This window comes from Chenopodium album, chromosome 23 (genome assembly GCF_948465745.1).
Source record: "Chenopodium album chromosome 23, dcCheAlbu1.1, whole genome shotgun sequence".
NCBI lineage: Eukaryota > Viridiplantae > Streptophyta > Magnoliopsida > Caryophyllales > Amaranthaceae > Chenopodium > Chenopodium album.
In genome coordinates this window covers 24,483,264-24,627,442 of record NC_137856.1, presented here as the reverse complement: position 1 = coordinate 24,627,442, position 144,179 = coordinate 24,483,264, and the positions used below count along the sequence as shown (strand labels likewise).

Here is a 144,179-nt window from a genome sequence, read left to right as displayed (position 1 = left end):
TGACAAACCTAATTCTGGATTTTCTCATGTCTATAATAGAAGAGCCTTTCTCTTTTGCATGTTTAGCCAATATCTCCTTATTAGTGGTAAAGATAACGAAGGTCAAGCAATAATAATATCTATTATAGAACAAATTGAATCAGGGAGGAATCCAATGCCGCTGATTGTTGGAGAGACTATGCTGTGTCTAGATGCATTGAAAAAGAATCCAAAAGCACCTCTTCGAGGTTCTCCAATTTTATTACAGGTATAAAATAATAATATTCTTAATTACAAAAATTAAAAATATTTTTATATTGTAATGCTAATCAAGTGCATTTTTACAGATATGGCTTATGGAGAGGCTAAGATTAATTAGTCCTCCCGATGATATTGACAAGTACACTCCCAACTGCTTAGTTCAGCGAAAGAAGCGATTTTCTTTAAAGATGGGTCGCCGTGAGTGGAGCAAGGTGTTTGCCGCTGGTGATTTTACCCTGAACTGGGTTATCCCTTGGTGGAAGATTGAGAGGATGGTTGGTTGTAATAGCCAAGCATACTGCTGTCTCCCTAGCTTATCAAAATTAACTTTTTATTTCCCTTGTAGAGTCAAGAGACAATATGGGCTTGCACAAACCATCCCTACAGGAGATCTCCGCCGTCCTTATGAATTCCCTGTTTCGCAAGAAGTTGAGTGCTTTGACAAGTATTGGTGTGCTAGACCCTTATGGGAAGTGATTACCCACAAGATTCCACCTTCTTTGTCTAATAGTGTAAAGCAATGGCTTGATGAAAGACTTCAAAAACCCAAGTCAATGTTGAGAAGACCAATGTGAAGACTCATCTGGGTGATAAGAAGGTTCCTGCTAAAGAGCGCCTAGGGGAAAGAAGTGAATTTAAGACTCCTATTATGCCAAAAAAGAAAAGCTCTAAGAAAGACAAAGGAAAAAGAAAAGTTGACTCTACAGAAAAGAAGGTTTGGGTGGAGAAAAAGCATGGAGTTTTAGCGGAGGGAGAAACTATCTATACTAAAATAGAATGTAGATCTTCTAATGGATGTCTCCTAGCAAAGGTGATGGATGAAGAAGAAGAAAATGCGGACAAGAATTGGAAAAGGATTAAGAAAGAGAAGAAATATTAGAGCATTGCTTTTCCTTTGATTTATTAGACAATTTCAATTTGTTTTTAGTTAATTTTAAGCTTTATTTTATCAATAATGTAGTTTCTTTATTAATCAATAAAATTTCAGCTTTTATTTAAATTAACTTTACATTTAAAGCAATGAAAACAATTAAAATATTTATTTTTGGGGAATTTCTTCGAGTACGGAAGTCGAACAAATTTCCAGAATACACAAAATCTGCCCAGACACTCGCAGAAACTTAGCGCTACTGATTAAATATCTGTCGCCGACATTTTTCCTCTATCGCCTGGCGACAAAGTTATCGTCTGGCGATAAAGTTGTCGTCTGGCGACAGAGTTCTTTTTCTGGCACCAGTCTTGTAACTTTGCAGACGTGAATTTTTTTAATTCTGGGATGCGAGATTTTGAAAAATTAAAGTAGCCGCACCCTTTTGGGGTTGCCTACGTATCCTTTTGCTTAAGGAATCAGGCCAAACGTAGCTCTCTTGAGTGTTTTACTCAAGTAATTACGGGTAGTATTTCTTAAGTTGGTCAAGATTTGTCATATTTGAAAACTCATTGCCATCCATGTCAGTTAATTTAGCCGCGCCTCCTAACAAGATTGTTTTGACAATGTATGGTCCGGACCAATTAGGCCTAAATTTGCCTCTTGGGTCCAAAACATTTTTCCTTAGTGCTTTTAATACCAAGTCCCCAACCTTGATATTTCTAGTCTTGACCTTCTTATTGAAATGTCTAGCCATACGAGTTTGATAGCATTGGGTATGATGCAATGTAGAGTTTCTAGTCGTTTTTCATCGAGTAGAATTAACTCTTCATACTGTGCTCTAGTCCATTCGACTTCATCAAGTTTACTTTCTAACGCAATGCGTGGAGAGGGTATTTCTAATTCTACAGGTTGTATGGCATCCATTCCATATACTAGGTTGAATGGCGTATTTCCTGTCGATGTTCGGATTGACGTGCGATAGCCCCATAGTGCGAAGTGGAGCTTGTCAGGCCAATATTTATAATTTTCAGTCATTTTTTCGATGATAGTCTTTAAGTTCTTATTAGCGGCCTCAACTGCTCCATTTGCTTGAGGTCTATAAGGGGAAGAATGGTGATGTTGAATACCATACTTTTGTAGCAATTCTTCACATTCAGCTTGAAAGTGAGTTCCATTGTCACTTATCATTTCATGTGGGACTCCATATCGACAGATTATGTTCCTTTCGATAAAGAGTGCTACATGCTTTGCGGTGAGTTTAGCATATGATTGCGCCTCTACCCACTTTGTGAAGTAATCTATTGCGACTAGGATGTATTCATGACCTCCTGTCCCAGGAGGCGTGATTTTTCCAATAATATCGATTCCCCATGTAGAGAAAGGCCATGGTGAATTGTATGTGTAGAGGAGAGATGGTGGAACATGTTGTAAATTTGCATAAATTTGGCATTTGGGGCATCTTTTTACGTATTGATGACAATCCCTATTCATGGTAGTCCAATAATACCCTTCTCGCATTATCTTTTGGACTAGCATTTTGCCATTAACATGTGTTCCACATATTCCTTCATGGACTACTCTCATAGCTCTTTGAGCATCTTTTTTACCTACACATAATAGAGCTCGACCTTTAGGTACCCTTTTGTGTAACTCATCTCCTATGAGTACAAACTGGGAAGCCAAAAGTCTTAGGGCTCTTTTTGCCCTTTTGTCAGCATGAGGAGGATATTCTCTTTTGGTGACATAATTTAGTATGTCCGTAAACCATGGTTCTTCTTCTTGTTCTTCTTCTTGGATCACTTCATTGTCTTCTATAACTTGAATGTATGCTGGTTTATGCCTTTTTTCTATAGTCAAAGGCATTTGCTCAATTTCCTTAGGAATTCTAACCATTGAGGTTAGTCTTGCCAAGGCATCGGCAAATTGGTTTTCCTCTCTAGGTAGATAGGTGTATGTGTATTCCACTTTTTCCAACTGATCAGTGAGGGTTTCCAGATATTTTTGGTAGGGAGCTAAGCTTTCACTCCTAACCTTCCATCTCTTTGAGATTTGATTAATGATCAACGAGGAATCTCCAAAAATCCGAAGTTTCTTTACTCCTAAGGCTAAAGCACTTTCGAGGCCTACCACGCATGCTTCATATTCGGCTGCGTTGTTGGTAACGTCGAAATCTAACTTTATGGATATGGGAACATGTTCCTCTTTGGGTGATACTAGTAAGACTCCTATGCCGCATCCTTTTTGGTTTGAGGCTCCATCAAAGTATAAAGTCCATGTATCATCTTCCGTCATCATTAAATTTTCATCTGGAAATTCGTTCTCTTCTAATGGTGTCGAATCTTCTATTGGGAAATCTGCTAGAAAATCTGATACCACTGATCCTTTGATTGCCTTTTGGGGCATGAATCTTATATCAAATTGGGCTAAGTTAACTATCCACCTTGAGATGCGCCCGTTAAGTGTAGATCTTTCAAATAAATACTTGAGGGGATCCATTCGTGATACTACATAAACGGTATGTACAAGCATGTAGTGCCTTAATTTAGTCGTGGCCCACACCAATGCGAGACACAATTTTTCTAATGGCGTATAGCGTGTTTCATACTCGAGAATTTTCTTACTTAGGTAGTAGATGGCTTTTTCTTTATCTTCTACCTCTTGCGCAAGCATGGCTCCCATTGTTTCTTTTGTAACCGTTAGGTATAACCTTAAAGGTATTCCTGGGAGTGCTGGAGCTAATACAGGAGGATTTGAGAGATAGGCTTTGATCTTTTCAAAGCCTTTTTGACACTCATCGTCCCATATAACTGGCACATTTTTCTTGAGTTTCTTGAATATTGGTTCACATATTGTGGTTAGCTTGGATATGAACCTACTTATGTATTGCAACCGGCCAATGAATCCCCGAATTTGCTTTTCGGTTTTGGGCGGTGGCATGGACATGATTGCTTTAATCTTGGTTGGGTCTATCTCTATTCCTCTAGAGCTTATGACATATCCCAAGAGTTTTCCTGAGGTTACACCAAAAGCACATTTAGAGGGGTTTAACCTCATGTTATACTTTCTTAGCCTTTCGAAGAACTTTTTTAAGGCTATTGGGTGTCCTAGACGGTCTTTAGACTTTACATCATATCATCTACATAAACCTCCACTTCTTTGTGCATCATATCATGGAGTAGGGCAGTCGCTGCTCGTTGGTAAGTAGCACCCGCGTTTTTCAACCCGAATGGCATTACCATGTAACAGTAAGTACCCCAAGGTATTATGAATGTGGTCTTTTCCATGTCTTCTTCGGCCATGAGAATTTGGTTGTACCCTGCGTATCCATCCATAAATGAGAGAAGTGCGTGATTTGTTGTATTATCTACTAAAATATCGATGTATGGTAAAGGGAAGTCGTCCTTTGGACTTGCCTTATTTAGATCTCGATAATCGACACACATTCGAACTCTACCATCCTTTTTCAGAACTGGGACGACGTTGGCGACCCATTCGGGGTATTTAGATACCCTAATAAAACCTGCAATTATTTGTTTTTGTACTTCTTCTTTTATTTTAAGAGCTACGTCAGGTTTCATTCGACGAAACTTTTGTTTTACAGGTTTCATTCCTGGAATTAATGGTATTGTGTGTTGAGCTATCTCCCTATTAATGCCTGGCATATCTTCATATGACCAAGCGAATACATCAATAAATTCTTTAAGTAGATTAATTAAATCAGTTCTTTCATCTTTACTTAATGTTAGTCCGATTTTAACTTCTCTTTTAATGGTTGGATCTTCTGAGATGTCAACCGTTTCTGTATCCTCAATTATTGGCGTTTTATTTTCAAGTGTTTCCATTGCTTTAATTATTTCTTTGTCATTTTCATCATTAGTTAAGCAATGCTCGTCATCTTTAGTTAAAGAAAAACAAGAGGAATAAGGGGAAGAAGACATATTATTGAATTCAGAAATCATTACATCAAACAAAGAAATGTCCGTTGGGACTTGATTACTAACTATCTTAGGAGTAGAAATAGAAGGTGGGGGTGCTACAACTAAAGATTTGGAAGACTCTATAGGGGAAGACTCTGACTCTGACTCTGACTCTGACTCAGACGATTCTTCGAACATTGGCCCTTGTCCCGTGGTTACTGAAATCTTCCTTCCGTTTGTAGTGGCCACCCTTACCGTTTTGCGCCATCCTCGCTCTTGGTCTTCTATTGGAGTGATAAGTTTCGATGGATCAAAGTTTTCACTTTGAAGGACTGTTTGAATGAGTGAAGAATTGTCTTCCACATATCTTGGCTCATTCTTTTCTCTTCCAAAGAGGAGTCCCATGACATTAAAGTCAAAACAAGGGGATGCTTTATCCTTATGAATTGGAGTTGGGATCTCATCTAGGAAATAACAATCCAAAAATATCTCAAACCCTAGTTGTCTTATGCCATTTACAACGAAAGGTTCAGGAAATTCGTGACAGGGGTAATCCTCTCCTTCTCTTATAAATTGTCCATTTAGAGTGAGAGGATATTGATCCATGGGTATTTCTTTCTTTTGTGTACGAGCATTCTTACGTGCTCTCGACTTTTCCTGGGATCGCTTAAGATCTTCCCGAGTTGGTTCAAAACCAAGTCCGAAAGTATCCAGCTTGGGGAGGCCAGGTAATCTCATATGCTTAGCTATCCCTTTCTTCTTTCCTAGAGTCATTCCAGGAAAATGTCCTTGTTTTCTTAGGATAGCATTAGTCACCATGTTTGAGTGGAGGTCGTAGTGAAGAAGGGTCCTCTCATCTTCCTCTATCAAAGTAACCTCTTCGTTAAAACCCCACAAATCTTCATCATTTTCATCATGTTCTACATTGATTAGTGGGTTCTCCACTGTTTTGATCCTCATAGATGAAGCATCAATGGTGATTGGTATTCCTCCAACTATGGCTTTCACCTGTTGGTGAAGAGATGAAGGGACGGCCTTTAGATCATGAAGCCAAGGGCGTCCCAATAGCAAGTTGAATGATGCTTTAATGTCCACTACTTGGAATGTAGTGGCATGTTCAATTGCCCCCGCCGTTATGTTCATAGTAATTGTTCCTAATGCTTGACGGCGTGAGTTATCATAAGCTCTTATTCCTTGAGTTGATGGGGACAAATCCTCATCTCTTATGCCTAACATTCTTGCAGTCCTAAGTGGACAAACATTGATTGCTGATCCATTATCTACAAGGGTACGGTCATAGGAACATTCATCTTTTTACATATTACTGTGAGGTTAAGAGCCTTGTTGTGCTTGTCACCTTCCGGTGGTAAGTCCTTATCCGAAAAGTGACCAAGTTAATTGGACTTGGAAGATCACTCGTGAGGAAGTTATCTAATCCCTCAGGAGTGGTGTCCGAATCTATGCCTACCTTAGCCAAAGCATCCATAACTGCAACCCTATGCTCTCGGGATGTGGCTAAGAGTTTCCATACGTTCATTTCGACCTTGGTCTTTTTTAATTGTTTGAAAACATCGTTGTCTTCTATGATTAGTATGGGAACTTGTTGAATGGTGGGCATAGGTTGTGTTGAAATGGGAGGTTGCATTCTCCCGGACCTGGTGAGGACATCTATGGGTGAATCTTCTTCATCCCAAATGTCACTTACTGGGTATATTGTTGATAAAGGAGTCTCTTCGATATCTTTGAGGTAGACATCTTCATCATCACTGTCCCACACTCCATTGATCGCGGCATCTTGTGGGAGTTGGACTAGTTTCTTGTCATCAATCAATCGTTGAACTAACTCTTTGAACTTAAAGCAATTCTCTATTGTATATCCCCCTGATTGATGGTATGAACAGTAATACCTGTCTGTCCTCTTGAGTGACTCAAATGGTCTCGGTTCAAGAGGTTGGATCTTACCATTCTCGGAGAACATTTTGAACATGTTAGCATATGACGTCCCAATTGGAGTATAAAGTTTATTACTCTTCTTGGGAGTGTCGATTACTGGAAAAGAGAAAGGTTTCTTCTCCTTGGGTGGAGGTCTACTCTTGAGCAACTCGTTTTGTTCTCTTAGAATCTCCTTGGTTTGAAACAGTAATCTGTTTACTTCGGCCAAAAGTAGTGTTAATACGTATACGTCCTGCCTAGTCGCAGGTTCTTGATCATAGGAGCCAATGGCATCTTCGAAGATCTCTTCTTCAATGGTCTCAATAGGTTCTATGAGACTAGATGGGTCCACTTGATTTTCTTCGTCAGAAATGGCCAAGGAATCCGACAGTGGTGCGGTGTTGATGCTTGGCTTCTTACTTGCAGGGGGCAATGGAAGTTTGTTACTATCAATCAAATCTTGGATGGCTTCCTTTAGCCTCCAACAATTTTCCGTAGGATGGCCCCTGCCTTGATGATACTTACAGTGTGCATTTGGGTTCCAGCTAGCCGTTCTCCTTTCGACAGGTGGGTCCCCAAATGGTCTAATAGGAGTTATAAGACCTTTTGCGTGTAAGCGGTCAAATGCGGTGTCATAACTCATACCAATAGGATTATAGTTCTTCCTAAATGGTTTCTTTTGTCCTTGGTTGTTGTTCATAGCTAGGACTTCATTCAAATTAAAGGTGCCAACATTATTTGAGTGGGTGGATTTAGAAGAAGAAGGATTGTCGTTCTTCTTACCTTCCAGCCACTGTTGGAGTTATTGTTAGCAGCTTTTTGTTTGGCTAGGTCGTCTTCAATATTGATACCAATATCATAGACGGCCTTAAAGGTGTGAAAATTACTTTGGTACCTAAGATGTTTAGAGTATTTCTCTTGGAGGTTCTTAATGAACATCCTTACGGACTCTTTCTCACTAGGTACCTCAACCATTTTTGCAGTGGTTTCCCTCCATTTATTAAAGAAGGAAGTAAAGCCTTCATTTTCTTTTTGCTTTAGAATTTCAAGTTCTCTATGATCAATTTCAACTTGAATATTACATTTATATCTTTCAATAAAAGCACTTACAATGGATTCCCAACTAGAGGTCTTTTCTTTATCAAGTGAAAAGTACCACTGTTGACATACAGCTTCTAAAGATAAAGAAAATACAGAATGAAAGGCTTTCTTGTCTATCCCCTTAATGTTCATTACAGTTTCAAATGCTCTTAAATGAAAATAAGGGTTATCCATCGGTTTGAATTTCGGGATGTCGTTGGCATTGAACTTCTGTGGGAGAAGATCCTTATCCACCGAGACCCCTTGTGAGCTAATCCCTTGGAATCTAAAGTCATTGGATAGTTTGCCCAAGCTTTCCTGGATTAGGTCCATTTGCTGTTGTTTCACAGGGTCATTCATTTGTAGGGTTAAGTTTTTCAATATTTCAGCCAAGTTAGGTACCTCTCCCTTAACTTCATCAAGTTCTTCTTGACTAGCCATTATCTTCTTAGCTTTCCTTTTCCTACCGATTGGTTTGTCAAAAAGTAAAACTTGAACGAAAGTGTTGTCCTTGATTAAACGCCCTTCCTTTCTTGTCCACGCGCTGTAAGTTAAACCATATTTGTTTTAATAACCCGACTCTAATTGACTTTGACTTTATGGTTTAAAAATTAAAAAAAAAAGAGAAAAAAGCAAAAATAGGGTACATATTTTAGGGATAGGTTCAATGAGTTATTTAATTGGAGGATTAATATCCGACTTACCCCCCTAAAAAAATGACGGAAAACACCATTCAAGACTCCCTAGACATGGTCATAGTGTGACAAACATGTTATGTGTGTGCATTATAAATGTGTGTGAGTGACATGCTTTGACTCTAGTGTATGACCATGGGACTTTAAGTGTCTAGATTCAATTAAAGACTTGGACATGGTTTGAACCATTAATAAACTGATGAACCTGATTAATACACTGTTTAATTAGACTCGTCGTGATGACTCGAGCAAGAAAACTGGACTGTCGCTAAAACGACAGAACTGTCGCCACTGCTTAAAGCCTGTCGCCAAACGACAGAATTGTCGCCAGGCGACAGACACTAAATAGAGGCGCCACAGCCCAGATTTCTGCGCCATTGCTGGAACATTAATGTGGACTGTTTCCAGTAATTTTACTCTAAATGGACATGCCTAAAGTCGTACTAAGTCAAGTTAATTAATTTATTGGCCTTTAATTAATTTTAAATTAATTAATTGATTAATTAGACAAAGTCCTTTTAGTCATTAGTCAATTTATTTAGTCTTAAACACAAGTCAAACAAACGGTTAACACATATATAGTATGCGCAAACAAGGATGCACAAGTAGTTCATATAGTCACAATATGATGCAATGAGTTTGCAACCTAACCATGGCTCTAGTTCTCTAAAGTTCAAGGATATGGGTTAAGTCAAAGAGGGTCCATGGTTATGAGTCCGGATGCATCGCGCGGAAGCCTAACCATGAAGGGTTGGCGCGTATGGATGGGACCCCGCAAGTTAAAACTTGCTTCCATGGTTTGGTGGATTCACAACTTGCATGTACCCGTTGTTGCCAGGAGCGTTCAATTGGGTAGGTGAAGCGTGAACCCCCAGAGGGTTATGTCCATATGTAGAACACATATGGGTTTCAGAAAAGTGAGAAAATAACTCAATCAGGAAGTAGAATCGAGCCAACAGTACTAGAAATGGTCAAAACAAGAAGGTAGAGTTCTGGCTCGATATTGGAAGAACTTGGCGCCAGACTACAGGGACTGTCACCGCAAAAGAACCCCTGTCGCCAAGCGACAGAATTGTCGCCAGGCGACGGAAGCTCTTTACAGGCGACAAGCCCTGTTTTCTAGACGCTAGTTCCTACATGCCTCAGCAAGTATCTGTATTCTTAGAATTTTTCAGATTTCGCAGCATTATTTCGATCTTTAATCAAATTGATCTACGGAATCCGTACAGAAGATAAAAACGTGTTTTCAAATATAATAATAATAATAATAAAATAATAATATTTTATTCCAAATAAAAATCCATTTTAAAATAATTATTAAATCTAATAATATTAGAATTAAAAGGAACCTTCTAGAAACTTCTAGAAAGTTATAATTAATCCTAATAATTTTAGGAATAATAATTAACATTGGGCCCTCCTCTAGATCATTGGGCCGTATGTAAATAATTAACCGGGCCCAGTTTAGTATTTTGGCCATAACTTCCTCAATATTCATCGGAATTGGGCTTATAATATATCGTTGGAAAGGTCTCTTCAAGCCCCATCCAACTACACTATTATTGGACCTTAATTATGGACCAAACTAAACTGGTTTGGCTATTTTTAATAAATAGAGTTATTTTCAAAACAGAGAGAAGAGAATTTTAAATAAAACTAAACCGCAACACTTGACTTTTCACACTTTCACCTCATTCGATTATGGTTCGACGTGAAAGGCATTCATCACTGGGTTTGGTTTTGGGGAGACACAAATGGGTGTCTAAAGTCGTTGACTTTTTTTGACCGGTTTGGGACTGTTGGAGGAAAACTATCCTAATAGTTGGGATTATTGTAGGTAAATCGCCCATAGTTGGGATTATTGTAGGTAAATCGCCCATAGTTGGGATTATTAAAGTGTATTTTTCCTAATAATAATAAAATAATGATGAAAATTTGCTCTGATCTGCTGAAATCTGCTCTCCTCTGCTTATAAGCTCAAAAGAACAAGGGCCTTTATATTTTATTATAAGCCTTTGGACATAAATTTTTTGTTGAGTACCAAAACAAATCTTTGTGGCCTAGAGTCTAGAGGGAACAATATTTATAAGTGGGCTCATATTCACTTGGGGTGTTACACTCATTCACCATCGTTGTTTGAACTAGCACAACCCTATTATTCTCACTCGCCTTTGAGGATGTAGTCTTACAAACAAAGAAAGTTGTTTAACATGACTTAAATAACCTCTTCGGCTCTTCCTCTTCTTCTATCTTCTTTTGTACTCCTTTGTTCAATTTTCTCTTAATGTGGTTTTGAACACCTTCTTAAAAGACATCATACTAATATATAGATTAGTGGATATAATAAGAAATGCAACTATTCTTTATTCTTTTCAACCTAAAATTGTGTTTCGATCAAACTAACACCTTTAAAAAAAGGAGTATAAAAAAATAGGGACAGAGGGGTAAGACAATGGATAAATTACAAACAAAGACAAATACTTGTTGTGTTTATTTTATCCATAACCTCCATAATCTACACTCTTTAAAAAGAGAGAAATTCACGGAATTGTTCCTTATGAACAGTAGGACAGTGTCCTTCCGGAATTACCCTCGGCTTGGGATGCTATTTACGGTCTTGCCACTGAATCTTTTTTTCTTTGTTTTTTCCTTAATTTCCTTCCTTTAATCCTCTTATTCTGTCATTGCTGCTTTCGCCCTTTTCCTTTGAAGCATACTCTCAGTGAGCCTCCTCCATTGAAGCGTACCTCGGTTCTCCATTCAAGGGTTTTTTCCCATCAGGCGCAAATTAATCCTACTAGAGTGACGCTTCTTTGCTAAGTTACGCTGGTGGTGCAGCGTTAGTTTTGTTTCTTTATTTTATGCCTCATTTTGCTGCTACCTACTGTTACTCTTACCATCATTTTCATCCTTTATTATTTGATTTTTTTTATGTTTTGTGAAAAAGATTGGACTTTTATCTCTGGATTACTTGGTTGATTGTTTTTTTTTTTCATATGAGTATTAGATTATTTGGTAGGAAATTAAATTGGTTTTGTTGGGTTTTATTTTTTTTTGGGATATTTCCGGTTTAGGTTTATGTGTGATAGTGAGGTTTAACTGATCTTTTGGGGTTTTGTGGGTTGAATTTTAAAGCTGATAAATTGATTGATGTTTTTGGGGTTTCAATTTGTGTTATAAGGGTTTTGTAATCCAAAATGGGTGATACAGAAAGGAGTAATATTGATATGATGGGTAATGTATGATTTAATTTTTGCAGTTGTCCAAATTGTGTACAATTTGAAGCGTCCAAAGGAAGGTGCTGCTTTCTGGTAATTATCATTTTTTTTTTTGAAGTAGTTAAAATTCTCATGGGCCTTTGCTTGTGATTTTGTAATTATATTTATACTTGGAGGCTTTAATTATGTCATTGCAGTCTATAGTTCGCTAAGCCTTATCTATTACGGAGTATAATTCTTCAAGACTTTGAAAATGAGAGGGTGGTGTAGCTTGAGGGGCGGGGGTATTATTTTAAGAAGGGTGTTCATGCGACTACTGACTTTCTGGCATCCGTGCTTTCAAGGGTGCATAGATAAAATGTTGATACATAATCACGTTTTTCTATTTATTTTTAGCCTGTTGATTGACAAACTTTTACCTATTGTAGTTCCTGAGAGTGTTTCAAGGAATCTTCGAGCTCTCATAAATCAGTGCATTCAAAGGCAAATACATCTTCTTTACACACTGATGTTGTTGGTGTCTTGGTGATAAAAAAAAAAGTGAAGAAGGTTGGCTTTATTGCTTTCAAAAAAGACAATATCATACTTTAAAACTTCCATATTTCGATTGGACAGGATATCATGTCAACATTACTCTTTTGTGGATACATTTCTGATTACAGCCCTTCATTTTATGTACTTATTATTTTGTAATGTTTAAACTATGATTTACTATTACTGGGGTTATGAATGAAAACACGCATCTTGGTGTTGACATCTCATATTTTTGACCTTTACTGAACTGCAACCTTTTCCCATGTAGATCATTAAGGCCATACCCCATATCAAGTTACCGAACTATACCTAAGCACATTGAGCTACTTGATTGGGCTATGGATGTAAGTTTTTTCTTTCTATTGTCAACAAGTGTATATCTCCTGAATGTTGGGTTTTAGACAGTTACAGGCGATGAGACAATGATGACCCCTTGGAGATACATGTTTTCCTTTATGCACCAATATATGAGCTCTGATATTTATGAATCTGCAACTCATGAAATCTTTATGAGATTCTTTTAATACATATAGGGTATCCCCAAGATTGAGCCTCAGAGCAACCTGCAGCACATTGTCGGGGTATGCTTTATTACTTTGCTCCTCATACTTGGGTAGACTCATAGAGATTAATTGTCCAATGAACCTTTTTTTTTAATATCCTTTTATGTTTTCTTATTGGCTTCTTATTTTAAAGATTAAGACTCCAGAGCTGATATAGAGAATGAGGGAGACTTGCAAGGTAAGTCTTCCATATCCGTGAGTGTTTTGTAGTGCTTATAAAATATAAACGAAAATTCCATGAGGTTGTCTTTGTGATGATGCTAAGCATTTTATCTCTTTTTTTCCATACAAAGTATCTTCTTAGATGGAAGATATGTTTGATACAAGTCTAATTACTAATTTTAAGTGCTATCTTATGATATCTTATGAAAGCTATAGACTATAGTGGATTTGGTTCTAAGAAGCTGTATAAACACATGTGTGGGTAACCTTACTAGAGAATGGTAAGTTTACATCTAACGTTGATCTTAGTGAAACTACATAAGATTCACTATTCTAGATCAATTGTGTTGTTAGTGGTTTTGCAAGCCTATTTCATGTGACATTTGTATGTATAAGATTACCCTTGAATAATGGTATTCATCCTGGATGCCTTGTGTATTGTTTACTACTACGACCTTTCAATGGGGGTGGGGTTGGGATTTTGGATAGTTGATTGTCTTTGGAATAGTGTAAGACGTTACTACCCTCTCGATTAGCTAGCATTTGTGGACTAAATGTTCACCTTTGGTAGGAAGTCTTGGCTAGGTCTTGATATTATCTACAATCATCTTATCGATACTCTCTTGCCCTTTTCCATTTAATTTGCTAAATTGAACTCTGACCATCGATGTCTCCAGATTGCTAGGTAGGTTTTGGATGCAGCTGCGCGTGTTATTCGGTCATGCATTACAATAGATGAGATTGATCGAGTAGTCCATGAAGGTATTGTAGCTAGCTGCAGGTTTGTGTTGATTTATGACAGGATTAAATAAGCTGTACTATCCTTTGTATACTCCCCCCCCCACCCCCCTCTCATGGCACTGGAAAGAGCAAGTTTTCTCGTATGTATTTCTTACATATTCCTTTTAAATCACATGCATTTTTTTTTTGTTTGCTAATTTTCTATACATCGGGAGATCCTAGGCAGACATCAAAATTAGTTAACTAGATGATGTAAGAGAATTTTGACCTGTGAGTAATTTCACACAATTGAGGAAATGAAGCTGTCACTCTTTCCAGTCCAGATTAGGGGCCATCATGTTCCTAACATTTTCAAATTTTGCGCTCAACTCTCCACCTAAATCTATTTATTAGCTTTATGAGTTTTCTCAAGAATCTTCAGCCATTCTCTTCCATCTAACCTTTTCCTATTCTTGGTTTTTCATTTTTCTTCAATTTTGCACGATTTTCAGTTAGAGATTAGAGAAACTGATAAAGAATTTTATCTCTTCTTCTCTAAGGTATGATCATCTTTAATTTTAATTTTGAATATTAATATTAATGTTTTTGGCTTATTTAGTGGTTTTTGAAGATAAACGGCGACGATTTGGGTTTATTGGCAAGTTGTTACAAGTTTAGTTACACCTGATATGTGAGTAGCTGATGTAGTATATAATATGGCATTTGTATAGGCAAACTCTAAAAAATACGCTATAGTGAGGTCAATGAATTTATGACAAATATCTAAATTTAGAATAGGGATAAACAATTGTAATAGAAATAAGCAAATATATACAGATTTCTACCAATTAGGGTTTGCTTTAGCTTTTTCTTGTTCGAGTAATACACTGTATGCTGGCTATAATGAGATCAATTGGGAAATTGGGTGTTTTTCTTTGTTTTTTTTTTAATGTAACAGCTTTGTCGGTGCTAAATTATGGTTTAAAATGTGATTTCTGGGATGTTTTTTTTTTTTTTTTGTTTTTTTTTTGGGTATGGAAATTAGGATTTTGATACTTTTTTTTTTCAAATGAGAAATGGGGATTTCCTGAGTATGGTCTGATGAAGCCTGTGTTACGTATCCTATGGAGAAAATCCATGATCTTATTGAGAATTTGGCTAGAGTAAGTGCATAATGTTTGATTTCTCTTAACTTTATACCAACATACACAGTACATGGTCTTATGCTTTTTTTTTTGTCTTTATTGCAAGTGTTTGATGTTGTGGTTGGTGGTATTGTAATTACCACAAAAGACTAAAAAGAGCAAGAATATTAGATTTACACAGCCTCCTTTTGTTGAGTCGGGTCTTGTTGTTTGGCCCTTGTATACACCAAGGACTCCAATGCCTGGGCTTTCTTGTGGCCACTAACTCCAAGGGTGTGGTGTGTTACTGGTTTATATGCCATCGTGTTGGGAGTTGTCATCTGGATTCTGGAGCATAGGTTCGTTCCACGATGAGTTCCGTGGCTCTCAAAATCAAATAAATACAGTGTTATGGTTAGTGCTTTACAAATGTTACAAGTATCTTTATTTTTTTTGGTGATTGAAGTCAATTTGAGTTGTCTCTCAATGCTACTGTTAAACAATATGATTTAAGCTAAGGGGGATAAGGTAGGTTTTGTTTCCATACAAGGGAAATGAAAAATGCAGGAAAGAAACGAAAATAAAGGTCTTTTTATGTCTTGCATGTTTCTTTTATATGACCAGAACTTGGTAATCAAATTGGATTATGCTTTTGAATGCAGGTTCAGCTGTTCAACATGTTTCTTTAATAGTTTAGTACTTACCTAAAATAAGAGCCCAACTAACATATGCTTATATTGTACCTTATGTCTTCTCTAATTGTGTTGGTTCATACATATGGATTTTTGTATTTCTAATTGTCAAGTCAAGTTATATTGCAAGTCTAAGCTTCCGTATACATGAAGGTTTTGATCACTTGAATATAATTAATTTGTTGGATTTTGATTGTAATATCTCAAATTTAATTGATTTAGGTGTTCTAATAAGTTTTGTATTTGGTATGCAGCTTATCAAGAGCAATTCAGCTCTTCGTCTCCCTATGCAGCTACTTGAGTACATAGACGGCAATGGTGGTGGCTTCAAAAAAGGGAGAAATAAAGTGGTAGTAATTGGGGTAAAGGATTCTGTAGTACTAATCAGAATTGAACAAGTGTGATTGAGAAGAATCAAGAGCAAGAGCAGCTAATTGTTTGATGTGAAATTATTTATTTTAGGATTATAATTAAGATTTTGGCAATCAAAATCTATACTACTCTATTACATATCTATTTAGAGGGTTTAGATTTTGAAGGTCCGTTTTTAATACGGAAAAGTATAATAGTTTATATAAATCTTTATTTTCTTCATAATGTTTTTGCTCAATTTCTAGAGCTAATTTCTTATTATTAAACAACTATTATTATTACACCATCCTATTAATGTCACCTCAACGAAATATGTGGGAATATTTTTATTGGTTAGTACTTACGATGTAGTTATTGTGTTGATACACATGTCACGCATTTGCAATATTTTAAGGAACTAGAAATGGGGAAAGAGAGATTGTTTAAGAAAACCAAGGCAATTATCTTAGGGGAGAGAGAGACGACTTAAGAAAAATAACTTGAGAAAATTAGGACAATTAGTTTAAAAAAAGACTAATTAAAATGCTAGAGGGGGAGAGAACACTTATAAATAATGACTTAAGAATAATGTTTTGGGGGTCATTAATGACCCTTTATGAATTACTAAGAATTATAATCGTTAGTCATTAATGACGTTTGGTGAATTTTTAAAAAAACTGAGTGGCATTTGATGAGTTTTGAAAACATTAATGGCATTTGATGAATTATTAAAGTGCTCAGAGTCTTTTGGTGAAATAACCGAAAAAATGTATACAAAATTTAGACACTTCACAAACATATTACCACCGTATACATAATTAACGGACAATTATCACCGCCATTGGGGGATCGTGCACGAAGCGCACGGGGCCACAACTAGTCATTATTATATAAAAATGCAAAATTTGCTACTGTAGCTTATGAATAGTGATTGTTGGTGCTATTACTAATGCGCCCCTGAATTCAATGAATTGCCAATTTTACCCTTTATTTCTTCTGTTTCTTTGGTGGCCTGGCTTTTGGCAGCTGTCTCAGCCAGTTGTCTTCTTTCTCTCTCTTAACTCTTAAGTCTTCTTCCTTCTTCTCCTCTCACTATATTTCTCTCTCCTCCCGTTTCTCCTCTCCCTGCTCTCACTCTCTATCTCCTCCATTGGAGCAGTTTCTGAGGTACAAAACCATAAAATTTATGATTTAATTTTGTTTATTTTTGGTGTTCATCTCTTCGATTAGATTTTTCCTTTTATTTGACTGATTTAATGTTTGTTTATTTCTGGGTTTTTTCCGCAGTTGGATTTTTTGGGTGGTTACAGAAATTCCTCCCCTTTTCTATGATCTAGATTTTTGTTTTTAATTTTCTGCCTTTTTGTTGTTTTGATTAGTAAGGATTTGGGAGATTTATGATTTTCATCAGGTTTTTTTTTTCTTCGTAATGCAGGTTCAGGTGAAACCAATAATCAGTTCTGCCCCCATTTGCGGCTCCCTTATCGTCGTTGAAGCTTTTAGCCGGAAAATTCTCGAAGCTGATTGTGTTCTCTTCGCTTCTCCTCATATGCTTTCTTTTCTCTTTTTTCAATTTTCCCGATTCTTGCAATTTTATCATTTGTTTATTTCATTTGTGTTATATTAGTAATTGGTACTTGATTTATGTGTTTATTTGTTTGAAGAATTCTTTGGTTGATTATGGGTTATTGATTAAGGAATTATGGGTTATGTATCAAGGAATTATGGGTTATGTATTAAGGATTTATGGGTTAACTATGCTAAAATTTTGTTAATGGCATTTGGCAAAGTTGAATTTAATTTGAGTATGGAAGCAATTGAATAACACTTACCCAGCATATATTTTTTGCTTAGGAATTATTTTGTGGGTATTACTTTTTTTTTTTTTTTTTTTTTTTTTTTTTTGTATTTCTCAGTGTTGGTTTCTGGCTATGCTTAGGAATTATTTTTATTTCAAGTATAGTTCTAATTACATGCTATTATAATGATTTTACAAACATATACATGTTTAATTTTTCGAGGCTTTTTATATATGATTCCTATTTAAAGTTTGATGCAATTGAGTTAGTCGTAGTATGAACTTTAATTTTATGAGCTTGAAGAATTTCTTCTCTGTTTAGCTTCTGTGCAAGTATCATGATGATTGCTGTCACGTGTTGATTCTTACACTTTCAAAGTACTAGATCATAAGACTTATATGCTCTATGCCTTGAAGGCTTGAATCTTCCGAAATTTTCTTATGGCAGGGGATAAAAGAAAGGATGTGGCTCCAAACCGTGTTGCTTCTTCAGGGAAAACTCCTCCATCCTATCCTTGCTGTGATAATTCTTATTGACTCGCAACTATACTTGTTATGATGTGTGCTATTTGGTTCTGCAGGAACAAATTCATCTTTGAAAACATAACATTGAACATAGTTCACACAAAGTATTCGTTAGAACTGCAGCTCATGACTACCCTTCTGCATCAGGTTGGATCCCCCCTAAAGGTATAATCATGTTAAATGTGGACGCTAATAATTTAGTCGATCTCTGGATCACATGCTGGGTTGGGGGTGGTTTCAAAAAATGAGCTTGCAATTGGGCAGTGTTGCTTGCTTCAGTTAAGAGGTGTGGTAGTTTTTTTTGGGTTGAATTTGAGTGATGTATCGTTTTTTTGGGTTGATTTTTTATATTGTTTGTAGCATTATTGTCTGATATGTAATAGAATTGTAGATCTACAGGTACAATTCTATCTCCCCTTTTTCTTTCTTGTTTTAATTGGTTCAATTTTCATCTAACCTTAGCTTACTTGTGATTTTTTCCCTATCTTTCCATTTTCTCCCAATACTTTCTCTTTTTAATTTTTACTTATATGCATATGGTGTTTGTTTCCAAAATTTATGTTGTCAAGTTAGATATTGCTGTTGTGAGTGATTACAGAGGGTAGTAGTTGTTTCGCGTTGTTGCCGCTGTTGTTCTGGTGCTACCCTGTTACTGTTGTTCTGTTCATCCAAAAATCATCGACCTGAAGTTTTTTTAGCTCATAGTCTCTTCATCAATGTTTTAGATCTTGAAAAGTTATTCAATCTAGGCTGAAGAATTTCTCGATTTGGAGTTGTGTGCTAGGAGTTATGCCTTCTAGAATTTACTGCGGTCTGCTACCCTGTTTCTATCGCAGCGGGTTGTTATTGCTCATTTGATGCCTATGTCGTGTTGTTGTGTTGAGTTGGTTGGGGTGCTAAAATGAATGCTTGGGCTTCTCTTATTTATTTTGTCTTCCCTTCTTCCATTTATTTACACATTAGTTATAAAGTTAAAATGTGGCCAATTTTGATTAATGACTATTTGGATAATGACTAATTGATAATTTGCCAAAGTGATGAGGATTAATGTATATCTAAAAAATAGAGGTTTGATTTCTCAGCATTCTAAAGTTAGGGCCTTATTTATTTTTTTGATTAAGATCGTTAAATGTCTTAAGTGATTATTTTCTTAATGTAGATTGCTAGATAATTTGCTCTGACAAGTAAAGGAGTCAAGAACCCTCGTGTAACCATCTTGGAACTGTTGCTCTTCGGTAAATTTTCATTTTAAAAAAATGACACTAATATTTTTTTTTTATTAAAAGTTTGTATGATTTCAAAATTGAACTAATTGTTTTGAGTTATCTTCAATGATTAAACCTTTATAACACACTCTTGATCCAAAATGGACAACCATGTATTTCTTTATTATAAATTATTAACAGAGTGCTCAACGATCCGTATGATTTCTTCTGTAGTTTATGTAATTGTGAACTTGAAATCATGTATTATACTATTATTACACTTTATGCTTTTGATTAGGGATCAATAAGTGTGTTAACAGATACAACAATGAGGTATGCTTGCAAAAAAAAAAAAAAAAAAAAAAAAAAAAAAAAAAAAAAAAAAAACTATCTTAGTATTGATCTAAGCTTGTAACATACTACTCCATATTAACTTTGTGGCAGAAGTTATATGATGACACTACAAATGTGATATCAAGAATTCCTTTTCAACTAAAATATTTGGTTTTGGTTAATTGGAGTTCTGGTCTGACTCTTTCAGGTTAATACTCTAAGGTAGCAACTGCAGCTCATTGCATCAAGCATATAGCGATGACAATTATGACTTCAAACGCAACACGTTGCTTTTCTTTATCTTGTCGTTCAGACAAAACAAAATGTGTGCTTCAAAAGAGTTCACTGATATGTAGTACAGAGTAATAATATTGAGCTTCGTAGCTTTTTGGCTTGTTCTTTTACACATTTTGAGATTCATTTTTTATGTCGAGAATTTTCTAGGCCCGGAATTCTATAATCTTTGTAAATTATCTTCTGATCATGTGCTCTATATAGCTTGGTTTGATTCTTGTCCTACTGTTTATATGTTCTTTTGGATACGTGTATAATCTATGAATATAATCAATTTGTTTTGTTCTGGATAATTTGGAGTGGAATTTGCATGTTAAATTGTTAATTGGTTGTACATTATGCTCTTTTTTTTTTTATCAATAGTTGTACATTAAGCTTTTAAAGGTGAAAGAAAGAGAGATAAGCCACGAGGAGGGATAGAGAGTGTGTCTGGGAGAAAAAGAGAGAGATAAGGGTCAGAAGGGAAAGAAATAGAGCAAATAAGAGACTGAGGGGCAGGGGGAGAGAGATAGAGTGATAAAGAGGGGAATGAGTCAGGAAAAAGAGAAGGGTCGGGAGAGAATAAGAGAGAGAGGGAGGCTTGGTAAACCGTTTGAGCTATACTAGAAAGAGTGGATAGGTTGGAGAAAAAAGGAACAAGAAAGTGAAAGAATACAAGGATGAATATAAAAGAGAAATGAGATAGAGTGATAAAGAGAGAGATGAGTCGGGAAAATGAGAAGGGTCGGGTGAGAATAAGAGAGAGAGAGAGAGAGAGAGAGAGAGAGAGAGAGAGAGAGAGAGAGAGAGAGAGAGAGAGCTTACTAAACAATTCCAACTATACAAGAGAGTGGATAGGTTGTAGAAAAAAAGGAACAAGAAGGTCAAAAGAAAGCAAGGATGAATAGAAAAGGGAAATGAGATAAGACGAGGAAGAAATATAAGAGACATTATATATGAAGGAAGAAATGATATGAAGAACTTAAAATCAAGTTAGTGACTACCACACAAATAAGATCCTATAAACATCAATTTATCATGTTAGTAACACCCCAAACTATGAAACGCGATCTTAACCATGAATCTTACATATCATACCATCGGGGAGGCACACACGTAGTGTCTACGTGTGTGCTCCAACGACTATAATCTTAATATAAAGTGTAAAGCTATTCCCTCCCAACATTTAATCGTACATATAAAAATTTATAAATAAATGACCGGCAAATAAACTTTAATACATACACAAATCATACTTCTCATTAATTTAATACTTTCCGTATTGATTACAAATTCTAACTACTGTATTTTCAGTAGAAGAACCACTTGAAACTTTTCTACTTTAAAAAGTGTAATAAACTAATATACAATGCTATCATATATTTTACATATATCCTTATTATTACTCCTTATTATCAAAATCATTTTAAAACGAAGCTATTTTAAAATTATTTAGGTACTCAATAAGAAAAAGAGTGTGTTCTAAAATAATATCTAAAACAATAGTATAATTTTTTTAAAAATCTTTAACTTATAACAAATTCTAGATAACTTCACTTATAACAATTGTTTTTCCATAGCTATTTCCCAATAAAAACTTTATCACTACTCCTTGTTAGTACTTAATTCATGTATCCTTGCTATTACAAAATCCGAACAACAACAACCACGAATATCACAAAAATGAAGACAACCACGAATTCTACTTATCTTACCGTCGGGGAGCACTCGCATCGCGGGTGCTCTAACGACTAGTTAAATAATAAAAAAAACGTAATTAACAAATACTCTTAGTATATTAGTATACTCCCTCCACTCTTTTATTTTTTAAACGCTTTTGACCCCTTTTTCTCAGTAAAAAATTCTAATTCTAGTACTCCTGCATCCTACAATAATTGATACAGTCAAACTATATACACATGTCAATACAATGTTTTAACTGTAGATACATGTAATTAAATATTATTAGTAAAAAAAATTAAATAAATTAATATTATAAAACATTATATCAATACCTACTCCCTCTGTCTCTAATTTTTTTTTTACCCAATTACCAAAAACTGGGTTTAAATTTGAAAACTTTGACCGTGAATTCGTGTTATTCTACAAGAATTAATATAATCACGTGAGATCTTGTTTGATTTGTCTCATTATATACTCTCTCCGTTTATAAATACTTGCTTTATTTCTCCATGCACGAAGTTTTGAGAAATTGGAAAAAATAATAAAATATGAAGGTAGTGCGGTATTTGAAAAAAATAAAAAATTGTAAAAAGAAAAAGTAGTGGAAGAATAGAAGGAGAGAGAGTATTATGTTGGGTCCACCAAGTGTGAGAAATGAATTGAATATTGTAAAAGCTTTCCAAAAAAGAAAATGGAGTAAGTATTTAAAAACGGTCGGAAAAGAAAAGTGGGGCAAATATTTAAAAACGGAAGGAGTATTTTATTAATATGAACTTCTTAAATAATTTTTACATGTATAAAATGAAGATATAAATATTATGACATGTATTTTAGAGACCATAAAAAATCAAATGAATAAATGGGAGTATTGATAATAAATAAAAATAAAAAAAAATAAAAAACTTGTATTTTATGATTTTTTTTTTTTTTTTTTTGAAATATGTATTTTATGATAAATTATTCTACGTAACACCGAATACCGATTAAGATAGAAAAATTACGGAGTACGGAGTATTATAGTTGCGCAGGATTCACGAATTACGGGATACCAACAACACATCACGATTCACGAATCCTGAACATAGGTGGCGCCCCACGTTACGCATGATACTATCGTTGTACAGATGAACCGACTCCATGTTTTTTTACAAGTTTTCACACCTTACCAATATACGACAACACCAACACTCTCTTTTTCTTTATTTTTCTTTCAAGTTTTGACCCCCTCCATTTCCTCATTTTTTAATTGCCGCCTGGTTTTACTCCCTCATAATAATAAGATGTCATATAATGATCATTGATTACATTCTTTTGTTTTATATATTAACCAAAACCCACAAATTTTATCAACAATTTCATCAATATACTATAACATTTACCTTTTTATATCAGCAAATAAATATAATTCCCTATTCATTCTCTACATTATAAAAAGTATAAGAATACTCTTATAAATAGTGTATTACCGCTTAAACTTTTAAAATGTACAATTACATATTTATCCTCATTAATATGCAAAATTTTTATTTTGTATATATTAATGTTAATTGTCATTTTTTAACTCATAAATAACGTGTAGATATTTATACCACTAAAATATTTATTTATATATTTTACTCTATTATCGTAACCAATAGCTGAAAATGCTCCTCGAATATGGCTAGCTAAAATAAAATGCATAAACAAAGAAAAATCAAAACATTACGAATAGTGTGAAACTTTAAGAGAGCATTACATTAAGAAGTGTTTGGTATGAATTCTTTTGTAGGGGTGAAAACGGAATCAAGTTACCATTTCCATCAAAACCCGATAAGTTAATGAGTAAAACCGGAGTAACCTTTTTCACTACACTACATCGTTTCCACTTTCCCTCTCATTCGATGATTCTGCAAAAATCCTGATCAATTTCCCCAATTGACCTATTCCATTTCCCCAATTTTTAACTACCGTCTACTCCAAACTCTGACCTGGTTAGTTCTTCCATTAATCTTTTCCCGCGTTAAACCAGTCAATTCAATTCACTTTCTCTCTCCTCAATCATCAATTCCTTTCTCTCTCAACCAACTTTCACTTTCTCTTATTCCTTTCTTCCTTCAACCTCTCCAATGACTCTTTCTCTCTCCTCCCCATTTTTTATTCCTAATCACCAAATCCAAAACCCCTTCTCATTCTCATGTCTTGACCTCCATTTTCTCTCTTACTCGCCGCCATGTCTTTCTCTCTCCTCCTTCTCCTCCTCTTCCTCCCTTCCTCCCTCTCCCTCGCTCCCTACAGTACGCTTCGCATCGTAGTCTCTTTGCAATTAATTTCATTACAATTGTTGTGATTATCGTATGTATGTCGTTGTTCTGATAGTATGTTGATTTTGTGGGTTTTGTAGGTTTTTATATAAATTGCGGTGGTTCGTCGGTGGTTAACTACGAAGGGCATTTATGGGTGCCGGATTCGGAATTCATCTCTGTCGGGGAGAACAAAACGGTGTCGTATTCTGGGGTTTTGCCACTCCTATCAAGTGTTCGATCATTTGCGCAAGAGGGAAATACCCACAAGAAATTTTGTTACCAGATTGGTCCTGTGATTCGAAATGCGAATTACATGGTTAGAACTAGCTATTTCTATGGTGGGGTTAATGGGAAGAAAAACCCTCCTGTTTTTGATCAAATTATTGATAATAATTTGTGGGGTTTGGTTAATACAACAAAAGAATTTGATCATAATATGACATCGTATTATGAAGGGGTTTTTCGAACTGTGGGGAAGACAATGAGTGTTTGTATTGGGGTTAATCAGCTTACTGATTCTGACCCTTTTATATCTGCTATTGAGTTGGTTTTGTTGGAGAGTTCGGTTTATAATTCGACCGATTTTGGAAAGGTTGGGTTGAGCTTGGTTGCTAGGAATAACTTTGGATATACTGGATCGACTGTCAGGTTAGTAGTTAGCAATTTTTAGTGTAATTCGAATCGTTTTATAAAGTTTTTGCTTGAGATAGTTTGTTAATCTTTATAAATTTTTGGTTGTTGAGTTTTTGCTTTATTTGTGTAATGGTTGCTTGATACTTTTTTGGGATCAATTGACAAAATGGTGTGGTTGAAAAGTTGGCTTTGACCTGGTATGTGATGTTTTTTTTTCACCTAATTATGACATATTTATAGATAATCTAAGAACAAATTTTGGTAAAGGCTAATTGAAATAAATATACTCATCATGTTTTTCTTACTATTCAGAACCTTGAAAGTCAACATTTAAATGGTGAATTTCCTTGCCAGCTTACAGAGTTACAGTGCATTTTTTGGTTGATTATTCATATACAGACTATAATTTAGTACGAAGTATTTGAAACATTAATGGGAGAGTGTCTTATGTTGATTGTATTTGCGACCTGAAGAACACATTAGGTATAGGATAAATGTATAATCTTGTAATCTGGTGGAATTCAGAACTTTTCTATGGCTGAAAGTAAAAACTATGAATGTTGGTTGGTGGTGCATCTGTTATTCAACTAATAATTTCATGTTATCCTAACATTTAAGCTGTTGACTTATTTCTAGTTAAGTGGCTATATGCCTTTGCTTTTGTTGATTGTCTCTCAGATGTTCTGTTTTGGTAAATGAGTAGTGTTACCATGGCTACTTACTTAGCCTCTTAATTGGGTTTAGTTGATTCGTGATTAACTCGACATAGCAGTATAGCACTTTAGGAGTTGGGAATCACCCTAGCTAGTGATATACCACTAGGAGAATCCTAGAGAGACGAGTGTTACATCTGTTGTGCCATACCTGTAATATATGGAGTCTTGTAATCAAATGTAACTCAGCTACTTCTGTTTTAACTTACAAATTTTTGATTATTTTGAAATTTCAGGTCACCAGACGATCGATTTGATCGCTACTGGGAGCCTTTTGGACCTCACCAAGCTGCTGCTCGAGCACCAAATGTATCTGTTTCTGGATTTTGGAATCTTCCACCTGCTAAAATCTTCGAGACCCATTTAACAGTTTCTGCAGGACCAATGGAACTTCAGTGGCCTGCTTTACCTCTTCCAAGCTCAACATATTACATTGCTTTATATTTTGCTGATGACCGTGCCTTATCAAGGCGGGCGTTTGACATTAGCATCAATAATGTGCTATATGTTCGTAACCTGAGTGTGACTCCATCTGGTGTGGCTGTGTTTGCAACCCAATGGCCCCTAGACGGTTTGACAAGACTGAGATTTACCCCAGTTGATGGATCAGATGCTAGTCCCCTGATCAATGGCGGGGAGATTTTTAATGTTTTACCACTTGGGAATAAAACTCTCGTGCATGATGGTACATCTCTGAAATTTACAAGTATTGTGTTCTAATTTTCTTCACATGTTAGACTTGAATAATTAAAGGCTAATTGCACCTTCCTCCTAAGAATCATGTCATGTAAGTAGGTAATTTGATTGTTTACACTTAAGCAAGGGATAAGGCTAATAAGCTATTTCAAATCTTTGAGCAAAGCGCTTAAACAGGAGACACCACAATTAATTCGCCTAGCATGAGAATCAAAACATGACAAGCTAATGTTTTAGTAAGAAGGAGCTTATTTCACAACAAAATTTGAAAAAGAAATAGACATAGACAAAGGAAAATGATTGGTTAGCTATGTCAGATAAATATATATTATTTTGTGTCCTAGATATTAGTTGGGATGACTTGGTTTGGAAAAGGTAGTTGTATGTATTTAAAGCTGAGTATGTTGTGACCTGCTTGGAAATTTTCTTTCTTTTAGATTCATCAAAAGTATAGAAAAGTGCTTGAGGCTTGTTATTTTTCAGATTTGCTTATTGACTATTTTGTTTCATGCCTCAGTGATTATGTTGGAAACAATTAAACGCAGTTTCCTGAACCCTCCTGAAGATTGGAGTGGTGACCCTTGTTTCCCAGTTGGGTACTCCTGGACTGGGATCACATGCTCTAATGGTACACGGATTCGCATAATATCTATGTGAGTTTTTGTTCAAATTCAACATACTTTTCTTAAGTGATCTCTTATTCTCATTGGTACTTACTCTTTTCTTCTGTGACCAGAAACCTGATGCATATGGGCCTTCAAGGATCCTTGGCTCCTGAAGTTGGAAATTTGACTGCATTAAACACATTGTAGGTGCCTGATCTTAAAGATACTTTGCTAGTCATTATTAGGTTGATACTAATCCAAGTGTTTCATTCTGTTGACAGAATACTTGGAAATAACAGCTTGTCTGGACCTATACCTTCCAGGCTTGGTACATTGAATCATCTGAAAATATTGTACGCCTTTATTCTTTTTGTGTGCATGTGTGTGTGCGCACGTTTAACATGGAATCATTATTTATCTATGAGTTTATTTTTTCAAGTGCTGGATGTTTCAAATCTATGTCTCAAAATCTGGTATTCCTGATGATGATTATGGATGTATAGAATAATGATAAAAGATGTGTTAATCTTTTGGTGATTCTGACAGCATGTTCCATTGATAGAATGGTAGTACAACTTAACATACTGTCAATACCAATAACTGGATTTCTCGTGTCTGTATGGTGTGAGTTAGGTGTTTTTATATATCTTATATGATGTTACCTTTTTTTTTCAGGAGCTTGGAAAATAATCGCTTCAGTGGAACAATTCCTTCATCACTTGCAAGAATAAAAAGTTTGCGCGAACTGTAAGTTTCTATATCATCTGTAGCTTTTATCCGAATTATCCCTGAAGACTAACTATTATTATACAGTTGCATACTTTATTTTTTTGAAGTGCTTCGTAGTTAGTTACTTGTGAGAAAGAGCAAAACGTGGTGACATAGATGCTCATCCATGAGAACATCTACAGATTCTGTGTATAAGTATACGTAGTATTGATGACATAGATTAAATGGAATGCTCAACCAAATGTCAAGTGAATTGTCTTTCTCTAACTTTTTGCTCAACCAAAATGCGTGAATTTAGTTTCTTTTTATTCACAAGATGACCAGTTGGGCACAGTGTTTGCAGGAAATTCGGAATTCCTCATCATGCCTCTTCCTTCCGTTCCTTGAAGTTTGGCACATTTTCCTTTTTAGGCCGTCCCTTATAGATGACCCCATACTATAAATGTCCATTATGGACTACAACTTTACTCTCACAAACTTTAGGTCCCAGCAATTTTCTCTTTCATCAATTCCACTCAATCCAAAATTAACAAAGTATAATATAGCTAGGTCTTATGTCTTTCACCTTGAAAAAACAAGGTTCATGGTAATATGGTATTTAAGTTTTGAATAGGTCAATTAGTTCTGACTATAGATATGGATTATCATGTTCCACGTACAACTAATAACTGGTTTCCTTATATCCGAGACCAATAAATTCAGTGGAAAGAAATTCGGATGAAGGCCTCCTTTGCTATTGTGGAGTGGGTACCACATGGCTTACCTAGTACAGTCAAAGTATATACTGAACCAAACTTCTCTATATGTTGATTCATCAAATCTTCAAGTTACTTCTGGGTGACAATTATGAATTATGACAAGGTATTTACTAAATTTGGTTTGTGCAAATGGCATCTTGGTCATTTTTTTAACACAATGTTGGGTGATTATTCAGGATACCTTTACAATTGATTCTCCAGGTTGGGCCATATATAACTGCTTAAGACATGCCTGTTTTTCAGTAGTATATTTCAGCCTATTTCAGTATTTCTTTGGACCTAAAACCACTTGTTTTCAGATATATGTGACACGAATAATATTTTGGCATCTCTATTATGATTTCTCTTCCTATCTTAGTATTCCCTTTGACTTTTGCCGCATGGAATTTGTTCTGCATGAGAAACTACTGGTCTGACAGATGCTTAAATCCAGCTTCTCAACCATTCATTAAGATATCTGACTGCCCCCTTCTCATCAGCGGTTGGATTGAGCCTGACTGGCTGGTTGAAGGCCGGAGTCATTGCATTTTTACCCGCCGCCTGCTGATATGATATCTAGTCCCACTTTAAATATTGCTGATAGTAGCTGACCTCTGTTGTATAACAGTGCTAGTTGATACTTGCTAGCATAGATTATTTCTATAAACCTCATTGCTTACCAGTTAGTCCTACTTTGGTTAGGTATAAGGAAGCAAAATACTGGTATGCTCTATATTAGACCAAATCATCAATCCACTGCTTCAAGAGGACCTACTTGTAGTTATATTTAGGTCTAATTCAAATGTACAGTTTCTAACCCCAAAACCGCAATTATTATTCTACACCTCGATTAAACATGCTCATATATTGTCGAGTGGCAATGCTTTCGATTCAGAACGTTGTACTGATATTGAAATTTTGCCTACTTAATGGGTTTGGGTGGCCAAAACTGATATAGTTACTAGCTACGCCTTATGAAGCCTATGACCTAAGTGCAGATAACTGTTTCCAGATTAGAATCAGATCTTGCTATTTCCTTATATGTGTAATTTGCTAATTAAGCATGGTGTTGAAAAAAGTGCTTTATCTTCTTCTCTGTTACCTTCTGTTTAACAGTTGACCAAGTTTGTGGCAAAAATTTTGATGTGCTCCTGTAATTGTGATCGTTATTTTTACTTTTATCATTTATAACTAATTTACACTGTTAGATGTTCTCCTTAAATCAACCTTGTCACAATCATATTTCCACATGGGAGATCTAGATTGGTCAAAAGTCTGAGTTGGTGCTAGGGTGCTAGAAGCGTAAACAGAAAAATTTAGGTGTTTCTAGTTTGAAATTTCAATAAGGACATAATGATCTAATCAGAGGACAGGCTTAAATTTCATTAAATTATTACGGCACTTGTACTAGTTGTGATTAATTTATTTATTAATTTCTGAAGGCTCTTTCAGTAATTTTCCCTCCCTTGTGATTATGACATAATGCTTCTACCTTGCAGCCATGTAGAGAACAACAATCTAAACGGGACTGTTCCGAAAAGCCTTCTTCAAAAACCCGGGCTGCAGTTTTCGTAAGTCTGAAATCTTCATATCTGAATCACCTGAGGTGCATTTCGCTTTCAATCTAACAATCTTATATGATCCGCTTTTCAGGTTCACTCCCGGTAACAGTTTCTCACAGTTGGCCGGACAGAATACATGATCCTTCCTAGTCCTCAATGAGTGAAGGTTACTTGGCTGTCACTGTGATGTGAAAACGGTATTTGATTCATTTTTTGGCAACTTCAAATACAGCTGGAAACTTCTTGGTATTTTCTGCTCTTCGTTTCAGAACTAGTTGTCTGAATATGAGTAAAAGCTTCTGTGTTTGAAGTACTTGGTATAATTAAACAAGCTCCTCTATGCAGCCTAAAAGTCAGGCTGTCATTTTGTTGTACAAAAAATTTTCTGAGAGGCGCTTCTGACTTTGTTTAGCTGTATATGGTCCCCTTCCTCTAATAGGGAGGAAGGAATTACTTGATATTGTTCGTATACTACTCGTATATTATTTTCTGTTGGTAATTTCGCTATTTTCGGATGAAAAGTAATTACTGTAAATGTAACACCGGTATGTATACTTGTACCTCTGTAAGTATTTATATGTTCTTATGTTTGTTACATGGAATACACTTGAACAAATTAGACCATTTTTGTTTAACTAGCTAGTTGCTTTCGTTTGATCTGCCAAGATTACTAACCCCTCATTCCTAATTGCTGTAGTACTGTACTATCAGTGTTCTATGTTGTGTGATGCGGATTGGAAGAAATGTAGCTATCGGCCTATCGTAGCCAGTCCTTGTCAAAAGCTTCTTCCTGAGTAGCATGACTTACATAACTGTTGTTACTTGTGAAGGTGGATTGCTAGACTTAGTGGTTGTTTAGTAGACAGATTAACATACTCTAAGAAACTGAAGATCTTATAGAAGTGGACAATTCTAATGTTTGGTTGACTGAAAACATACAGCTTCCTTAGAAGCTCAACTCTTTCGGTGGAGGAAGTCGATTACATAGTTCCTCTATGTAAGTTGAACTTGTTACGAGAGATCTACTTCCTACGTTCAACCAAACAATATTAGGCACTCTTTGGAATTAAACTCATTGGGACCATTTTCGTGTCCGGCCAAACAGCTATTTAAAAACTAAAGTACATTATTTGTTTGCCCTAGATGGATCGACAAAAGCATTTAGGAGATTATTGGATTATGGGAGTAGATAAAACAAGGGTATGTACTCGGTTACTTTTGTTGCAATCTACTTGTGCCTTGTCTGCATAAGGAAAAATACACTTTACAGTTCATAGTTTCATACTACAACTTCTTTCCCATAAATCAAACATCTATATTTGCATATTTAAGAGAGGACAGTTCACTAAAGACCTTGCAATCAACAATGTTTCTATCTTATGCTCCATTATTCCAAGGTCAATCATTGACATTCTCAGTATAGTTCTATCTACTTAATTTTGTAATACAGGAAAAAACTGAGAACTGAGATTTTGGCCAAATTTACATTTGAAGGCTTAATCTCATTATATAGCCTGTGAAACTGTTCTGAAAGAGTGACTGCTCTCAGAAATAAAAGTGTATGTATATGAACTTCTGCAATGACTAATCTCTCTATTGTAGACTTTAAATCTGTTTCTAACAAGGATTTTATCAAAACCCGGGTAACTCTAGTTAATCAACCTGCATTTCCTATTCCAACTTCCTATCAATCTTTCTATTATATAGACTCTTATTATTCTGTTTCTAGGATTTTATCAAAGCCCGGGTAACCCAAGTTAATCAACCTGCATTTTCTATCACAACTTCCTACCAGGATCGGTAACTCTCAGGATCAACTAAACATTTCCAAAGCGAATAACAATGGGTAAGATTCAGTCTCCTATAACCTTTTGACTTCCCTCCAAATAATGTGAAGAGACTGAATAGAAATTCAAAAAAAAATCCTGAGATTTCCAATATTCTTTTAGACCCTAGACTTCTGGTCAAGCTCATCAAATGCAGTTGCAGTAAATGGATGACATTAGTAATTAATACACATTAATTGTGAATAGCATCCAACACATAGACAATGTCAGGCATGTACATGGTAGTGATTCACTCACTTCTGATATCAGATCCACTAAAACCAAATTTTCTGAATAGCATCAATAAAAAAAGTGGAAAAAAAATAATATACCTCCAAAAAAGGGAGAAAAAGGGGTGGAAATAGAGATAAAGGGGGGTCAGGAAAAAAATCAAAAAAAAAAAAAAAAAAAAGTAATAAGACAAGTTCATGAACATAATCAATCAAGAATCCTACAGATTCACAAGCTGATTGAGAACTAAACCCCAAAAACCCAAAAAATTAAAAATAAAAAAAAAATCCAAATTTTACCTATCAATCTTGTTTTTCTTGAGAGGAAACAAAGGAGGCAATGAGCTGCTCTTACCACTCTGAGTGCAAATAGGTACATTAACCATTGGCCTAATCCTCATACTTGCTGATCTAGTTCTCTCTAATCCCTTTTTAATCCTCTTAATATGTTTCTCTCTAGTACTTAACCCACTATCTTTTTCCTTCTCTTTCTCCTCCATTGCAGCAGCATCTCCTAAAGAACTCGAAGACGACGACGACGAAGACGACGACGAAGAAGGGGACAAAGTAGAAGACCTTGTTTTCTTCAACCTAAGCAATTCTTTCCACAAAACAGTACATTTTGGCGGCCTCGGTGACGGGTCATCGTCCACAAACCATATCCTCGGCTCCTGCTGGTCCCTCCCAAGCATTATCGCACTCGCATTCGCCTGTTGGTCTCTGGGAGAAGTTGTTGTAGTGATGTTATTGTTTTTTAGCTTCAGTTTCCCGGAGGACTCTCGAATGGTAGTGTTGCTTGGGTTATCGTCCTCGGGCGACGACGATTTGAGGTTGATTCTAGTGAGTTTCTCAGCTGCATGGTTGATTTGCCAGTAAGGCAGGAGTTTCCCTTCAAAGAAAAGTTCATCTGCTGTCAACATTGTTGAATGACCTGCATCTAAACTGTTTTTACCTGATAAAAACTCAAACTCTGCTGCTGCATTCTTAACTATCTCCCTTTCGATTTCGATTTGGTCATCTTTATCTAATGACGAACCCGGGCTTATGGAGATGAAACTGTCATCATCCATAAACTCTGCTGAAAATGAGATCCTCGGACTCGTCATTGTCGCTGTCGTCGTCATCGTCGTCGTTGTTGTTGTCGCTGTTTCTCCCATTGATCTACTTCTTTCAGGTGACACCATTTTTTTTTTCTTTATTTTTGGGATTTTTGTGCTATAATGAGATAATGAAAGGATCTTGTTTTTTTGGAAGAGAGAGAAAGAAATGAGGAGAGAGAAAGAGAGAAAAGGGTTGATTACTGGTGGGTGAATGTAGTTTTTCCAAGTTTATAAAGGAGAGCCTGAAAGTAGATGGTTTTTTGGGTGTTTTTTGGTTTAGCTCTGTTTTAAATCATGCTTTGAGTTATTAACCTTTTATTTTTTTTCTTTTTTGTAAGGTATGGACTCTTGTATATACAACGGATGTATTGTTTGTACTCGTAACACTCTTTGTATCATTTACGTTTTAGTCTCTTTGTATCATTTAAAAGTCACTATGTGTTACGTTGATTATATACAACGGATGTATTGTTTGTATTCGTAACACTCTTTGTATCATTTACGTTTTAGTCTCTTTGTATCATTTAAAAGTCACTATGTGTTACGGTGATTAAAAATATTGTATACAATACAATCGTTAAGTTCCGGTTAAAAAAACTTACTGGTCTAGTAAGGCCGAAACAGATTAGCTACGATTGTGTTTAACTATACGGGAACAGAACTGCACATGGACACACTTGGGAGCTAAAAGACAAGTGATGCTCTGCTTATTTTTATTTATTTTTACCATTTTTTTTTTATTTTTATGATTGATTTTTTTGATATAAAAAAATTTCACCTCTTTAACAATCTCTGTGACAGTACACTTTTGCCATGCAGATTTCTGTAGAGTTGCAGGGTTAGTTATATTAATTGTTATCAGAAATAATAATTAAAAAGAAAAAGCCAAATAATTAAGAATAATATATTGTTAAGAGTGAAATGCTTTTCCCTAATTCATGGTAATGAGAGTTATGATGGATCCACTTAACAAATAAGAAAATGCTAAGATTCCTATTCAACACTGATTCCAAGAGCAAAGATTAATACACACTCTGAACTCACAACCAAAACCTGTCTACAAATAAACTATGGAGTAAATTACAAGATATTGTACATATTATGTTTATATTCTCTCATTATGAAATATTGAACACTGTATAAAATAAAGCTAATTTTTTCTCCTTTTAAGGATTATTTTTCACAATTATACTTTGTTCAAGGATAACTTTTTTTTGGGTTCATCCATTTGATATGAAAACTAGACATATTTAAGTCAAAAAAGAGGGAAAAAAAAGGACATGGATTTTTGGCCAATGTGGCATGTTGGTATCTAGTAGGAACTTGGAACTCATAATTTTTAGAAAAATGAAATATATCCTTTTTTTTTCGTAAGTCATAATTCAATTTTTAGCACAACTATAACCGATTTGAGTTAGGCTCCCTAAAGAGTTTCTCCTTGAGAGTAGGGGTGAGCAAAAATTCCGGGTACCCGGAATTGGAATTGGAACCGGTTAGGAATTGGCGGGTCCGGAACTGAAATTGGACCCGGTGGTTCCAATTCCGGATAGTAAATTAAGGACCCGGTTATAACCAATTCCAATTCTCAACTTTTTGGAACCGGAACCGGTTGGTTACCCAATATATTATAAACTAAATAAATTTTAAATAATTAAAATATGTTGAATGCATATAATTTGTAAAATAAAAAAAGTATTGTTAATACCTAACATAAATACAAATAGTTTAATGCATACATAATATAAGTATTAAACGCTAAAAATGAACCTAATTAAAATAAGAATTGTAATTTGTATTATATTTTAACAATTACATACATAAGTGGGTACCCGGAACCGGAACCGGAACCGGTACCCGGTGGTTCCAATTCCAATTCCTAAACTTTAGGACCCGGTTAAACCAATTTCAATTCCGGTTCCGAATTTTAGGACCCGATTCCAACCAATTCCAAGTCCGGGTCCTAAAATTTTGACCGGGTACCCGGTTTGCTCACCCCTACTTGAGAGTGTTTTTCTGGTTCTCTTTAGAGTTTTTCCCTTGGAAGGGTTTTCTAGCCTCTATTGCTAGATCTTTTCTATTTATTTGAAGGTTTTCCTTCACTCTTCTCCTTTCATATTTACTTTTATATCTTTTTTCTTCTATCTAGTCTCACTTTTGAATCTTTGTAGGGTTTTCCACCGGTGTTTTACCGGTGGTAAGCCCCAAAAACTTTTTGATTGCTTTCAATAAATTAATCCCATCTTTAAGATAGTGGTTATTCTATTAAGCTAATTTCTTATTTTTGTTCGTCTACCAAAATTTGAAGATTTAGGGTTTCATAATCTCCGGAAGTATCTAAAAGACCATATGAATATTTTTTGCTAAAACAAATATTCAGCAGTGGATCTCAAGCCGAACTAGTGCTAACTCACATATTGCTTCGGATAAATATTTATATTAAGGCGGTCGTTGATCGAACCTGCGATCGAACTAGTTTTAAGGTGATTTGTACTAGTGTTAATATCCTAGATTTCTTGAATTATTTCTAAGCTTATATTAGGGCGATCATTGATCGAAACTGCGATGTAACTAGTTTTAAGGTGATTTGTACGTGTAGTGGATTTTAGATTTCCTCGGAGCATTTGCAATGGTATAAATAGCTTGTCATGCCACATAAATTTCAAGCTAATTAAATCTCTCTTTCTAGCTAGCTTGTTATCATGGGACGAGTATAGAATGCCCGTGTGACGCCTAAAATCATGAGGTTTGATCAAGGCCAACCTTCCCCTTATGCGCAACACGCTAATTAATAGAGGAACTAATTAACACCCGATAAATTATTTTAATTGTATTACTAACACATGCATCAATAAGGCAAACATGCATAAGGAGGTTGCCTCATATGAGACTTGCTGTACCGGGACATCACGAAAATAAATTGTCCGCACATGACAAGCTCCCTCACCTAAGTCACAACAACACAAACACCGTTGCTTTATTTGGCACTCCAAGGTTAGCTCCATGTCGCTTCATACTGCACAATACGGCATCTGGTCGCTCTCATACAACACAAGTGAGATGCATGCAACACGCTTGAGCAACTATGAAGCCAGATGCTAAAATAATGGGTACCCCTCCTTAGCACCACATTGCAACTCCTCTTAAAAACCCTAATTGTTGCCGCCTTTTGTGTTTCTGCACATTGTCCCTTCTCTGATTGCTCAACATGTCCCCCTTAAACTGGTTCAGGTAGTAGTCACGAACATACCCTTCAATCCCGTCGAAAGGCGTTTCCCCACCGAGCTCACTCGTCTATTCTCATGGTTGCCACACCATCCACACTCTTGGAGTGTCCCACCATCTAACAACCCTTTATACCCGTGTCAAACCTAGCTGTGACGGCTCCCTTGCGCTACAGTTGAAATGGTGGACCTTTGTTGATGGTGAATGGAACCTCCCGACTTGAGCAATGTTGAGCTGACTTTGATAAAACATGTCACAAGATGAGCACCAATCTCCTGCGGCACAGTGCTTGAATTTCTTAGACTCGATCCACGACAGCCTTCCTTATGTGTAGAACTAGCTTATAAATAGAGGAAACAACACGTAATTACGTTAACCTACACCAGAAACTTATACATCAGACAGATTCATTGACATAGAGATGTTGTCTCTTATAGGACTTGTTGTATCGAGACATTGTAAAAATTGTGTGACATTGTGCTCCAATAATTAGCTATTAGCTAGCTATTTTAATAAACTAGTAGGAAGATTTTTTTTTTTTTCCTTTTAATGTAACATTCCCCTTCTTTTGGCAATTTTTTCTCAAGCCAATTAGTTTTCCCAAGCTCATTTTCTTGGTCAAGCTCATGGGTGCTTATGAGACGGGACAATCCGTGAGCTACTCGAGTTTGTCTCAGTCAAAACTCGACTCGAGTTGTTAATAAGTTGAGTTGAGTAGCTTAGTACTCGACTCGAAAGCTCGTAATTAAGAAGCTCGAATTCCCTTATATAATATTATATTTACTAAAAATTAAAATATTTTAATACTTTTTTTACATTGATAATTGGAAAAATTACGGAAAATAATACAACCTTTAGGCGGTTCTTTTTTAATAATACAACCTTTTGATTAAGTCTTAATAATATAACCTCTGGGGGGTGTTGATTTTAAACAAGACATAACCGAATGCAACCTGATAAAGAAGTTACCACTGCCACATGTCATTATATGATTGGCTTAAATAGTTTTTTTTTAATTTTTATTTTCTTTCTCCTTCCCTAAACACGTATAAACCACCATTGCTCCACCCTCTCTTTCCATCCCCACCACCATTGTACCATTGCCAGCCTCGCTGCCAACCCCCATAACCAGAATTGGACCTTCCCCTTCCCGACCACCCTGCTGCCAACCTCCACAACCAGGCCAAAACTCCCACATAACCCACCATTACACATTTCCCGACCACCGCAGCCACCATTCCTCCTTTCCCAACCACCATAGCCAACCACTCCACCTTTCCCGACCACCACAACCCCCATTCCACCTTTCCTGACCACCGCAACCAACCAAGATCACCAAAAACTCCCACACAGCACACCAACCTCACGAACCCAACACCCATGCTACTCTGTCCTTCTTCTCGCACCCGCATCACTAAGTCCCCAATTACGCACCAAATCACAACCAACGCCACCAATTACCACCAATTTGCCATCCCCATTCAGCAATTTGCCACTAATTTTCAACATTTTCGCCCTCCACCATTGATTTGTTGAGATTTATGATTGATGGTGATGTCGAGGCGCGAGCTTGATGTGTGAAGAAGAGAGTAGGGTCGTGGAGGAGAGTAGGTTCAGGGATATGCCGGTGGACGGAGATTAAGGATGGGCGAGCAGGTAGGCTCAGGGTCGGGGAGGTGGGCTAGTCACCGGCGGCTAGCGGGGGAGGGGTTGGACATGGAGCTGAGCGGTAGGGGGGTTATATTTTATTTTTTCTTAAATTAATTTTTTTTAAAAAAAAAACTAATTTTAATGTTTAGACAAATTACATAATGACACGTGTCAAAGGTGACCTGTTTATCAGGTTACAAGTTTTTTGTTTTGTTTAAAATCAACACCCCCAAAGGTTATATTATTAAAATTTAATCAAAAGGTTGTATGATTCGCCTAAAGGTTGTATTATTTTTCGCAATTTTTCCTTGATAATTAATAAATACATAGTAAACATTATTTATATTCTCGTATCATCACATGTATTTTTCTCAAATTACAAAATTAAGAAGAGATGTTACACTAAATAGAGAGTTTTAGGTCTGTTCTCTTTGACTGAACTCAGCTGAACTGAACTGAGCTGAACTGGACTGAATTAAACAAAAATAAATATTTTATAAAAGAAAAAAATTAGAAGCTGAACTGAACTGAACTGAAAATAAACGTATGAGAATAGGCCCTAAAACAGATCAAATTGTAAGCTACTCGAGATCGACTCAGTCAAAGCTCGACTCGATCAAATTTGGTGAAAGCTCAACTCGGTCAAAACTCGACTCGATTAAGTCTGACTCGATATGTTAGCGAGTCGAGTTTGAGTTTCGAGTCCAGCTACCCCAAACTCGAACTCGACTCGCATCATAAATTCATAAGCACCTTAGTCAAGCTATTTTCATATTTTATATCCAATGATCAAACTAGTATTTATAATATTTATAAGCAAGTCCCTAATTATAACTGGTTAGAATGCAGGAAGTAATTTTCAACAATTTCAATGAGTTCATTTTCAATTAGACTTTTATGTACTCTGTATTTATAACTCCGTATGACGGAGAGAGTAACAGTATTTCACTGGTGCATATTTTCTTCGTGTCTAGGAACGTGCACCTAAGTCAGGATAGACGTAAGTCAGCAGTGAATCTATTTCCAAAACGTGATGATGGGACATTAGCAACGGCTTTACTTCATTTATGTATGGAATTTTACTTGCAACAACCTAAAAACTCAATTATGACTGCTAGTACTTGTGGTAACTCTAGTGTTACTTTACATATTATCATACTGTACCTATTACAATACTCGTATTAATCACCTAGCTATTTCTGACCGCGCCTGCTAATTAGTTCTATCTTGATTGACATATCTCAAAGATCATCTTGTACTCCGTATTAGAGGTGTCCCGATCCGAAACCAACCCGAAAAATATCCGATTCAGATTTGGACTCGCGTGGACATAATTTAGTATAACTCAATTTTAAAAATTTACTCAACCTGACCATATCAGACCCAATCCGATTATCCAAATTCCAAACTGACACCCCTACTCCATATTTCTCATCCATTCAAGAACAAATTAATGTTTTCTAATTTTATTTATTGGAAATTTATTAATGTTGATTAATGATGAACCCGTTTTAGTAGGTAGAGATCATGGTAGGGATAAGAGAACTTGTGAAGGTATGATTATATAATAAATATGCATATCAACATAGCATGACTCCTCATTTCCTCAATTAATTGAATTTAAACTCTCAACAAAATTATGGAATTATATAAAAAGCTTTATGATTTGGGAAAAACTAAAATAATGCTGTAGAAAGTATTATTGTTAAAAGAAAATATAAATACACATGTGAGTGAATAAGCTGTCCATTACTTAAGAAAATGAGGGGAAGATTAGCATATGACTAACGTGTACGCCCTGTACGGAGTACTACAGGCTTCATATAGCATAATATTATTTTATATAAATTCTCCTCCTCTTATTATTATGATTATTATTATTACTCCCTATAATTTTAGAAATTAAAAATAACAAAAACCTACAAAGTCAATTGAATTACAAAAAATTAGTGGAAAGCTGAGATACAATTTGGGCTCCTACCCCTTCCAGGTATAGCGAACCCGATCCTGTTGAACATGTGAGTAGCTGCATGAACATCAATATCCAAGTCCTAGTGAACGCTTGAACCCGCTTCAACAACGCAACAACATCCTTTTTTAATTTCCACAATGAAGAAAAGGAGAAAGAAATAAAGAAACCATAGTCAATAGCCCTGCAATGCGCTCCATACTTGTCCCGCTTTTGCTGAGCCGCAGCCTACACAACACGTCCAGGAACGAAGGGTTTGTTCATATTTACTTAATTTCAGTTTAGTTCAGTTCAGTTTAGCTCCAATCAGTTCAGTTCAGTTCAGTTCAGTTTAGTTCAACTCTTAATTTCCCTCTCTCATAAAATATTTATTTCAGCTCAATTTATAGTTCAGTTCAGTTCAGTAAATGTGAACAGGCCCAAGTCGGAAAACCTAGATTGTGTTAAAGGAGAAAACCCTGCCGTCAAATATTATTATTGTATCGTTATTATCACAATGTGAGATTGAAGGAACGTATTTTACTTACATTTATATTTCGTTACTTAATTAATTTTATCATCATTATATTGACTGTTTTGATCTAGAATTATAAATCACCTATGTTTTTTTTCTCATAAGACGATGTGAATTCAAAAGTTCATGAACTTTGACTTTGAAAAAGAAAATGGAGCAAAGAGTAAGAGATGTCTTTGTCAAAAAAAAAAAAAAAAAAAAAAAAAAAAAAAAAAAAAAAGAGTAAGAGATGGAGAAAGATTTATCCTTTTTTTTTTAAAAAAAAAAGATAAAAAGGGATGTTTGAATAATTAATTTGATCATTATAATTGCTTTGACACTTGAATTATAAATCAATTATGGCGTAATAAGCATGAATAGTGATTTTATGGCTACAAAATGAATCCTAACTCCTAATAAGTATGTAATCAATCTAATGACCATATCATATAATTGAAAACGAATAAGTGATGGTGGTTATATTTAATAATTATATGGATTGGAAGTTTGGAACGATAACGCATAATTGACATATAATATGTGGGTTATTAGTCTTATTACTTATGCATATATATTATGGATATGTGGATGATTATATGGATTATTTTTGTATGATTATGATTGATTTATTTATTAATAAAAGCTGGAATTATAGAATGAATGAAGAGATACCCTAACCATAAACCACCCAATTAATATTTATATTTAAGTGCATGGCTAAAGTGGCAAAGCTTTGAAAATAATAAGAGAATTATATTGTTTCAAATGAAAAATAAGAGAATTATTGGACTTAAATAAGAAAAAGAAATTCAATTTCCTAATTTACCAAAAGAAAATATTATAGTTATTATATGTGATGCCAAAGAAATCGAATCTGGTACTCCATGATCTAGTAACATTGCATGATCAATGTGAGTATTTTAATTTGTTCAAACAAGAATAGTAAGTAGAGCTAAGGGCCAAACTATGAAGCTTCCTATGGAGCTTTAATCCTAGCTAACATCTACAAGTATATAGAATATTGATTAAAGATTTTTGATGACTTTTCAACGTTTTCAAGGGATAAATATATTTAGCTTAGTGCAATTAGGAAATATAGAATGAACACTACATTATATTTAGATTGAAGAGATCTATAAAGACAAGATTGCTAAGGGAGATATAATAATTATCGTTGAACATGAGCTTATAAGTCTTGTGTAATTAGTGTTCTTGGATAAAGGTAATATACTTAGGGCCTGTTCTCTTATGTTGAAATTCATTCAGTTTAGTTCAGTTCAGTTCAGCTGAGTTCAGTTCAATTCAGCTCCTAATTTCCTTCTCTTATAAAATATTCATTTCAGTTCAGTTCAGTTCAGTCAATGAGAACAGGCCCTTAATCTTGATAACTCTCATTGTGAGCATTGATCATCCTTCAAGCTTACCTCTCTGATTGTATATTGTCGATTTTTTTTATTACATACCACATATCCAATTCCGTCTCATCAAAACTATAATCTTTCATAGATACAGATTACGGCACGGTGGTGGTTAATGTAGCTAATTTAATTGTTAAGTACGATTGCTTTTTAGTAGAGCATAGCATTTTTGTTGTTGCTACTACAATACTAGTATACTATCGCCTAAGTTATGTAAAAAGATCATTCAACATGAGTACGAACATGTTCTCTTCAACTTATTTCAGGTACCTGTTACTTATTTCTTAATAAATTCAGCTCAGATTATATCAGAGCAGACCAGAAACATTCAAATCAGACCAGATCAAAAATTTTAATCATCATTTACTTATTGCTAAATATCGTTAATATTATATTACAAAAAATTATGAAATTTACATATTTTAAAAGTTCATAATTGGACGGATCTATCAAGATCTATTTTGATAATTTTTTCTTTAAAAATTAGTATTAAAGTGCGGTCAAAGTTTAGTCAAATTATTTACTCAGATCAGACCAGACCAGTTAATAAAAATTCAGATCATATCAGATCAGACCTTATAAAAACAGACCAGATCTCCTTGTTTCAGGTGAAGAGAACAAGTCCGTAGTGTGAGGCTAGCTATGTCGTATGAAATCTATACTAAGTACTCCGTATAACATTTATATCATTCAAGAAGTTTACAAGTTACTGCTATACGATGCTCTCCATTCTTCATTGGTTTTATTATTTCATAAGCTGATGGTTAAATGCCTAGGGATATGTTATGTACGAGTAATTTATCACATGTCATCAAATTACTTAAAAAAAATTGTAATGATGATGGATGTAGGATTCATGCAGCCTCAGTTACACTATAGTTGGCTAGATGCCTTACCAATAATCTAAGTCATATTTCATGTTCAAAAATGACAATGTGAAAATCAAATTTTAATAAAGGAAAGATTGAATCATGAAATTATAAAATTATAACTGATAAGTTTTTGTACTAAATTAGGGCATAACCTAGACCTAAACATACATTAGTTACTTCTCTAGACAGAACCTCAAACATATATGGAGATCGGAAAAACATTTCTCCCTTGTAGTGAACCACCAATCAATTTTCAAATGATTAAGGGTATGTTCTATTTACCTTATTCTCACTTATTTTAGGTGTAATAAGTTCAGGTGAGTTCATTTCAGGTTTAATAAGTTCTGATAAGGGTATACACGTTAAATAAGTTCTAATAAGGTCTAATAAGTTCAGATAATAAGTTAAGATAAGTATAGATTAGTGAAAATCGGGTGAATAAAACACACCCAAAGGACATGTTCTACTACACTAGATTTTTAGTAACATTTAGGGGTTTAAAAAAAAAAAATCAAACCATTACTTTGAGTGTTTCATAATGTAATAATGAAGATAACTTTTATTGAAAACTAACCTTATTAGCTTTGTAAAATTAAAAGTAGTCATTGAATAATTTTTTTTGTTGTGTTTTTTAGGAAATAAAATATCTATTTTCATAGGTTAGAGTTAGTCAATAACTACTTTACTGAAGTACTTTAATTATATATCTTCATAATTATAGCTACTGGAAACAATTACATCCACAATTAGCTTAGCAAAATTCTTCATAGGCATCAAGGGTATGATTTAATATTACGGAACAAGGCCTAATTACGTTTGTTAGGCCTATTGCATAAGGCAAGGCGGTGAAGCATTACAACCATTAGGAAGATGATGAGATTTTTGCTGATATTAATCCTTCCATATCAACATAAATGTATCACTTTGATTTTTCTATTCATATGTTAGCTAGCTTTGACTTAGGGTCTGTTCACATTTACTGAACTAAGCTGAACTGAACTGAACTGATTGGAGCTGAACTGAACTGAACTGAAATTAAGTAATATGAACAGACCCTTAATTTACAACTAATGAATACCAAACAAATATTATTATGTGAAATAGTTTTGGTACACTTAAATTATATAATACTCCATAAATAATTAATCATATTAACCGTCAAAATTGAGTACATATCTATAAGTAGGTTAGTCCAATAGTTGATACATGCATGCATCTATATAAATGATAAAGGTGGAATATTTAAAACAACATACTGCCGATTCTCTTTAGCTTAAGTTCAGTTCAGTTCATTTCCTAATATGCTCCTCTCATAAAATAATAAGTTCAGTTCAGTTTAGTCAATTATTAGAACAGACCCTAATATACTAGTAGTACTACAACTCATTGACATATACAGTCATATAAATAAGATGAAATGCAAAATGGATTTATAACGGTAAAGAAGGCAGCAAAGTGTAAAATGTCGATCATATTTATTTGATCTTAAATTAAAACTTTAAAAGTACTACCAGCCTATCTGATACCAGTAAAAATAATGTAAACTAGAGAAATAATTGCATTTACTACAATCTATCAATCACTACGGAGTATTATATTATATTCATTACATTACAAAAAAAAAATTAATATAAAAAAAAATGAGCAATATTATATGGATAAAATTTGAAATGTGGTTATTTGTCCTATCATATGATATTTATTTTTATAATTTTGTTTGTTGTATGACAGGACTATTATATATGTACAGAGTCTGCTTTATATTGGCATGGCAGGACTATAATGTTATGTGTAGCAGCAGTCTGCCCATCTAAGATTCCAGCACTAGGCAGCTTCAATTCTGTGTATTCACCCCAACCGTCTAATCTCTCCCTAACCCAAAACCCAAATATAGGGCTGCCAACCCTTATTATTCTTCCCTTAAAAAGGATAACTAATATTGCTAGCATGAACAACTAAGCTAAGAAATACCACTTTTATATGAAAGACATTTGTCTATACTAGTGTGGATATTTTTTGCTTAATGATTCATTGGATTCGGATATTTTAATTGAAGCATCTAATTGAACTAAACACGTTTATTGAGCTTACTTGGTGTAGTTGAAAGGATTTCAACGATGAACTGAAGAACTATACTCATGTTACATGCTTATTTTGATCCCGTTTTGCAATGATAGGTTAGTTGTTAGGTGTTTTACGAGTTGTTTCACTAATGTATTTCGTAACTAGTAGAATTTTTGTCTATTGACTAATGTCGAATCTAGACATATAATCAAGTGAGGTCAAAATTTATTTGCTTAGATTCTGTTATGATCAAATTTTGATAGAAAATATGAGAAACTCCCTAATTTTAAAATTGAAAATTTCTGTTTTGCAAATTCAAGTGGGGTTAAGGGATCCCACTTAAAGCAATGTGGCTCTACCACTGCTTGTGATTGAGTGAATTAATTCATGTTAAATTCGAACATATACCAAGCTTATTCTATGTGGTTTAGCAAGATTATAAGGTGTCAATATACAAAGTTTTTTCTGTATGGTTTAGCAAGACGATAAGATGTCAAGTAGAAATCTCCTTAACTATGATTCTTAAGATCTCAGAGTTACTTTGACCCATATCCTTTATTGCCATCAGTTTAATGACATATTATGATGAGTACGAATCTTAGGCTCAGAAAATTATCTCATATTCTTTTTCTCCACTCTCATAACAAAACAATTAAACTTGAACTAAGACCTTGTTCTTTTGGACTTCTATGCAGACTTTATTAGTTCAGTTCAATTTAGAAAATTTCAATTCAGTTCAATTTAGGACATGTTCTCTTCAGCTTAATTCCAATTCAGTTCAATTCTGTTCAGTTCTGCTCCAATCTATTCAGTTCAGTTCCTAATTTCCCTCTCTCATAAACAATTCATTCCAACTCTATTCAGTTCAGTTCATTTCAGCTCCAATCAATTCATTTCAGCTCCAATCAGTTCAGTGCAGTTCAGTAAATCAGAATAGGCCCTTAGTTCAACAAATTTCAGTTCAGCAAATTTCAATTTAGTTCAATTCAGTTTAGCATAACAAATTTCAATTCAGCAAATTTCAACCTAAAAGATTATTGAGGCCTAAGTCAACTAGTTAGAGACCAGATTCATTTGTGTCTCAATATTTTAATTATGTAAGTAAAAAAACACTTAGATACATATATTTGGTGGTCGAGTCAAGTGTATGTCCAAAAAACTAGGGGGGGAAGAAGAGAAAATGAATGACCAGCAAATGTACTTTATTCTTATAGCTAGATTCACTAAAGGACAAGGGAACCAGGTGTGAGAGAGAGAAGGAAGTGGGACCTCTTTTAAGTGTTTGATTTAATGTATTTGTTAGCTTCGGTGTCAATGGATGTCCACATAACAATAAGGACTAATTAGTCAGAGAGAGATAAGGCATAGGTAGTTTGACTCCATCCTCCTCATTGATCCCTCTTTATTTCCAAAGATTATTAACATGGGACTATCCTTAACCATGTGGTCACATGAGAGTTAATTTCTTCCCATGTGACTTCCCATTTTCCAACAAAGCCAATGTGCCATTTTTGCATCTTTATTACCAAAATTAACCTCAATGATGATTTTAGTTGGTTGTAATTTCTGCTATATTTGTTTCTAAATAGATGTACCATTTTGATTGAACTTGTGTGTTAATGAACCATTAAATTCATATATTACCTTTGTTTTATTTCATTTGCAATAATTTGACATTCATTAACATTTAGGTAAAGGTGGTTTGTGAGATAAAATGAAATGTTAAAAAAAAGGAAAGAAAACATTTGTTGCAAATAATTTGTAATATCCATTTAAGGTAAATGTTACAAATAAATTGAAACAAAGTAATATTAATAATCAAATTTGGTCAATTAATATATCTAAATTACATAAAAAAAAAAAAATATGCATCTATTAAGAAATATATGAAAATAAGGCCCTATTCACTTCACCTTTAAAAAATAATCATCAATAACAATATACTAAAAGACACACCAGCAATGACACTTGTCATCTTCTGGTGTGTCCTTAGTATATTTTTTTAAAAAAAAATAAAACTTTTAAAATTGATAGAAAATATACGCAAAATATTTACTTTCAAAGTTTAAGGAAAAAAATCGTAGAATAATATATTTATAAACTTAAATATCTAACCATATCTTTGTATAAATAAATTCCTATACTCCGTATTAGTTTTGCTTTCTAATTTAAAATGATTATTTATAGTAAAAAAAAAAAATCATGAATATATAATTTTCAACTTAACATAGTTGGTGAATGAAAAATTATCATATTTGAAAAAAAAAAAAAAAAAAATGTCATCAAGCTTCAAAATAGAAGAAAGTAATATGTATTAAAAAAAGATAAAAAAAATAAGTAGCTTGATTTGAGATAAAATAAAATAAAAAAAATAGATTTTAAATTGACACTTCGTAACAAAGATTGAAAAAACCGTGTATAGCACGGGATCTAACCTAGTATTCAATAAAAATAATTTCAGTTCAGTAAAATAAGTCAAATTCAATAAAATTAATTTCAGTTCTATAAAAGTCAGTAACTTTAAAAAAAATATATAATAAAAAATCAGTAAAAAAAAAATAATTTCGGTTCAGCAAAAATATTTCAGTTCATTAAATTAATTTTAGTTAGCTCAGCAATAATAATTTTAGTCCAGTAAAAATATTTTCTGTCCAACGAAAATAAAGTGAAGTGAACATGGACTAATTATTACAGTATTCAATTATTCACATAATTTACACACAAATAGCAAAGGGGTTTGCCTGTCATTTCACACCTAGCTAACTAGCTCCCTAAGCATTTAGATATGCTACCCTATATTTTGTTAAGAAAAAAAAGGGTGGCTTTAATTAAGATTTGGGTTCCTCTGATCTAATCTTAAGACAACTAAACAATTAAGAGTAAATCTTTTGGGTATCATATAAAGCCAGCAAGGTAAATTATTGTCGACTATTTTATTAGTTGATTAATTAAATAATAGGGTTATTATCAAATTATTCTCGTTCCCCAAAGCAAATTACTCACTTCCCTTATAAATTTAAGGTTATTATTACTGTTCATAGAAATCGATGATCATTAATCTCCAGCTCAACTGCCTATTTTAGCACACTGTATTCTACACTTTGTATAATCATAGTTGTTGAATTCTAGCATATGTGGCAGAGTACATTTTATCTTATTACTCCTACTATTATTGCTATTACAGTACTACCTTTGTTTCATAATAATTGACATCGGGGGCACAACTAGGAACAAAAATTATCGGGGCCAAATTTATTACTATTTTAGACCAAGATATAAAAAAAAAATTAGGCAGTGGAACTGAACTCAATTGGGCCACAACTACAAGAGGGTCGTAACCCCGGTCAAAACCATTTGGCTTCAACTCTAATTGACACAGTCAAATTTAACACAATTAGCAACGCATTCTTTTGACTTTATATATATATATATACACAAATTTTTGTATGCGGCTGACCACATGGTGTGGCAGGGGTTACTTGTATGGTATTACTATAGGTGTTACTTGTTTCTGGGGTTACTTGTATGGGTGTTACTGGTTTTGTCAGGGGTTACTTGTAGGTGTTACCTATATTCTGGGGTTACTTGTATGGGTGTTACCGGTTTTGGTCAGGGGTTACTTGTAGGTATTACTTGTATTATGGGGTTACTTGTATAAGTGTTACTAATTTTGGTCAGGGGTTACTTGTAGGGTGTTATTGGTTTGGTACGAGATTTTGATCTGGGGTTACTCAACCCATTCAAGTGTTCCATACAAGTAACCCCAGAATACAAGTAACTCCAGAATTGAAACAAGTAACCCAGAATACAATTTTTTTTCTTCAAGAGTTACTTGTACGATGTTACTGGTTTTGGTCAGGGGTTACTTGTAGGGTGTTACTGATTTTGGTTGGGGTTACTTGTAGTGTGTTACTGGTTTGGTATAGGGCATACGTACAAGCAACCCTTGAATAAGTAACTCATACAAGTAACCCATGCATACAAGTAACCCTTAAATAAGCTAATAACTCATATAAGTAACCCTTGAATAATTAATCATACAAGTAACTCTTGAATTAACTCATACAAGTAACCCCTGAATAAGTAATCCATACAAGTAACCCTTTAAAAAAACAAGTAACCCCTAAAAACTACAAGTAATCAGTAACTCCTGAAAAAAAATAAAACAAGTAACCCCTGAATAAGTAATCCATACAAATAACTCTTGAAAAAAAAAATTATAAGTAACCCCTAAATAAGTAATCATACAAGTAACTCCTGGGAAAAAAAAAAAGTAACACCTGAAAAATACAAGTAACCTTGACAATACCAGTAACTCCCATTATTTTTGCTGCACCAAAAAGGCACTGATATATATATATATATATATATATATATATATATATATATATATATATATATATATATATATATATATATATATATATATATATATATATATATATATATATATATATATATATATATATATATATATATTGACAAGGACTTTAAATATAAATTACTTCGTATTATTTTAGTAAAATTATACTGTAAAAAAGTTGTTATTATGAAATGCTATATCAATGTATTGTTACTTATTTAAATTAATTTACCTCAGATATCTTTTAACATACGTTGGTAAAAAATCATAATCAAATTAATAATTTTTTGATGATATTTAAGTGTGTCAATTATTATAAAAAAGATAAATTATTATCGAGTATTTTTTTTTAATTTTTTTTTAATTTTTTTTTTTTAATTTATTTTTATTATTAGTACTACTATTTGGTTTCCAAAAGCTTAAAGACGAGACCTGGTCCATGCTACAAACCATTTGGGCATAATGCAGCAGTCATCATGATAAGGCCTATGAGCCCTGTCTAAGGATGAAGGCCTAAAGAGGCCCATTCATTGTGCAAAATCCAATGGACAATGTACAAGAGTACTCCGTGATAAATAGCTATTCTAAAACTGTCCAAACTCCAAAGGCATTAGTCAAAAATAATAAAAATTTGTCCAAAGGTAGCTAAGATACATTATTAATACTCCCTGCGTTTTGTAATAATCACAATACTTCTTCTTCTTCTTCTTCTTTTTTTATTTTTTTTTTATTTTTTTATTTTTTAATTTTGTTTATAATAATTACATCACTTCATTGTTTAGTAAAGATCCATTAATAATTTATGATTTCTCTTTCATACCAACTCTACTTATAATACTTTTTTTAGCCTGTCTTGTGTGTGACCAGTATTCCCTTTATCAATGACAAAGTAACCCTTATAACACCGACCAATTAACCCTTATGACACAGACGAAGTAACCCCTATAATACTAACCGAGTAACTGTAATACCCCGTATTTTTATACGTATTTTATTTAAAGTATGTATTTAATGAAATATTTAATTAGTTATAATCATTTTAATTAAAGCATTTTATTAATATTATTATAAAAGGAAAGTTTATTTAATTATCTTATTTTAAAAGATGGGGTTTTAATTTAAGAAAGTTTAATTTTAACAAGTTTTATTTGGGAAGGGATTAGGAAAATTAAAAGAGGAAAGTTTAGGGTAAAAGGGTTGGTAGAGAAGGGGTATAAATATCCCACTTATGAGGCAAATCAACTTTGCCCAGAGTGGAGAAAACCCAAGGTAAGCTTCTCCCCTTTTCTCCTTACTTTTCTTTCTTTTTTTCTTCCTCTTCCCCTTCCCCTTTCTCACGGCCGGCCACCACCACAGCCACACACGTGGCCGGACCACCACCGCACACCACCACAGCCACCGGCGCACGGCCAGCAGCTGCGGCGGCAGGCGGCAGCAGCCTAGCCTTGCCGCGGTGGCTGCTGCTGTCGTGTTTGGCTCTCGAAAAAAAAAAAAAACTTAATCTTTCTTACCTTAATCTAATCTATGCATAGATCTAATTATAAATTATAAGTTTTGGGATTAAATTTTGATGTTTGAATGTTGTAATTATGTTAATTAATTTTCAGATTTGATTTTAATTAAAAAGCCCCAATTTTTGAAACCCTAGGTTCTTGATTTATGAAATTATGAAAGTATATGATGTATTAATGTTTAGACCTTCAATTTAAGTGCTTTAAGACTAATTTTCAGCAAGTTTTAATTATAAAAATAGTGCAGGAATTTTATGTAGAAACCTAAATTTTATGTTTTTAAAGGAAATTTAAATTACCCATTAAAGGGGACTTAATTATGGTGTTCTAAATATAATTTCATCTTATTCTAATTAATTTATGAAGGGTTTTAAAATAGTATATATTGTTGGAAATTTGTTTAGAGTGGACTTTGATACACTATTATAATTTTAATGTGTAGGAGACTTTGAAGTAAGCGATTTTTACTAGTTGTGGCGAATTTAAGATCATATTCAAGGTACGTTCGCGTACTTAGCATATTTGATGATGTAGAATCATGCTAGGCTTAATTTCAATCAATTACAAGTAGTATCATGCTAAGGTTCATGTATTGAATTGTGAATTATTGGTGTTGGTGATTGAATTGTGAAGCATGAATTATTTGTGATGATCTATGGATTGGAAAATTATATTTTGGCATGATTATATGGACTACATATTTATTTATGGCATGATAGAGAGCATGTTTAATCAAACTAATTGTTTAATTATGTTTGGATTATTGAAAAGGAATTTTATTATGGTTCATATAATTTTTATTGATGCTTTAAGCATGAGAAAGGAGCTATACAAGTGTCTATGTACACAAGGAATAAATTGTATGTTGGTGCCTTTGTGCACTTAAGGTGTTTTTAACACCGAGGGATAGGATTGTTGGCACTTTATGCGTTTAAGGTGTCTTTGACACTGAGGTAGATTTGAAAAGGGTTCAACATTAAATTATATGTGGTCACTAATTATTCAAGAATTAAATTGGTATGTTTGTTTGATTGAATTATTATTGATGATTGAATTGTTATGCTTTGAGAGTCATCACCAAGTCTAATAATATGTAAACAACGTAAAGTGAAAGAGATTACGCACCAAAACTCTTGGAACGTATATACCTTGAGTATGAACAAATGGGGGGAGTTATGGGGTTTTATATTTAACCATAACTTCTAATGGAGTACAGGACGCTGTATATTCCCTTTTATTATTATTATTATTATTATTATTATTATTATTATTATTATTATTATTATTATTATTATTATTATTATTATTATTATTATTATTATTATTATTATTATTATTATTATTATTATTATTATTATTATGCGCTGGAATTCTGCCACCAATGGATGTGGCATACGTGATGCTGGCACGGTTAGCTCCCGTGTCAGTGGGCCTCAATTTATTGAGGTAGGTTTGGTTTAGTTGGAAACCCGTTCGATGCGTAATCAACGCTAAATAAATTATTTAGTGTCCAGTTAAAGAGTCTGGTTGTTTGTTGCGTGTGCTTGTAAACAGGTGCAATGAGGTAAGTATGTGTGATGCTAGGAGTTGCATGTTAGTGTGTTTAAATACGCTTATGTACTCAGCTTTGCTGATTGTGTGTATTGTTTGTGTCTGGCTATGTCTTTATCTTGGCCCTACAATGATCCATTTTAATGGAGAGTAGTGGGGGCAAATAGAGATACTCTTTTCAGGTATTGAGGCATGTTCATGATGGGGCATGAGTGAAGAGAGAATTATGCTAGTTTCCACTAGGGTGTGTAATAGTTATGTTTGGACATTTTGTTTTATTGATTATTGGACTAACACTATTATTTGATTGATCGGTTTTGAATAAGGGCCTTAAGTGATTCCAAGTTGTAGTGGATTTTATTTAACTTGATTTTGTTGATTTTCAACTTTACTTTTGTTTAGTTCGGTTTTTAAATTGTGTTATTTCTTAGTTTTGACTTTCAAGTCTTCCGCTGTGTGTCTTTGATAATTGCCTTACCCGTTTTCACGGTGGCGGTAATGTCTTAGATATTCCTAAATCGTATTTTAAAAAGAGTAAAGTGTATTTTAAAGGAAAGGAATTTCTAGGGTGTTACAGTAACCCCTATAATACTAATGAAGTAACCCTCATTATGGCTGGCCACATTGTGTGACCACATATAAGAATTTGTGTAATTTTTTTTTTAAAAAATTTCTCTCTCCTATTTACAATTTAATATATCCCATGAAGCGAAAGTTGCATCATCAACTAGAATAACGAGTTAATGTGCTTGGGTTTGGTATCAAGGTGGTGAAGGTTTTTGGTTGGTGGGGTTGGGTTTTTGAAGGTGGGGGAAAGGGAGGGAAGATTGTTTCGAGGTGGGGATGTGAAAGAGAGCAAGGGGAGGCTATTTCAAAGGTGGGGCTAGGGAGACGGGACAGTTTTGGGGTGGCGCTAGGGAGGGGCCGGGTGCTGTTTTCTAGTGTGTGGGGTTGGAGAGGGGGGCATTTTTGGGTAGGGATAGGGAGGGGTTGGTCATCAGCGGTGGTTGGTGGGCATTTAATTTTTTAATCAATTATTTTTATTTAATTTAAATTAAAATTTATGAGTTAATTTGGATTTATTTTAATCTTTTTTTTTGGGTCGACATTGTAATGACACGTAATGTAAGGTTAATAGGCTTAATAAAAGTAAATACCTCTAAAGCTGGGATTTTTCAATGATAATGCAAAGTAGGGGATTGTTGTTAAAAGAAAATCATCCAACTTTAGAATTATTAAAACCAATTTTGTTCATTTTAAAACAAAAGGCAATTAAGTTGTATGTATATGGGTTGCCACAAAAAAAAAAAAAAAAAAAAAAAAAAACCTATTAACATACAAGGAATGGAGGGATGGATGGTCCCTCCATCTCCCTTCGGTGTGACTAGGATCGATCCTCACCCCCAACCCTCCTGTTGATTTGTGAGGCACCCCCATATCTTATCGTGTTAAAAATAAAAAATCTAACACACATGAATTTATGTATTATTGTAAACACAAACTATAGGGTGTGAGTGCACACCCAATGTTTCGTGTCCATCAATGATCAATCTCATGCATTTCTTCTTCCACTAACACCTCCAATAGAAAAAAAACACTCTCATCTTGTTCGTATTTCTCTCTCTCCTCATTTTAGCTTCCATGGCCGACCTAACTTTCGCCAACCTTAGTCGCCATTTTTGCTTAGATTTTCTCTTTCCTTCTCCTCAATTCTTCACAATTGTATGGTTTTTGTTGAATTTGATAAAATTCTATTGTTGATTTTGGTGCAAATTAGGAATTCAACGACGATGGTGGTTTGATGGGTGGAAGTCGTTGATAATGGTTGATATGATCGCTGATTACTGGATTGATTTTGCTGTTGATAAAGGTGGATATGGCATTTTTTCAGTGTTTAAAACTTAAATTTATAATTAAAATATATTTTTAATTTTAATTTTTAATTATCCATAAATTTTTTTATCGTTATTTTATAATAATAATTATCTTGGTGAGTAGCCATTGTTTAGATAGTATGATTAATTGGTTGGATGATATAATTAATTGTTTGGATGATGTATAGTGATATATAAAGAGAAAAGGCATCTTGGTTGATAAATTTGTGTGTTTCCAAAATGTCCTTCTTAATTTCCAAATTTCAAAATTTACTTTTTTTTATAAGAAATTCACTTTTTTATTTTTTAAAACATGATGGCAATTTTTTTCTTTAAAAAACCACTTTATTTTGTTTTTTTTCCCTCCAAATAATTTTTTTATTTAAAAAAAAAAAATCTTAACTACTCACACAAAGAGATTTTTTTTCCCTCCTTCAAATAAATTGTTACTTTTTTTTAAAAAAAAATCCTTAATTGCTCACACGGAGCGGTTTTTTTTTTTAATGTTTCACTGTATATTTTTTTTTAAACTTCTTCACAGTGTATTTGTTTTTCCAAAAAATCATATTTTTTTTATCTTTTACGGTAAAAATAATTGTTGGTTATAATTTCAATGTTATCAATTTCATGTGTTTTTAATATTTTTTTAACTACATATTTTCCAAAAAAAAATGTCAATTTTTAAAGAATAATCAATAAATAAAATAACAACCACTAAACAATGAAAGGATAACTTTATACAGTTATAGTCAATAAATTAAAAATAAAAAAAATATATTAAATTATCTATCTATTTTTTAGTAAATAAAAAATAATAAAAATAAAATCAAAACTCACAATCCATGTATCAGTTTATTATTTCTTTAAACAAAATAATTGGATTCTTTTAAAAATTGATCCACGTTTACTTTGTTAACAATTGTAAAAACAAATGTTGAGATAACATAGTCCCACATAGTCCACATTCATCTACAAAAGTGAAACATGGTAAGTCTTCTATAAGTGTACCTTCAAGTTCATCTTAAAAAAACAGGAAATAAATCCATAGTCCACATCCAATAAGGTAACTCTATATCTGTAATCCCCGTATTTATAAATATGTTATAAATGAATTTTTATTTTATTTATAATATTTATGTGTGTTTTTCTGGGATTTAAGTTTTAAAGTTCCAAATTATTTTTGGGTTGATAATTGATTTTGTTCTAAAAGGATTTTTAATTGTCCATTCTACAATTTTATGCCATACATATTAAACAAAGCTAGTCCATTTCATTTACCTAATTGGCCCATTAGTTTTATGAGGCCTAATATCCCTACTTACCCTACTACCCTCTCTCCTATAAATACCCCATACATCCCCAAAAATTTCCCCACACAAAAGGTTAGTCTTATTTTCTTTCTCCTTTGTTTTATTAATTTGTGTAATTATAATTATTGATTATGGGTTTTGATTTTATTGGTTGAAATTAATTTAATTAAATCAAATTGTATTTTGATGATTAAATTTTATAATTTCAGATTTTATAAATGTTAAATTTTTTAGATTTTGTAAATTTTATAACCTAGGGTTTTTAATTATTGAAAATCATGATTTTAGGGTTTTTATGAACAATTGATTTAGGGATTTTATAGTAACGATGTTTTGAAATTTTAGTGATTATACTACTAATTAGTTTAACTTAATTCCAGATTATTTTGAACACGTAAATTCGTGTTTTAATGTTTAGATTTTGGTTCGTTAATATTAATCCCGTTTTAATCTCGATCTGGTTCTGAACTCATCCGATTTTGACAAAAAAAAAGTAGTGTTTTTCATGTGGAAACAATGTTTTAAGAAAGACTCACTATTGTTGGTAGTGAGCACCACCCTCTCGTGGCCAAATTCAGCCTCTAAATATGATTTTCGGGCAGTTTTTGATTTTTAACGAAGTTTTTTTATGCTTAAAATTTTATCCTTGAGTTTGATTAATAAATTAATTATGTTTAAAGTTAATTAAGCATAAAAATATGTTTTATTGAAGTTTTAAGAGGTTTTTCATCATATTATATTGTTGGAAATTACTTGGGTTAGTAATATTAATTGTTGGTTGTTTTCTAGGAAGTGATTATTCCCTAGGAGAATTTTAAGTGATTAAAAGTGGCACAAAGAATTGTTTATACGAGGTACATACATGTCTACTTCGTTGCAAGTAGTATCATGTTTAGGTACCAAAAGGAATGAACTTAGTTTCATGTTTAGGGAACTCTTGGATGGAAATTGTTTGGTTATACATTCAATTAATTCATGTACTTATGTTTATGAGACATGTTTTGGTGAATATTATGTTTGTATGGAATTATGGATACAAGCATGTTGAATTATATTGGATTAATTGTTTGTACGGAATGTCGATACAAGCATATTTTTATTGGATTGGTTTATTAACCATGTTTAGATTATTAAAGGATTGGAGTTAGGGGCGGAGCCACCGGGGGGGCTGGTGGAGGCCCGGCCCGCCGTGGCCCAACAAGTACTATATATATATATCTATTTTGGCCCCCCTGAAGTTAGTAATAAATAGCAAGTATTTACACCATATATCATGTTATTAGTTATAGCCTAGTTGGTTCTTGGAGTTTTGCATAGTAAGGGAAGTCTCAAGTTCGACTCCCCCTATGAGCTTTTTTTTTTATGTTTTTTTTTTAACTTTATCGTTTCCCGGCCCCCTTAGATTTTTATTCCTGGCTTCGCCCCTGATTGGAATTGAATGGTTTAAGTGGAATGAAATTATTAATTATTCTACAAGGTTATTATTATTTATTTATTTATTACTCAATCATGACTTGTTAGTATGTTGAGTAAAGGTGGATTATTAAGTTGAAATGGCTAGGTGGGTTGACTATGTTCAACAATTTTGGATAATTTGGAAGTTTAATTATGGAAGTAAAGGTCAATTTGTTATGTGATCACCATTGTCCTAAATAAGATTAAAAGTGAATTGATGTATGATTGTTATGTATGGTCTTCTTGAATGAGTCGGCTATTAATTAAAATTGTAATCACGTAAAGTGAAACATGGATGAGCAATAAACTCTGAAAAGCGTGCACTTCTAGAGTATTGACGATTATGGGTTGGGGTACACGGTGGTAGCCCGTGGCTTTTCGAGGCTTGTTTGATCAACATGTCCTCTTCTCTTTTGGTATTTACATTTTATTTTATAATGAAAGTTAGATGGGATCCTAGACCAACTTTGTGAGAATGGAGTCGCGCCCATTCTTGCATCGCGCTAAACTTTTATTTCAAGTTGTCATTTGGGACCAAAATGATTTGGTGGATTGGACAACCTCGTCTATTGCTTACTCCAAATTAAATTAATTAAATTATATATAAAGAGTCAAGTGTTTGGAATTAGTTAGTAAGTATGTTGAGTCAATTGAATTGTTTAAGTGTAGAGTCTTGATTAATGAATTCGTATAGTATGTTTATTTACTTTAATTAGTTGAGCATGTTAGGCTTTGTGCGTTGTAGCTTGTATGTACTCAGCTTTGCTGATTGCGTGTTTTTGTGTGCTTTCTTTTGGTCATGGCCTTCGCCTTCCAATGACCCTGTGATGATCCAATTATTACACTTGTATTATTGGGGAGCAGTATTGCACAGGTTAGCTTGATGATGTGAAGTTCAGGGATTTGTCATTCGCATTGCCAAGGGATGGTGTGATTGAGCGTATTCGTCCTTTGTGTCGAACTTATCTATGCCTTGTTATTCATTTATGTTTTGGATTTTGATTATTGGTTTGGTTTTAAATAAGGGCCTTATATGGTTTCAATTTGTAAGCTTTGACTTATTCACTTTCTAAACTATGTTATTTTAAAGACTTAAGTTTGATTTTCCGCTGCGATACTTCGATAAAGCCTTAACGTTTTAACACGTGGCGGTAACATGTCAATGGTTCTCCCCTATTTTATATAAAGTAAGTGGTTTAGAAAAAGGGAGAATTATTGGGGTGTTACAATATCTTCACTCTTTTATGCTTAAAATTCAACAATTATATTTTTGAGGTTTCGCTACAATGTGTCTACACCATATGCTCCTTTTATATATTTACATTCATATTCTCGAAAGTGGAATGTGAAAGCTCGCCGTATCAGATTGTTTGACATTCAAAATACGAGACACAATCGAAAAATATGGAAAATGATTTTTATTGACGCTACGATAACTATTATTTCTCTACTTTATGTGTCAATTCATACTTTCATTAATGATAAAACTTACTAGATCCTATAATCTTATTCTTTTTTTCCCCCTGTTGTTAGGGAGAGCTAATTCAATGTGTCATATTCCCAAATGATGTACTACGTAGATTCTACAATTTTTTTTTGAAGGGAAACGTTAGGGGCATTATATTAAATCACCATCCGCCAAAGAAATAATGCTTTGGGGGAAAACATCCATACAAACAAGTTCCACATTATCCCGAGTATCCCATCTTGCAATTAGATGAGCTACTGTGTTTCCTACACGCTTCACATGAGAAATCTTTAAGAAAATAAAACTTTGAGCTAGGTTACAAATGTCATCATAAATCAAGCAAACTGGAGCAGCTCCCTCAATATTGTTTGTAACTCTTTTAGCCACGTTTATAGCATCACATTCAACCCACACCTTCTCGTAGCCAAAGCGTCTAGCAATTTGCATACCAAAACGCACAGCCGCAGCTTCATCTTGCTCTACTGACCAGTCACCCACATACCTTCGAGTTGCTGCCAACAAAATCTTCCCATCACTGTCTCGTGCAACCATTCCTAGACCCACCCTGCTGTTACAACCCAAATGTGCATCCACATCTATCTTGATAATACCCTGAGGAGGTTTCACCCAGCTAGCAAGTGAGTTCACACTTAGATTGGGCATCTGTCAAAAACTTTGTGCGCATACTCCTTGAATTCACTAGCAGTCTTGATAAAAGTTGTTGGCCATCATAATAGGATCAAGAGTCTTATCTTCAAAGATAAATTTGTTCCTGCAGAACCAGATTGCCCAAGCCATAGCAAGTAATCGACCCAAGCATTCTTTATCCAGTTTGCTTGCCAACCATACTAGCCTTTCCTTGAAGGAAGAAGATGGAGCGTCATCTAAAAGTTGAGCAAATTCACTACCTGACCATACCTTCTTCGCAGGGGGGCATTCAAAAAACACATGGTTTACTGATTCAACCTCCACTCTACACTACCCACACTTGTCATCAGCAGCAATGTGACGGTGGAATAGCAGCTCTTTAACAGCAAGATTGCCCCTGCAGCCTTTCCAAATGAAATGGTTGAGCTTTGGTTGTCAACTCTTGCACCACACGATTGACCATAGCTTCCTATTGTCTTCTTGATTGCCAATTGCAGCAGTATTCAGCACACCCATTCTCCCGAGCCAGTAACCCGATCTAACAGTGTAGATACCATCCTTTGAGGGCCACCAGTACAAGGAGTCTAAGTGGTGTGATATACAGATGGGAAGTTGCAATATCCTCGCTATATCATCAGGTTGGAAGAGGGATTCCAGCAGAGGTATGTTCCACTCATTGCAGTAAGGAAGCATCAGGTCAGATACTTTCAGCAAAGAGTCATGATTAGGTCTGTGAGTTGGGGCTGTTGAGTTGGGGTCACCTGGTAGCCAAGCGTCGAGCCATACTCTAATCTGGTTGCCCTTACCAACACGCCACTTCAACCACCACGCAAGAGTGATTTAGATCCCCAAAGGCTGCGCCAAGAATAGCTCGGGTCATACCCACGTTGAGCATCAAGGATGGAGTCATTCTTGAAATATCGGGCTTTAAGAATTGAAAACAACATGGAATCTGGTCTATTGTGCAGCCTCCATATCTGTTTTGCCAAGAGCGCTTGGTTAAACACTTTCAAGTCACGGAAACCCATACCACCCATATTTTTCGGTCGACAAAGAGCCTCCCAACTATGCCAGTGCATTTTCCTCGTAGAATCATTCCAGCCCCACCAAAATCTAGCTAACATAGAGTGAATTTCATCAATGAGTCCCTCGGGAATTTTAAAAATACTCATCATGTATGTTGGTATAGCTTGCGCAACCGCCTTGATAAGCACCTCTCTCTTGGGTCTTGATAAGAGCTTACCTTCCCATCCTTGGATTCTCGTCCAAATTCTCTCTTTAACGCATGCAAAGATGACCTTTTTTTACTTTCCCACAATAGTCGGAAGGCCTAGGTACTTCTCATGCTTCTCCACCTCCTTAACCCCTAGAACATCAAAAATTTCTTTCCTTCTTTCCGGAGTCACACATTTGCTAAAAACAACACCGGTTTTGTTTAGATTAACACTTTGACCCGAAGCTCTCTCATACTTGCTGATAATATCAGCTATCACCGAGCTTTCATTAACCGTTGCACTAGCAAAGAGGATGCTATCATCGGCAAAAAATAAGTGTGAAACTCTAGGACCCCCATTGCAAATTTTTTCCCCATGAATTTTGTTTTCTCTAGCGGCTTTTGAGAGGAGTGTTGAAAAAAAACCTGCCACAATCAAGAACAAATAAGGTGATATTGGATCGCCCTGTCGTAGGCCACGAGTAGGAGTTACCGACTAGAGCTGTTCATGGGCGGGACGGCCCGCTAAGCCCGCCCAACCCGGCCCGCAAAAAAGGCGGGCTTGGACAACCTTTTTTAAAAAAATTGGATTTTTGGGCGAGCTAGGCCCGACCCGTTAATATAAATGGGCGAGTATGGACAAGAAAATATGTGTCGTGGGCTAGCCCGTCCGGCCCGTTTATAATAATAATAATAATAATAATAATAATAATAATAATAATAATAATAATATTTTAATAATTTTATTTAGTTAGTGTTATATTTAATAATAAAAATAATACTTTGTGTATTTAAAAAAATAAAATAATAAATACAAAGAGACTATAATGAACTATAAGCTTTTATTTGTTACAATTATTTATTTTAATTTTATATTATGACATACTTTGTGTGTTTTTAATTTATATTATCATTATTTGTGGGTAAAATAATTTAAGACAACTCTACCAAAATAATTTTAGCACATGTAAATAATAAATAGATTAATTAGTGTTATAAAATAAAATAAAAATTTTAAGGCCCGTTAGCCCGCGGGCAAGCCCGACCCGTTTAGTAAGCGAGCATGGACAAAGTATCAAGCCCACATAAAAAGGCTCGGGCTTGATACATGAAGCCCGTTGGACAAAAACATAAGCATAAGCCCGGCCCACTACCCGCTCAAGCCCGCAAATGATCACCTCTATTACCGACCCTGAAATTGCCCCATTTATCTTGAAGGAGAAAGAAACACTAGACAGACAATTCATTAATCTGCGAACCCAATTATCACTGATCACCATTTTGAACATAACCCTTTTAAAAAACAACCATTCCACCCTATCGTAGGCTTTACTCATATCAAGTTTCATCGCCACTGAACCTGTCCTACCTTCCCCCTTTCTCTTCATAGCATGGAAAATCTCAAAAGCAACTAAAGCATTGTCAGTGATCATTCTCTTCGGGATAAAAGCACTCTGGTTGATTGAGATAATTTTATCCAAAAAAGGTTTTAATTTATTTGACATTACTTTTGAGATTATTTTGTACAGAACATTACGACAATTAATGGGTCTAAATTCCGTCATATGTTTTGGGTGCTCACATTTCGGAATTAAGACAATACAGGTTCTGTTAATTTCAGTCAAATCAATATTACCATGCCACCAATTTTTCACCAAACTAATCACATCAGGTCCAACAATATGCCAAAATTTCTGAAAAAATAGAGCATGCATACCATCGGGCCCTGGGGCCTTATGAGGGTGCATCTGAAAAAGGGCGTCTTTAATCTCTTTATCCGTCGGAAGCTCATCCAAACTCGCATTCATATCCTCAGACACCATCGTCTCTAGACCCTCCATGGCAGCCTCAAACTCACATGGTTGTGCACTACTAAACAGATTACCAAAGTAGTCAGCAACAATTTTCTCAAGCTCCAATTTCCTACTTCTCCAAACTCCTTTGTTGTCAATAAAGCCCAAGATGCGGTTGTAGTGTTTCCGAATGCTCGCTTTTTGGTGAAAAAAAGAAGTGTTCCTATCACCATCTCTCATCTTATTTGCTCTAGCTCTAGCATGCCAATAAGATTCCTCAAGGCGATGAAGATCATCTAATTCAGAAACAAGCAGTTTACATTGTTCTAGCATGGCAGCATCGGGGCATCTACTTTGTGCCTCTTTTAATAAGTTTGTCTCGGTCTGCCTAATACGCTTCTTGATGTTACCGAACGTAGCAGCAGCCCATGAATACAAGGCAGTAGCACATCTCGCAATTCGGGTAGCTGTTGGGTCACCTTGGCTTCCTTCCCAAGAATTCTTCACCACACCACTGCATTCATCACTCGAAAGCCAAAGGGCTTCGAACTTGAATTGTTTCTTGTTTCTCTGTTCCTCCCTTTGGTCGCTGACAGTTAGGAGAATTGGAGCATGGTCCGACTGATAGATGGGAAAGTGTCAGACATCATAGTACGGGAACATTCGGCACCAATTTGTATCCCCCAAGAAACGATCTAAACGTTCTCTAATAAAAGTAGCAGGATCGTTGCCCCATTTCCACGTGAAGATGCTACCTCTAAACCCCAAGTCCCTCAATCCACATTCATCAATTGCCCCACGGAAACCATCCATTGCTCTTTCGCTCCTAGTAGTCTCCCCCTTCCTTTTTCCCCCAAACATACAATTTCGTTAAAATCCCCAAACATCACACAAGGAACATTACTAGAGGATTTGATACTCGACATGAGAGCCCATGTACGATATTTATTTTCATTCTCCGACCACCCATAAATACCAACGGCTCGCCATACTAGAATATCATTATGATCACATACATCAACAATAAAATGATGGGTAGAGAAAGAAATCATTTTTGCATTGATATCTTTCCACCAAAACCCAATGCCACCCGAATTGCCATGACTACTTATGCAAACACCATTTGAAAAGCGACACGAATTCCTAAATTTCTCAAGTCTTCCACTATCGATCATTGTCTCCATTAAAAAGACAATATTCGGCCTCTCTCTCCAGCACCAATCCCGGAGAGCCTTGCCCGTCCATGGGTTGGCGATCCCATGGACATTCCAGATTAAGATTTTCATTGTTGTTCGAGGGTGTGGTTTGAGACATCACCCTCTACTTGTAAATGAGACAAAGAAACCCCGACACCACTGTCTGCCTTCTGCTTCTTTTTTCCCCCAACATGTGAATTCACACAGACTTCAAAACTTACAGATCCCCTTTTGGTTCCTGCTTTAATACCCTCCGATCCCTCCCCGGTACTTTCCCCTTCCTCCATGAGTTCCCCTCTATTGATTTTCTTCCACTTTCCCCCACTGTTCCTTTTATTATGCACCCCCGATTCTCCAGCAGAAAATTTAAAGTTAAGCTCAGAGTTTGCACCCTCGACACCAGGTTGGGGGGTTGACACCTGGTTTTCAGCGTGTATAGTCTCACAGCCCCCTTGAGCATACAACTGACCTTCTATTATAGCCCTCACCCCCAAACTACTACCTCCAAACTCCCCTAATTCAGATCCCTCTTTCCTACCCACACCCTCCCTCACATTTTTATTTTCACTCGTTTTCTCTGTCTCCAACACCACACCCTCCGAGGACTCCGAGACATTCAGCAAAACCTTTAGAGCTAATTTTGCACCTTGTTTGTTGCTCTTTGTGATGAAAGGTCGTCTGGCAAACTTAGAAGGACTGCTGCTGCTACTTTGAGAATCTTTATGGACGGTTTGCCATGGTGATGATACTCTCACAGTATCATTGAATAACCGTTTCGGTGATTGTTCCCCCAAATTTTGATCACAATCTTTCTCCCCTTGCCCAACCATCCCACATACATAGCAAAATAGAGATAGTTTTTCGTATGCAATTCTGAACTTCTCCGGCATACGTAACAACTTCTCTCATCCTTATTCCGCGTGATATCCGAACTTCATGTGATCTCTCTCCCACATCACGCGTGGGGCCAAATGTTCGGGCCAAGTCCATTGTCCAGTAGACCTGGAATTATGAAATACTCCTCCATGATGCAGCCCATCATTAATCAGAGTAAAGTACGGATTTACCCCTAATATGCCAAACTAGGTACAACTTCAGCCACTTGAAAGTCCATTTATAAATACTCTCCAATCATTAATGATGGTAACTTTTTCCTAATTCTCTAACTTTCTCTCTCTACTTTCTCTCTCTTCTCTCTCTAAAAAGTACATTCGCTGACTTAAGCATCAAAGGGACTTTCTCGGGTCACACCCCCGGGGCAGTTAACCTTCTCTCTCTTTTGCAGGCCTAGCTCTCGGACAGCAAGGCGTAACTGAGGGAAATTCGAACACTCATTGGACCTAGCCTTAGGACATCTTGATATTATTACTTTAACCATGAGGAGTATTCTGTTTCCAGAAACAATATTTATATTTAAAATATGTAATTGAAGTTATAAAGATTTATGTACGGGTGTTTTTGTAAATTTATGAAAAGATTTGAAAATGTTACAAGTAAAACTGTAAAAGGAAGCATTAGTTTTTAGTAAATGCATGTTGCGAGAAATAAAAAAAAAAAAAAAAAACAAGGTAAATACAATAATTCCTTTATATCTAAATAAGTGATCCATTTTAACATATACACATGTCAATGCACAAATTTGTCCATTAATATCTTTATTTGTCTATTAGCTAAACTAATAAACGATTGATATTAACTAGTCTAGCATATAAGTTTACAAAACAACTTTTGCACTTTATAATGCGTAATTGTATAAAATCAAGTCAAAGTTGATATGTAAGTGATCAAATATCAAATTAAATTTGTGCTCTTATTCACTTATGAAGGGAGTTTATAATAAGAGTTAAAGCATAGCCAGTCATTAACCATTTAGAGTGATTATTAATTTATTAGGAGAGAGAATGTGGGAAAATAATTAAAAAATGAAGAGAGAGAAACTTTTGGGGAAAAGAAAGCAATAACCTGTTGTGGAAATTACCTCAAGGTTGGTCATTGAATGAAATAGTATTGCCAACTTGCTTTTGTCATTGAGTGAAAGAGTGAGATTGTGTGATGGGGTTGGGTAAAGGGAGAGAGAAATATATATACTCCCGCTGTGTTTCAATAAGTGTTACACTTATCAAATCCGGCTGTGTTTTAATAAGTGTTATATTTCCTTTTTTGGCAAAAAGCTACATTTAAATATTATATCTCTCTCCTATATTGTCCCCAACTAAATGAGTAAAGGTAAGATACAATCTCTAAACTATTGTATTTGTGCACTTTTAGTCCCTCTGAACTATTTTGTGCACTTTTAGTCCCTCGGCCACCATGTTTTTTGGTGTTTGTCAACCCAAAGTTGAGGGACTAAGTCTAGTCAACAAAAGTTTAGGGACCAAGACTCATTATTTTATTTTTAATTTTTTATTTTATTTTTTTGTTAGAATTTATTTTAAAATTCCTAAAAGTTGAGGGACCATTTATTAATATTTTTTATTAACCTTATTAATACATAAAAACTTTGAAAATTCATCAAACATTATCCAAATTACGAGTCGAGAACTTTGAAAAGGGAAAAGGAGGCGGCGATGAACAGACAAGGTGGAAGTGGCGGCGACTATAATGAGAACGGGAGACGAATCGATCGAGCTAGTGGTGGTGTGGTGGTTGTGAGAGAAGAGGGAGCCATTGTCGGAGCTTGCCTAATTTTTTTTTGGGGTGGGAGCCATTGTTGACGGAGAGGTGGGAGTTGTAAACAAGCCATGAGACTATAGGAGAAGGGAGGAGAGAGAAAACTGGAAAGGAGGTTATTGAAGCCATGAAGATTTAGGTTACTGTAAAAAAAATACAAATAAAAAGAGCAAGATGAAGGCTTAATCATTACTTTTGTAAAATTAAAAGAATCTTTTTAAATAAGTTTTTTTGAATTTTTTTTTTTTTTTAAAAAGTCGACTCACCGTCGCTAAACTATTGCTTACTCAACATCCCTGAACTTATTTGCTGGCTGGAAGTCCCTAAACTAATGCTTTGTCAGCAAAATCCCTCAACTTTTGGCTGAAAAACACCAAACAAGGTGGAAGAGGGACTAAAAGTGCACAAAAGAGTTTAGAGGGACTAAAAATGCACAAAAATAAGAGTTAAGGGACTGTATTTGGTCTTTACTTCCACCTAAACCCACTACTACTTTTTTATTATTATTATTATTATTATTATTATTATTATTATTATTATTATTATTATTATTATTATATCTTTCCTCTCATATTCATTACTTTTTTATAAATTATTAACCCCACTATATTTCTCTTACAATTTTTAAATACTCCAACTACTTTATTTACTTCTTATTTTATTTAAGTCAATTAAATTACCTAAAACTATGTGCCGATAAAACTGTAACACTTATTAAAACACGGAGGGAGTAACCAAAAATTTTTGATCAACCATTGGGATCTGGGGTACATTGGTAAAAGTAGGTTAGATAGAACATAGAGAAATTAATAAAATTAGTGATAACCATAATAGTTGTGGTCACTCAAACTCAAAACAATACTCTTTTATTATTATTATTTTATTATTTTTTGGGGAGACTCAAACAATACTTTATGTAGGTTTAGTGCTACTAGGATGCAATAAAGATAGGTTAGCAACTAATTTTATTAAATTTAATAGAAGAAATTATATACTTTATATTGATCATGAGTACTTTAAACTCATATAACACTCGCAAACTGCATTAATAAATTAGGCTCAAAGTTATTAAGCTTAAAAAGTAATAAGAGCCAAATACCTTTACTTTAGGGAGCATTCCAACATTATGTTATCATTTAATTAGAACTTGGTATCTTTAAGAGTTCAACTTTCTTTATCTCCAAATCAAGTTATAAATTGTCATTGTTAATACTATTTCGTATCTTCTCATCTAGATCGAAGATTAATCATCAAAAGTTAATGAGATCATGTAATGATTTGGAATGACGGTATGAGTTCATGCTCCATCATGACCATGCACAAACTTTAGTGGCATATGTAAGCCTAGTTTGGAGCTAGAGATATCAATGGATCGGATTTGAATCCATCATTTTATCAGCTCCATCCACATTTATTCGTCATTCGTTTTGCTGATCACCTACATGGGCCAAATCCACCTTTCCAGTTTCAATATCACTTTTTTAAAGTATCAAAACATATCATATAGGATCTTATTAGATGTGGTTTGAAATGTAATTTCTAAATATTAATTTTTCAGAATTTTGTTCATATCATATTGAATGTATATGCGATCAAAGATAAATATTGGAGAACAATTTATAAAAGATAAATGAAGGAAATTTTGCCAACAACTACCATTTAAATGACTACTTTTGCGAACAACTACCATTTATTTTATTTAATTTTTTTTATTTAATTTTTTTTTTTGAAAAAATTACCACAAAAACGCAAAAAATTTGAGTAGAACTACCACATTTATTGTTTTCGGCAAGAGTCTCTGTTTTGGGGGCATATATTTTATAAAATTGTCCTCTAAAAACCCAAACTAAATGACAATATTGCTCTACATTAACCTTAAAGTGGATAATACACTTCATCAATTACCCCAAATCCCCCAATTTCGTTAAGCCCTTAAAACAATTTTTTGACCCCATAAATCCTTATTTTAAGATTTGGTTGAGAAATTAAATCAACTATAATGCGAAATTAAAGATAATTGACCTATAATTGTGTTTGATTATCGAAATCTCTTGTTTTCTATACCATAATTGATTAAAAATTTATAAACTAGACTCTCTCAACCGGAAAGTGGTAGTACTACTCAAAGTTTTTGTGACTTTGTGATAGTGTTTATAAAAGAAAATTTTAAATGGAAGTTGTTCTCAAAAGTGGTCATTTAAATGGTAATTGTTGGCAAAATTTCTTAATTTAAAAGATAAATTTTTACTTATAGCATTTTTAACACAAATTGTCACAACAAGAAAAGGGCCGTTTTGCGACGGAAATAATTCGTCGCAAACTGGCAAAATTCCGTCGCAAAGTGACTTTGCGACGGATTTCCGTCACAGGCATGGCGTCGCTCGAACTTTCGTAGCAAACAGTCCTTTTGTGACGGAATATCCGTCGCAAAACGAATTGCGACGGATTTTGCGACGGAAAGGTAGTTGTAGCTGAAAACAACATTTGCGACGAAAATTCCGTAGCAAGAGGAATCATTTTGCGACGGAATATTCCGTCACAAATTTTGCGACGGAATGTATTTCCGTCGCAAAATGGATTCTTTTGCGACGGAATAGTCCGTCACAAATTTTGCGACGGAATGTATTTCCGTCGCAAAATGAAGTTTTTTGCGACGGATTATTTTCCGTCGCATGTGTGCGACGGAAAATAATCCGTCGCAAAATACTCCATTTTGCGACGGAATTACATTCCGTCGCAAAGTTATTGTAATTTTAATTTTTTTTTTTTTGTATTTTGTTTTTTTTCCTGGAACCTGTATTCCTGCAATCCTGTTTAATTTTTTTGTATTTTGTTTTGTTTTCCTGGAACCTGTATTCATGCAATCCTGTTTAATAAAATACGTGCATTTAAAATAATTTCAGTCAAAAAGTCCACGCCCTAACATAATTCAAATATATACAACACGTAGCCGTAACTACCAAGTACGGTACATGATATAATTTTTTAAACTACAATGTCATCCATATACAAAAATCGAAAAATGACACCTAACTAAACACAAGCTGGCTGTCCTTGGCCTGCACCACCACCACCACCACCACCCGGGTCGTTCCTGGGGTCTCGAATCTGAGGCTGAATCGTAGAACAAGTGAAAGGAGTGGTCAATCCTGTAAATCTACTGGCTAACTCCTCTAAGAACTCCTTGTTCTTCCTCTCGATTTCAGCCATCCGTTCTGCCACTCGAGCCTCCACTCGAGCATCGAGCTGTTCCGCCACACGGCTATCGATCTGGCTCTCAATTGCTTCCACCCTCTCATTCAACTCCTTGTGGAAGTTTTCCTGCATTTGAGTTATGACCGACGGTACGTATTGGCTGGAAGAACCCGATCCTCGTCCCCTAGATGTGCCGTAGTACAAGTCAGCACCAACACCAAGACCTCTAACACGACCCTTCTTATTACGACCACCAGCCGCCTCAAAGAAAATTTCATTTTCAGACAGTTGGGAACCCTGGGTTCTTGATTCCTCCTGTCTGTGTTGGTACGCCTCCTGTAACAAACAAAGGATATACAATGCAGAAATAAAAATAAAGAATGAGAACCAATAGTTTGAGGCTTGATATAGTTCATAAGTGGCAATATAGGTTCACTAGGTCCTAAAACTAGGAAAATTGGGTGAAAATGGGGCGTTTTTGGTTCTAACTTGTCTATTTCTCACATTTGTTATCTAATGAACCTATTTTTGACCTTAATACACCTAACTAACATAGTTACTTGAGTTTGAGGCTTGAAATTGTTTATAAGTGGCAATATAGGTTCACTAGGTCCTAAAACTAGAAAAAATGGGCGAAAATGGGGCGTTTTTGGTTCTAACTTGCCTATTTCTCACATTTGTTATCAAATGAGCTTATTTTTGACCATAATACACCTAAATAACATAGTTACTTGAGTTCGAGGCTTGAAATAGTTCATAAGTGGCAATATAGGTTCACTAGGTCCTAAAACTAGGAAAATTGGGTGAAAATGGGGCGTTTTTGGTTCTAACTTGCCTATTTCTCACATTTGTTATCTAATGAACCTATTTTTGACCTTAATACACCTAACTAACATAGTTACTTGAGTTTGAGGCTTGAAATTGTTTATAAGTGGCAATATAGGTTCACTAGGTCCTAAAACTAGAAAAAATGGGCGAAAATGGGGCGTTTTTGGTTCTAACTTGCCTATTTCTCACATTTGTTATCAAATGAGCTTATTTTGACCATAATACACCTACCTAACATAGTTACTTGAGTTCGAGGCTTGAAATAGTTCATAAGTGGCAATATAGGAAACAAGTGGCTTGAAAATGGGCGAAAACTAGTTATTACCGCAATTTCCTTCGCTCTTTTGTTCGCAGGAACCTTCCCTTTCCCGGGCACCTCCTTGAAGTGTGTATGCAAGAAGAGATCAGGTGCTGATGGAAGCTTCCCTTGATTCTTTGCCGCCTTGCAATGTGAACAAGTGAACAGTATTATTAGATACAAATGTAATTAAGCACATATAAATACGTACATTCAATTCTTACCACTCCAACCTAACCCATCCTTGGACATCTTATCTCACTAGTGAATGTATGCCTAGTTTTCAATTCTATAGAAAATCCGACAGCATATCCCTACAGTTCTCCAAGTACACGATGTAGGTAATTAAACACACCAACATATGTACCCAGAAAACATTGTAGAGAAATGAGACGCCAAGATATTCCATAGAATCAAAAACATTGCATACATTCACCACCTAAAGTGAGATTAAACGTCAAAGGACAGTCCCAACCGGGGACTATTCAAGACATACTCCTAATGTGTATGTCTTGAACGGGTATCTAGGAATAAGAAGATGCAAATGCTTTCAAATCTTAGTGAACATATATAATTAACATACATACCATAATTGTTTAATTTAAACAAGTTTAAAGCAAGTGATGAAACACATATAATTAACACACAATTACCCACATTCAAATAAACATACATACACTAACATGTATTTTTAAATTAACATATATTTTAAACTAATCTAACATATATTTTAAACTAATCTAACATATATTTTAAACTAAACTAACATACATTATAAACTAACTAACATATATTTTAAACTAAAATAACATACATTATAAACTAATCTAACATATATTTTAAACTAAACTAACATACATTAAACTAATTCTAACATTGCAATATATCTTAAAAATTAAACTAATTCTAACATTGCAATATAAATTAAACTACACTACACTAAACACAAGTAATTAAATAATAAAATTTAGTTACAAATTAAATTAAAAAACATAATTAGAAAAAGTTAGGGTTTACATTAAAATTAAATTGAAAACAAAAACAAAGGGGGATAGTGGAATACTCACCGGGATTTGAGGGTGTTGTGGCGGAAATCCGGCTGCCGGAAGGAGGGTGGTGTGGTGGCTGCACACCGCCGGCGAACGGAGGGGCGTGAGTGGGCTTGAACGGAGGGGGTGGCGTGGGTGGGCGTGAGTGCGCGTGAGTGGGAGTGAACGGAGGGGGTGGGCGTTAGTAGGTGTGAGTGGCCGGATTCCGGTCGTTCCGGTGGCGACAGCGGCGGTGAAGTGGCCGGATTTTCTTTCTCTCTCTACGCTTTCCTCTATCTCTCTCTACGCTTTCCTCTTTCTGTTCTTCGTTTTCTTTTTCTCTCTCCTTCAGCGAAACTTCAGTTTTTTTTAAAAAAATTTAAAAACTTTTTGCGACGGAATTTCCGTCGCAGAATCCGTCGCAAAATGTTTTTTTTTATTTTTTTTTTAATATTGTTTTGCGACGATTATTTCCGTCGCAAACAAACTTTTGCGAGGGAATAAATTCCGTCGCAAACTTTGCGACGGAAATTCCGTCGCAAAAGTTTGTTTCCGTCGCAAAGTTGCGACGGAATTTATTCCCTCGCAAATTAACCCTTTTTGCGACGGAATTGTAGTCCGTTGCAAGGTTTCCGTCGCAAAATGACCTATTTCTTGTAGTGTATGTTGTCCCTAAAAAAACATCATACGTATTTCTGAGCCTATGTGGATTGTGTATTCATAAATAAGTTTTGTTCCAATATGAAATAATTGATGATTTTAAATAAGGCACTGTTCACTTCACCTTATTTTTGCTGAACTGAAATTATTTTTACTGAAACAAAATTATATTTGCTAAACTTAAATTATTTTTACTGAACTTAAATTAATTTTACTGAACTGAAATTATTTTTGCTGAACTGAAATTATTTTTGCTGATTTTCTATAGTAATTCTTCTTTAAGAAAACTGAATTTTACTGAACTGAACTTATTTTTACTGAACTTAAATTATTTTTAATGAGCTAAACTTTTCTTTACCGAACTGAAATTACATTACTGAACTGAACTTATTTTTACTGAATTGAAATTATTTTTACTTAATATGGAGTATTTTTTTAAGGTGAAGTGAATAGGCAATTAGTATTATATACTCCTGGATCACGGTACTCCACTACTCCATACCCAATATACTTGAGTTATTTTGCCTAAGTCTTATGTTATTTTGCTTAAAACCTTGTGTTATTTTGCTAAAATAATATGTTATTCACGTATTTACTTTAACATCATGTATAAAAAAAAAATCATTTATTAATTAAAATAACATGTACTTATTTAAAAAATAACATATATATAAATTGAAATAATAAGAGATTCACATCAAAATAACATGAATTTTATGAATCTGGAGTAAAGCGAAATGTTCAATGCTGAAAAAAAAAAACAACTTTCAAATATAAAATAACATATATTTATTTTTAAATAACATATATATAAATTGAAATAACAAGAAATTCATATTAAAATAACATAAATTTTATAAACCTGAAGTACCATGTACACTGTACTCCAGGAGTAGCATAGAATTTGCGGTGAACCGGGCCTAAGCCACATTTATGTAAATCAATCTATATTGAAGATTCTGTAAATAGAGTATATAAATCTATATATATTGAGACAAATCTAACAAAATTACTAGCCTTTGTGAACCAAGCAATCGCAAAGGACACCGACAAAAAGGACTAACGAATACATGCCATGTGGCTGGAACTGAAAAATCATTGCTACATCTATTATGTTTGGCAAGACTAATTGAAATAAAACTAAAAGTAATAAATTGACTAAAATGAAAAGGATGATTATTATCTAAAACTGATAAGGTCTTGAAACCTAAGGCTGATTAAACAAACACTTAATAGATTTACCAACTTATTATGCAAGACAAAAATCAATAGCCAGTGTGAGGATAAGATATGTCACTTGATTGATTTTTTGTTTTCGAATTACAGTATATAAATCACTATTTAGCTTTAAAGTCTCCAAAACATTAATAACATTAATTGACTAATAATATGTCAAGCCACATATTTATTTGCATTGTCGGAACACTTTTGACAAAGCCATCGCAACACGTATATATCTCTATACAAGGATTTTACATAATTATTTGGCATCAAAAAAAAAAAAAAAAAAGTTTTTTAATAATTATAAACAAATACTTGTATTACTCTCATCACTACTTCACCATTTTCTTGACACAACTAGTTGCTCAAACATTAAGACAATGGAAGGAAGGGTAAACAATAGCTGGTTCCTACAGGCGCCTGTATGGTGCAACGTACAGTCGTCTTGTAGGAAAGAACATGATATAAAAAAAGTAATGAACATATACCTAAAATGAAAATAACATACTATCAAAACGTAATGAACATATACCTAAAGTTAAAGGAAAAATATTGTGTAGAACGGACTCACGTGAGTCCGTTCTATTAATAGGCCGCGCGCGGCCCGATTTTATATTCTTCTTCAATTCTTACTCTTCTTCTTCATCTCTATTGCTTTTTCTGCAAACCTTCAACCATGAAAGGAAACTCTCAACAATGGTGGCGACCTTCTCAAATTTCAATTCTTCGTCAAGAACTTGTATGACTTGTACTAATTTTCTGCACTGATGTTCCCAAACAGAAGCTTGGCTGCTTTATTGGTAATATGAAGCGGAATATACTCGATCTGAGTCATCCTATACATATAGCTGCATTTTACAAGAATAGTCCATTAAAAAGCATTCATACAACTTGAATTGCATTATGTGCAGTAAAACTTCATTATCTGACCAAGCTTTTTAGAGTATATCGGAGTAACATATTTGTTGAATATTTGATACTCCCTCCGTTTTTTTAATATTTCTCGAGTACGGAGTATTAGATTTATTTTGTTTGATAATAAGTTATATTAGTCAGGTATTATATTTATTTTGTTTGATAATAGATTATATTCGTCAGGTATTAGATTTATTTTGTTTGGTAATAGGATATATTGGTCAGGTATTAAATTCATTTTGTTTGATAATAGGATATATTGGTCAGATATTAGATTTATTTTATTTGGTAATAGGATATATTGGTTAGGTATTAGATTTATTTTGTTTGGTAATAGGATATAATGGTCAGGTATTAAATTTATTTTGTTTGATAATAGGATATATTGGTCAGGTATTAGATTTATTTTGTTTGGTAATAGGATATATTGGTCAGGTATTAGATTTATTTTGTTTGGTAATAGGTTATATTGGGGTATTAGATTTATTTTGCTTGGTAATAGATTATATTGGTCAGATATTAGATTTATTTTGTTTGATAATAGGTATATTTGGTCAGGTATTAGATTTATTTTGTTTGATAATAGGTATATTTGGTCAGGTATTAGATTTATTTTGTTTGATAATAGGTATAATTGGTCAGGTATTATACTTATAATGTTTAATAATAGGTATAATTGGTCAAGTATAACAATGCCCGAAATATCTTTAAGGATAGTGAGCTTTTTCCTTTCAGCCAATGTAATACCAATCAAACTAAACGAGCAGTATTAGGTAGTGTTGGAAGAGCTCTTGTACCGACATAACAATCTGCTTCAACCGTTAAATGCTCAAATCTTCCTTCTACTGTTGGAAGTTTAATTCCTACCCTGTTTTAGTAATAATTGAGATAAGATTAATCATAAATGCTTAAATTAATAAATAAATAAAAATTAAACAATAAAGTTGGTAACAAGGCAACTGTTACTTTGTTTATTAAATTTTCCGCCATTGTCGTTCTGGTTTCAAGTGATACCAGATTTTTGATCCGGTTTTCTCTCTCCTATGACTTCATTTTTGGTGTAGGAGAGAGAAAGGTCAGAATATTAAAGAATCGGTAGTCTCTCGATCTAGACTTGGAAGCTGGTCTTCGAAGCTCAACCTCCTTCTTCTGAGTATCAACAACAGCGGAGAACAAGCCATGAAAATGGAGGTAGACGTGGCACTAATGCGGAGTTGGTGTCGCGGGCCTTGCAATCGGGTTTAGTCAGCCCGCACCTTTTTGTTGGCCTTTTATTGTTGAGCCCGGTCTCACGTGAGTCCGGTCTCACACAAAACGCTTTGAAAGTTAAAGAACATGTTTGCATTCGAAAAAAGTAAAAAGAACATATGTCTATGTTCTTTGATTATTAGTGTAATGTTCTTTTATTTACAACATAATGTTCATTGCTTATTGTGAAATATTCACTGAATTTTGTGTTCAAATTATGGTGGTTATATATAGATAGTGTTTATTAATAATATTATCATGTACTTTATTAATATTATAAAAGTTCTTTAGATTTGAAAAAAATATATATATATTAGATGTTCATTACAAAATAACTATATGTTCTTTACAAAACACAATGTGTTCTTTACAAAATAGTTATATGTTCTTTTTTACATTTTTTGGCTGTACCAAGCAAGGTACAGCCGCCTGCACCTTAAAATTTTCTAAAGGCAAATGAGTTTAAGGAATTAAAAGCTTTTGTATAGGGTAACTTATACAAGTATATACAATCGATTTAACTTTTATTGAATTTAGGATAATTTTAGACTTTTTTTGGTAACTTTTATCAATAAAGCATAAATAACTTTATTTATTTCAGGGTGACTTTTAGTATTGAAGGATAAGGAGTAAAATACTTCTTAGTAAAAAGGGTCCAATAAAAATAGAATAAAGCAACATATTAAAATTAACAAAACTGTCAAATCGCAAGATGATCATAAAATAGAATAAAAAATCAACAAAACTGTCAAATCATAATATGATCACAAATAAAGATGGTACAACCGTACAAATTTATATTGTTAACAACAATTTGGTTTACTAAACTTTTATACGAAGTATATATTTAGTTACTCCAGTATTTTTTTTCACCTTATTTTAATTATTTCCTCTTAACTATTAATTAGTGGAATACTATTTTTATTATTATTAAAATCAAATCATTTTATTACCAGAAACCGACATCAAAACTCATACGAAATCATTAAATAATTGTAAAAATTGGGCTAGATTAAGCCAAAAAATATTCAATCAAACAACTACTACTCCAATTAGAAATGTTCCGATTAGAACATCTTAGAATTGAAATAGATGATTAGAACAATTGAACAAAGGACAACTTATAACATCGTATACAATCATCAGATCAATTATACCTTCTTCATCACTAGATTAAATCATTGGAATTCATGAAATCTAATTTATAAACAATATAGAGAAAGAGCCAAATTGTTTAGAACTTTAGATATCCTAAAATATTGTTTTGCATTATAGTTTATACAAGAGCACATGACAAATAATTTCACTCCATAAAAGAGTATTTTGGAATGAAATTATGTACTCGTAGTCCGTAATTCAAGTAGTACAACTCACTGTATATTCCAAAACCTAAGTAACAAAGATGACCATATTATAAGACAAACAATAAAATCAAAGAGCATCTTCCAAACAATATTTTCCGTAACAACTATAGACTTCTGCTCGTACCAAACATCAACTTTCAGAAGTCACATGTGGTACCTTATCATTTATCAAACTCACCTCATCTTTCCTTTTCATTCTTGAAAACAACTAGACAACTAATTTTACTTCTTCCGTTTCAATTTACTTGCATCTCAATCTGATCAAAATGGTCTTGTAAAAGTCAGTCAAATTGAATAAGTAAATTGAGACAGAGAAAATATAAAAACGAGTACCTTTTAAATTTTGTAGTACCTAAAAAGTTAAGTAACTTATTTGTCAGATAGTCAAACCGGATCTCGATATCGAACCCGAACATGAACACACGAGGTACCATCGGGTATCATGTAACTACTAACTAGCTTAATACTAGCTCAAGACCTAATAAATATCGTGAACAATAAAATTACTCTCTATGTTCGAGATTTATATTAAGAATCACAATAATAGCATAATTTGATAAAATTATCTATTAATGCGACAATTAAATTCGAACAGAGAGAGTAACGATGATAATTAAGTCCTACAACTTAAAAGTCATAATAATCAAATCATTAAAGCCTTGCCTTTGCCATTTCCAACAATACCAATACTATTGTCATTGAAGCTTGAACTGCTACTTTGAACCATGGAATTCTTACAATGAGCAATTGCACCTTGTATAGCATTCTGAAGCTCCTCCATTGTTGATGTCTCCGACGAGTACGACCCACTTCCATAGCTCGCTAACCCGGCTCGCATCGGTAACCCGGTTCGAGTCAGCACCCCAGAGTGACTCGGAGATGACCGCATCGAAGACGGACAACTAGCCACACAACTCTTACGGATCATCCTAGGAACTTTCAAGTTCCCTGAAAATGACTGATTCAACCCACCTCCCACACTTCCACTACCAACTCCGCTTCCTTCCGATGTCTCCTTTGACCTTTCTAACAAAGCTGTCGTTGTCTCCGATGGTAAAATACTCTCTCTCCTTTTATCGAGTGTCGGCTGTTGTTTAGACGAGAGCTTATCGTAAAGAGGCTTCACTTTTTTCATGTATTTTCTTATAACCTCCTTAGCTGAAGAGCTTACCTTCTTCACCGACGATCCCTCATTCGTCGTCGTCATTGTTGTTGTCGTTGTCGTCATCGTTGTTGGAGTCTTAGTAGAAGGCGGATCTTTCTTAAACACATTCGAGAATCTCGAAAGTGAAAAGTACTTAGATGATGACGACGACGATGACGATGACGACTTCTTAACATTGCTATTGTTGTTATTGTTGTTGTTGTTGTTGATGTTGGGACGTGGTTTTAGATAATAATCCTGGCAATTATTATTATTGCTATAGCTTTTGTTGTTGTTGTTGTTGTTGTTGTCATCGTCCGTGACGGAGCTAGGGCGGGAAGAGTCACAACAAGGGTCACCAGCAGCGAGGAGCGAGAGATCAGCAGCAAAAGACGAGGAAGTTGAGTCATTCGACGAAGAAGAGTCACGTGACGCGGTAGTCGTGGTATCGGAAGAAGACGATGTTGAGGATGACGCTAATAATAAGGTACGGACCATGGAAATGCGAGGTGATAGATGAAGAGGCAAAAGCTGACCTTTGTAAAACAACTCATCGGCAGGGCAAAGAGCGGCTGAAGACTTACGAGGCGAAATCGAGTTACGGAACTCGAATTCAGATGAGGATGAGGAGGAAGAGGAGGATAAAGAGTGAGTTGGTGAAGATGGGAGGGTTTTTGATCTATTATTATTGAGTCTAGAATTGTCTAATTTCTTCCCCATTTGATGTAGTGAGTTGGATCTTAGAAATAAAAGGGGGGAGGAATATGAATATGAATATGGAGATGGGGATTACATTTTAGAGAGGTGGGAAGGTTCAAAGGAAAGAGATGAGATATGATATGATAATAATTGAAGGTGTGGGTTTCATTGTTGTGTTTTGTAGGATAGTGAAGGGATTAGATAGTTAGATAGGGAAGAGTGAAGAGGGGAGGTGGTGGAGAGAGAGTGGGTTGTTTATTCTTATAACGGTAATTTGATTTATTTTTCTTTATTTGGGAGGAGAAGATGAGTAGAGTAGGGGTTGGATGGGAGGTTGTGTTAAATTTTGAGGTGAGAGATCACTTTCTAGAGTTTTCTCCTACGTAAATTGATGTGAAATTAATGGATTTTCTTATCAAAATTTGTGAAAAATTTGAACCTCGTAGTCTATTGTTTTTTAATTTTTATTTATTTAATTTTTTTTTGTCTAACTAATTTGACTAGACTATTTGTCAAAAAAAATTAAAAATAAAAGACTAAACTGAAAAGTCATTGTATTTAAATTAAATAGAGCAAAAAGATTATTAAAATCAAATTTTATAAAATTATCTATTAGTATATTTGTATTTAGCATGACATTTATTGGAGTATTCAGTATGTAATATTATTTCTACGTTTGACACCATACAAAACCACTAGATACCACACTCCCAATCCTACTAACAATGAGCTTTGTTGCGCACTTTTTCTCCCATATAACTTCCATTTAGCCAAGATTGGTCAAAGCGACAACTTAAAAAGATCGATCGCAAAGGAGTTATAGATTAGGATGGGAGTCGATCTAGCTAAAGCTATCAAAGCAAAAATGCATGCATAAAATCAACCAAAAGACATTTAGTTACATTAGACTAAATGAAAAGAAAATTCTCATGTGGCACAAATACTAAAAAATTAACACAACTTTTTAATCAAATCACTTTTTTACTAACTAATTTACAATAGTAAAATTAACACTGATTAGTCTCATCTTAAAATCACAATATCCACAAATAAATAACTCGTATAAAATTTCGCAAAAGTCACAAAAAGTGAAGTAGAAGAGATACAAGCAATTAAGCATATAAAAGTATAAAACTATACAATTAATACAAAAAATTAATCTAATTACAATAATTAAACGAAGTCAAATCTTGGATTGCGACGAGGTCATAGCCTTTGTCGCCGAGCCTTACGCTACACCTTAATGCAAAGCACACTACATTTACAGCATCCAAAATTGCGGTCCGTTAATCGAGCACAATCTAACCAGTGCAAAGTACAACCAAAACTTAGCGCACCAATTACGGTCTGACACACTTTTCTTAAAATCCATGTGGTTTCACTCTCACCATTGCATGCCACTCACTTACTCAGTTATTCATTCATTGACATTAACACCCACCTTATTTATTAACTTCATTGACCATTTTTTTAATTCTAAAATTAATAATTAGCCCCTAAAAGCCTTTTTTTTTTTTTTTTTTTTTTTTTTTTTGGAGCTTTTAAGCAGAGCAAAGCAGGTGTCAATAAAGTAGATCACAACAACTCGAAAGAACATAGACGAACTCTCTCAAGGAGTTAGATACACAAGTAAAATATTTTCTAAAGTGGCATTAATTTAGAAATAAATGTCACAGTCATGCATTGATCAGTGTAATTGATGTTTATTTGGATTCAATATTTCTACTTTGAGTTATCATATCCAACGTCTTTGGGATATCCGATATTTGTTAGCTTTTGCCTAATTGTAATTATAATTATTTTACTAGATGTACTTAATTAGAATCATAATTAAGGTGATCATTTAATAAGATTTCACCTCCCAATGACCACCCCCTTAGTACTAAATTACTAATGTTACAGCTGTAGTGTAGAAAGAACAAGCAATGCAACCAACGTTATTTATTTTATTGTAGGAGTTTATTACCCCTCTAAAGGGTTTTAATTAATCTTTATGAATTGTGTCATTAGTTAAGCAATTGAGATTGAGGGACCAGTGATCTAAAGGCTTCTTCATTGCTGTCTTTGCAAGGACTATTATTTTGATGGTCGATTGATCACATTAATCCTATCTATTGTTAATCATTACTTCTTCCATCGTCGTCCTCCCTTCTAAAAATTTAATATAGACTGCATCTCTATTTTGAATTGTCCTGACATGGATTGTTTTACTTGGTAAATTTAGCATGTGGACATTTATAACATGTAAAGATGCCAATTTGGATACCTTGGTCGGGTTTAGTTGGGTAGGTCAAGTTGGGTTAGGTCAGGTGTATTTTAAAGTTGGATAATGCTAAATTATTCTGTCGGTCTAACCCTTTATATAGAGATTATGAGATTATGACTTTTTAGTAGGCTATGAAATTGAAATAAACTTTAAATCAAATATGTGTATAACTTATTCTTTCTGTCCCATTATATGTTACTCATTTTAAGAGATTTCCCCACGGCCCCGCCGCCTAATTAACAATTTTTTTTTCTTTTATGCCCATATATATATAATAGGAAAATGATATACATAGCCCTTAGAGCTACATTTAAGTATTAAATATACACTAGAAAATCATATAAAGTTAGGAAATCATAAAAATATAAACACTAATTACACTAATTTACGCGTGTTTTTGTCATGAATTCCTAATTTTATGCAATTTTTAAAAGTGTATTTATTATTTATATATAGCCTTTAGGGTTACATATAGCATTACCCTACATAATATGGGCAAATACTTCTTTTTTTTTTTTCCAAAAATCAATTATATTCAATACAACAAAAAACTTTATCAACATTAAATTGTTGATAGAGTATATAAACCTATTTTGAGCTCTAACCGTAAGTTTAATTTTTGGTTGACTTGGTCCTTTAACATATATTAAGAGTCAGTATAATACAAAGGTCACGGGTTAAAAATAATCTCATACACCCTCACTTTCAAGTGGAATATTTTGTGTTGAATCATGTAATATCTTAATTTTCTAAGCTCCTCACACAAAGATCACGGGTTCAAATCTCATACACTCACACTTTCAAGTGGAATTTTTTGTGCTGAATTTCCTCTGAAATTCCCACAATGCATAGAAAAATACTATGAAACGAAGGAAGTCTTTGAGATAAAGAAACTATGCCTTTTTAGTTTTAGAATTGACTGTGTTAATCATTTATTTAGTTATACAATTCATATACTTGCATAGACACTTATCCCTTTTTTTAAAAGTGCTTGAGTTACAATTAATATTTTAAAGTTTTTTTTAAAATAAGAAAAGAAATTTTGGTAAAATAATTCCAATATTATATTATTCGTTTTAAATAAATCCCGACAATACATTAGCTTAAATAATCAAAACTTTAGTAGTGTAATCCGCTTTTAACAGGATAATTTAATAATAATTTTCTCATTAATATTATAATAATGTAAAAAAAAAAAAAAGAGAGAGAATATATATAATAATGTAAAAAAACCTTTCTCTCTCTAGCGCCCCCCCTCTCTCTCTCAAAAACCTTTCGGCTTCCCTAACTGCTCCGGCCATGAGGCTCGCCGGCCGGCGTGCGGCTCACCGCCCATGCCACAGCGTCGGCGAGCCTCCGATTTACTCCCTTAGGTGGTTTTTTTCCTTTCTCGTTTGCGTCTTAGTTTTCGTTTTGGTTTTTTGTATTTCCGGCCTAGCATCGTGCACCGCTTCCCATTTTCGGCCGCTCCGTTTCCTCACCGGCCTTGCTGTCAGCTTGCCGCCGGTTTTGGTTTCCGCTTCCCCGCCGTGTCTATGCCCCTCCGTTTTGTCCGTCGTTGCGTCGTTGTTTTCGAGAACGGGGAGGGAGATCCCTCTGAGTCCTCGCGTAGGGTCGTTCTTAGTCCCTCGCGTGGGGCCGTTGTGGCCGCGGTTCAGGGGTGTGGGGGGTTTGGGCTTCTCGGGCGGGCCTTGGTGGTTCGGGTTTTATTGTCAGGCGGTAGGTGGTTTGGGATGGTGAACCTCGGAGCTTTGGTGGTTGTGCTCGAAGTGGCGGCGGGTTGGGTTGTTAGGGTTCCGTTCGTAGTTCTTGTTTTTAAGTTTGTTCCTGTTTTTTCTATTAGTGGTGTGTGTAGTGTTTGGGTTTCCTGTTTCCGTCTTTGTGTGTTTTTTGGGTCTGTTAGTTTTTCTTTTTGTGTGGTGTGTTGGTGTGCTATGGGGTGTGTAGATCAGTATACCGATCTTCTGGTGCAGGATTTGAACCGGGTTTTTTGGCTATGGGGCTTTGGTTTATCTTCTGTTGGTTTGGGCTAAAGGGTTATGCTTCCATGCCGATATCTGTGTTTAAATCGGAGATTGTCTTATCAAGGGTGAAGTGTACGACACCAATTTTGATTTTAGGTCGAGGAGTACAGGATTTTGAGCCAATGATGAAGGTTCTCGTCAGAAACTACAACATATTGCCAGACCCCCTTGCAAGAGGCTGCATAGGACAGCGTTATATGAGCCAAGGGTATCTTAGAAAGTCATTCTGCGCGTGCAATTGTAGTTTTCTTTATTTCGAACTTGTAATTGGTTCTTTTGTCTTTGTATTATTCGATTACGATTTCTTATGTAAGTGTCGTATGGCTTATTATTAATGAATTTTAATCTCCCCCCATTCAAAAAAAAAAAAGGATAATTTAATGCTCCCTTCGTCTCTTTATTTTTGCCTCATTGCCATTTTTTGGGTCAAACTTTGAAAATTTTGACTATAATTTACCATTAGTCTATTAAAGATAATATAGTCATGAGTGGTCTTGTTAGATTCGTCTCATTATATATTTTATTAATATCATATTTTTATAATTTTTACGTATATGAAAATAAAGATATAGGCGTTTTAAGACGTGTTTTGGAGACCGCACACTGTCAAATGGGGCAAAAATATAGGGACAAAGGGAGTAGTAGTCATCCTTAAAAGTACTACCATAATATAATTTCCTTTTGGCTGATTTTGGATTTATTTTTTATGTCAAAATTAATGATAAATCATTTATCATTCAAAAAATTTATTTATTGATTTTAAAATAATTTTTACTTTTTATAATTTTCACAGTTACGAAATTTGTTTTTTTTTTTTTTGGAAGTTCGATTTTTATCAATACTAAAATCAAAAAATAATTCATAAATTAATTATTAAAATATAAAAAACTAAATAATAAATTTTAAAATTAAGAAGAAACATTTTTAATTAATTTTGACATAAAATAAATAAAAAAAATCGACAATAAAAAATCAGCAATAAAAAATTAATACTATATAATGGTAGTCATTTTAAAGATGACTACCATAGAATTAGAGTAAAAGGACTAATAACATGATACTATAACCTTATACTCCCTCCGGCCCCGAATGATAGTCATTTTTGAAGAAAAATCACGGAAATTAAGGAGAATAAAAGAAAGTACATTGAAAAAGTAAATTTACATTGGGTATGCAAAAAAGTAGAGAGAGAAAGTAATTAAAGTACGTGTAAAAGTAAAATTTACATGGGAAAGTTAAATTTGCACAAATATTTATGCAAATGTTAGAGAATTTTGGTAAAAAAATAATATTAATGGCACTTGAAAAAAGCAAATGTGACTAACATTTAGGGTCACTAAAAATGGCAAAAGTGACTATCATTCGGGGCCGGAGGAAGTATTTATTTTATTTTAATTATTCTCTAACAATTTTCCATATAAATACCCCACAACTCAACACAGCATCACCCCATATTAGTCCTGCATTCCCACAATAATAATACCCTATCATCACACCAACCATCCCATCTTTATCACCAATATATGCTAACATGTAACAACCCTCTTCCCCACTCCTCTTCTCCGAATTCCTTCAACTCTCAAATCTCAAGATAAGAAACCACATATATATATATATATATATATATATATATATATATATATATATATATATATATATATATATATATATATATATATATATATATATATATATATATATATATATGAGGGGGAGTGCTAGGCAATGACCAATAATTAAAAAAAAAATAAAAATAAAAAAGGTTGTTATATTGCCAAAATATAGTCAAGTTTAACTTTAGAAAATAGGTAAAATTAGGTTATCACCATGTTTTATAGCTTGGTTGTACTCAACACTCTAAATTTTGGTTAGTACTCCATATCTAACACACCACCAACTATTAATTAGGGTGCAACTTGTGTCATTAATAGGTAGTTTTTGACGCTCAAAATAAAACATTTCTAGTACTAGGGATTCCAATGCGCGCGGTATAGCTAGCCTTTGAGTAAAATTATTATCGATGTTCTTTATGTCTTATGCTGGTCTGTGTATAACATTTTATCAAAGTTATTTGCATATAAACGATAAATGTGTTGGATGTTGTGCAATGTTCTAAGCTTTAGTTGAGCTACTCTAAAATAACGCTCACATAAAGAAACAACATTTCGTTGTCCAGTAACTAATGCTGTTATATAATTAAATCATAAAATTCCAAAAAATTCTAAACTTTATTATTCCAATCCTCCATTTAGTTTATGCTTAATTGATAAAATTACAAAATTAATTACACATGAGGATAAGAAGGTAAATAAATACTTTGAGGGGTATAATAGTCCGTGCACTATTCATAAGAACAATTTTCTACTTTTTATAAGGTAGATTTCTACTTTTTATAAGGTAGAGAAATAATGACACACGTTACACCACAATCAATAATTGGAAGTGTGCTTAAACTTCGGAGTGTTAGGTATTCCCAAGATATAATTCAGGGTGTTAATACTAATTTTACTTAGAAAATATTACGTAGTAAGTAAAAAATTAATTTTAGTGAAGACTTTAACCGTCAACAACTATCAACAATCTATGTTACTCATCTCTATTAATTGCTATCAATAAAATTAGCCATCGTTGTTAGTAATCTTATTAGCGACACACTGTCAAGCATAACGAAAAAAATACTACGAAATACTCCCTCTATTTTTAGTGTTATATTAAGAGGAGTGCCCCATTAATTTGACACTAAATAAAAATTACGAGTACTAGTACAAGTTAATTTAAAGGAGTGCTTCATTAATTAAACATACTAAAATTGTGTGAGCTAAGTCTAATACTCAAAAGGTCTGCAATACAGATAAATTAAACAAATGTGACAGCCAAAGTTAATAAAAATGTTAGAATTACATAACAACCTTGATCTTTAGCATAAAGACCATCCTTATAAAAGTAAATTAGATTAATTAATTTAAATTAACAGACTATTAGTTCATGAGACAATAATTGAAGTTTAAAATGGGTTAAAATGGGAGAACATGAAGCCAAGCACTTGCAACTTGGCGTAGGCTATTTAACTTTATTTAAGTGATATGTGCATACTCTTGCTGTCAAAATAAATCAAATACTCTACCCTGAGGCTCCTTTCATTCACTTATGTAAAGGTTGAGCAACTAACTTTGCCGATGATGATATCTTGAAATTGTATGCATTAGCAGAACAGGAACCACATCTTAAAAAACCAGTGCTTAGGCTTTTTGACTTTTTGTTGAAGGATCAAACGAAATTAAGTTAAGTAGAAAATTTCACAATCACTGATACAAATAAGATCTTCACAACAGGTTTCACGATAAGCAACATACAAAACATCCGTGAATTAGATGTCCAATTAAAATACCTCTGCAGTAGGTATAAGGTATGTTCCCTAAACCGTGTAAGACGTAATGTATGTGCCTATGCTTCTACTTAAAAATGTTCAAGCACACTCCTAATCACACAGAGACCAGAATCAAACTTCAGTAGTTAAATTTAATCACTAACACCACCAGTGAATTAATTAATTCGTATATTTGTTGGTACAAGCTTACATAGCAGAACCTTCATGTAGATTCAATTATTCCTGAAAAAGCTCCATCAGCTGCTGCGCTACATCTGCACATGAAAGAAATACGCATAAGTATATGATAAATGAAAACAAGAGGAGAAATGGGATGTACAGGTACAGATATTCACAATCTAATCAGACTTCAGAAAACACATGCTCTTAGAAATGCTGCTACGAATGCAAACAAGCAATACTTTCATATGACTTCTTTCAAGAACCTAATTCAAGAAATTAGTGATATGGGGAGGCAACTTGCTGAAAGAACTGGATCTCTAAAGCTGATATAACTAAAACAAAAAAGATTACATAATCACAGGTACAGCAGGAGATCTAATATCTCTAGCTTGGTCTAGTGGTAAGGTTTGTCATCCCACAACCACATCAAACCCCACTAGAGCCACTATGGGGTGGGGATTCCCTTACCATTCAACCCCCCTCCCCCTCCTTCCTCCTAGAGGGCCTAGCTCACTAACCCAGGTTGGGTTAACCTGTGAGAGGTTCCAACCCGCTAGGCCCTTCTCCTTGCCTTAAAAAAAATTAACTAATAAATGTAAAAAAAAATGACAACAAAATATTCACATAGATTACTCTATAAATATGTTAGACGATTCGCACAATTAATACTACCTCCGTTTCTTTTTAGTTGACACGTATTCCTTTTTAGGAAGTTTCTTTTTAGTTGACACGTTTCCTTTTGGGGTAAATTTTTTACCTTGCATTTATAAGCTACCCCACTTGCTTTTTCATTCTCTCTCACTCTCTCTCCTCTCCTTAATATATGTGCCTCAATCAAACACGTCAACTAAATAGAAATGGAGGAAGTATGTTATAAGGAGTCACGAGTGAGATACAATAAAATAAACAGAGAGAGTAACATAGTAAATTTTTTTTTTTTTTTTTTTTTTTTTTTTTTTTTTTTTTTTTTTTTTTTTTGTCTATAATAAGCATCAGTCACCAGATATCATATCCAAAACTAATCCCAAATCATCGCTAGATATCCATCACTCATCCCAAATCATTGCTAGACCATTAGGTTGTACTGAGCAATGATGTTACCAGAAAATGATTTTGATTAGATAACTTTTCAAGGTTCAATTCAAATGTCTTGCCTTACAAAACCTGTAAGGTTGTGTTTGGATACTCACATTTCATTTGAAATCACTGATTTCAATTCCAGAATTTCAATTTCTAGAATTCAATTCCAAGTTTCATGTTTGGCAAATTAAGAATTTCAAATTCCAAAAACTTCTTTGGGAAAACAAAAAATTTCAAATCCTAGATTCAAGCTAAAACGATAATACACTTCATCAGCAACAAAATTGATTTCTTTTTCCACCAAATTTCAGAATTCGTTTTTGCTTTTCGCTTTTTTCCCAAAATATAAACTTTTGCACATGAATTTAATCAACTCAGAGAATTAAAAAAATTAGAGAAAAAAAAATAAGAAATAAAGAAGAACAAGAAATCTGCAGCACAAATTAAACAAATTGAAACTACAACAAAATTGAAGCATGAATTTGGGGAAAACTTAACAATAGAGAATCCCTAATTTCATCAAATTGACAAAATTAAACCAAAATTTAGGGGAAAAACGAAAGCTTATCAAACAAATTAAAAAGAGAGGAGGTTTGAAGAGTAGAGAAATTCAAAAGCTAATTCATGGGAGGATTAAGGTGTGCTTTAATGGAGGATTCAAGGTAAGCTTCAATGGCAAAGAGAGCACAAAAGCCACTACAATGGAGGATTAATTGACAAACACCGACAGAGGAGATCGAGAAAGCTCAGTATTTCCTTTAATGGAGAAGAACATTTACAGTAGAGAACTCACGATCTTCATGGAGGAGAGAGAAAATAGGAAACCCATCCATAGGAGAGAGAATTTGAGAAATTAGGAGAGAGGGTTGGGTTTTTTTTTAACTGTTGGAATTTCAAATGACACCTTTTAAGTTGGAATTTAAATTCAATCAAAATTACTTTTGTTTCAAAACCTTGGAATTGGGCCAAATCCAATTCCCAAATTCAGAGTAAATCCAAACAGTGTAATTGGGCCAAATCCAGAATTTCAAATGAAATTCTGGTTTCCAAACAGACCATAAAGAGAATCTCACATTATGGATGTTTAATATAGTAGGCATTAAAAATATTCACATAGTTTCCTTGTAGTGACTGGCTGACTGCTATCCAGGAAATATCTCTTTGTTAGCATTTTTACTAAAGTTGGTTCAGATTTTTTAATGAATAGATCTATCCATAAGAGCCAGTAAATGTCATGAAAAGTTAATTGAAGGATCAATGAAGAACACACTTCAGTCAGCAAAACAGCAACGGCTTACTTCTAGAAAATTTTCATTTGCAATCAAAAATAAAGACTGAATGATGACCATGAAACAACATAAGGAAACCACAAGGATTCAAAACCAAAAGCTCTAATGTATAAATTAGTCCAAATTACAAAGGCACTTTACAAATTCCCATAAAAGAGAAACTAAGAAAGAGGGAACAAGCCAATAAATGCTGAAAATAGATTATGGAAATTCACCTACCTTGAAGAACAGCTGGAGGCGTCTGAAATTCCCGCCAAATGCTGGCAGAATCAAAGTTCATATTCAGCATCTTGGCAGCAAGGTATGCTACACCGGCAGCAATTTGTTGGGGCTTAAACTGGAGCCACAGTGAACTCCGAAACCTGCAAAATAAAATTAAAGAAACACAATTATAACAAAATTAATGTAGCGGAGGAAGAGACATGGCGTCCAGGATGAAAGAACATCCCAAGAGAAAGCTAAACAAACATGTTACAGCAGGATTTCAGAAATACCTCCAATAGCCTGGCATATTAGCACATCATAACAAACTACATCATCTATAAAAAGGCAAGGAACACCAGAAGACAACAAAAGGGCGACAACGGCTTAAATATAATATTGATTCCAAGTTTCCAACTAGGTTGCAAGAAAGAACAGACCAAGACATGTGTTCTTACCAAAATTTTAACCAGCAACCTAGTTGAACGCTTCTGGTGAACAGCTGAAAGGAGTACGAAAACTACAGAAATACTTCACAATCATAAAGAGATCATTCCAACTTCCAAAGAAGTTTTAATTGTAGCCTTTTCCCACGTACATATATTGTAGTCCAGCATCTCAAAACATTCAGATGGCGTAAAACATAGGCCAATGTTTTAGAATGTTCAGCCATCTTTTCCCAACAAATATTGAAAAGACCATGTTGTGTTTCTTTTTAATACTCAGAATGGAAGCTCAGAAACCATTCACATCTTCTTAGGTATTCATCAACACCATAAGCCACACAATCATTTGTCCATAATAGATACATTGAATCTAATGGCTAAATTATAACAATTGATGGTACAACACCGTCATGTCAAGAACATTTGGCAAGAAATTATGTGCGAACTGTCCACTAATTTACAAAGTGAGATTCTAATAGACCACTAACTGATACCTCTTTCAGTCTTTCTACACAAATTCACTATTATGTTTGGACTCAAGTGTCAATTGTTGGGTATAGATTCCAGACTACACATATAAATTTTAACTAGGAATGTATCAGTTTTTCTGTTTGGCCAGCTTTGAAGTACTGCAAGTGACCGTTCCCATAACAAAATGCGCAAGAGTTATTGAAAGTTAAATACATCACTCAAAGGATCTCACCAAGTGCTCAAATTTCAGTTAAATTGTTCTAAAAAATACCATTTTGTACCAACCAAAAGCTACAAAACATTGAGCATAGCTGATAAAATCATTGAGCATAGCTGATAAAATTTCCTGCAGAGTAGCGCACAAAAGGACTGAAAGAGACTGAGAAAGAATTAATTACAGAAATATAGGGGTATGAGGATCTCCCTTATCAATATCATGTTCAGCTTCAAGCGCATCTTAAATACAAATCTTGTTTTCATATATGTAAAATATTACTTGTTGCAAAGTATCAACGCATTTTAAGCCCTTTTGTCCAGTATAGAGTAAAACTTTGCAAATTTCACTGCCTAAAACCTGGCCATAGTTGCTTCAGAATTGCACATAGATAATACTTCATAGCATTTAACAAAGATAATATTAAAGTTTAAAATAAACAATAATGGAACTTTTTTTTTTCTTTTTCTTTTTTTTTGGTAGTTATTAACCGTTATGCCATACATAATGGCAATTAGGATATTGTATATTTACCCAAGAACTTATCACCGACTCAACTAAGAGCCTTAGTCTCAAACTAGATCACAGTGATAATTGCCACAACTTCAGATCCAAGGCTCATAACATATAACTAGACTTTCAAACAGATCAATGGTGGCACAATCATCCAATTTTTTCAAATATCAAACCAAATTATACAAAACTCCTATAGTTGATTGAAGGTGGTGCATCATTGTCATCTCTTAAAGATAATATAAGTGATAATGCATTGAGGAACAATCAGTCTTCCTGTATTTAAGGCATAATATAAGTGAGGGGTAACAGAATGTTACTATCCACTGAAGCAATCAAGAAAGAAGACTTTGAGATCATCATTAGACCAAAGAAACAGAGTCTAGAGTCTACACCCAAAAAATGCAACATATTTCCAAGGAAACTTTCCGCATTCCTACCATCACAGACTTCCAAGGAAACTTTCCGCATTCCTACCATCACAGACACACACACACACACACACACACACACACACACACACACACACACACACACACACACACACACACACACAAAGCCAAACCACGTGAAGATATGCAAGAAGTAATTCTTCTATGCAAGTTGAATTATTGATGTGAAGATATGCAAGAATTAACTCTTCTATGCAAGTTAAATCATTGATTTTGAAATCATATATTTCACTTTGTGCATGCACCAGGCATCAACAATCTGTGCATTTACAGTTTGAAAAACCGCCGACTGCAAATGATAACAAAATGAAACAGATAACAGTTTTAGCTCAAAGAATTCCTGATTTTGGAAAATCAAAACATAAAATTTTTATAGCACAGCAATGAACATAACAGAAAGATGTACAAGTATTCAAAATTTCAATTGGAAGTTACTTCTCATCATCCATTTTCAACCTATATACATCACTTAGGCATGATTAACCGCAGCAGCCAAATAAACCAAGAGACAAGAGTTCACCTTCAATACTAAACTTTCAATGGATTTCTAACCCTTAAAATGTAGATAAAGCCATTTTGGAGAAATAAAAATAAAAAAAATTGAAAACCATCATTTTTTTTTTTTTTTTAATTTTGGAACAAAGAGATTGTTTTCATAAGGGTGATTACTGATTATACATACCTGACACAAAATTGGATACAATAAGTCAGTTTCAACATTACATCTATAGTTATTGGTTAGCAAGAAGAGACGGCTTTGAATCGTCACAAAATGATGGCAAGGTAATCGCCATCACTCAACCCCCTTCAAATCAAACTCATAGATAATATAGGGAAAAAACTGATGACTAAGAAGTGCAATCTCTCTGAAAAAAACATGTAATGACACTTCCCTACAGAAAATGTTGCAGAGACCCATTTATTCCAAGAGGGAGTGGAAGGGACTATGCGAGAACAAATTAGGTTCTAATTTTTCTACTATAGACATTTTTTTCATTGCATATAAAAGCTACTAAAGTAGTTACAGAAATATATGTTACAACTTACCTGTATGAATTAAAAAAAATTAGTCACACAATCAAACTCTTAATCAATTCATGCATTAAAAATTTGAGAACCTGATGATATAACTAAGAGTGCAATTAGTAAGAGCATCCCCAATGTGTTCAAGAAGGTCTTTGAAATCAAACTCAAGAAGGTCTTTCTTATAATGAGGTATTCTTACTCAATTCGATCATTGTTCACCTTGATTTCCATAAAGGACAGAAAACATGCAACTAACCTATAGGTCAATCTTTTCTTTTTCCCATTCAATGTTCTTTCTGTTTTTCCCCTTCAATATTTTCTGGATCTGAAAGAACCCAACAGCAATAAGCCATGCTGACTACAGTGGGATAATATAACCTGACTTTTTTGCAAATCTAGGTGTTTCAGGAGGTCAAGATATAATGCTATAGAGCACAAGATTTGAACTGTTTGGTTTCAACTTACCAGATTTGCTGCATTTAGTTAATCCAGAAGACCAATTTCACTATACGAATTGACACTGAAGACAGCAGTTCTGGCAGATTATCTCCTTATCAAAGCCCTTTATACTTATCCGTAGAGGCAAGGGCTTTCACCATCAACAAGCTTCACAATTAAGGGGAAACACAAGGTTTGAGAATGGAAAAACATGAGAGGTCAAAACCAGGGCAAAGTAGGCCACCCTGCAATAATAGCAGCAGGTCCTACTGTTTGGTTGACTATGTCCTCCCTTCAATTCACAAAGCAAAACAGGAGAAACACTCCAACAGAATGACTACTGTTGTGTCCATAACATGCACTGCATTCATACCCATAAACTCGTCTCCTCACAATCCAAAATCCTCCCTCCCTCTTCATCATTTGTTCATCAACCATATATTGACCACCAAAAGGGCATAGAATCAAAGTAAAGCTTAGTTTCTAATAAACTATTAATTCATCAGAAATAAAAACAGCAAAAAGAATATTTAATCATATCATAGATATTCTTTTTTGCCCTTTATATCTATATTTGATGTCACCCAAAAAAAAAAAATGTTGGAAAAACTACTTAAACCGATTCTGGAATGAGTCTATGTCTATCTGTTATAGCCAAATACCAGCTTGACAGGCATTTTCAGAGTTAAGCAACCACTACACAACGGCAGTTCAACTTCAGATGTAAAACATAACTTCATTATAGCAAATCTCCGCCAGCTAGGCATATCAACCCTGCAATTATTTTCCGTGCCAAATAATTAATATTTTATGCCTAACATAACATGTAGAAATAACTGCTCATTAGACAAGAAAAACGTCATATAAGGAAAAAAATAGCATGAAATAATTCATCTCCAATGAACAAATGCCAACAGAAGTTCAATTGAGATGACATCCAGTCACTTAGCGGTTATAAACAGAAGATCTTCATGTACTAGACCTGAGTTCTCCATGATGAAACATATAAAATGATAAATAGACACACATCCAAGCTTTTGGAATCTGGCCAGCAACAACTTACAACAGAACGTGAAATCTCTTATCATCTCCCAAGTTGCTACATTCCAGCATAACAATGCTTCAAGCAAAAAGACAAGCAAGCAATAAAGTATAATAAGATTCTAAACTCACCCTTCACTGACCAAGTTCAGTGCCAGATTCATCAAATGTGTCTGTGATACACCTAACTTGTTAAGAATGGATGTCAAAGTATCAAAAGGATGTTGTACACTGAGCTCAAAGTTCAACGTAGTTAGTATCAATTGCTCAGCCTCAATGATTCGCTCCCGATATTGCTCAAACCAATCCTACATCGAGGGGCAAGTTCATCAAGAAATTCATACTCGAACAAATTTATGAGATACAGGGATAGGCCTAATATACTTGATAATGCTACATTGCTACATCGCAGATTAAAGAAAACAGAGCAGCGTCAAGGCCAAACACATAACTGAAATGCAAATTCCATTAATGACTTAAGTTGGTATGCATGACGGCTTAAAACCAAGCCAAAGTTAGCAGAAGCAGAGTCAGCTTAACCAAACACAGACAAGACTCAAGTTCATGCCTCAACAAATCCAGGACAAATTTAGCAGAAACGGAGTCAACTAGAGTACTAGACCTGAGAAAGATTCAAGTTTCACAAAACCCACCCCAACTTCCCACCACCCCCACAGAGAGATCCCAGATTTTATACCTTAATTTGATGAATTTGATTTAAAGCTACTCCTTAGTGAGGGTATTATTCCCAAACCCTCCCCTAGTTAAGGAAATTTTAAAAATTATATATATAAAGAATAAATAAATTATAAAATAAAAACCAACCCTAAGTCCTCAATTGTATACCCAAAGCCAATCTTGCTATCATTAAATCCTAAGTAACCCGTAATAGATTTATGACCTCCCTCATCAGTAACCACCTCTTCATCAACCCCACGCCACAGCACCTAAATCCCTCCATATTTACTATTGAATATTGATCATCCATCAATAGTAATCCAACATTAAACCATATAACCGTGTATGCATGACTCTGAGTGCCCATGTGAGAGCATGAAAACGTTACCCTGATTCAAGAAACAAACTGACAATCCTAGCAAAAGAAAACTTTTCATCCATACAACTATACATGTAAGATGTAATCAATTAGTATATTTATTCCTTTTCATTTTTTTAATGGTTGCAGTTATTTCAGATGCATATAGTAGGTATAAAAAAGTGTTGTAATTTTAACCTGAGTTTATGCAAGGAAGAGTAAGAAAGAGTGTTGCATGTGGGATAAGGAGAAATACAAGTTAGCCAAAAATAGGAATAAAGTAAAAGTGTAGCAAAAAATAGCTAAAAGCTACACAACTACACATCAGAATACACAATGTTGAAAATTTGAAATCATCCGACAGATTTAAGGATTTGATACTAAATAGTGAAAGCATTTGTTGAAGCTACTAGAGAAAACTAAATCAGACGAAAAGGACTAAATAACAAAGTACGACCAGCATAAGTAACATTCTAAACAGCATGCAAAAAGCTCCAGGGCTAAATTAAACAGCTTACATACCATGAATTAGTAATTTCCTAATACCTAACAAAGCCATATTTGTAATCAAACAAAAAAGTGACTATCATCACTCATCAACCTACATTTTTAGCACTCGTAATAAGCTTGAAAGTAATCAATATCATTACTGGGATAATCACATGGGATACTGGAAACCAGAACAAGGAAACATCCCACAAAATGAAATTGCAACAAGGGCCCGAAACTTTATTTTCAAGATTAACTGCAATGCTATACAGCACATATCAAGAGGCAGTCACATCAACAGATCCACTTTAACATACTAAGAACAAAGGACAATATACTTACAATAGGGAGCATGTACGACAAGATGGTAAGATCCTGCTTGTGGAGAATTTCACAAGACGCCTTCAACACATCATTCAAAGGGCGAGCTGTCTCTTCAGACTTTGCAGTAAGGAACAGCGCAGCAGTAGCAATCAACTGTAAGAGAAATTTGTTGATAGATTAACTTCAAAGCAAGAACACGACTAGTACTCCTTTTAGTCCATATTACTTGCTAAATGTACATTATCTCAGCTTTACCATTGATATGAAAAGTGCCCAAAAACTGATAATTAATATTACACATTTGGGAAAAATATTTTTCTTAAAGAGAAAAAATAAGTGTATCATAATCCCACCTGAAAATTTTTTTATATGAGAATTGAAATTTTACAATAAAATTTGATAAACTAGAGAAACCCCCCCCCCCCCCCCTCCTCTCCCCATCACCATTACTATACTGGATGCAGCAAATAATAAGGAATAGAGGCAATGATTCCCAAACCCCAACTGCATAGATATATACTAAGACAAAGGAGCTTAGTAACACTGAACTGATTCCTGCATAAGCTACTTGATCATCCCATTAGTAATACTAAAATGACTATATGCTACTTGACCTTCCAATCATCACTTTTAAGAGAACTAATCCAATGAATAATAAGGTATTGACAGCAACTTACAAATCTATCATGATTGGCATGTGATCTTCGGATGAAAAAGCGGTGGCACAAAACCATTGCAGTGCCTATTGTCGTTTGAGGCCTACAACATCCCAAAGTAAATTAGTTAAATCAGGTAAGAAAGCATATCAACTGAGCTAAATTGCAACAAGAAATAGAGTGAATTTACAAAAGCTAAACTTCCACCAGAAATGTGCTGCATAAGCAATGACTAGTTATTAAAAACATTACAGTCAACAGTCAAACTTACACATCAAGCCGCATCCCAAGGTTCTGAAGGAAGGCACAATATGAGTACCTCAGCCGTGTTTCATGTAATGCATCAATCCCATCTTTTCTTGAAGGGGAACACCTTTCTATCTCCTCCCTAGACATAAGGACTGTGCAATCTTCATCTTCTAGAACCGACCGTCCACGTTTACCCGACGTGTTACAATTAGCACTTGTACTAAGAGCAGCTATAGTGGGAAAATAAGTACTGTCAAATGAAGGAATGAAAGCGGCAACTCTGTTCTGATTTGGTTGGAAATAAAAATTTCCATCATTTCCCCCAGCATTCTCTGAAATTCTTCTTCTTTTAAAAGATGGTACACCACTAGGCCTTGAGTAGTTTTCTCTAAGGGCTAATTCTCTACAATTTCCTAAGGCATTGTAGTGAAAGTCGTGCCTCTTCATATCATCAAACATCCTACTACCGTAATGGCTATATCTGCTGTAGCTATAATAGTCATCATTTTGATATAAGTTGCTGTTGTCATAATACCTGGGATACGATGGCCAATTATATTCATATAATGTACCTCCTTGAGGTTGATAGGTACTTCCATACGACATGATTTCTGGCCAACCAAAAACACAAACATTCATAAGGATAAAACCTTTGTTGCTATAATTAAAGAACTGAACAACTGAGAACAAAAAGATAGAGCACAAAAGAGAAAGCTCAGAGCTTCAGAGACATTTGCTTACAGATATAGTATAACCAATACAAATATATAAACAAGGACAACAACAATCCAATAAAACCATAAGAAGCTCAAATGAAATTTTATTATCTTTCTTCAAAATCCTCCTAAATCATATTATAAACTTAACAACATTACTCCGTACATCACAAACAATGATACAAAACCAAAAATTGTTTATTTACGAACAAGTAGCTTAATAAACAATATATCACAAACAACGATACAAGGCGAATCAGATCATTTAAGATCAAATGAAATGGCAAAGTGAATACCTAGCTAAACAAGGACAATAACAATCCAGTAATAAATTCCATTACTATTCTTAGAACATCAAAATGCAAGCAACCTCATCCCTAAATCGTCAAAGCTCGATCAATTATCAATACACAACCTGCTATCATCAAGATGTACTCAACCTTACCCTAATTCGTAAACAAAATCCAAGCATGCTCACTAAAACTCAAATCATTAAACAATGAATTTGTGATAATTTCCTCAAAATCCTATAAATCACATCATAAATCTACATGATAATATGCATCTGTAAATCATCAAACTCATAAATTAAAGCTCTCGTAACCCTGATTTGAAAAACAATTCACTACAAACACAGCTAAAATAAAAACCCTAATCAACAAAACAAGAACCACATAATCCAAATTCATCCTCCAAATTCAACCATACAGCTAGAAAATCGTCGAAATCAAACCCAGAAATCTTCAAATCAACATCAAATTAAACGATCGCACAAAAAAGCAAGCAAAAATACAAATTTTATTAAAGAATCGAAGAACTATATACCAAAAACAAAATTAAAATCATAAGAATAACAACCTAAAGGAAATCAGAGGAATCGAGAAGAGAGAGAAGGAAAGAGGAGTGAAGTATAGAGTGCGGCGAGGTGACCGGCGGCCGTGAGAGGAGAGAGAAAGAGGGAGTTGGTCGGCGTATATGGGTTTGTGTGGTTGGTTGGTTGGTTGGTAGATTGTTACTCGTAGTTAATTTTCAATGATGTACCGGTTTAAATGGAGTTTTCTCAACTTATAAACACGCCATCATCTGCTTTTTCACTGCTTTCAAGTACAGTATGATCTACCAAAAAAAAAGTACGTATTGTATAAAACGTTTTATACGGTGTACTTTTTAAAAAAGGGAAAAAAAATTAATGTTAGTGATTTATTCCATATACAGACCGTAAGAAAATCAGCGCGTTTGGTGTGCAGCTAGCCACACCATGTGGTTGGACAAAGTAATCATACAACACTGACCAAATAACTTCTGTAATATTGACCAAGTAATCCCTATGACACTAGCGAAATAATCTCTATAATGAATTGTCACACGGTGTGGCCGGTTACATATAAAAGTTTGTGATAATATTTTAGCGCGTTTTGTGTACGGTTGGCCATATCATTTGATCGTTTGTAAAAGAACAAAGTACGAGTGATTCATATAACACTTTTTATTTGGTAAGGTAAGAAAAAAGGAAAGAATTAGGACCCCCTCCTCACAAGAGGCGATCCTAGAGCATCTGAGGTGAGAATGGGGGTACAAAGTTGAAGAGGTACAAAAAGAAATATCCAATTTGTCAATGACAAGATACCCAACATTTGCAATCCAATCTGCTGCTCTGTATGCTTCTATGTAGACATGTCGAATTTCACAATTGGGGAATCTTCGAAGTAGGATATTAATATCTGCTATAATGTAATCAATCTGCCACGGTGTTGACCAAGTACCGTTCACTGCGTTCACAACTAGGAGGTTGTCTGCTTCAATTTGAAGATTTTGTATTCCTTGTTGGAGGGCGAGGATGATTCCCTTGTGGAGACCATAAGCTTCAGGTACAAAGACGTCGATGGTTCCAAGGTTAAAAGCTTGTGCTGCAATTGGTGTACTGTCACATACTCTGATGATGACTCATGCTGCTGTTGAATTGACCAAACCGTCAAAGTTGATCTGAGTTTGAGGAAGTTGAGAGGAGGAGCTTCCCATGCAACTAATTGTGGGTTGGAGTAGTTGTAGGAAATATTTCAAGCATCCCAAACTTGAACCCCACTGTGATCATACACTTAAGCATGGTGGCGTCCAAAGGGAAAGAAGCTAGAGCAAAAGAGTCGCCAACAAGTTTTAGGAACTTGTAAACCGTTCACAGGGTGAAGGCTACACCCCTTCACGATCCATGAAATCGCTAACTCCATAGTGGTCTGGAACCATGACTGGATATTTGTAGATGAAGGTACGAATCCAATCTAAAAGAGAAAGAACCCGCCCTAAAATAGGCCTCCACTTTATTCTTCTCATATTCATGTGCGCTTTCTGACTAACATACAATCATTAGATTAATCCTAAACCTGTTTAATCTATGTTAGTTGAATATTAATGCACAAACAAAATTATTATTGGTGATCACTTGAATTAAAATCATATTAGCCTAAATCAAATTATTAATTATCTTATTCAGCGTGATTTCAAGTTCAAAATCCCTTTAAACCTGCATAAAATGCGTGATCAAGCAATAACAATAATATATATCAAGCAACATAACATTAATTAACAAATCATCATCATGATCATAATATCAATAAAGCACAATAATATTAGCAAGATCCTAGGCATGATATTAACATGATTAATAACAAATCCTAGCATGTCACTAAACATTAAAGATCAAAGCTTTAGCCCTAACATGATACTAGGAACATAAATGATATTAAAAATAATAAGAGGCAACCTAAACATAATACTAGGAACATAAATTATATTAGAAATATTAGTTAATACCTTAAACATGATTCTAGGAATCAATATAAAATTATAAACATGATTTCTATATCAAAAGAATATTAAATAATCCAATTACTTACTTTGATACCTCGTATTTCTTTCTAATAACAAAATACACGCATTAGTAAACTTCAATAAAATATAAAATCAAACAATTAAATTAAATAATTGAAATAGGATTTGGGACCAAACCCTCGTAAAGTATCAACCTTTCACGTCTAGGGCGAAGGCAACTTCGAACTTGGCTGTGTCTAGAAATTGTGAATGCGGTATTATGTATTTTGAAAAGGGCTAGGCTTTTTTTTTTTTTTTTTTTTTGACAACAGCAAAATCCTAAATTAAACATTAACTAAATTACACATTAAAACATTAGGGGTAGAACCATATAACAACTTTCTATTCGGAAACCAAACAATTTCGGTGGGGCATGACGCTTTTCTTTTTGAACCACTCATCCTGCAAAACAAAGGGTTAGTAAAAACAGAGGAAGGTAAGCTTCTTGGCGAATGACTCTTCCTTCTAGCTCTGGAACGACGGGAGGAAGCCAATATCATCAAATTTTGAGAAGATGATACGTTGAGGCAGGCAGTAGACTTCGATGGGGCGCATACTGGAACAACCGGAAGAGGCATCGACGAACTTTCATATGATGACACTTGATCAACCATACCTATGGTCAACTCTTCTTGTGCCAAATTTGGAGTTGTTTCACACCTATCATGCCCTTTCACAGGGAAGTGACTAATCTCCATTGGTGTTAAAACTTCTTGAGTTTTAACGCAGTCCATCTTCTTTGGAGTATCCAATACTCGGATGCTAATGAAATCCTTCTTGGAGGAGCAATAGTAGTGTAGTGTTCGTCCCTTAGAAATCAATGGTTGGATGATATGGATATAAGCGAGGATGAGGGCATAGTGAAGTATGTAATTGATGCAATGGTTGGTGCGTTCGCTGAAGTAGGAGAAGAGGAACCGGTTGTTCATGCTGAGGGTGCTGGTGCAGCGGAACAGGGGCTACAACAGCAGCAGGAAAGACAGTCGGAGGAGGAGCAAGAAGATGAGGAAGAGGAGGCTGAGGAGCAAGACAATTCTTTGGAGGGGGATAATGGCTACCCTGACCATTACTATTCGCCGGAGATGTCTGAAAGCGATGATGAAGCTTATGGGTTTGATTCTGACTAAGATTGAAGTGTTTCTTTTTTTTAGGGGGTTTGGGTTTAGTGGTTTCTGTTTAAATATTATGTATTAGAAGTACATTATCCTTAATTAGAAGTACATTATCTATTTTGGATTAAAAGTATGTATTTAAGCTTGATGCATTGATTAATGAAGTCAGTGGTTTCTGTTTAAACATTGTGTTTTTGAGATATTGATGGTGATGTATTAAGCATCTTTATTACTTCTTACTGTGAACATTGTGTGTGAGATTGAATGATTTATGCTAAAATTAGTAATGCCTTTCATTGTTGATAGTGGTTGAATGAATTTACTTCTGCATGTGACACAAGCAAGTATATGGTTGCTTGTGTTTTCTCTTTTTATTTTGAAGAGTGTATTTCAGTGACATATTTATGTATAGTGTAGAGCTAGAGTAGGTTTATTGAAAAGCATTATTGGATTTTAGCAGAATTGAATCTAAGTATATACACAATGAAGTAATAAATGTTTGTGGTTTACCAATAAAATGATCAAAATCAGTATGCTGAGCAGTTTTACATGTGTATCTTGGATTATAAAGCAATTGTTAAACTTTGAATTGGATTGGAATTTGTACTTTAATTTTTAAAATCAAGTGATCTTTCAATGACAAACTATTAGGTAATGACTTCTTTTGAGTAGTAAAGTGTAAAGTGTGGAGCAACAATGTATATCAATATATCATATATACAAACATAAGTTTACAGTGATGTGCTGCAATGAAATGGCTATGGGTTGGATAGGATGGGAGCGCTTTGTAGAAAACATTTGACAAACATCCATGGAGTATGGCGCCTCTTCACCTCCCCTTTGCCTCATGTTGTACGTTCTTTATATTTTTGGTAGGCTTTTAAAGAAGACAAATAAATGATAATAAAATCAATAGGATATTTAGCTTTTATAATACATATATAGAGTAGTTTAATTATGACTAGGTACATACATGATAAATATTAAAAACCAACCAACAATAACAAAAAAATAGGATAATTTAAATTGATAATTGTTAACAAACGTTGAATATATTTTTGATTGATAATTGTCATCAAATGTTGTTATTTTTTATTTTTTATTTTTTTGAAAGAAATCAAACGTTGTTAAATCATGGTTGGTATGTATGAATATCTTTTTTGCAACAAGATAAGTACATAATTAAGATAACATAAAACAAGCAACATGATTTTTGTATACAAAAAATTAAAAACAACATTCATATCTATAAAAAAATTTTTTTTGGAACAACATACATACATTTTTTTTTTTAAAACAACGTACATAGATTTTTTTTTTTTTTTTAAGAAATGTACATAAATTATAATGTATTTAAAGAACTAAAAAAAAAATTATTATCAAAACACCGTGTGTTGATGTATATATAGGGAAAACACTGTGTATAGTGTATAAAGTTGAGTTTTAAGTTGAGTTTTGAGTTTTCAAGACTCCACTTCAGATTTTGTTAAGACTTAGCTTCTTAAATGCATTAAAAAAACAAAGTCTTGTCTTAAGATCAAAAAATCAAAAAATGATGATGTCATCCTATAGACTCAGGGCTAATCTTGCTCTAATACTAGCACTTGCTTTCACTATTTATGCACACTCTAAACCATTCTAATATGTGCTGTGTTTTGTATATATAGCTATTAGGCAGTGGTGCATGAAAAGAATTGGATCTCGTTATGAAAAAGCAACTGCTATGGGGCCAAATGAATTGACTGAGTATGCAAGCAGAATTTTGCAAAGTAGGAGTGATGAGTCTAGGTTCTACTATGCTACAGCTTGTGGTGGTGGGGAATTTGAGGTGAGAGATTGGCATGTTCATTTTCCAATTAAGCTGCAAACTGGTTCTTGTGGTTGTGGGGTATGGCAGCACTCTGGTATTCCTTGCAAGCATGTGTTAAGGGTGATTTACCATGAAAGACTGCAAGCTACAGACTTTGTTTCTGCTTGGTTCAAGGGGGCTGCATACAATTAGCAAAACAGGTATATGGAGAGCATATGCTTCCCATGCCTGATCCAAGTCAGTGACATTCCTTCAACCTTCCTGAGATACAACCTCCATTCATAAAGAGAAGTGTTGGGAGACCGCGCAAACAGAGAAGAAGAGGTAGGGCCAAATGAAGCAAGGAAAGGAAAGAGAACAAGCACAGTTAAGTGTTGCTTGTGTAAAGAAATGGGGCATAACAAGTTAACTTGTACTGTAAGGAAAAGAAAGACAGCTGATGAGGCTAGCACATCTAAGGCCTCGTTAACAGCAAACAAGAGATCAAGGAAATCAGCATAAACTACACCCCAAGTCTGAATTGTTGCTACATTATTTTTTGACTACAATGTTAGCATATTTTTGAGATTTGAAAATCATAATTTGTACTTATGATTAGGCAACATCTTTTTAAGCAGCAACTTTTCTTGAACATTTTTGGAACAAAATGGTAAACTGTTATTTTTGGGTTTCATGGATGAAATTGCTAAGGCAATTGGAAAACAAATGTCTTCGTATTATTTATTCATTTCTTTTTTCCTGCTGTTACAACCTAATCACTTCATCAACACAACTACAATGATTACAACCATCACTATCCCTAACTTTATGAGTACATTAACAAGTTTTTGCTGCTTTTTAATCTTCTTCTTTAATTGCTTCAACTCTTCATGCATATTCATCTGTCCTTCCCCATCCCTTGTGTTCGTGCTTCCCCTTCCCCTACTCTAACATTCTTGCTGTTGATTGCTCAAACATTCATCAACAACAACCTTACTCTAACAAAAATTTGAAATTGTTACACGCATCACACTTGTAATATAGCCTTTGTGGATTTAATGATGACTTGGAACTTCTAATTGCAAATTTCCTCCCATAACAATATTTGTTTGCAACTCTTATGTAAGAATACTCATACATTGAGGAGGATGATCTAGAAATATGACTCATAGTGTGTTAATTTGTGGTTACTTTGGTGAAAAAAGGATTGCTAAGCCTTGTACATTCAAGAGTATTGATAAGAAAGCGAAATAATAGCTAGTTCCCAAATTTGAAACTAGCCGTTGTAACTTAAAAAACAGAGGTATTTTGTGTAATTTTTTTCAAATTTTGGCCATTTTGTGTAATTATTTTATAAAGTTAGAGCATTTGAATTAAGTTTAGTGCTAATGGCTCACTAACGTCAGGGCCCTTTAAGGTCAGGGTGTGAATAGTACAAAACGTCACTGGTATTTGGTAAATTTTGAAAAACTTGAGGATATTTGATGAATTTTTTTAAAGTTCAAGGATATTTGGTGAAAAAACCGAAAAAAAGTCAATTTTAAAGTCGAAAAAATTCATGTGATGGAAAAAGATAAATTTTTAATTTTTAATTTTTTTTTTCGTCCAGCATGAATGGCAATTGGCAATGCTCTTTAACGAAGCAACAAAAGACAAGGGACAGTCCAACCACATACCGAGGAGACCGAGAATTCGCTTCCCTATTACGGCATACCTCTGCTCCTGCTCTCGATTTCTCTCTCATAATTACACCTTCATTCATCCTTACTTCAATTCCAGTTCCTAAATAGCGAATCTAATTCGATTATCAAACTAAATTTGCTCTTTCGATCTCTGATCTCCTCACTTCAATGCTAAATTAGGGATCAATTATCTCCAAAAATTAAATTTATCTTAATTTTGAAGAAGAAAGCTGGAATTTTAGGGTTTTAGAGTGATCAAAATTAGAGGAAATGTTGTCGAATCATATCCAAAACAGTATGGAAACTGCGAGATTGGTGTGGTCTCAGTTGCCAAATTCAGAGGAGGGAGAATTTGATGAAGTTGGAATTTCTAAGAAGAATGATTCTAATGGTGTCGAAAGCCTTGATTATGAAGTTATCGAAAATTATGCTTATCGAGAAGAACAGGTTTAATTCTCACTTTATTTGGGATTTTGGGATCTCATTATCTAATTTGTCTTTCAAACATGTTTTAATTGCTTTATTTTATGATTTTGTAGGAAACGAGGGGGAAACTGTTTGCAAGTTATCAAGTGTCTTTGAAGTGGTTCCTCGCGCTATTGATCGGCGTTGGTGAGTTTGTTTTTCATGATAATGTCTACTTCGCTTTCGCATCATTGTTGTAGCTTGCTCAATTTGTTGAAATTTAATCATGTGTTAAGAATCTTTCAATGCTCGTTTATGTTTCCGGAACTGGTTAGTTTGAGCTTTAGCTTTTACTTGCATGCTGCTTAGGTTGGTTTATTGACTTATTGAGATTAGCTTGAAGACGTGAACAAGTCTTAAGATGGTTTATACATTGTCATAAGATTGTATACTTGACTTGCTATTGCCACCCAAAGCTGCCTAATCTATACACAGCTTTGTAATTCCCCTCCGTCAGTCACATTTAGATGTGTGCATGTTCGATCATTATTTATTGGCTTACTTATGGTGCGTAAAACAAGATTTGCTAATATTTGTCAACCTTAAGTTATATGATTGTAGACTTGTGGAATGTTTCGACTCCATGACCTTCTAATCACTTCTACCTTGATACTATGAGCATGGAATTTGGAACTATTGATTGCACTAACAACCTTCTACAACTCTAGGCAACCAACGATATTACAGGCTGTTAAAAATCCTATATTTTGGAATTTAGAATCACGAATTAACACAATATTCTAAAATTTAAAGCATTCATGTTTTTGTTGCTTACATACAATTTAAGATAATGTTAAACTTAGCTTGTACTTTATCTGAAGAGGGTTACGTTAATGGTTACATTTCAATTATTTCCTAGATTAAGTAATTACTTTTTTTTTTTATACATGTTTTCCTCATACGTACCTACTTTCCATGTAACTATCCCCATTTATCAAAATTTTTGCCAATTCCCAATGCGACCATTACTATTTACAAAAATATTTACCTACTCCCCAATGTAAATATTCCTATTTTCAAAGTTAATTTATGGCTTAGTATTTGATATATTTGATATCTAATCATTGCTTTTCACTTTCTTTTTTTTCTTATTAACCGTGTAAAACCACCAAATGTGACCTTTTAGGGAGGGAGTACTTGTTTATAGCTTACGATAGTACTTTGACTTGTTGAGATGAGCTTCTACTGGTTGGTTATAAGCAAGTATCCCCCTCGTTCCCTAAATAAACTTCTCACTTTGACTCTTTGCAATATTCATGTATCGAAATTTACCAATTTATTTATTTTTCACTTTTATCATTTTATGTATCAAAATAACATATGGGCTTGAATGTTGGTTAATTGAAAAGACCATTCAACCATGTTTCTTTCTTTTGACACTCATGAGCCTTAACACTTTTTGTGGACCAAACTTGTGTAATCAGATTTTGGTCTTTTATGGCCTTGAATTAGACCCGACAAATGGGTCAATTGGGTCGGGTCAGCTAATATTCGGGTCGGGTATGGGTCGGGTCGGCCGATTCGAGTTTTGGGCCAACTTCAGGTTAAGTATCGGGTGGAGTTCGGGTCGGTTATGTTTGGGTCGGGTCAATTTTGGGTCATATTCGAGAAAGGTCAAGGTCTTGTTTCATTTGTGAATCAAGCTCAAATCAATAATTTTATACGGTGTATATATTTTGTTATTGTTAATAAAAACTATCAACTCGGTTTATGAGCTTAGTTTCAATTGAAGATGAACAATTTGAGTTATTTTTGGTACAAGACATTGTAAGTTCAATTATAAGGTAATTTTAGTTTGGGATATTTGTTCGGGTCAATTTCGAGGGTCTATTCGGGCCAAACACTTCGGGACAACTCCATTTTTGGGTCGGGTTGGGTTAATTTTGGGTAAATGTTTTTGGGTCAATTACGGGTCATGGGTCGGGTCATTAGGGTCTAGGTCAGGATCACTTGGTCTAGCTTGAATGTTGGTTTTCCAGAAGGACCTTTCGACCATGTTAGAAAGATGGGAGTAGCAAAGACGTGTATGAGATGGATGTGTGTACACCTTAAGGGATATAATTAGCAATGAAGATATTTGGAAGAAAGTTGTAGTTGTCGATAAAGGTAAAATAAGGGAGAACCAATTACATTGGTCTATGTGAAACGAATACTAGAAGAAAGTAGAAAGGTGGGATCATAAGACGATTTGGATGATAGGAGTTACAAATGATATAAAGAAATTAGGTTTAAAGGAGCACACTTGAGAGAAGGGATTGGAGGGAGAGGTTCATGGTTGACCAACACCTGAGATGAAATCTTGGCTGTGTTGGTTTATATAGCTCACCAAATTTTGGGATTAAGACTCGACATTGTTGTTGTTGTTGTTGTTTTTTTTTTTTTTTGTTGTTGTTGTTGTTGTTGTTGTTGTCATTCTAAGGATTTTTTTTTTTTTTTCCTTGAGTAAATGATAATCAAGCTATTTGTAGATGAATCATACGCCGTGCCTTTATGGTTACTACTATAGTAGTATTAATGTCGATGTTGCTAAATGACTAAATCATTAATAGGAAGATAGATGAGAAGTACTCATTAGATATTGGGAAGATGAGGACAAGGCATCAAGGATAACAATGGATTGTAATTGAAAGATAATAATTTGATACTTCTTCTGTCCCTAAACTGCTTTAAACCTCATTGTCACTTTTTAAGAAGCAAGTGTGACTTTGTGCACATAGGTGGTCACAATTATTTATGTTAAGAGATAGAGTGGGTAAGTGGGGTTGCAAGTGAAAAATTTATTAATTAAGGTATGTAGCAATCTTTAAGGGACATCCATTTTTAATATATGGGGCTATATTTTAGAGACAAAGGGAGTAGCAAGTTTAGGAGAAATGTGGAAAATCCCATCAGCACTCGTATGTCTTGTCAGTTAGTTTTGCTTTTTTACAAAGATTTCTTTAATGTGGAGGAATGACATGTGGAAAAAGAGGATTCTGTTTTACAATAATTAGTGTAAATAAGCTGGCTGGAATGCTGGATGCTCCTGCAAACTAATAAATCGATCAACAAACCGAAACTTTACATATAACGAACCCAAAATGTTTGGCAGTCAGTATTTAGCATAATGCATACCCTAATAAAACACAAAACAAGTCTGTTGGGAGACTAATTTTCCCTACCAATTCAGCGTAAGCGGATACATTCATACAGGCCAGATTGCTCCTCAGCCCTTCTATGCAAAAACCTGGTTTAGGTACATTGTGATTTCTTATCTTTGTTTTGAGCTAGTAATCCAATGTCTTATTGTGTTTATTCTGATTTTACAAGAATTATATTTATTAGTGGTTATTTGTTGCATGTTTGAACTTAAATTTTGATGGAATATATATCTATTGAATTTTTGTTGATGTTAACGCCTGTTTGTAATTGTCAGGCACTGGACTTGCTGCTGTTTTTATAAATATCTCTGTTGAAAACTTTGCTGGGTGGAAATTCGCATTGACATTTGCCATAATTCAGAAATCATATCTTGCTGGACTACTAATTTATGTGCTTTTCAATTTAGCGCTAGTTTTTTCCTCTGTATATATTGTTACCCATTTTGCGCCAGCTGCAGCTGGATCTGGTATTCCAGAAATAAAAGGCTATTTGAATGGTAAGCAGTTCATATCTACCGTTTTCTACAAATCCTACCGACATCTCATCTTGTTTATTATCAACACACTATTTTGAATGCTTTTTACAGGAATTGATGTCCATGGCATACTTTTATTTAGAACGTTAGTTGGAAAGGTATGAAGTATCCCTTTACCATTTTCCAGTCTTTTATTCTGTTGACCAGATTGTAGATCTTCTTACCATAATCCTATCATAATCTCTTCTTGTTGATTCAATTTTTTTGAAGATCTTTGGAAGCATTGGTTCAGTGGGAGGTGGGTTAGCCCTCGGCAAAGAAGGCCCTCTTGTTCATATTGGTGCTTGTATAGCTTCTCTCCTGGGACAAGTATGTGTTAATACATCTATAATTGTGCCTCTCCCCCCACCCCCTCTAGCACTTAGGTTCTTACCATACTTCATGCTTTGTATAATTGCATTTACCTCTATTTGCTTGTAATTGGGCCTGATGATCATTCTGTGGCTGTGTTGGTAAGAATTTTTCATGGTAGTGAATAAGGCACTTTTACTTGTAGCATCTCTCTAAATTAGGTGCAAACGAGGGGGGTCATATTTAATAAAGTTTTCCAGATTAGTGGAAACAATATTAGCAGTGGCAGTGTCCAATCATATATAAATAGTTGGAGGTTATGCAAAGAAGAGTTCTGCTCCCACCCAAAAAAACAAAACACCCATATAAGCCCCAATTGTGGGTTAAGACCAATACATTGATTAAAGGCCTTAGCAATTATAATGGGATTATGGGAAGGGGAACGTTTAGGGGACTAGGCGTAAGGGCTGAATTGAAATTCAGAATAGTAAACTGAATGATAAATTATCTTTCTCACATGTTCGAAACAGATATAGAGAAGAATGGTGCAATTGTGCAAAGAGATAGGGAGAGCTTAAATATTTATACAAAATATAGAGAAGGGGTGTTATGTGGAGGGTAGTCACTGATATATAGGATCGCAAATGACTATAGGAGAAGATAGATGCATGCATGGACATCTTTATTCTCAGGCATGTGAACAAGGGACTTGGGGCTCTAGGGCATTCATTTATTTAATACAGTTAATGAAAGACAATAGTGGAAGATGTGCTTATGCATTGCAGTTAGGGGTTGGGGTGGGGTGGGATGGCCCTACTTAGGGTATATTGGAGATTGAAGGTGACTCATCTCATCTGTCATTGTTGGCTGCATTAGTGCATTGGGTTTTCTTGGTTGGACTAGCATTAATGACATATTAGGATTGAATTGAGTCATCTCTATTAACTTCGTCCTTCATAATCATTATGTGAAAGTTGCGCCTAGGTGTGAGGTGATAGAGGTCAAGCACCTTTCTTAGCTTGGGAAAGGCACATTGAAAATTAATTTAATTGTTATCAAGAGTGCCTCCCTTTATGACCCTTGCCTGCATGTGGTTTAAAATAAATATAAATTATGACTAGATGTTTGGCTATCTTTAAAAACATGTTGGTGTCTTATATCATTGTCTTTCTATAAATTTTTCACGAAATTCTCAAGACTTGCATTGAGTTTTTGTTGATGGCAAAGAAAGGATGAAAATTTATGGCTACTCTTTTTTTTTTTTTTTTTTTTAATTTTTTTTAATTTTTATAAATTTATGGCTACTCTTTTTATTTTTATTTTTTTAATCTAGGGTTTTGGACTTGTGAGATAAGGGAATATTTGTTTTCTTTGAGATTGAGATAATGTAGTGTGCCCAATCCTATGTTGGACTAAATTGATCTTGCCAAAATTGGCTATATAAGCTACTATGTTGATGTTGCATTAGTTCAATCACTATTGTCTGTCATTGACATGGAGTTCATATTTATGTTCTTCTTAGATTTGTACTTTTGAAACCTAATATTCAACTCAAATTTTTGATGTATGATTTCAGGGTGGATCTACAAAATACCATTTAAGTTCAAGATGGCTTCAAGGTTTTAATAGTGATAGAGATCGTCGTGATCTTGTAAGTATATTGACATATAAATAACCTTTATTTCATGAACTGTTCCTTGTTTGTCTGGTGTCTACTTTTCTTTTAACCATCCAAGTAACGTGAGCATGATATTTTTCCCATTGATTGCTTCATTCTTCTTTGTTCCTGGTTATTTATAAATCTACTTGGGTGTAAATAATTCCTTAATTTTTTTTTCCAAATAACATTTTAGTCGCATAACTTTGTGGTCATGTGGTATACTGATATCAAGGTTGACAATTGTGGTAGTTGTTTTATGTGGATGAAGAGTTGAGAGATCAGATACAGTGAGGGAGGGAGATATGGGAGGACATCAATTGGTGTCAACAAATGTGATCCTTAGTAATGATTGTAGTATAAGTTGGTTCGTAATTAAACTAGTGACTACAAAACCATAACTATATGCCATGATATAGAGAAGAAAGAAGTGGGGAACTAAACAACCAGGAGGTGGGCTTGGAAGCACCCATTAGGCATGGCTAAAAGAAAAATGACATTGGACTTTAGAGCTGCTAAATATATGAATTAAGTTGTTTCCTGATATATAAAGGATTGGAACTAATTGATGCAAGCCTCCAAGGTGCTCTCCAAAATAAATATGCCTACTAATTGAGATTCTCTCTCTCTCTCTCTCTCTCTCTCACACACACACACACACACACACACACACCCTAATTGACAGTGGACTTGTCTTTGTTGTTCCTGCTTCTCTAATATACTGCCCCCATTACTTCTAGTTGTTCCTATATGGAATCATTTAGTGAGACAAAAAAAGTTAAAAGTAGAATCAACATAAAGATCAAAGTGAGTAGTAGTTAAGTTTTTTTATAATTTAATTATGTATATATTAATCATCCTTACTAATGAGCTTCCTTTATGTCATATTTTGGAAAGGTGACCTGTGGCTGTGCAGCTGGAGTTGCAGCTGCGTTTAGAGCTCCTGTTGGAGGTGTGTTATTTGCACTTGAGGAGGTTACATCGTGGTATAATAATCTTCTTATCTCCTGATCGCAGTAATATCCATGGTGATGTAATAATTTAGATGGTTTGCATCTCTTGTCCTGATCTCCATCTACTTATTATTTTGTTCTTGTTTTTCTCTTAAAGGTGGAGAAGTCAGCTTATGTGGCGTGTCTTTTTTACTTCTGCTGTTGTTGCGGTTGTTGTACGTACTGCGATGTCATGGTGTAAGAGTGGGAAATGCGGACACTTTGGTGCTGGTGGCTTCATTATATGGGATATTTCAGAGTTAGAACTTCAAATTCTCTCAGCTATTCTTTTATCAATTCTTACTTTTGTCTGCTGGTTTCTAACCAAGCCTTTTATTTATTTATTATTATTTTTTTAACAGTGGTCAAGAGGATTACTCATTTGCGGAACTATTGCCGATGGCAGTTATTGGGGTGATCGGTGGTCTTCTTGGTGAGTATGTGCTATTTTATCTATCCTGTTTGTTCCATATTCTGTATGCGACAGGATTCCTTTTTTTTTTTCATCATGTGACAGCTGTTGAAATTTCATAGGGGCGTTATTCAACCAACTTACACGCTATATAACTTATTGGCGTCGCAATTATTTGCACAAGAAAGGGACACGAGTTAAAGTAGGTTATTGTTGGTCTTTACAGAGTATTATATGTTCTGTCTGGTGATCTTTCCCCCCCTTTTTTTGGGTTGTAATTTAAGTTGTTTTCTTGATTCATCATTTTCATGCTCTTTTCATCAACAGATGATTGAAGTCTGCCTTATTTCAGTAATCACTTCTGCGATTTCTTTTGGGTTACCACTTCTAAGAAAATGCAGCCCCTGTCCTGCTTCAGAAGTTGGATGTCCTAATCCCCCAGGAATGTATGGGAATTATGTAAATGTAAGTACTCTTTCATCTTGTTCATTTATTGTGCAGTCTTAATTCTGAAGCTTAATCCTGCTTTTAAAGCAAGTTCTTGGCATTACTATATTAAATCTATCAAGGTTTACTTAAAATTTACTGCAACTGAAATTTTAAAAGATTTTATGTTGATAAATGAGTTTCTATGAGCTCAGAGTGAAATAATTAATGGTTGCTTGTCATACATATATTACCTATCATGGAGATATGATGGCTGCTTCTAGTTATTCATCTCTCTCGGTTTCTTGCTGATCTAAGCATTTCTTGCTACCATGCGATTACTGCATGTGTAGCGATATTCTTTCTCGTTTCTTTCTTTTTTTTAGCAAACTACCAAAGGGTTTTCTATGGTGTGTACCTGTTTTTGTATAAATTTAAGCTGATCCCTAACTTTTATCAAAAGTCTCAAAGTTATCCTTGTGGTTTTACAAGTGGGATACTGTTGAGAACTCGAGACTTGTATTAAAGTGAGGGTACAACTTACAATGTATATTTTTTTTTTTTGAAAATAATAGCACCGTAGAAAAACCCAAACTAACGATTGCCTGCTTTTCCTTACTTGCTGATATGCTGTGAATTTTGCACAAGTTAGAGTGAATTGATTGTAGACATTAGTGAGTTTTATGGGAACTATCATTTCCAATTTCTTTTATTTGGAAGTTGTATGATCAGAAGAGGGAGAAAAGGACCTACTATCAGTTCATGAGGAAAAGGATTTTTTCCATTTTATTTTATATTTGTTGCTCTACTAGATATGTAAATCAAAGAAAATATTGAAAAAGGTGAATGTGTGGAGAGGGGTTTAAAATAACCTTCGTTCTCCCAGAGGGTTGAGCAAGAACTGGGGTACCTGATCAAATTCTCAATATTTGCAGTCAAATCTGCTCATAATCGTTATTGGCATTCTATTATATTAAACCTAGTAAAATAACATCAGTTTTTAGTATTTACATCCCAAATTCAAAGTTGTAAGTTAGATATGATTTAAATTTTGGGCTTTAGCATCTGTTTATGGTTTGGGGTTCAAACATATCTTCATACATTGGATAGCAAATTCCATGATTAAATAGAGTTCCTGGTCCAGGTGCCCAAAATCGAATCTGTGATTAATTGCCTATACTGTCGGTTCTGGTTTTAAGAAGTTAGGGCTAAGACGGATTCCAGATGGTCTTTGTAAAATCAACATTCTGTTAAGTTATGGAGATTTTTATGAAATTCTTGTTAGGTGCTTGATACGTCAATATTAAAGTGATGTAGATGTGTTTGATAAGGCTATATATTGCAATAATTATAATATTCACTCTGGACTACAATGCCCATATAGCTCAAATACATGTTCATAATAAATGAACTAAATAATCGTAATTTATGAACTGACTGTTCATATCGTTTGAACTTTAGAAATTAAATGTTCATGATCTTTGACCTAAATGCTCATAATTTACTAATCGAATGTTGATAATTTTACTATGTGTTCATTTGGGGCCATGATGAGCATCATGATCTCGGGTGTAAAATATACAATGTATTGGGTTATTGATGAGTTTCTCTTGTTATGATATCGTGCGTTAGCTTTTTATTGAATGTATGGCCAAAAGTTGTTGGAGTGCTAAATTTCATTTTGTTATTTCTTTTTTGGTTTTAAGTGTTTGTAAAGGAGTTTTGTGGGTGATATTGGGTGGTAGTGGTGGTATTTGTCATATGTTGAATTAGTGAATTGTAAGGAGTAATTAATTTGTCTAGTTTGAACCATTAAAACCACATTAGAGACCTTAGTGATGATAAAACTCTTTATAACACAACTCCTTGTTACCAAAGAACATACTCCATCTTCTCTTTGTTTTTTTTTTTATTTTTTTTATTTTTTTTATTTTATTTTTTTATATTTTTTTATTTTTTATTTTGGTTTCAAAGACCTAAGTGAGCTAGAGAATAGAGTGTTTTTGTGTAAGACAAAGTAGGAGAGAGTGTTGGCTGTGGGGTTTTTTTTAAGAAAAGGTAGGGAAGAGAGCGTTCCATGTTCTATGTGATTTTGGGTTAGGAAGTTACAAGGTTTGAACAAAAGTTTTCCAAAATAGAAATAAAATGAGATTATGACTAGCAAAAGGAAATGGATGAAAACGAGAAGTGTAACCAAATAAAGGAACAAATTGGGTATCTCTCTTTTCCATCCTAGGATTTCTAGATGTTGGTGAAGAAGGTGAATGAAATAACCATCACCACAACAACAACAACAAAGCCTTAGTCCCAAAATGATTTGGGGTCGGCTAATATGAATCGTCATAAGGTATTGCCTATTAAAAAGAAACGGACATAACAAAACCATCTTTTAAAAGAGTTTGAGAAAAGGTGAGTAAAGTGAGTAAACGAAAGAGCAATTATGAAAAATTTAGAGAGTTTTAAAAGAAAATCAAGAATAAAATTCATGTAAGTTTCAAAAGAGTGGTTAAAACGTTCAAGTTGAAAACATAAGGTTTAAGAAAGCTTTAGCAAAGGAAAACAATACAAATAACCATTATAGTATAAATAAGTATTTTAATATAAATATGACCTTGAGCTGATTAAGCTATGTTTTTAATCCTTGATAGGGAATTTAAAGAGCGTTGCATACCCTTCCTACTTGCCTAGTGTAGCCGACCCCATGAAATCATGGTTGCAATGGAGATATGTTACTCACAGTTATCACAGTCGGTGCAATAAGCATACAAACTTGGAGGTTATAGGATTGTTATTCATATTATTTATTTTTGAGTATATGACTAAATATTAGTGTCCACACTATGTTAGTGTTGAGACTTAGGCACCCATGGAGTATAATTAGGTACCCATGGAGTATAAGTGAAGAGTCTGAGTAACATGAGACTATGAGAGGATACCATCTTCAATTTATCATAGGATGTCTAAGGGAGCAATCATTAGGATGAATGTGCTAGTGCTAGTGGTGATGCATTGTGCGAGGCTAGCAGGACCCGTAAGAGATACTAGGGCTTAAGTGGTTTTTGCAGATTGTCTCTGCATGGTATTTTTGTTCAATCATATTATTCTAAAGCCTTTGATTGTATCTCATAGGTTTATATTTTTGTCGTTTACAGTTTTACTGTCGCAGTGACAAGGAATACAATGATCTAGCTACCATTTTCTTCAACACACAGGTGATTTAGATAATGTGGAAGCCTTGTTATTTTCACCAGTTGATTTTCTGTTCATCCATTTGTTCCAACAGATTTTGGTTTTACATGCAGGATGATGCTATTAGGAATTTATTTAGCGCCAAAACGATTCATGAATACAGTGCTCAGAGCTTGTTAACCTTTTTGGTATGACTTTTGTTTTCTTGTTTATGTTTTCATCACCATTGGTTTAAGCTGTGAGCATAAGTTTTATTTTTGAGCAGGGGATTCTAATTCTTTTAGGCTCCGTTCTCTTCTACTTATTTAATCAAGTGTCAGCAATGTTAAGTGTTTTTTCCAGCAAATATAAGCTAAGATAATATTAAGCTTAGCTAAGTTATGCAAAAATAGGCTGGTAAAATAGAGCCTAAGCTTCGAAGAAGCAAACTTTTGTGTGGGGCATTTTTAATTAATTACAATGCTTTCCCAAGGTGTTGGTAATTTATAGCTTAACACGAACCTTAATTTCCCTGTTTTCTCTCTCTTCATAACATGAATTATATGAAAAAAAATTGTAACAAATAGCGGCATTGATCAATTATTTAATTGATAATTTGGCACCAATGCACACCCTTTGGCTCGCTCTTTATTGTATTTTTTTTTTTTTCTATTGTTGAGGTTAATTTAATTCTATTAAATACTGGCTTGAGGTAGGTGACAAATATGGTCAGGAAACCTCTGTCCATTTGTGGCTACAAGTCTACAACCTTCTTCTTTGCTTCCTTGTTTTTTCATTGGCTGGCTATTATAACCCATACAAATTAGTGTTTTAACTTGCTTGATATTGGATGGGCATAAAAATTGTAGTATATTATAATTGATGTGTGCTACTACAGTATATGATAAACTTTATAAACTTTACACTAATATTTGTTTATTTCAAGGAAGTTCATGCATAGATTATTTTTATTTTTGAAGTGTGCATTTCATTATTGTTGTTTTAAAACAGTTAGATTTTTTATCTTTACTTTTTGAAATTAGTCTGTTTTGCTGCCTTCAACCACTCAAGTCTTGACATCCCACCCCCATTCCTTTCTCTATGTTGAAAAATGTAGTTATACATATCTCCCAAGGGTGTGGTCAAATGTAGTTGGGGTGTGTTTTATATGCATCTGATTTTTTTTTTTATTTATTTATTTTTTTTTTATCTGAACTTATCTAATTTAAAATTAATCAAAACTTTTTAGACCTTATTATAACTTATTTTAGTTGTTAATGAACTTAACCACCCCTTATTAACCCTTTAGCAGAACTTATTAGAACTTATTTTTCTTGAAATAAGTGAAAGGTGAACAGAACAAGCCCTAAAAGTATGAGTTGGGAGCCATTAACTCTTATGCCTTATCCATGCCTTCCTACTGGTTCCATAATGATTTATAGTGCTCAATTGCAATAAAAGTATGTTCTTGTTGCAGGTCTGCAGGGCTAGCACAATTTCAAATTTGTTATATGTTGTACAAATGAGATAAAATGCAAGTGAAAGTTAGTGTGCCTTATATCAACTTGTGCATAGTTGGCTGCCTATTAACACTAATTATCTTTCCTGTGTTTTGTAGGTTATGTTTTACACTTTGGCAGTGGTCACATTTGGAACAGCTGTTCCTGCTGGTCAGTTTGTTCCCGGAATAATGATAGGGTCAACTTATGGCCGTCTTGTTGGCATGTTTGTCGTCAGCTTCTATAAAAAGCCAAACATAGAAGAGGGAACGTGAGTATTCTTTCTGTCTGTTTCTTTGCCGCTACATCCTGTATAAACAATAGACAAACTGAAGTATAATTAGATTTGCTTTTAATGTGTGGAGTACCTAAAGGTCATGGCATATCTGATAAAAGGCCAATTGATATCAGCCACATTGGTTTTGGAGGAGTAAAGCTGTTTTTATAATTAATTTTAGGGAAACTGTCAATGGTAGCTATGTAGTTTTGCACATTCTCAATGGTAACAAAATATTTGGCAAATTTTCTTAAACAACATTACTTTTTATAAGTTTCACAAATATAACAATATTTTTACAATTAGCAACTAATTAGCTTAATTTTTTTAAAAAAGGAAATTTTGTCTAAAACCACCCGTCAAATACTGTTTTTTGTCAAAAACCACCCACATTAAAATGTTGCCTAAGACCAGCCAAATACAAATTTTTGTTGTGTAAGACCACCTGGCTCAACTTTCCGGCCTTGACCTCAAACTCCGGCGTTGACTCAGGGCACGAGACAAGCATGTGACTATCAATGACCCCCTCCCCCTTTCTTTTTTCCCCCCCTCGAAATTTTCTGGCTATTAATGACCACCACCGCCCACCCCACCCCACACTACCAGCCCCACCTCAGAACCAACTCACCCACACAACAATCCCAACCATCAACCTACCCGCCACCACTCCGACTAGCCCCTTCCCCACCGTCACACATAGCATTACTTTTAACCCTTGGGCAGAAGCTTATTAGAGGCCTTGGGATGACGTTGATGTGTTGATGCCGATGTTGGTGGTTTGAATCATGTTGATGTCGATTTTGTTGTATGTAACCTATCTTTAAGAGCCATCCTTTTCATTTTCTTATTTTTACTGTCTGTAAAAGTAGTTTAAGAGCTATCCTTTGAATAATTACTTGATACGACCATGGGTACACGTATAAGTTAGATTCTGGTTGTGGATTTTAAGAAAGGGAAATATCTCCCTTGATTTTATTTTAAAATTGCTTGGTTAATTTTTTTATTTTAAATTTTCTTACACCACTGTGCTATGGAGTTCTAGAGTAATCAGTGACTTTATAAGCTTAATTGATTAGTGACCAGAGTCTCTTAACTCATGGTAGTAGCACCCTGTAAATCTTACCATCTTGGTTTAGGCAGGCTTATGGGATAACGGGGTGGATTTACTTTTGTTTACACTTCTCAATGTTTTGGGAAGAGTATTCATATTCTTGTCTAGAGCATACATGCCAATGAACCTAGTACTTAATGTGATAAGTTATGTGCTTTGCAGAAACTTTGGCTGTATTTGGCTCCCTTCATGCTGCATTTTAAATTTAATATGACTGTTATCGTTACAGATATGCTCTTCTGGGTGCTGCTTCTTTTTTAGGAGGCTCAATGCGGGTGACAGTGTCCCTTTGTGTCATCATGGTTGAAATCTCGAATAATTTGAAGTTTCTACCCCTTATTATGCTAGTTCTTCTTATATCAAAGGTATGCTCTGGGTAATTGAACTTGTGTAGTTGAACCATCACTATTTTTTTTTATTGTTTTGCACATAGCTCATTTGTATGGATGGGTGTCATCTTCCTTGTAAATTTTTGATTTTCTGAAATGATGTGCAGGCTGTTGGTGATGCCTTCAACGATGGCATTTATGAAGAGCAAGCTCGGTTGAAGGGTATTCCTTTGCTTGATTCAAGACCCAAATACCAAATGCGGAGGATGACTGCAAAAGAAGGTTGTCGAACTCGAAAGGTCAGTGCTATATGAGGATTCTGCCTTGTATTCCAACTGAGAATATGTGCCATGCATATGTTTTGGGAGTGTTGTGCTAACTTTTTGCTTTAACATTATTCTTGAAGGTTGTTAGTCTTCCTCGTGTTATCAAGGTTTCAGATGCGGTTTCTATTCTGAGATGCAACAAGCACAATGGCTTCCCTGTAAGTTGAATAAGTCAATGGCTTCAGCATTTCCATGAAAATTAGCCTACTTATTCTTGTGTTTGACCTGCCAATTAGGTGATAGATCACACAAGGAGTGGAGAGACGCTCATTATAGGACTGATGCTTCGGAGGTTTGCCTTGAGCACTTTTGTCCTTTTTTTTTTTTGGTTGCGCATCTGTAACTTTAAAATAACTCGGAACTGATGTGATGTGTCCACCGCAGTCACTTTTTGGTGCTTCTTCAATCCAAGGTGGATTTCCAACATAGCTCTTTGCCTAGTGATTCAAGAGGTGGATCCTTCCCAATAAGGTAACCTGTAATCTGTGCTTAGACCTTGGTTTGTAGTATTGTGCAACTGGTAAACTGATGGAGGCTTCCTCTTTGCAGGCATAATAATAGTGAATTCATCAAACCAGTTTCAAGTACAGGGCTTAGCCTTGATGATATTCATCTGAGCCAGGATGATTTAGAAATGTACATAGATCTCGCCCCCTTTTTAAACCCATCACCGTATATAGTCCCTGAAGATATGTCATTGACAAAGGTAGACCACTCTGACTTATAACTTAATCTTTCTGTTTTCATGTTTCTAGTTAAATGAATTTTCACAATCTTACATCATCTGGTTTGTTCAGGTGTATAATCTATTCCGTCAATTAGGATTAAGGCATTTATTGGTTGTCCCTCGGCCTTCCCGTGTTTTAGGTCTATTAACACGAAAGGATTTGATAGTTGAGGTATGTTATTGACATATCTTTTGTCTCTTCATTATGCTGTTTTGCTTGAATCATGCTTAAGAAGACTATGGTTTTAATTGCAGAGTGATGATGAGTCGGACACAGAACTCCAATCGACTAGTGTAAGGTCTCTTACTATTGATAAGTCTTTCATGTTTATTAGCTCACACATTATGAAATGTGGAATAGAATTCTTGTGTTTCATAAATGTTTGATAATTGATTGACCTTGTTGGAAGAGTTTTGTTTGAGCCACTGAGTTCACTGCTCCTCATAATTTACTATCCTCCTATAGAGAACGAAACTCCCCGAACTTTAGGGCTGTATGTGCTTCTGATCTCCTATTGACACCTGTCCTGACTTTAGCTTGTCATTGCTCTTCTAATGCCAAAATCTACTTGGACAATGCAGAGATTTTATTTTCTGCACAAATGTCTACATTCTCCTCTACTTAATCATGTTTCTTTCATGACTCCGCCAACTTTATCTGTCCCTTGTGTTGCACATCATGGGAGATAGCTGGTCAGTGAGCAATGAAGATAAAAGTTCTAGTGATGAATTGGAAGAATATATCTTAGGTGATTAAAATCAGATTCATTTCTGTATAACAGCAGAGAACAGTTGGGTTTTATAAGGCCAGAAATCGAGGCTAATTGGATTAGAGTTGAAACTTGCAAGGGGAAAAAAAAAAAAAGGATAGCATTACTTGCTACCGTTGTAGGACTGTAAAAGATTAGGTTTGAATGGTCGCAATCTTTCTCATCTTTTGGCTCTTAATTTTTTACTTGTTGAATTCAACAGAGCTCAATACCGTAATGGAGGCTCAGTATCAAGAAATGTAGATGTGGAGCAACCACTTTTAAATGGTCTTTTGGTGCAAAATAAATGATTCGGAGTAGCACTAATTCTAAAATCGTGTAGGTTTTGGCATCTCCTGAAGGCTGGAGTTCATTATCTGCATTCTTGGAACATTTTTGTTTATTCTAATTTTTTATTTTTTCCTGTACAAGCTGCAAAACTCAAAATCACACATATTTGTGTTGTAAAGTGTAAAATTGTAAAACAGAATGAAAGCTTATAGAATGAAATCATTTCGACAGGTTAGAGTAATTTTGAGATGGAGGGAGTAACTTTTCCTCCAATTTTTAAGTGCTATACTTTCTTAATTTGCAAAATTTGTACTTCATATTAATTATATCTCTCTCCTTTCTTAATCTTCACACTACAATTTATTTACTACCTCCGTTTCTTATTACTCGCAACAAATGGGTATTATTTGTGAGATATAAAATATTCATTTGTTGCAAGCAATAAGAAACGGAGGTAGTATTTATTTTTTTAATTTCATTTCCCTTGTGATCGTTGCTCTTACTTTATATTTTTATTTTTACAATCCTTACAACTAGAGGGGTTCAACGTCCAGTCTAGTGGTAAGGAAATTACTTCTAATCCCATTACATCTTGGCATTTAGGCATCTCAATGTCTTGATTAGATCGACATATAAATACCATTGAGTTAATTTAGTTTGATTAAGTTTAAAAGGATTGGAGTTAAAAAGTTGCAAAATTCATTGAATATAGCTCAATTTGATCTCATTCACATTTGAGCTTGCTCGAGCTTAAAAATGTAATTATATGAGCTGTTTGAGCTGAGCTTAAGCCATACAAATATGAAACGCAAAACTACAAAGCTTGATAGAGCTCAAGGCCTCAAGCCATACTGTTTTTTGACATGAGCTAAAACAAACTAGAAAGTATTAAAAGAAGATAAAACTATTATTAGCCATGGTAGCGTGCCTTGTGAACTCGTTCCCATTGAACCTTGTGGATGCTACACCATGTAAAGGTCTTAAGGACCTGTTCTTTGTAGCTTCTGGGCAAAGTAGAGCAGATTGAAGCAGAGCGGAGTACTACTTCTTATAATAGTAATTATTTTTAATTATTATTAAATATTAATTATTATTATTATTATGATTATTATTATTATTAATTGTATTATTATTATTAAGTGTAATAGTAATTATTTTTTATTATTATTAAATATTAATTATTATTATTAAATATTAAGTATTATTATTACGATTATTATTATTATTAAATATTAATTATTATTATTTAAATTATATTTATTATTATTATAATATTATTATTATTAAATATTAATTACTAATTATTTTCATTAAATATTCATTTTTAATAATATTATTATTAAATATTATTCATTATTATTATTATTAAATACTGATTTTTAATAATAATATTATTATTAAATATTGATTTTTAATAATAATAATAATATTAAATATTAATTATTATGATTATTATTACATATTAACTATTTATTATTATCATTAAATATTAAGTATTATTATAATAATTTAATATTAAGTATTATTTTTAAGCAGAACAGATCAGAGCAAGGTAGAGCAGAGAAGAGTATATTTCAGCAGAGCTGAGTAGCTCTAAAGAACAGGACCTAATTACATAGGGGCGGAGCCAAGGGGGGTTGGCGGGGGCCTTGGCCTCCCCCTTGGCTCAAGATATTAATTAAATTTGCTCTTATTTGTCATTAATTTTGGTGTAGAGGAGTTGGTTTTTTCCATGTAATAGTATGCAAGATGTCATGGGATCAAATCTTGTAGCTAACAAAATTTGTTTTTTTTTTTTTCAAAAAGTAAATGTAATCATTTCAATAGTTGCGAAATCTAATATACGTAGGTATAATCTTGGCCTCCCCTCACTTAGAAATTCTGGCTCCGCCACTGTGAGTACACGGAAACTTTGTAAAACTTAGGTCAAACAAGTATGACATGAGTCACATGACTCTACTCAACTGCGGCAACTCTAGGTTTTCATGCAAAATCTTACAAGTAAATTTTTTTAGCCTGATTTGTTGTTCACCACAAAGAATATAACTCTGAGAAACACATGCATCACATTAGTATGTATGACTATGATAATACGAGGACATGTGGTCATCCAGATTTTGCAAAAACACAGGGTTAACATTTACTGGAAGGACTTGTATCCACCAGATACTCATACAATTGTCTTTTAGGACTTTTATGTTCCATTACTACATTAGAAAAAACACGATGTCAAAACAGTAGGTTCAACAATTATCGGTGCTTGTTGCTACTTTTGCTACGTCAAACACTAGGAAACAAGCAAAAATGCTAGCATTGCAGTGGCAGTTATACTAAAAAGTCCTTTTAGTAGATCTGATGGTGTCACAGCTGCAGCAGCACTTGAAGGACCAGGAGAGACGGCGCTGGCAGCAGGGCTTGCAGGGGATGAAGCAACTGAGATTGCAGGAGATGGAGCCATGGAAGAAGTAGTGGTGCTGCGGAGCACATGGATGTCAACTTTCTGCCCAGACTGGCAATGACCAGGGACCCCACAAAGGAAGAAGTAGTGGCCGCGCTTGGTGATAGTGATGGTGTCGTTTCCTGTAGTGTGAGTTGCAATAGGGGACGATGCATTACATGCCCTGTATGCAGCATGAGACACTTGCATAACATTGTGAAATTGAGGATTGTACTGAAAAACTGTCATTGCAAGCAAAGAGGAGAGTCATTAGTATTTTACTCTGAACATTATGCTATGAGCTAGGCAATATCAAATTATGAACATATGGCTACAATGTAACATCATAGTTTAAGTCAAATAATCAAGTAGAGTACAATGCAAGTATTGTTTAGTTTAGAATTGTTTTCTTGGCATATGATTGATTCAGGTAGCACCTCCAACCACCACCACTAAGTTTGAGGCCATAAGCCATTACGTGAACACGACCAGGTTTCTACTTTTAAAACAACATACAAAAGGTGAAGAAAAATAAAAAGGACAAACATGTTTATGAAGCACCGTGAATCAAGTTCATATGCTATGAAGGAACAAGTACAGGAGGCAGCTTATGTTGAGCCTTGACTGTTTGACATCATTGCAAGAGAGCCCAGGAAATGGATAAGGCGAAATGGTTCAAGGGGAAAAAAATTCACTGAACTTACTGCTAAATGAATGTAGGTTAAAACTCGAATATACAAGTATATGATTACATGCAGAGAATATAGAGCGCTTGGGTGCAAAATATTATAGACTCGGAACTGCCCTAACTTTCTCTTCCCCCACAGTGATTCAGTCATTAGAATACTGCAACTGCCGGTTGTTACTAGTCGGCCAATTTTATACTGCACCATGGCAATGATCATTGCCAGATCAAATGAATCATTAATGATTTAATAATCATATTAAAACATATATACAAATGACCACAATGTACGTTTATTAGCACTCAAGTCTGATTTTTAATCAAAACACCATTGATTAATAATCCGACATTATACTAATCCCTTTGTACCATTCTCATCACCCTACCAACGTTTCGATCACATGTTGGATAGAAAAAACTAAAAGCTCAAGGTGGGTTACCCAAGTTGGATAAAAAAAACTATTAAACAGTTGGAGGGCGTGCAATGACAACAATTATGAAGTATTGTTCACATTCTGAGCATGGTATATTTTATAAAAGAAATACTTACATGATTACATTTGCTTTAGAACGAAAATAATTACATTTTTATTCTGCCCTTTTGGGGTTCAAAATGAACTATGGTATAATGTTCATGTCATTTCTGGTTAAAAAACATCTACCTTAATGGTCCATTAATTATTATAGCATGCGTATAATAAGATAGAAAATAACATTGTTGATATTTTTCCACCAACACCATCATTTCAAGAAAGCAACATCCCCACTGCCCCACTAATCCATAAGTTTGCCTATGTTGTCTGGCTTATTATTTCATGAACATCACTTGTCAATGTCATCCATCCACCATTTTCAAACAGAATGAGTCAAATCTAAAAGGACTATCAAATCGCTTTAGGATACGGATTCATGTACATAATCCTTTTATCCGGAATAAACTGTTGTTTTACTAGTTCAAATTACATTATCAATTTCATGTCAACGGAGAATAGACATAAGTACATTAATCCTTTTCAACGAATTGTGACATTTTAATATTACTAGCACCCAACTATTCCAAACAAAATTAGCGAAATAAAAGAGGAACATACTTACATCATAATATATTTTGACATTTTGAATTTCTTGAGTTTCAAAAATAAATATAATTGAAGTACATAAAGTTTGATTTCAAACAATTTTAGAGCTCTTCCGTCTAAGACTTCGAGTTAATTGTCATATTACTAGTTCAAATTAACCTACCGATAAAATTATATATTTTCGCCAAAGAGAATATGAATATAATGCTAGCTGAATGCTGGTACGGTGGTACTTTAAACAGAACGATCCAGTGAAAGAGTGCGAGTGCTTAATTTCAAAGATTAGTAGAAAAAGCATGTTTATATATTTTAAAAATAATCAGCCCCATATTATTACAGGGTTTTGTCATTATCCCATAATTAAATATTTTTTTTTTTAGAAAAAATTAACGCCGCTATTCACAGCGCAAAAATCCAACAAAAATGACTCAATTCTGCACTACCTTACGTCAAATACGACAAACATTATACTCTTCCGATACTAAAAGTTCTTTCTATTTTGATTTTTTTTTTTTTTTTTTTTTTTTTAAAATTCACGGTCAAAATAAAAAAAAACTGTTTAAACTGAAGGAAAAAAAAAAATCATGCAAACTCCAATTAGAAAACATTCTGAGGCAATAAATACAATTAATTAACACAACTTTCAACCAATTCCCAAACAAATTCACAATTACACCAAAATTAAATGACATGCAAATGAAATTCAATAAAATTAACAGCCAAAAAAAAAAAAAAAGAATTAAAAAGAGAGTACCAATAACATCAGAGAGATGAAACTCTTTGGTAGCAGCCCACTTCTTGTAATCGATGTTACCAATGGTGGTCCAACCAGCTGAATCCCCAACCTTATACACCGCCGCATTCGCCGTAACCGTAAGCAGCACCAGCTGCAACACGGCGGCTAATACGGCGGCCAAATTATATAAACCCATTGTTTTTATTGATGTTTGGTGGTGCAAAATTACTAAATTTGTAGGAGTTTGTTTATTTGATTTTGGTTAGTTGTAAATGAGTGAGCGTGGTTGTATGTGTAGATATATATAGTGTCAATTGTATTGACAGTGGTTTGAGTGGGGACAGTGTGTAGGTATGTATGACAGTAGGAGACTACAACAGAAAAAGTGACTTACAAGTTTGACAAAGTAAAGTTTGAGGTCGTAATTTTATGCCTAATTGATAACTTGGCAACTACACATGTTTTATTATCTTAAATGCTCGCTTTAATTCATATATTACGAGTATATTTGTTAGGTTTGAACATGAATATTAGAGAGAGAAAAAGAGTTAGGCCCGGTTCTTTTGAAATATTCTGCTCTTTGCTCTGCTGAAATATGCTATACTTTACTTTTGCTAATCCTTGCTCTCTAGCCTAGAAGCTCAAAAGAACGGGGTCTAGTGGAGATTGAAGAGATTTGTTTTATACTCCCTCCGTTTTTTTTTTCATATGCATCACTTTGACAATTGCACTATTCACATACCATGGTTGACATAATTTTTTCACCTCTAAAAAATGAATAAATGTTATTATATTATATATTATTAGATTCATCATAATGTCTAGTTTCATGATTTAATTTTGTTACAATTTTTACTAATACACAATTAAAGATATTTATGGTTAAAGTAGCGTCTCGGCAAATGTGTCAGTCAAACTGATGCATATAAAAAAACAGAGGGTTTTTGAGTTTGAGTGGAAAATTTTGTCATTTTAAGTAATAAGAAGGTTTTTTTTTAAGTAATTTGAAGGAATATATTAATGTTATTTGTAAACAAAATAAAGTTTCCATTTTTTGAAAAGATGGGAATTATGGAAGGATGAAGTGCATAAAGTACATAAAAAGAAATGTGGGTGAATCACAAAAAATAAATATATGAAAACGAATAAAGTACATGCACATGGATGAAATTACAAAAAAAAAAAAATAGAGAAAATATAACAGTAATTCAGGTAGTTGAATGAATAAAAACAAATACAGTAAATGAAGGTAATTTGATATTTTTATTGTATCTAAAAATGAAAAAATATGTAATGAGAACAATATTTTGGAATGCCTAAAAATTAATATATAGGAACTTCATTTGGGAACGGAGTAATGAGTATCATAAAATGTAATTAATGAGAATTAAAGAAATTGATAATACGTAATAAATGAAACATTCTAATCAAAATATAGCTTTGATAACACTTCATTTTTAATGCTAACCTTAATATAGCTTTTAATAATAATAAAAAAGGGGGTTAATAATTTAAGCTATGTCCCCGTAGTTGTTGATTTTCTAAGATATGCCTATGCTTTTTCAAAATTACAAGATGTACCCTTCAACTTAAGGTGTTTTAAACCGTACCCTTTGACGTTAACCTAATCTTAATAGTTGTGTTAAATGTGAATTACCCCACTTAGAGAGAAATTTCACACCCAGAGATTGGGTTAGAGTTATATAAGGGGACTAACATTAAGCATCTTTTTCATATTTTCTCATCTATTTTTTCTTCTTTTTACTAAAACCAATCATTGATATATCAAGCTCTCGGTGTACTTCTTCTTATTATCCACTTCTTATTACTTCTTATAAATTACTAACGTCAAGTTAACCCCAGAGACCACAACTTATAATTTTGAAAAAACAGGGTACCTTAAAAACTCAACAACCTCAAGGACATACCTTAGGAGAAAAAAAAAACAAAACAAAACACTCAAATACATTCCACACGATTCTAAATTGCCCACAAAGGTAATAATCATTATTACTTTTCCTTAGGCCAGCAAAATGGTAAACAAAATGAGGATCAAATTCGACCATTTTGTATTATAAAAGTGGTGTTTTGTGTCTCATAAAGGGGTTTCTAAAAAAAAAAATTGTACTCCGTATGATATATTTAATTTCCTTATAAAATTAATAATTTACATGTAGTTCAGTTCACTTTAGTTTAGCTCCAATCAGTTTAGTTTAGTTTAGTTCAACTCTTAATTTCCTTCTCTTATAAACAGTTGAATTCAGCTTAATTCAGTAAATCAGAACTGGCCCTTACTGTATAAAAAACCACTGCCTACTTGGCTAGGAAGCCTAGGATGGTTTGCTGCAATTAAGAGGACTCCAACAACTAACTAGTCTATTCTCATTAATGTTTTCTTTAAGTTCTTAATCAACATGCGCATTGCATATTATTTCTTACTTTCACTTTTATTAAATAGTATAAGTAGGGTCCTGTTCTTTTAAACTTTTGGGCAGACAGAGCAAAACAAAGCAGGTGTCAGCAGAGTAGAGTAGAGCATATTTCACTCAGCGAAGCAGGGCATAGCAGTTCTAAAGAAAAAGGCCTAATACTTTTAAAATTAACACAAACAATTTCTTACACAACTTAATTCATTATTTTGTGTTCTTCAAAATTATCTTCTCACTTTCTATTTAATTCCTCACTTTTCCTCACTATTTTCTCATATTACCCTCATCCCAATATACTTTATTCTAAAATAATAAGTGATCCCAATGTATTTAATTCCAAACAAAGATGGTCTCATTGTATTTGAGTGGTCCAAATGTATTTCATTGAATTTGAGTTTAGAAGTGCCAAAGTTCAAACGTATAATCGTTAAGTACATTCGATGAATTAATTACGAGGAATAAAAAAAAATCAAGCACGTATAACAATGAGTAAAAATTAAAGCACTAAAACTATTATTTTTTTTAAAAAAATATATGCATATGTTAAATACAACTCTATTGATAAATAAATATATAAATAAACAAATTACACTTTCTATATCTCCTGTACAATTTTATGAAAATTGGGAGCGCTTGGATTGCGAGTGCTCCCACTACTAGTGTTATCAAATTTGGAATAGAAGGATTAAAAAATCAAAACAGGAGTTTCTTGATAATTGAACACCTTTTTCATTTGAACACCTTTTTCATTTGATTAGATAACTCATATCCCTAATTGAACACCTTTTTCATTTGAAGAATTAAGTTTTTTTAATTTTTTATTTATTTTATGTGAGGTTTTCTTTCAATGTAGTTAGTATAATTGCATCTTACTTTTTCAAAAGTTTGAGATAACTCTTAAAAAAAAAAATGTCCGGATATTTATACTATAAAAATATTTGTTTACATATTTTTTCCCTCATCAATGCTGTGATAAGTTAAATCCAAAGAGCTCTGATCCGCAAACAAAGCTAGCTATGACGCGTGTGTTAGTTGCCTGACGATTAATATTAATATTTTGATTATAGGTCTCCCATATTTCTTCATTATAAACTCTGAAACACTATACTTAGCTTTGTTTTACAGTATCATCTTGTCCATGAATTAGGGCGCACACAATGGATTTGTAAAATATTAGGGATGGGTTTTACAAATACTAACTCTAGACAGAAACTCACAAAGAAATAGTTACAAGTGAAGAAAATCACAAAGGCATAGTAAAAAAATGAGGGTAGAAATGTAAGATGGATTGTGTACGTATAGGTATAACTTATTGCATATATATATATATGGTTTGATTGAATGCCTATCACCAATATCTATAGTTGAAGATATAGAGGTTGAAAGAAATGGGTAGAATATTCCAGAATTCTTTTCATCATTCTTATAACCATAATATTTTATAATTTTTATGAACAATAATATCTTTTTAGTTACTTCCAATGTCAAGAATTCTCTAAATCCCACAACCTACGACTTATATAGTAATTGAAGGGCAACACCCATTAGGACTATGATAAACCCTCATCTATTAAAATGCAGTGGAAGAAGCCATGAAATGCGGTGGTTAATTATAACAAAAGCTAAGGTAAACCAGACCACTTCAATCTAGGGCTGAACAAAACTATCTGAAAATCCGATGATCCGATCCACATCCGATCCGAAAATTGTGGATAACCGATCCAAAATTGATTTCGGATCGGATATCCGATCCGAATAAATCGGATATCGGATATCCAAAAATTGAATTTCGGATATCCGATATCCGAAAAAGAACACTTAAGGAGTACTTTATTACTACGTGTAAGTTTATTTTATTACCCAAGCCCAAACATTCGCAGGCCCAAACTCAAACCCTAACCCTTATTTTACTCCCTCAAAACACAAAACTCCCCTACTGCCGCTCTCTCTCCTCTCCCTTCCCCTTCCTCCTACCTCCTCTCTCTTCTCTTTCTTCAATCAGATCTGAAAGTCTGCAACCCAATCTCACTCTATAATTCTAAAAAAATCAAATCCCACACTGAAGTTTTGATAATAGTCCCCTTCGATTGCGGCGGCTTCCTCACGGATGCTCCACGGCTACACCTGGCTTCTCAGCGGCGGCTCTATCTACACTTTTTCTGATTTTTTTTTTTCTCATTTGATCCGAAGTTTTAAAGGATTTATTTTGTACTTCTGTATATAAGTGTTACAATTTTCTGGGTTTGTTAACGACTTAACGTTATAATGATGAAATTGATTTTGCATTCATGAAGATCTAGTTTTGTTTTTCTTGAATGTATTTTCCAGTTATGCGTATCAATAAATAAATTTTGCTATCATACTAGTAATTTAATTACATTAGTTATAAAATATTTAAAAACTATATATATATATTTAAAAATGCTCGGATATTGGATATCCGACTTATATGATCCGAAATTTTCGGATACCCGAGTATCGGATATCCGACCAATTTCGGATCAGATACGGATATCAAATACTAGAATTTTCGGATACGGATATCCGATCCGAAATCTAATTTCGGATCGGATATCCAACCCATGCTCATCCCTACTTCAATCTCCAAGTCACAATATTTTGCTTAACATTGTTTATAGATCGTGTTGATTTTAATTTGTTTGATAATTTGCTATGATCGATGAGGTATAATCCCACACGCTTATGTTTGAGATAAGAATTAAAGATGGTTTTCTTAGGGTTGAGATGCAACCATTCATTAGTGGAGGGGAAGGATTCAACTCCATAGTAAATGATAAACTAGGCTAGATCACGTGCAATGCACGACTTTCCACTATTAAGTATCAATTTAAAACTATTTTTAAATATAAAAAATAAAAGTTCAAAAAAAATCTTCTTTTTTTCACATTTGAAAATTATCCTTATTTTTTCTAATTTTAATTTTAATAATATTATTAATATTATTATTTTATTTATTTTATTTTATATTATTTTTTTCTTTTTATTATTATTATTATTATTATTATTATTATTATTATTATTATTATTATCAGTATTATCATTATTATTATTATTATTATTAATAGGAAAATTTTTCAGTAAAAAGTCTTTTAAACGATTCTTTGTTTAAAAAAAACCACCACGATCACTTTTTTTGTTTAATGAAACCTCACCCCTCTTTTTCGGCATTGACTCAAGATTTTCCTTACTTGCAGCCAGTGTTAGGCATTTTTCCCTCTTTTGTTTTTGCTCCCTAATTTTCCCTCTATAATATCCCCAAATCAATCTAACAAAATATCTGGGCAAATCATTAAAACGAAAAATTAGGGCAAATCTCCCCCTAATCATATCAATTGATAGGTAAATTGGGGTCTTCAACAATTTGTTCAACAATTGTAGTGCTTAATTCACTATTGTAGCACTCACTCTAGTTCTCCTCTGTCTTCTCTAATTTAGTCTACCATTAAACCTGACAAACACGCCAAAACTAACAAAATTGCAGAAATTCATCAAATTAGGGCAACAATTGAACAATTATTGTGAAGAAATTAAACAATCGAAGCAAGTTTGTGTGTTATATTTAAGCACCACAGTTCAAAACCACCAAACAACCAGCAACAATCCCATTTCTTCCTCCTTTAGCCATTGAAAACAGCAAGAACGTGAGTTTTTCAATTGTCTAAAAAAAGGCCCAATTTTATTTACTATTTCGAGTTAAGAATTGATGAATTTACACTTACCTCATGTTGTGCTTGAAGTATTAATGGCGCAACATAGGAGAGAGAGAGAGAGAGAGAGAGAGAGAGAGAGAGAGAGAGAGAGAGAGAAACCCAATTTAAAGTGATGGTGTTGTATAGCATTCATGGAAGAAAGGAGAGAGAGAATACAAGGGAAAGACTTTAGAGGGAAAAATAAATTAAAGAGGGAGTGCAAATATAAATACAATTGGGTGTAAGTAGGGAAAATCTTGAGTCATCGCCTGAAAGTTGGAGTCAATGCCGGAAAAGAGGGGTGAGGTTTTATTAAACAAAAAAAGTGACTGTAGTGGTTTTTTAGAACAAAGAATCGTTTAAAAGGTTTTTTTGTTGCAAATTGAGGCCGCATTTAAAGGTTTTTTTTTTTTTTTTTTATTATTTTTTTAATTTTTTTTACACGTTTTCTTTATTATTATTGTTAGGGAATTTTGACTTTTACCACCTTTGTAAAACGATTTATTTGCTTTTACCACCTACATAATTTAAAGTTTTATTTTACCACCTCATAAAAAAATAAAATTGGCTTTTTCCACCCAAGCCCAACTCCGGCGGCGATGGAAAAGTAATGTGGGGCCCATAATAACAACTATTTTTTGAATTTTCCCTTAATCTATCACGATTTCCCTCTTTCACAACTAAAAATTTAAGGTTTCCGCGACCGCCTCAAACAGTCGCTGAAAACAGTAAAAACGATCGCTGAAAATAATCTTAGCATCCAAATTTGGCGAATTAAGCTTGAATTTGGCGAAGTTCTCCCCAAATCCTCAAATTTGCTCTACCCTAACAATCTTAGCATCTAAATTTCCAAATTTGTGCTTGTTTAAAAAGTCAAATTTTAGAGAAATTAGAACACTACTAGAATTAAGGCTATTTCCGACGGAAAAAATCCCTCGGAAACACGATTTCTAGGAAATCGTGTTTCCGATGGAATTCCGTCGGTAAGTGGCGTCGTAAAATATTGGTAGGAAAATCGTCCTTTTCTGACGGAAATTTCCGTCGTTAGAGGTTTTTTAGGCCCAAAAAAGTCCGTCGGAAATTTCTGGCCAAATTTTAAATTCCGTCGGAAAATGCTTTTATGAAATTAAAAAAAAAGAAACACGCCGCGCCACACCGACACGGCGTATCACCACCTCCAACAACCAAAAAAAACCCTAACCCTAAAATTAGACCACCGCCACTACCACCCATATCAGACCACCACCACTCCACCCCCTAACTAACCCTAACCCTAAGCCCAGAAAATCAGACTGCCACTCTCCCCACCCAATCTGTAAACCCACCTAAGCCCATAGCCACCACAAACCTAGTGCCACTCACTACCACCATCACCGAACCCTAAACCTATACCCAGACCGAACACTAACCAAAATCCAAACCCAGACCTAGATCTACACCACAAATCCAGACCGAACACTAACCAAAACCCGACCAAACCTATACCCAGATCCACTCACCTAAAACACCCAAACCCTGACCTAGATCTACACCACAATTACACGAACACAAACCACTCACCATCGTAGTTTCCTGACACAAACCACCCACCAATCCATCGCCACCGCAATTTAATCAACATCACCATAAAATGAAAAAAAAAATTCTCAAAAACCAATAATAAGTAAGAAAAAATAGAACATACCTTGAAATTCACCAACAAAACTCCAAAAGTGGCTTGATTTTGGGTTTTAAAGGTCAAATGCGACCATGAAAACTTTAGATCTAGAGTGTTCATGGTCAAATTTGACATGGAAAACCTTACTTTCTTCAAAAAAATTAAAAGGGGCGAAGAAGAAGAGGAGGCAGAAGAAGAAGGGAGAAAAGAGAGGAGGAGGGAGAAGAAGAAACAAAAAGAAAGGAAAAATGAAAAGGAGCGGAGAAGAAGAGAGGAGGAGGGAGAAGGAGAACATGAAGAAGGAGGGGAGGAGAGAGAAGGAGAAGGGGAAAAAGAAAGATAAAGGGGCGAAAATAAATTCAGAGAAGAGGGGGGTGTTAGGGTTTTAAAAATTTTTTTTAATAAGTTTCGACAAAAATATCGGTCGGAAATTTCTGACGGATTAAAATTATGTCGGAAATGATACTTTACGACAGAAAAATCCGTCGAAAAGTACATATTTTACGACGGATTCTGACGGGATTGTTAAATTCGTCAGAAACTTCCAACGGAATGTAAATCCGTCGGAGATTTTGAATTATCCGACGGAATTATGTGTCCATTAGAACCCTTCCGTTGAAATTTGACTGTTTTCTAGTAGTGGAAGAAGGTATGCATTACACTTAATTCGCAAAAATCATGAATTAATAGGTGTATTTTTCGCAATTACTATCGTAATTAATTATCTTCCAATTGTTTTGTATCGTTGAAATTGATAACATCACATTGAATTGAGCCCCAAATAATTCAGAGTTTAAAAATTAGGGTTCATGTTTATAAAAATTAATTTGGGGTTTTTTGAAATTGTAATTGGTTGACATAATTAGGGTTAGGAAATGATAATTGTGTTCGATTAGAATAATTATTGATGTTGTTGGTTGTGAATTGTAGGTGAGAATGTCTACCATAAGTCTATCACCTTCAAAAGAGCTAGAAAAGATGCCGATGTGGAGTTCCAATGACAAGGCTTACTTCTTGAACTACGGAGAAAGGTGAGAAATAATTTAGGGTTTAATTTTTATAGAGAGGTGAAAAATGTAAGGAGAGAGATAAGAATTGCAGGAAAAATTAATGGGAGGAAGGTGAGAAAGTGAAAGGAATTGAAAAGGAAAGGTGAGGGTAATGAAGAGAGAGAGGAAAATCGGGTTTGGGAGCAATTAAGTTGGAGGGAAATAGAAAAAAGGTGGGATCCTGTAGGGAATATTTCAAACACCCAACTTTGAGCCCCACTGTGATCATGCACTCAAGCATGGTGGCGTCCAAAGGAAAGGAGGCCAGAGAAAAAGAGTCGTCAACAAGTTTTAAGAACTTGTAAACCGTTCACGGGTGTGAAGGTTACACCCCATTCACAATCACAGGGATCGCTAGCTCTGTAGTGGTCCGAAACCATAACTGGATATTCGGGGATGATGGTACAAATTTAACCTAAAAGAGATTGAACCCAACCTAAATAGGCCTCTACTTTATTCTTCTCATATTCATGTGCGCTTTCCGATCAAAATACAATGATTAAGTTAGCCGTAAACTAGTTTAATATATGTTGGTTGATTATGAATGCACAAATAAATCTATTATTGGTGATCACTTGAATTAAAATCATATTAACCTAAATCAAAATATTAATTATCTTATTAGGCGTGATTTCAAGTACAAATTCCCTTTAAACCTGCAGAAAAGGCGTTATCAAACAATAACAATAAATACTCCCTCCGTTTTTAAATACTTGCTCCATTTCTATTTTTTGCACTATTCATTTATCCTACTTTGACTAATGTTTGTGATTTATACATAAGAAAAAATTTAGTCTTGTGGGTACTTCTGGAATCATCTCAATGAATAGATTATTAATTTTCAATTGTTATAATTTATATTTATTGATAATTAAAGATATTAGTGATCAAAGATTAGCATCGGCATGCGTGTCCAAGAGAAATGGAGCAAGTATTTAAAAACGGAGGGAGTATAGATCAAGAAACATAATAATATATTAACAAATCATCATCATCATAATAATATCTTCAAAGCATAATAATAAAATTAGCAAGATCCTAGGCATGATACTAACATGTGATTAAATCTTAGCATATCACTAAATAGTAAAGATTAAAGCTTTATCCCTAACATGATACTAGAAACATACATGATATTAGAAATATTAGTTAATACCCTAACATAATACTAGGAAGCATAAAGAACATCCTAACATGATACTAGGAATTAATAAAATATATATAAACATGCTTTTTAAAGAAATAGAGCAATTGAAGTACTCAATTTGTTGCCTCGTATCTCTTTCTATAAAAAAAAATACACACGTTAGTAAACTTTAACAAAATATTAAATCAAACAATTAATTTAAATAATTGAAATAGGGATTTGGGACCAAACCCTAAAAACTTATCAACCTTTCATGTCAAGGGCTGTAGACACCCATTTATGTCTCCCCAAAACCAAACCTAATGATGAATACCGTTCGCGTAGAATCATAATCGAATATAATGAAAGTGTGAAAAGACTAATGTTGCGGTTAATTTTTTAAATTCTTCCTTCTGTTTTCAAAAACCAACTCTATTTTATGAAAATAACCAATTCAGTTTATCTTGGTCCATGATAAGGGTACAATAATAATGTAGTTGGATGGGGCTCGAAAAGAGCTTTCCAACGATATATTATAAGCCCAATTCCGATGAATAATGAGGAAGTTATGGCCAAAATGCTAAACTAGGCCCGGTTTGATCCTTACATACGGCCCAATGATCTAGAGGAGGGCCTATTATTATTCCTAAAGCTAGTAGGATTGATTGTAGTCTTCTAGAATCATATAGAAGGTTCCTTTCATATCCTAGTGGAATTAGGATTGATAATTATGTATACGAGTTTTACTTGGAATAAAATAACGTTTTATATGAAAATACAATTTTAGCCTTCATGCGGACTTTATGACTCAATTTTATTGATAAGTGGACTCCGTGCTGAAAGCACGTTGAAAACCACTTTGTCGCAAAACGACAAGCTTGTCGTCTGGCAACAAGGTTAGTTTCTGGCGACAGAGTGGAGTTTTATTCCTTTTCAAATTCTAACTGTTTTCAATTGATTTGTGGACTATTTTCCAATAAATAGGATCCTCGGATCTCCGTTTTCATTCATTCATTATCATCTACTTGTACAGTCTACATTCACCTAATTTTCTCTCTCTCTCTCTTTCTAAACTAGCTTTTACAAACACAATACCGCAATCACAAGACTTAGAAACACTTAGCTAAGTTCAAAGTTGCCTTTGCCCTAGACGTGAAAGGTTTATACTTTTATGAGGGTTTGGTCCCAAATTCAGTCTAAAATTTTTAACTCTTTCTTTCAATTATTTAACTTAATTCTTTGATTTTATTATTTTCATTGAAGTTTACTAACGCGTGTATTTTGTTATTAGAAAGAGGTACGAGGCTTCAAAGTAAGTAAATTAGCTTTCTCCCTTTTTATTTCAATGTAGAAAGCATGCTTAGATTGTTATATTGATTTCTAGTATCATATTAGGATGTTATTTAATGCTTTCTAGTATCATGTTTACGGTGCCTTTTACTCTTTTCTAATAAAATGTTAGTATCATGTTAGGTTTAAAGCTTTGATCTTTATTTTTTAGTGACATGCTAGGATTTATTATTAATCTTGTTAGTATCATGCCTAGGATCTTGCTATTATTATTAAGCTTTATTATGCCTTATTATGATTATGATATTGATATTATTATGATTATTATTATGTTGCTTGATATTATATTGTTGTTATTGCTTGATCACACCTTTTATGCATGTTTAAAGGGAATTTGTATTTGAAATCACGCTTAATAAGATAATTAATAATTTTGGTTTAGGCTAATATGATTTTAATTCAAGTGTTCGCCAAAAATAGATTTATTTATGCATTAATATTCAACCAACATAGACTAAACAAGTTTAGGGTCAATATATTGATTGCATGTTAGTCAAAAAGTGCACATGAATACGAGTAGATAGAATAAAGTAGAGGCCTATTTTATAGGGTGAGTTCTCTCTCTTTTAGATTGGATTCGTACCCTCATCCCCGAACCCTATTTGGTTCCAGACCTTTTGGAGTTGACGATCTCATGGATCGTTAAGGGGTGTAAACTTCACCTCTTGAACGATACAGAATCCAATAACTTGTTGGCTACTCTTTTGCTCTAGCTTTTTTCCCTTTGGACGCCACCATACTTAAGTGTATGATCACAGTGGGGTTCAAGTTTGGGGTAATGCTTGAAATATTCCCTACAGTTTTTGGGGACTCCACTGGGGAGGATTTCTATTATAATTCCTAAAATTTATTTTGGAAATGATTTAGAATGAGCAGATAAGACTCGAAAAATTCTAAGTATTTCATGTGCGTAATTTTGATTAACATTATTGTCATATGCATAAAAAAGGTCCTCGTTGGATAGACCATTCGAAATGAGTAAAAAACATAAGATTTTTACACGTAGGAAATTTGAGAAATATCTTTCACAACTAGAATCGAAATAATACTGCGAAAACTAGAAAATTCTAATAACACAGAAAGCTGCTAAGGCATGTAGGAACTAGCGTCAAAAAACAAAGCTTTTCGTATGAAAAGTGCCTATGTCGCTTGGCGACAGTTCTGTCATCTGGCGACAAGGCTACTTTTATGGCGACAGTCTCTGTTGTCTGGCGCCAAGTTCTTTAAAAACCGAGCCAGAAGTCTGTCTTCTTGTTTTGACTAGTTCTAGCACTGTTGGCTCGATTCTACTTCCTGATTGAGTTTTTCTCTATTTTCTGAAACCCATATGTGTTCTACATATGGCCATATCCCTCTGGGGGTTCACGCTCCATCTACCCAATCGAACGCTCCTGGCAACAGTGGGTACATCTGAGTTTGTGAATCCACCAAACCGTGGAAGCAAGTTTTAACTTGCGGGGTCCCATCCATATGCGCCAACCCTTCCAAAGGTAAGGCTTCTGCCCGATGCATCCGGACTCATAACCATGGACCCTATTTGATTAACCCATATCCTTGAACTTTAGAGAACTAGAGCCATGGTTAGGTGTCAAACTCATTGCATCATATTGTGACTACTTGACTACTTGTGCATCTCTTACTTGTGCATACTTATTATGTGGCTAAACTAACTGTTTGTTTTAACTTGTGTTTGTAAATAAGTCTTAATAAACTAAGCAATGACTAAAGGACTTTGTTTAATTAATTAATTAATTAATTAATTTGAACTAATAAAAATGTCTTAAATTGAGTCATAGTTCCTTTGAGTCAACCCGGATACTGCACAAACATCAACTTGTTTTGGTCATAGCTGGAGTTCTAGGAAGAACTATGAGTCTTAAAACCTATGGATCCGTAGCCCCGAGTTTTATCTCTTCCCTAGGCATTGGTTTCGTCCCAATCAGAATCATAGATAAAAAGTTATGACTAAAATATTACAACCTATCCAGTTTAGTGCACATACGTGAAGTCTTAACTTAGTCTTTGCTTGAGTCTAGTCACATAGTCTAGCCACATGGTCATGGCACAAGTCTTAACATGTCACCTACACTCACTACTCTAAGCACACACTTTGTATATGTCCCATGACCATGTCTTAGGTTCATGCATGAGTCGTTCTTCCGTCATTTGAGTTGAGGGTCCACTCCATTTCTATTCCCTTCCATGTTCTCTTCCCATCTATTATAGAACTTGAGTCAAAATAATTAATAAAAAAAAAACTCACCCCTAACTTCCCTTTTCACAGCACTTGGTCAAGGAGAGAATAGCGATTAATCAAGGACAACACCTCTATTCAAGTCTTACTTTTTGATAAACCGATTCGTTAAACACTAGTGGAAAAAACCCGTTTTTTGTAACGGGCAAATTAAATGTCCGTTACAAATAACCCGTTTTTTGTAACCGTTGGTTTAAAAGTCCGTTACAAATAACGGGTTATTTGTAACGGGCAATTAAAATGCCCGTTACGAAAAACGGGTTATACGTAACGGGCAGTTAAAATGCCCGTTACGAATAACGGGTTATTCGTAACGGACATTAAAACTGCCCGTTACGAATAACGGGTTATTCGTAACGGACATTAAAACTGCCCGTTACGGATAACGGGCTATTCGTAACGGGCAGCGCCCGTTACGAATAACACAGCCTATCCGTAACGGGCGCATCTATAACGCCCGTTGCCCGTTACGGATGGGCTGTTTTTGCCCGTTACGGATAGCTATTTTTCCACTAGTGAAAAGAAGAAAACCTAAGAAGATAATGGAAACTCAAGAAGAAGTCAATGAACTTAGGAAGGAATTGGCTAATATGAACGAAAGGATAAAGGCTATGTCACTTCAAATCAATGACCCTGTAAAACAACAACAAATGGAGCTCATGCAAGAAAGTTTGAGCAAAATATCCAATGACTATAGATTCTAGGGCATTAGCTCGCAAAGAGTCTCAGTGGACAAGGAGCTTCTTCCGCAGAAGTTCAATGCCAACGACATCCCTAAGTTTAAGTCAACTGACAATCCTTACTTTCACTTAAGAGCTTTTGAAACTATAATGAACATTAAGGGGATTGATAGGAAGATTTTTCATTCTTTGTTCTCATTATCTTTAGAAACCGTTTGTTAACAGTGGTTCTTTTCTCTTGACAAAAAAGAAAACCCTCTTCTTGGGATTCTATAACAAACGCTTTCGTAGATAGATATAACTGCAACATCCAAGACGAAACAGATCATACACAACTTGAGATGTAAAAACAAAAAGAGAATGAAAGTTTTACATATTTCTTCAACAAATGGAGGGAAACTTTTGCTAATATGGTTAAGGTTCCTACTGAAAAAGAGTCTGTAAGGATGTTCATCAAAAACCTTCAAGAAAAATATGCAAAGCATTTGAAATATCAACACAACTTGAATACTTTCAAGGCTGTCTATAATATAGGCATTGACATTGAAGATGATATTTTGAAAGATAATAATGCGAGAGGAAAGAAGAATGACCATCGTTTTTCTTCCTCTCCCATCAATGGAATACATGCTACGAACACTTCTAAACAACGAATCCAAAGGTCGAAAAGGGTGTTCACTCCACTTGGTATGAGTTATGAGGCATCTTTCGAAAAGCTACACCACAAAGGACTAGTCATGCCCATAGGACCCATCAAAGATCCAGTTCCAGAAGCCAGGCCACCTAAGTGGGATCTTAATAAACACTGCAAATATCACCAAGGAAAGGGTCACGACACTGAGGAATGTTGGAAACTCAAAGAAGCTATACAAGACTTGATCGATAATAATAATACTTTCGAGATTGTAGCCACCACAGAAGATCAAATATCCTTTGATCCTTCGCTCCTTATTACACCTGTAGGAGAGCCCATGATCGAGACAGTCTATATAACCTCGATTGATGAAGTGACCATGATTGAGGAAGATGAAGGGGTTTTCTAATTAGATGATACTAAGAAAAATTTGTCAAGTCTAAGGGATGACGTTCGAAAACTAAAAGATGTCATTGTCGTGCTCTTGAACATGGTAGAGGGAATATCAAATCGGATGATGGTTATCGAACATAATTCTCACCAAGGATTTAATGAAGAACTCAATTCTCCTAAGTCACGGGCAAACCGGACCATTGAAGACCTCATTGATTCAGATCACCTTCATGTTCCTCTTAGCAACAGGAAGGCAAGAAAAGTAACAATAATAACAGTGGCTGGAAAGGAAAGAAGAACGACAATCCTTCTTCTTCCAAAATTACCCACTCAAACAATGTTAGCACGTTTAACTTGGATGAGATCCTTGCCATGAACAAACGAGGGCAAAAGAGAAACTTCACACCTATTGGTATAATTTATGACACCGCATTTGACCGTTTATATGCAAAAGGTCTTATAACTCCCATTGGACCGTTTGGGGATCCACAGGTCGAAAGGACGACGGCTAGCTGGAATCTCAACGCACGTTGTAAGTATCACCAAGGTAGGGGTCATAATACTGAGAGTTGTTGGAAGCTAAAGGAGGCCATCCAATATTTGATCAACAATGACAAGCTTCCTATACCTCCAGTCGGCAAGAAGACCGAGTGATGATAAGGCACAAGACAAGAGGCGAGCTTCAACAACAAGATTTCGTGACCTCTTTCTTTTTTTATTCCTTTCCCAATAAGTCTAGCATAGGCACCCTTTGTCTTCCTTAGATTTATTCTGTAGGATTTTCCTTTTTTACCTTTTAATAAAATGAGCTGTTTATTTTCTTGCATATGATCATTGCATTTGCATTGCCAAAAAAAAAAAATCACGCCGAATTAAGCACGAGGTATACCAATGATTTGAGGCACCTCTTGTAGCCATATCATCTTCACCCCTTAAATTTATAATCCCTTTCTTGATAAACCACTTTGAGCCTCGTCTAACTATAGACCTTTCTTTCTTCAACCCACATCTACCTAACCTTGAGACGGGATGGTGTGCAATTTATGCAATTTCAAAATACAAAAGCTTGAGTGATTCAAAAGATTAAAATAATAAAAATAAAAATAATAAATAAAAGTGTACAAAAGGGCAAGTGTTTCAATGTCTTTGATATGAAAATATCTTTGGTAAGAACACGTCTCGGATTGCGTTTCTTATCGAGTGCTCGGTACCGTGCCTGAGAAATATGAATGCCAAGTGAGTGATAGACTGCATGATCGGGATTGCCCACACTTATAAAAATAAAATAAACGCAAAAGAAAAAGAGAGAGCAAAAAATAAACAAAAAAAAATAGAAGAGTTAAAAGCCTCAAGCATAAAAATTTAAAGATTCAAAAGCAAGGTTGCACACCTTGGGGGCCTATCTAAGGTCTTGAGCCTTTATCCCCTTCTTCCTCAACCTTTAGCCTAACCACGTTAAAACCCAAAGACCTTTTTGAGATAGACACACACTTGTGCGAGGTTCGGCTAGAGCTACGTTCGGCCTGATTCCTAACGGATACGTAGGCAACTTCACATTGAGGTGCGGCCGTAATAAAAATGCATTCATATTCACATTCACACACTTACACCATGATCATATCAAGGGATATCCAACGCTCATCCCTATCCATGTAGAGCTAGACTTGAGGGCTTGATCCCTACATCATTAGCCTACCTAGCCTAAGAGTCACCATCATTTAACTCTTCTCAATATATTTTCCATACACTTAGCTTTTGTAGTCTAACTTAGCGTCACTCGCATACACATTGCACAGAATCAAGACCAAATAGTACTTCCCTTAGGAACCCTTTGTCATGAAATCTTAACATAACTTTGAAGCATGCCTTGACATAACAAAATCACTCTTCAAATCATCATTGTATCACAAAGTATGAAGTACTTAGCCTCCGCGCCTAAGTTACCTAAATTCTTTCAACTAAGATTGTCTAGGATGGATTAATCCTTGCACCTTGAGAGATAGCATCAAATGCATATACTTGATTAAGCTCATTCAACATGCACCATCAAACACTTTGATTCTTTTTCGCGTCTTTCTTTTTTGGGAGAAAGTTGGTACCCTCCACAAAAATGACGGAATTTTTTTGCTTTTTTTTCGTATCACGATACAATGTACACACGAGTCATGTACATTGAGTCATGTCATGTCATATACATCGAGTTGAGTCTAACACATGTGTCAAAACATATAAAGTCACACAAGGGTCACAAATGTGTCAAAACACATTGAGTCAACCTCAAGTCAGTCAATCACCTTAGGTCAACCCTAAGAAACACATCAAGCCTTAGACCAACCCTAAGAAAAACACCAGAAAAGTCTTTTGGCAATCTTTTGATTTTTATAGGATACAACCATTCAACAAAGCTCCTGTTCGCAGCCAACCGAATGATCTCAACAAACATTCAAAGCTCTTTGTTCAGAGACGCGTGGACATATCACCAAGCACTTTTGCTCAGAGATGTGTGGGCATCCTATCAAGCTCTTTGTTCAGAGACGAGTGAACAATCCTTAAGAAAGCTCCATTGTTCAGAGTCGAGTGAACATTCCTAAAAAAAAGGCTTCATTGTTCAGAGACGAGTGAACATCAACAACAGCAAGATGGCGTTCCCTAGCTTGTGGAGGGTTGTCATAAGAACAAAGATCTTCACAACAAATCGATTACTTTAGAGACGTGTGCTCGACGGTGCAAGATACGCGTTTCTTAACTCCTTTTATCTGTTTAACTAACACTAGTTTGCAGGTATCAGCGCTACAAGAATGATTTAGGATCGCAGAACGTTATGAATCATTCTCCGTCCCTATCGATACTTTGAATTTTGTTTTCAATACCTAAGTTTCTCCAAACTCAGTCAAAGTGGGGGCTTCTGTAGACACCCATTTGTGTCTCCCCAAAAACAAAATCAGTGATGAATACCTTTCGCGTCGAATCATAATCGAATAAAGTGAAAGTATGAAAAGACTAGTGTTGCGGTTAGTTTTTTTAAAATCCTTCATTCTGTTTTCAAAAACCAACTCTATTTTATGAAAATAGCCAATCCAGTTTAACTTGGTCCATGATAAGGGTCCAATAATAGTGTATTTGGATGGGGTTTGAAAATAGCTTTCCAACGATATATTATAAGCCCAATTCCGTTGAATAATGAGAAAGTTATGGCCACAATACTAAACTGGGTCCGGTTTGATCCTTACATACGGCCCAATGATCTAGAGGAGGGCCTATTATTA

The 144,179-nt window shown here is 34.3% G+C and overlaps 8 protein-coding genes and 1 long non-coding RNA gene across 10 annotated transcripts; 3 read left to right on the top strand and 6 right to left on the bottom strand.

Moving 5' to 3' along the window:
* The first annotated feature begins 12,753 nt into the window (after positions 1 to 12,753).
* Positions 12,754 to 13,993, top strand: LOC145609675 (uncharacterized). The gene is made up of 4 exons (XR_014106053.1): positions 12,754 to 12,831; positions 13,021 to 13,068; positions 13,184 to 13,228; positions 13,890 to 13,993. It is a non-coding gene; the product is annotated as an uncharacterized LOC145609675 (long non-coding RNA).
* A 10,021-nt stretch (positions 13,994 to 24,014) lies between these two features.
* On the top strand, positions 24,015 to 30,524 carry LOC145608622 (putative LRR receptor-like serine/threonine-protein kinase At4g29180). Its single transcript, XM_081664236.1, has 9 exons — positions 24,015 to 24,189; positions 24,297 to 24,846; positions 25,781 to 26,229; positions 26,758 to 26,893; positions 26,977 to 27,048; positions 27,127 to 27,198; positions 27,521 to 27,592; positions 29,811 to 29,882; positions 29,965 to 30,524. The coding sequence occupies exons 1-9, from the start codon at positions 24,126 to 24,128 to the stop codon at positions 30,011 to 30,013; spliced, it is 1,536 nt and encodes a 511-aa protein (XP_081520362.1). The 5' UTR covers positions 24,015 to 24,125; the 3' UTR covers positions 30,014 to 30,524.
* A 1,248-nt stretch (positions 30,525 to 31,772) lies between these two features.
* Positions 31,773 to 33,055, bottom strand: LOC145609216 (uncharacterized). Its single transcript, XM_081664757.1, has one exon. It carries the CDS (start codon positions 33,051 to 33,053, stop codon positions 32,226 to 32,228), a length of 828 nt encoding a protein of 275 aa, XP_081520883.1. The 5' UTR covers positions 33,054 to 33,055; the 3' UTR covers positions 31,773 to 32,225.
* A 25,344-nt stretch (positions 33,056 to 58,399) lies between these two features.
* LOC145607179 (uncharacterized) lies at positions 58,400 to 58,912 on the bottom strand. The gene has a single exon (XM_081662920.1). It carries the CDS (start codon positions 58,910 to 58,912, stop codon positions 58,400 to 58,402), a length of 513 nt encoding a protein of 170 aa, XP_081519046.1.
* A 420-nt stretch (positions 58,913 to 59,332) lies between these two features.
* LOC145607178 (uncharacterized) lies at positions 59,333 to 63,189 on the bottom strand. Its single transcript, XM_081662919.1, has 4 exons — positions 62,767 to 63,189; positions 61,219 to 62,524; positions 60,214 to 60,536; positions 59,333 to 59,713 (listed from the first exon to the last, which is right to left on the bottom strand). The coding sequence occupies exons 1-4, from the start codon at positions 63,187 to 63,189 to the stop codon at positions 59,333 to 59,335; spliced, it is 2,433 nt and encodes an 810-aa protein (XP_081519045.1).
* Positions 63,190 to 76,395: 13,206 nt separating this feature from the next.
* Positions 76,396 to 78,661, bottom strand: LOC145608521 (putative membrane-associated kinase regulator 1). The gene has a single exon (XM_081664136.1). The coding sequence runs from the start codon at positions 78,388 to 78,390 to the stop codon at positions 77,170 to 77,172; it is 1,221 nt and encodes a 406-aa protein (XP_081520262.1). The 5' UTR covers positions 78,391 to 78,661; the 3' UTR covers positions 76,396 to 77,169.
* A 7,280-nt stretch (positions 78,662 to 85,941) lies between these two features.
* On the bottom strand, positions 85,942 to 97,892 carry LOC145606621 (cyclin-T1-4-like). 2 transcript variants are annotated; one of them, XM_081662428.1, is made up of 7 exons: positions 97,709 to 97,892; positions 96,157 to 96,745; positions 95,907 to 95,988; positions 95,248 to 95,382; positions 93,513 to 93,688; positions 88,798 to 88,940; positions 85,942 to 86,301 (listed from the first exon to the last, which is right to left on the bottom strand). In XM_081662428.1, exons 2-7 carry the CDS (start codon positions 96,738 to 96,740, stop codon positions 86,264 to 86,266), a joined length of 1,158 nt encoding a protein of 385 aa, XP_081518554.1. In that variant the 5' UTR covers positions 96,741 to 96,745; positions 97,709 to 97,892; the 3' UTR covers positions 85,942 to 86,263. The 2 variants fall into 2 exon arrangements, with proteins under 2 accessions (XP_081518554.1, XP_081518555.1); XM_081662429.1 differs by lacking the exons at positions 85,942 to 86,301; positions 88,798 to 88,940 and adding an exon at positions 92,845 to 93,113.
* Positions 97,893 to 104,279: 6,387 nt separating this feature from the next.
* Positions 104,280 to 120,935, top strand: LOC145606648 (chloride channel protein CLC-d-like). The gene is made up of 23 exons (XM_081662454.1): positions 104,280 to 104,745; positions 104,838 to 104,910; positions 108,179 to 108,400; positions 108,491 to 108,537; positions 108,650 to 108,748; positions 110,307 to 110,381; positions 111,285 to 111,373; positions 111,498 to 111,638; positions 111,742 to 111,812; positions 111,914 to 111,993; positions 112,119 to 112,256; positions 115,370 to 115,429; positions 115,520 to 115,594; positions 117,004 to 117,155; positions 118,502 to 118,637; positions 118,769 to 118,900; positions 119,008 to 119,085; positions 119,164 to 119,219; positions 119,312 to 119,398; positions 119,477 to 119,633; positions 119,725 to 119,826; positions 119,910 to 119,953; positions 120,627 to 120,935. Exons 1-23 carry the CDS (start codon positions 104,569 to 104,571, stop codon positions 120,712 to 120,714), a joined length of 2,379 nt encoding a protein of 792 aa, XP_081518580.1. The 5' UTR covers positions 104,280 to 104,568; the 3' UTR covers positions 120,715 to 120,935.
* A 1,898-nt stretch (positions 120,936 to 122,833) lies between these two features.
* Positions 122,834 to 125,883, bottom strand: LOC145609106 (Cupredoxin superfamily protein). The gene is made up of 2 exons (XM_081664664.1): positions 125,650 to 125,883; positions 122,834 to 123,373 (listed from the first exon to the last, which is right to left on the bottom strand). Exons 1-2 carry the CDS (start codon positions 125,825 to 125,827, stop codon positions 122,982 to 122,984), a joined length of 570 nt encoding a protein of 189 aa, XP_081520790.1. The 5' UTR covers positions 125,828 to 125,883; the 3' UTR covers positions 122,834 to 122,981.
* Between the last annotated feature and the right edge of the window lie 18,296 nt (positions 125,884 to 144,179).

What these genes read in the sequence shown, in the direction of transcription:
- LOC145606648 (XM_081662454.1), top strand. Translation starts at nt 104,569, where the DNA reads ATGTTGTCGAATCATATCCAAAACAGTATGGAAACTGCGAGATTGGTG. An exon ending in ATAGAGATCGTCGTGATCTT is followed by an intron (nt 110,382 to 111,284) that starts GTAAGTATATTG and finishes TATTTTGGAAAG; the next exon opens with GTGACCTGTGGCTGTGCAGC. An exon ending in CTTGAGGAGGTTACATCGTG is followed by an intron (nt 111,374 to 111,497) that starts GTATAATAATCT and finishes TTTCTCTTAAAG; the next exon opens with GTGGAGAAGTCAGCTTATGT.
- LOC145607178 (XM_081662919.1), bottom strand. Translation starts at nt 63,189, where the DNA reads ATGAAAATCTTAATCTGGAATGTCCATGGGATCGCCAACCCATGGACG. An exon ending in TTTTGTCCAACGGGCTTCAT is followed by an intron (nt 60,537 to 61,218) that starts GTATCAAGCCCG and finishes TGATTGTGGCAG; the next exon opens with GTTTTTTTTCAACACTCCTC. An exon ending in ACCTAGGCCTTCCGACTATT is followed by an intron (nt 59,714 to 60,213) that starts GTGGGAAAGTAA and finishes TGGTGGTTGAAG; the next exon opens with TGGCGTGTTGGTAAGGGCAA.
- LOC145609216 (XM_081664757.1), bottom strand. Translation starts at nt 33,053, where the DNA reads ATGACGACGACAGCGACAATGACGAGTCCGAGGATCTCATTTTCAGCA.
- LOC145609106 (XM_081664664.1), bottom strand. Translation starts at nt 125,827, where the DNA reads ATGGGTTTATATAATTTGGCCGCCGTATTAGCCGCCGTGTTGCAGCTG. An exon ending in TCATCTCTCTGATGTTATTG is followed by an intron (nt 123,374 to 125,649) that starts GTACTCTCTTTT and finishes TTGCAATGACAG; the next exon opens with TTTTTCAGTACAATCCTCAA.
- LOC145607179 (XM_081662920.1), bottom strand. Translation starts at nt 58,912, where the DNA reads ATGCCCAATCTAAGTGTGAACTCACTTGCTAGCTGGGTGAAACCTCCT.
- LOC145608521 (XM_081664136.1), bottom strand. Translation starts at nt 78,390, where the DNA reads ATGGGGAAGAAATTAGACAATTCTAGACTCAATAATAATAGATCAAAA.
- LOC145606621 (XM_081662428.1), bottom strand. Translation starts at nt 96,740, where the DNA reads ATGTCGTATGGAAGTACCTATCAACCTCAAGGAGGTACATTATATGAA. An exon ending in ATGCCAATCATGATAGATTT is followed by an intron (nt 95,383 to 95,906) that starts GTAAGTTGCTGT and finishes TTTCTCTTACAG; the next exon opens with TTGATTGCTACTGCTGCGCT. An exon ending in TGTCGTACATGCTCCCTATT is followed by an intron (nt 93,689 to 95,247) that starts GTAAGTATATTG and finishes CCCTCGATGTAG; the next exon opens with GATTGGTTTGAGCAATATCG.
- LOC145608622 (XM_081664236.1), top strand. Translation starts at nt 24,126, where the DNA reads ATGTCTTTCTCTCTCCTCCTTCTCCTCCTCTTCCTCCCTTCCTCCCTC. An exon ending in ATAAAAAGTTTGCGCGAACT is followed by an intron (nt 27,593 to 29,810) that starts GTAAGTTTCTAT and finishes TCTACCTTGCAG; the next exon opens with CCATGTAGAGAACAACAATC. An exon ending in AAACCCGGGCTGCAGTTTTC is followed by an intron (nt 29,883 to 29,964) that starts GTAAGTCTGAAA and finishes TCCGCTTTTCAG; the next exon opens with GTTCACTCCCGGTAACAGTT.